This window comes from Haliotis cracherodii, unplaced genomic scaffold, assembly GCF_022045235.1.
Source record: "Haliotis cracherodii isolate W230 unplaced genomic scaffold, xgHalCrac1.p SCAF_9, whole genome shotgun sequence".
NCBI lineage: Eukaryota > Metazoa > Mollusca > Gastropoda > Lepetellida > Haliotidae > Haliotis > Haliotis cracherodii.
This window is the reverse complement of record NW_027266343.1, coordinates 13419311-13563489: the sequence shown is the minus strand read 5'-3', so window position 1 is coordinate 13563489 and position 144179 is coordinate 13419311. Positions and strand designations below refer to the sequence as shown.

At 41.9% G+C, this 144179-nt stretch overlaps 6 protein-coding genes across 6 annotated transcripts in view; 4 read left to right on the top strand and 2 right to left on the bottom strand.

Annotated features, from left to right (window-relative positions):
* LOC139452151 (salivary peroxidase/catechol oxidase-like) overlaps positions 1-12288 on the top strand; it is a 17702-nt gene extending 5414 nt beyond the window's left edge. Inside the window, exons 4-12 of the mRNA XM_071233494.1 lie at positions 405-584; positions 1666-1726; positions 3767-3861; positions 5054-5155; positions 5319-5414; positions 6719-7625; positions 8703-8875; positions 9468-9570; positions 12201-12288. Coding sequence (XP_071089595.1) covers positions 405-584; positions 1666-1726; positions 3767-3861; positions 5054-5155; positions 5319-5414; positions 6719-7625; positions 8703-8875; positions 9468-9570; positions 12201-12288 — 1805 coding nt within the window. The remainder of the gene's footprint in view (positions 1-404; positions 585-1665; positions 1727-3766; positions 3862-5053; positions 5156-5318; positions 5415-6718; positions 7626-8702; positions 8876-9467; positions 9571-12200) is intronic.
* A 21725-nt stretch (positions 12289-34013) lies between these two features.
* Positions 34014-53023, top strand: LOC139453273 (myeloperoxidase-like). The gene is made up of 12 exons (XM_071234908.1): positions 34014-34176; positions 34837-34969; positions 39022-39269; positions 40409-40588; positions 43002-43086; positions 46689-46798; positions 48119-48220; positions 48880-48981; positions 49478-50195; positions 51197-51366; positions 51957-52059; positions 52717-53023. The coding sequence occupies exons 1-12, from the start codon at positions 34014-34016 to the stop codon at positions 53021-53023; spliced, it is 2421 nt and encodes an 806-aa protein (XP_071091009.1).
* Positions 53024-56012: 2989 nt separating this feature from the next.
* On the bottom strand, positions 56013-65005 carry LOC139452511 (zinc finger protein 511-like). The gene is made up of 7 exons (XM_071234017.1): positions 64835-65005; positions 62938-63087; positions 62228-62287; positions 58976-59111; positions 58174-58292; positions 57307-57549; positions 56013-56616 (listed from the first exon to the last, which is right to left on the bottom strand). The coding sequence occupies exons 2-7, from the start codon at positions 63081-63083 to the stop codon at positions 56454-56456; spliced, it is 867 nt and encodes a 288-aa protein (XP_071090118.1). The 5' UTR covers positions 63084-63087; positions 64835-65005; the 3' UTR covers positions 56013-56453.
* Positions 65006-73554: 8549 nt separating this feature from the next.
* LOC139451753 (salivary peroxidase/catechol oxidase-like) lies at positions 73555-92585 on the top strand. The gene is made up of 12 exons (XM_071233067.1): positions 73555-73807; positions 74828-74957; positions 76421-76668; positions 77617-77796; positions 81881-81965; positions 83163-83272; positions 85632-85733; positions 86502-86594; positions 87451-88168; positions 89918-90087; positions 91173-91275; positions 92156-92585. The coding sequence occupies exons 1-12, from the start codon at positions 73555-73557 to the stop codon at positions 92583-92585; spliced, it is 2622 nt and encodes an 873-aa protein (XP_071089168.1).
* Positions 92586-98223: 5638 nt separating this feature from the next.
* On the top strand, positions 98224-115018 carry LOC139453276 (salivary peroxidase/catechol oxidase-like). The gene is made up of 13 exons (XM_071234910.1): positions 98224-98281; positions 99547-99706; positions 101113-101300; positions 102232-102417; positions 103887-103971; positions 105222-105346; positions 107224-107325; positions 108154-108258; positions 109780-110297; positions 111234-111454; positions 112270-112439; positions 112972-113074; positions 114955-115018. Exons 1-13 carry the CDS (start codon positions 98224-98226, stop codon positions 115016-115018), a joined length of 2085 nt encoding a protein of 694 aa, XP_071091011.1.
* A 2886-nt stretch (positions 115019-117904) lies between these two features.
* Positions 117905-132335, bottom strand: LOC139453244 (peroxidasin-like). The gene is made up of 13 exons (XM_071234870.1): positions 132287-132335; positions 130791-130878; positions 129866-130023; positions 128516-128698; positions 127478-127565; positions 126174-126283; positions 125751-125849; positions 124163-124255; positions 122526-122835; positions 120850-121239; positions 119972-120138; positions 119046-119151; positions 117905-118019 (listed from the first exon to the last, which is right to left on the bottom strand). The coding sequence occupies exons 1-13, from the start codon at positions 132333-132335 to the stop codon at positions 117905-117907; spliced, it is 1956 nt and encodes a 651-aa protein (XP_071090971.1).
* Positions 132336-144179: the final 11844 nt, after the last annotated feature.

Below are 144179 nucleotides of genomic sequence, written 5' to 3'. Positions count from 1 at the left end.
CGTACAGAATTAAATTGCGAAATCAGTAAATGAACACACAGGATCAATGAATAATTAACAGATTTTTTTAAACACTTACTTTTAGGTCTACAATTACAAAATGATTGATCAAATTAGTGATAGCAGCAGTAAGTTACAGGCCTTGTCATAAATGTCCAGAATGTGACTCTGTCAATTGTTTTGGAAGAGGCAGATGCTCCGTTTTTTTAATCCAGAATAGTGTTTGAAACTGTCAGGAAGTCGGCACTTTCATATGGGTCTCCTGTCCGATCTGGGCAAGTAGTTAAGTCAGGTCTTCAAACGCCTCGAACCGGGCTTTCCTCCGGCATTAAGCTGACACGCCGAGAAATATATGGAATAAATCAGATGCCAATGACCTCCTGACGAATTTCTCTTTATTGTAGGTCGTGGCAGACCTCGCCATTACCGGGGTATGGCATCAGCCCTCCCTAGTACCCGCGAAGTGAGCGGCAACTGCCACCCGTCAGACAGCAGCACGACCAGGGAACTGGAGTTCAGCAACATGGCCATGCAGTGGGGACAGTTCCTAGACCATGACATCACCGGTACCCCAGAGGCCAACAGTGAGTACCCCGAGGATAAGGAGCTAGTACAATCAAGGCCATCAGTCACTGTCACTCGGATGAGTAGCTTGTTGAATCAAGACCAATAGTGAACACCCCTACGATTAGTCGCTGGTACAATAAAGGTCACTTGTGAACACCCCTACGGTTAGTCGCTTGTACAATCAAGGTCAATAGTGAACACCCCTACGAAGACCAATAATGCGTACCCCTCGGATTAATAGCCAGTACAATAAAGACCAACAGTGGGTACCCCTCGGATAAGTAGCTGGTACAATCAAGACCAAAAGTGAGTACCCCTCGGATAAGTAGCTGGTACAATCAAGACCAAAAGTGAGTACCCCTCGGATAAGTAGCTGGTACAATCAAGACCAATAGTGAGTACCCCTCGGATAAGTAGCCAGTACAATCAAGACCAACAGTGAGTACCCCTCGGATAAGTAGCTGGTACAATCAAGACTAATAGTGAGTACCCCTCGGATTAGTAGCCAGTACAATCAAGACCAACAGTGAGTACCCCTCGGATAAGTAGCTGGTACAATCAAGACTAATAGTGAGTACCCCTCGGATTAGTAGCTGGTACAATCAAGACCCATAGTGAGTACCCTTCGGATTAGTAGCCAGTACAATCAAGACCAACAATAAGTACCCCTAGGACTAGAAGCTAGTACAATCAAGACCAATAGTGAGTACCCCTAGGACTAGAAGCTAGTATAATCAAGACCTATAGTGAGTACCCCTAGGACTAGAAGCTAGTATAATCAAGACCAATAGTGAGTACCCCTAGGACTAGAAGCTAGTAAAATCAAGGCAAATAGCTTTGAGCATGACGCTGTTTTATTTCTTTATGTATTTACTTTTTTATTTACTCGAGTTTCGAAAAATAACCTACTTGGTATGATGTCCATTAGTTCATCCAAATATCTGCAGCGAAGGCAGAATAGCCAATTTGGCACAAGTAATGAAATAGTTTTGTCCGCTGTTTTCTTGTATAAAAAGCTTGGTAATTACATGAACGTGGGCATAAAGGTTAATCTCGCTTCGGATAACTGGTATAAACATTCGGACAAACCTGTTTCAGAAACGAAAGATTGCTGCACTGACCATTCGTCCAATGGTACACACCCGGACTACTACACTGGGTAAGTAGTCAAAGTGAACACCAGACGTGCATTCTGCGGCATTTCAAGAAGCAGGTTCCTGAAACATCGTATGCGATATCCACTAGTGTAATGTTTATATACTGAGCCAAAAATGAAATGCAAATATAATACGGTTATAGCGAACACGCTTATAACGAACTGACGGATATAACGAACTTTCTTCTTTGGCCCCGACTATTTGCTGTAGTTATGCTGTATATATGCTTATAACGAACTACGGTTATAACGAACTAAAATTAGTAGTCCCTTTGAGTTCGTTATAACCGTACTTTACTGTACAGATAACTACGGTAATAAAGAACTCAAAGGGACCACTAATTTTAGTTCGTTTTAATCGTAGTTCTTTATAGGCATGTATACAGATAAAAAATATCAGTTCGTCATATCCGTCAGTTCATTATAAGCGTGTTCGTTATTAACGTAGTTTACTGTGCCATTATTCCTGTAATAAAGTTTATGTTTAACCGCTCGTACGTTACGTAGGACATCATTCAGACTGAACGTCCAAAAGCACAGAATTCATTCAGGTGTTCAGTTTTGAGAATATTCACACCAGTTGCTAAGTCAGTAGCTCGTGTTGACCAGTAGCTCAGGGGTAGAATAGGTCTTCACCAACCCATGCTTGCCGTAAGAGGCGACTAACAGGATCGTGTGGTCAGGCTCGCTGACTTGGTTGATGCATGTCATCGTATCCAAATTGCATGGATCGATGCTCATGTTGTCAATCACTGGATTGTCTGGTCCAGACTCGATTATTTACAGACCGCCGTCATACAGCTTGAATATTGCTGAATGCGGCGTTAAACAGCAAACAAACAGTAGCTCGTGTGACCACCATCTGACTAAACAACTGATCCCCCGTTCATTGGGTGAACCAGGTGTTGGATGTAGGCCATGGGGGCATGAAGATGTGCGACTGGCCTTGGTCGGGACGCACTTGGTTGAGGTGCTTTGGTGACCTTAAATATGTTGGAGTGTTAATGCGAACCTGATGTTTTGGTGTCGTATGCGTGCTGTGACACAAGTTATATGGTGGCCTGTGTCATCTTGCTGAAAGCACTGTGTTATATCGAGCATATTATGGCACAATGTTGGGTCAATGTACTGGCATGATATGACGTCATGACCTACGTAAACCAGAATTCTCGACACAAATGGGGCCAACAGGCTGGTTTAGACACAATTCACCCAACACAATTATATATGCTTGTCTCAGCATATCCTCTTTCCTAACTTTGTTTAGCTTCTTGGGAAATGCAGTAACAACTCTCCTTGAATCAAGATCCAATTTAATCTCGAATAATATTCGCAGTTTCTTATATCATAAAATACAAAATTTGTTGAGTACCAGAAATGTAGAAAAAGGAAGAGTGAGTGAGTGAGTTTGGTTTTACGCCGCTTTTAGCAATATTCCAGCAATATCACGGCGGGGGACACCAGAAATTGGCTTCACACATTGTACCCATGTCACGATTCGAACCGGGTCTTCGGCGTGACGAGTGAACGCTTTAACCACAAGGCTACCCGACCGCCCGCGAAAAAGGAAGAACATTGCAAAATTCACATATATGACACATAAATATCAGAAGTATGACTGTACATACGTGTGCTTGTTTATGTATATGTTCACACATAAATGTTCATTCAAATTGTCAAGCAAAATATTCAAATCTCGCCAAATATTTGTACAGTATAAATACAAATTGACTATCATGTTAAGAAACCTTTTCTCCTGTACCAACGTGGGTGGTTCTTTTTGAAAGAAAAAAATGATTTAAAAGAAAAATGATTAATGATTGATTGGCTCCTAACGTTCTGAGCAGCTATCGCAGCCACAGCCAGGAACCTGTTTCCAGATGGTACCGGTTTTTGTCTAGGTGTGGTCAGGCAAGGACCTCCACTAGCTCCACTACCATGACCATTCTACCAACAAGCTGAAAGGAGGATTGAAATGCCGATGGCTATTCATATCCAAATGACTGAACAATTTAAAGTGTCAATGGTTAATCTCTATTTCAGGGGCGAGTGCTATCCAATCAACATTATGCCAAACGATCGATATTTTCGAAATCCCTGTATGGAATTCCGAAGGTCAATGCCCGCTGAACAGTATGGTAAGTTGTTATCAAGGATGATGCTTTTGTCATAGGTCCTGAATACATGGAGATAGACACACGAGTCTTGAATTAAACTGAAACTGATCATTCTACATTTCTTGGACAAATATACACCCTTTGATATATTACTAAACAGGTATGCATATAAACTCAAAGAAATAAGATGGATTGACTATCAGCACAATATTCTGACATATGCTAATAATTTCCAATATGTTCAAATGTCATGTCTTAAATTTCCTTTGGAATAGTTATATTTTTATCTGACAGTATGAAAACACATTATCTACCGGACAATATGATTTTTTATACATAATTGTACATTTTATGGGAATTGCGAGAAACAGCAATATACGATGGCTTTATTAATCGTGGTTTGGCAAGTATATGAGAATTATATTTCAAATATCGTAAGGGCGCAGGTGATAACTAGTCGTCTAATGTGCCGAGGTAAGGTGTGCAGAGTTGCGTCCCTTAGGCGTACCAGAAACCTATGATCGTGGGTAGGCATCCAGGTTCGCCCCGATAATTTCTAGGTTCTATCAGCACCATACCTGTGTTCTTGGGTTTAACGAAAGTTAGCAAACGTAAACCAGCATCATTTGGGGCTTTCCCCTACAAGCTGACACTACGTTATATACCTAAACCTAAGCGAAGAAAACAAACTCATTCTCGGGGCGGTCGGGTAGCCTAGTGGTTAAAGCGTTCGCTCGTCACGCTGAAGATCCGGGTTCGATTTCCGACATGGGTACAATGTGTGAAGTCCATTTCTGGTGTCCCCGCCGTGGTTATTGCCGGAATATTGCTAAAAGCGGCGTAAAACCATACTCACTGACTCGTTCTCAACACATATTATATTTTTCGTTCCATCGGCCCGCCGCCCCTACTGAAAAGCAGCTGGAAAAGAAAAAAATTAAACACAAAAATATTTATTTTTATCATGTCTCCCGCAAGTAATACAGTGCCTCTTACACAATAAAAATGCGGTAATTCCATGAATTCCATGTCTACATCACTATCAGTGGTTCAAGAAGCAAGCTGCAATTTGAACTCCACGTGAGAATGACTTTCATACATATAAATATATAAATGTATGACATAGCTATTTATTTTTATTTCGTCCGACTTTGTGTGGAAAAGTTTGAATAAATCCGTGAAACATAAAAATAAAAAAAGTGTTGGCTTACAGAGCGACGAGAACAGATGAACATCATCACGGCTTACATCGATGCCTCCCAAATATACGGCTCCAGCACGCAAGAAATGACGGAGTCAAGAAGTTTTCATGGAGGTAATTATTAACAGAGCTATGCTGTAATTTCATTATCATCGCATCTAAGAATAATTTGTTCAAATATCGCACCGTCTCAATTCGACTAACAGTTGCTACATAATCTTTATTTGTTGTGCGTAGAAATCGGGTTCGTATTTCCATGGGTGCTTTGCTGTTTTAGGTTTACTGAAGTCTGGGGAACACGACATGTTGTTGAGAAATACCACTATCAAAAGGCCGTGCTTGAAGAGTGACTCGAACTCGTGTTTCTTCTCTGGTATGTAAATGATTTGTTTGTTTGTTTGTTGTTTAACCCCGCACTCGATTCCCAAAATATGTACAATGTGTGAAGGCCCAGTTGTGGTGTCCCCCGCCGTGATATTGCCGGAATATTGCAAAAAGCGGCGTAAAACCATACTCACTCACACACTTTAATGTGTGATCTGACTGATTGTGTGTCATTTCCCGACGGCATGGGTCATTAATACCCGTGAAGGCAACTACTGGTTACCTGGCCCGAATTCAACTAATAGGTATCTGTGATACAGCTGGACCATAGCTGAACTATAGCTGGACTATAGCTGAACTATGGATTGCTGCGACACAATCTCATTTAAGTCAGATCTTATAAAACAAGTCTGGAAGTTAATTTAAGGTATCGAAAAACTATCGGACCTACTCCAGTCAAAGTTGGTATGAGATTATTAAACAGCCATACATAACTGGATATTACATTTAAAGACAATCGGTGCATGAATAAAAAATCTGTCTATTTAGCTATCACTATATTTCATAAAAAAAACAGACATGTTCGTCACGGGTGGAACGAGCATTCATTGTAACAGCCATCTGCATAATGCTACCCCTACGTCAGAGGACCATATGACACAGTTGAACCAATCAACTCAACTCGAAAGGTTGCACGGGAATCACGCACGCACGACTACGGTGCTAGCGTTGGGCGTCTCAAGCATTTATTTCATGATATTTATCCAATTAGTTTTCACCGCCGTTATACAAAGACCTAAGAACATCCCATTACAAGTTATCGCGAGCTTTGACCGACCAATGAAATGACTAACAAGAAGTCAACATTAACCAATCAGAAAGCCGCTTTCTCGAAGTATAGGGCACTGGTTTCAAACTGACAAGTTCCGTTCTAGACTACGTTGGACATATATCTTAACAAAGTTCAAAAATTTGAAAATTGAAGAAAAAAACATTCTGGAATGTCAAATAGATGGCAGAGATTGTATGGCAGCCCTACCTACGGGTTATGGAAAGTCACCTTCGTTCAATGTTTATCCCACTGAAGCTAGAGGTAAACGATGATTTCAACGGAATTAGTCGTAAAGCCGGTGTTAACCTTTTCGAGGTTGCATTATAAGAAAACAAATTCTGATTGTCACTTTCCTGAACTGGTAAGCGAAGATCTGATAAGTCGGATGAAACACGTCCTGACGTGACCCGTAATGGGATGTCAAGACTCTTTGTTTAGCTGTAGCGGGAATTAAGATCCGATTATAATCAGATTGACTGCGGCGTAAAAGTGCATTCACTCACTCACGTTTCGTTTTTCAGGTGACGTGAGAGTGAATGAATTCCCTTCACTGACGAGTCTACACACGGTGCTCCACCGAGAACACAACCGCATTGCGAGAAACCTTGCAGTGATTAACCCACACTGGGACGACGAAAGTCTCTTCCAAGAAACACGAAAGATTATTGCCGCTGCCATGCAAGTGATTTCGTACGAAGAATACTTGCCCATCGTCCTAGGACGGCGAGGAATGAGGAGATATGATCTGGACACACCATACAGATATAATCCACACGTAAATCCAGAAATCATCAACAGCTTTGCGACTGCAGCGTATCGCTTCGGACACTCCATGATTGACAGAACCCTTAAAACTCTCCGCAATCCAAAACATAAAATAGATCAGATGTATTTTAGGCCTAGTTTCAACCTAGACCAGAACGGCAAGGGAATGGACAGCCTCATCGAGGGCATAATCCAAAGCCCCTGTCAGAAATCCGACCGATTTTTCACCCTGGGAGTGACGGATCACCTGTTTCAGGACTTCCCAACCACAGGAATTAGTTTTGACTTGGCGGCCAGAAATATTCAGAGAGGACGCGATCACGGTCTTCCCCCGTATGTGGCATTCCATAATTTTGCAAGCCAATATTACCCAGAACTCTCTCGAGGCCCATTCGTCCGAAATCAAGATCCAAACAGTGCTATGTTTGCCAACATGGGGGAAGCGTCTCATCCAAATTCGGACTACTTGACTCATCTTGGCAGCTCGATCAATCGTCACCGTGCTTTCTCGCCTCCTCAAAGAGCCCAAACTTACAGACCGGTGTTCACACCCCCGACACGGCAGCCCTTTGGGTTCAGATACCGCAGTGTCCGAGGCAAGAGAGCTGTCGGTGCCGGACCACCGCGTGCAGCCCTGTCGTATCAGTGTTTGAGAACTTACAAGTAAGTTTCCTAATACTCTAAACATTATGTTGCTTGTAGTGAGTGAGTGAGTTGGGTTTAACGCCGCTTTTAACAGTATTCCAGTTATATCGCGGCGTGTCAGCTTAATGTGGGAGGAAAGCCCGAAGTGATGCAGGTCGAAGACGTTTACCACTTCGGTGAAACCCACGAGCACGGGTATGGTGCTGACAAACCTAGAAACATAATCGGGGCGAACAGGGATTCGAACCTACAATCATAGGTTTCTGGCTTGCCCAAGGGACGCAATTCAGCGAATCGCGGCGCCTTAGACGACCGGGCAACCCGTGCCCCCTGTGTTGCTTGTAACCTGTAATGATTTCTATGACTATGTGCATGATGCTTGATTGTTTTGTTTGTTTGTTGTTTAAAGCCTCACTCATCAATATCCCAGCTATATAACCGCTGTCTGTAACTAATCGAGTCTGGACCAGACAAGCCAGTGTTTAATATCATGAGCTTCGATCCACGCAACTGGTTGGTTGGTTGGTTTGTTGTTTACCGCCGCAATCAGCAGTATTCCAGCTATATGACGGCGGTCTGTAAATAATCGAGTCTGGACCAGACAAGCCAGTGTTTAATATCATGAGCATCGATCCACGCACTTGAGATACGATGACATGCATCAAACAAGTCAGCGAGCCTGACCACCTGATCCCGTTAGTCGCCTCTTACGACAAGCATAGTTGCCTCTTACGGCAAGCATGGGTTGGTGAAGACCTATTCTACCCCTGATCTTCACGGGTCGCATGTTGCTTGTAACCTATACGGATTAATGTTACTGTATGTGGTTGAAGGTGTTGGACAATCATCATCATCATCATCATCATCATCATCATCAACGTTAAAGCAATAGTGCCAAGGAAAACCGCTGTACATCTAAGAGTTATAAACACATTTGATGCAAAACATATGAATACCTTTGTAGCTCAAGGCCTTAGTTTCAGACTCCGATGCTTCAGCATAGACTAAGTTAGCTATGATGGCTTTGTGAAACAAGGCTCTGACCCTTTCAACAAGACACACCAGCATGCTCTAACGTGTTATATTTGTTTGCAGGAACCGTTACGAGGACGTGGACCTCTTTGTTGGCGGTATGAGTGAGGACCCGGTAGATGGTGGTGTGGTCGGACCGACGTTCGGAGCAATCATAGGGCGCCAGTTTAAGAACCTCCGACACTCTGACAGATTCTGGTATGAGACGTCGGATACAAGGATAGGATTCACCTCAGGTTGGTCTCACAATGCACCCACAGAGTATGTTGATGATGCTTGTACTATCTAGGCGTGTGGAGGGAGATTCCAAAGTCTACAGATGATGCCCTGGTACATCGTACATACCTCGGCCACATCATACTGCGATTCTCCTGCTTCCAATCGTCCGATGACGTGGTTTCCGTGTACTTCCGTCAGCTGTGGCATGACTTGTACCAAATGCTCGCGTATGTTTCCAGGTGAATAACTGACCGGCCCTTGCATATGTTATCACCAGTATATGAAAGTGATGTTTACACATGCTTATAATATAGAAGGAATCGTAAGATGGACTCTGCTTTTATCAAAGCATTCATATAATTATCGGGGGCGGTCGGGTAGCCTGGTGGTTAAAGCGTGCGCTCGTCTCGCCGAAGACCCGGGTTAGATTCCCGACATGGGTACAATGTGTGAAGCCCATTTCTGGTGTCCCCCGCCGTGATATTGCTGGAATATTGCTAAAAGTGGCACACAACTATACTCACTCACTCTTATAATTATGGAAATGAGAATGAACAAGGTTGTTTGTGTAGTGAGAATGGTGTTCAATATTATAATTCTTTATTTCAGCGCAAATTAACGAGTTGAAGAAGATAGCCCTCTCAAGGATTCTCTGTGATAACACTCATATCCCGCACATCCAGAGGAATGTTTTCAAGGTCCCAAGCCAAGGGTGAGAAGATGATTGGGATGGCGATGTCCATATGTTTCTGCGTGAATGCATTCGTCACCACTCGCCCCTTTCCGTAACCGCTATTCGGCTTGTCCCGGAATAACACGAGTTGGTCACGAATGGCGTGAATGGTCAAGTAAAGTTTCGTCGCGGTTATTATGTCGGCACCATTTTCAGAAGAGTTAACGTACCATTAGGAGCGTGTTGGTGATATGTGATTTGGTTTTGAAAATATAATAACCCAATTAGTGACCCCAACGACCCTCCTAAAACATCCTCCTATTTATTGAATTGCCCGTGCAACTGCGCACACTGAAGGTAACATTCCCCCCTTAGGAATCAAACTCGGACCATTCTGGTTGCCACGCTTTAAATATTATCGCTCTGTTACTAGGACCATCATGCACTTGAAGCTTATTTTGTTTGAAAGATGAATATTTTATGCCTGTTACATCAGTCAGTTGAAAAATACCAACGAGTAAAACCGTTGGCGTAAAGAACGATGCCCCGAATAAAGCCCCATGGGGTCTGTGAGTTAGATTTGGTCAACCAGCAACCTATGCTGGTCTAAAAAAAAGTAACTTAATGGATTTGGCGGTGGTCAGGCTCGGTGGCGCAGTTGTTGGCGTGTTATCGCACCCGAGCGGTGAGGGTCGATGCTGAAATTATCAATCACTGGATTGACTAGTTCAGACTCGATCATGTACTGCCCGCCGTCATAAAGTTGAAACAGCAACAAACCAACAAACCAAGGCGCTCTTTGTGTTCATTTAATGTGATGGTGACCGAGACGAGCTGACTGATATAACTGATTATGAATCGGACATAAAATGTTTGTCTTCAGACCTAAAATAGTGTCCATTGCATGTTGGACATTGTGAGGCCAGTTATGGAGGGGTTATAACTCTTCTGAAAATGGTGCCAAAATGATCATGACAGGGGAGATATTCCGACAAGCATATTTTGTCTTATCAGTACTTAATAGTGAGTCATTAACAAACGCTCATGATATAGTTGGAATCGTACAAAGCCGATATTTCCTGAGTTTAGAAAGGGATTTGTGGCTTCTATAAGGATAATATGACTTTATTTTGACACACTTTTGTATGTTTGGTACATGTTCCGTAGTTGTGAAACATTTGGGCGTGTTGGAGGGGACATTTGTTTTTAATTCTCGGTTACAGTGACGCGATTCAGTGCCAAATTTATGTATTTCCACTGTTAAAAGACAGGAAGTCATGCAACAGATTCGTTTATCATATTGAAAGTGCATATACCCTGATAATAGATAGTGTTATCGATGCGAAAAAACAATCCGATAAATTTAGTTTCACAATCCGATAAGACTGCAAATGAGGTCATCTTGCCGGAACTACTTTTGATAAGCTCCATTCATGCTTTATATTTATACTTTTACCTAATGTTTGCAATAACATCAGATCGTAGTTTTTCTGTGTAGTTGGTTCTTTACACTCGCAAAATCAATCAAAACTTACTTCAGTGAGTGAAATTATTATTTTATGAATGAGTGAGTGTGAGTGAGTTGGGTTTAACGCCGCTTTTAACAGTGTTCCAGTTATATCACGGAGTGTCAGTTTAATGTGGGAGGAAAGACCGAAGTGATGCAGGTCTCAGACGTTTATCACTTCGGTGAAACCAACGAGCACGGGTATGGTGATATTTACCCTCGGGGGTGTCCTCACTCGATACGTTTACTTCCTGGTGTATGTTATTGTTAATACCCAGACAAATTCGACTTTTAATCTCTGTACGGGTGGCCCAGTCGTCTGAGGCGCCGCGATTCGCTGTACAGAGTTGCCTCCCTTGGGCACGCCAGAAATCTATGATTGTATAGGTTCGAATCCCGGTTCGCCCCGATTATGTTTCTAGGTTTGTCAGCACCATACCCGTGCTCGTGGGTTTCTTAGACCTGCATCACTTCGGGCTTTCCTCCGACATTAAGCTGACACACCGTGATATAACTGGAATACTGTTAAAAGCGGCGCTAAACCCAACTCACTCACTCTGTGTCTGAAAGGATCACGCGAAGTACTAGAATAGTGTTGATTGCGGTGTGGAACATTTATGCACTCAAAAATAACATTCCTGAATACAATTCAGCGATTTGCTGACGATCAGCAACAAACGTTGATTCTCGGGTTAAAAGCCGGTAGGGCAGGACATTGCTTACCACTTTCGCGAACACCTGGTGTTATCACTGATTTTCGGTGATCGATTCATACAATTTTCATCACAGTTTTGCCTGGTACACCCCATGGAATCTATTTCGACGGATAATCGAAATTGATTATTCTCTTGCGTTGACGTTTTGCTTAACCCTGTGGGTAAAATCCAGGGCCCCGTTCCACAAAGCGATCTTAGCGCTAAGACTGTCGTAAGTCTATGTTAAAGTATGGAGTTACGATCGTCTTACCGCTACGATTGCTTTGTGGAACGGGACCCAGGCTTTAATTAAATCCGACAGTTAAGTCCGTTAATCTACAAAGGACTAAAATGTCCATTTAAAGTATTTCGGCGTTGGATGGTAAGTATTATATTCCCAGGACATGTTGATATTTAATACTTGTACTGTAACATTTACTGATAAATCTATCTTGTTGAAATTCCAGAAACCCCGTGCTGGACTGTCGATCGGCTGCCATCCCCGTCATGAATCTGAATTTGTGGAAGGAGAATGTCTTCGTTGTGGGAAAGTGAACATTATATATGCATGTTGTTTGTGTGTTGATCATGTACTTTTGATACAAACGTCTAGTGTTGGAAAATAAAGTATAATGAGAAACATTATCCTGTTTATTGTACGTTAAAACAGATAGAAACATTGTACTGCAACCCGAAATTTAGAAAAAAAAGCATACTGGTATAACATCGATCTCAACATCAGGATAATGCACCAAAAGATATTGAGAATTTATTGATAAGGTCACATTATGATCATGAATATTGTCTTAAAAAATGTAACTAATTCTTTTACATATAATCGCGTCGCGCTCTTATGACAATTATCGACTGACACGTTCTATACTACAAGGGGGCACGGGTGGCCAGGTCGTCTAAGGCGCCGCTATTCGCTGTGCAGAGTTGCGTCCCTTGGGCACGCCAGAAACCTATGATTGTGGGTTCAAATCCCGGTTCGCCCCGATTATGTTTCTAGGTTTGTCAGCACCATACCCGTGCTCGTGGGTTTCACCGAAGTGGTAAACGTCTTCGACCTGCATCACTTCCGGCTTTCCTCCAACATTTAGCTGACACGCCGTGATATAACTGGAATACTGTTAAAAGCGGCGTTAAACCCAACTCACTCACTCACTCACTCAGTACTGCAATGATGTGTTATGCTGACATGTGATGCTAATTTGTGAAACCTAAACTGGATGAATTGTTGTGTAGTGGATTTGCCATTTAACGTTAACTTCAACAACGTGACAAGTTCAAACGCAATAACATATCGAAAGTGAAACTATGCTGCAATTTGAATAGTTGAAAAATGTCATGCCAGATTTATCTCTATCCAAAATTGACAAAGCAACGTGATTTTCTGCATGTCGAAATAGATACCGCATTGATTAAATATTAAGTTTGAAAAATATTTATCAGAACTCACGCTGTTCATGCGGGTTCAGTTATCACGTGAGTTAATGACATCACCCATTGGTTAAAAAATATCCTATTCAGGCGTGATGTTATAGTATTCCAGAATCTCACAACTGTGTGAGTTCACGAGGAGAGAGTGCAATAGAAAATGTCTGATACCGTTTATATTGCACCATTTCAAGAAATATTATACATTTTCGGATTGACAAGTGTCACCGTCAGTTTTAAGGCATTTAATACTCATTCTACCAATGGCATGTATTTGAAAAATACTCGATTCTGATTGGTCAGTCAGAGGTATGAGCCTCAGCTGAACAGCCGATTGGACAGCCGCATCACTGCGGAACTTTCTTTAATGGGAAACTACTTTTTATTCAGTCAGTGTCGGATGACATTTTAGTAATGCTATTTACCATGACTAGAATACCAAAATGAAGATTTGAAGTTATAACATTCAAAGTATGTGTATCAATATATTGTTGGCCGAAAACACAATCAACATAAAAAAGAAAGCGTATTTCAAGTTTTCGAACAGAAAGCTTGATATTTTCTATAGCCGACTGTGACATCCTATCCTTTGCGTCATACCGAAGACCGTGACATCATATTAGTGACGTCACGCAGACCTAACCCTTGCAAAGCTTGGTACATTTTTTTGAGGTGTGACGCTTCATTCTGGCTAACGAAGGAGTTGTGGTACACAATATCTGTGCCGGTCATATTTACGAGTCAATTGAAACGATGTCAGCAAACAACACATGCCTTGTTTAAAGGCTAGTATCGGTGTGGTAAATAGATAAATAGAGGCAGTATAAGACTAGTAACTGCCCGGAATGAGATGGACTGATACACACGGACATGTCTTAGTTACATTGTACCCATGTCACAGTTACATGATCAACAGTGTACGTCAATATCTGGTGTAGCCACCCGTACACGGATCACCCTAAGGAATGAGTTGTAATTGTGGACGTTCATCAGCTGATAATTGCCCCTCCCCCCACCCCCCACCCCCCACCCCCACCCCCCATCACCACCACCTACCCGCCTTCTGGATTTTTTTTTATAGAAAACAGTTTTATTTGAATCAAGTTGGGGACAAGCGATACTTGTACAAATATTTGCCCCTCCTGTCAAAAAAAAGTAACTGCGGCCTTGTAGTGACAATGCCTCACGTGAGCATATTTGCCATGAAGCGCGAAAGGTTTTCTGGAAAATTCCATTATACTGTGTGGTAAACCTGTCTGTCCCATCTCTTGTACCTGTCTGCAAAGTGGGGTGTCTGCAAAGTGGGGTGTCTGCAAAGTGAGGTGTCTGCAAAGTTGGGTGTCTGCAAAGTGAGGTGTCTGCAAAGTGGGGTGTCTGCAAAGTGAGGTGTCTGCAAAGTGGGGTGTCTGCAAAGTGAGGTGTCTGCAAAGTGGGGTGTCTGCAAAGTGGGGTGTCTGCAAAGTTGGGTGTCTGCAAAGTGAGGTATCTGCAAAGTGGAGTGTCTGCAAAGTGGGGTGTCTGCAAAGTGAGGTGTCTGCAAAGTGAGGTGTCTGCAAAGTGGGGTGTCTGCAAAGTGGGGTGTCTGCAAAGTTGGGTGTCTGCAAAGTGAGGTGTCAGCAAAGTGGGGTGTCTGCAAAGTGAGGGGTCTGCAAAGTGGGGTGTCTGCAAAGTGAGGTGTCTGCAAAGTGGGGTGTCTGCAAAGAGAGGTGTCTGCAAAGTGGGGTGTCTGCAAAGCTGGTTCGATCTGGCGAGACCTTGTTAATTTCAAGTTTAATGGGATTGAAGCGTAAATACAGACGTAAAAAGAACATCAAAGACAACGGAGAATGCCCCAGGTTGACGGCAATATATATAAAGTGATCGCTTGGGGAGGATTTGTTGGTTATTAAGTCGCACTTACACGCCCCATGGCTTCGTGATTACGATCTTCCTGGAAGGGTTGGAGCTGTTATAAACCTAGGGGCGACGTCCTAACAATGACTCAGGGTACATAACCATCATTACCCAGATCAGCATACGGTGATCCTAAAAATATGTACACCTCAGCGCACTTTAAGTGTTTTTATGAGTTAAAGAAAGCAATATTCCAGACACTTTTTGTAATAATCCAGTCGGCACCTGACATGCCAATGACTGAAACACGAGTAAATTACGGATATGAAATGCGGGCCCTCAATCAGAGACTGACCTTCACATCCAAAATAGTTAGCAAATTATATATAATATATAACATAATATTGTGACCACTTCTGACAGCCTGCGTGGTAGAGCGTTCGCCCGGACAGCGGAAGGTTCGGGCTTCGATTCCCGGCCGCGTCATACCAAAAGACGTTAAAAGATGGTACTTGTCGTTACCCTGTCTGGCGCTCGGCATGAAGGCTAAAACAAGGACTGGTCGGCTCGGAGTCAGTATACTGTATCTGAGTGGGGTATTCATGCTAAACTGCGGCATGGTATCTCAGTGTGCTAGCACTATAAATCGGCATCACTCCGGACTAGTGCCAGCAGCCACACACACACGTGCATGCACGTCGCCATATAAGTGCAATAATCTTGAACGCGACGTTAAACAAAATTTCACCCCACCTTGTAACCACTTCTGACTGATCAATCGATATCAACCTAAATATTTGTTATTGGGGGATTTTGTTTGACTATGATGGATTGGTATATTAACCTTGGTGATCGTTTACTTTTTTACAACAAAGCTTTTTTGAAAATTGATGGACTTTGGTCTTAAATTATAATTTTAGACGTATCTTAGATTAACTTGTAAAGTCCGATAATTTATTGTCATATTGTTTCAAAAGCATCATTTTGTTAGTTTAAAAAAATGGTTTTGTGTTGTTTAGAATCAAACTCTCTCATTTGCAAATTGAAATGTAACGGCACCATTACAATAGATCGGTCTCGATTATCCGTCGAAGTAGATTCATTATGCGTAAAAGGGAAAATAGTGATGATAATTACACGACTGGATCATTGAAATTAAGTGATGAGAGCAGGTGTTCACGAACAGGGTAAATATGTCCCGTAACACACCCTGACCATTCGTCACCACTCGCCCCTTTCCGTAACCTGCAGGAGACTCGTCCCTCTATCGATGAATGTTCTGTGCGAAAATACGACAAACCAATCAGAATGCGCGTATGATTTCAATTTCTTTGTCAAAGAATCCCACGGAACAATATTTCTATTTTACATATGTCTTGCATTTAAAAATATACCCAAGACACAGTTAAATGTGTTCAATCATACTGTATAATTCCGCATGTCCAGATGTGCTTTTAAATTGCAGTCGTGGCCCAGTCGTCTAAGGCGCCCCAATTCGCTGTGCGGAGTTGTGTCCCTTGGTCACGCCAGAAACCTATGATTGTGGGTTCGAATCCCTGTTCGCCCTGATTATGCTTCTAGGTTTGTCAGCACCATACCCCTGCTCGTGGGTTTCACCGAAGTGGTAAGCGTCTGAGATATTCATCACTTTGGGCTTTCCTCCCATATTAAGCTGACATAGAACTTGAATGGGTGACTCAAATTTGGCTCAGAGTGAAGCGTGCAGCTGTCTTCTACTCAGCTGCTTTAATCACAGGTATGTTATTGTGATTTGATACCTCATTCAGTGAGAGATTCATTTGTAAATTATTCCTTCAGCAATAACTTATCTGTTTACAACCTTCCTTGCTAATTCTTATTCAGACGTTTCATCAAACGTCATTTTAACTGAGAAACAATCATACCCTGTTCCATGTGTTCCAAGTAATTCCATTGAACCGAGGAGACGATAGCATGTATATCCAAGTCCCAAGTCAGACACTGTGCTTTGGCAATTGTCAACGACTGGGTACCCCAACACAGGTATGTCTCTCGTCCAGTTCGAGAGTGATGATCACTAGATGTATCACTGTTATTTCCTGGCAAAATGTGGATGCTGGTAAAGGACATACCTCCGTCCTCATGCAGGGCTGAGCATTATGAGACATCCCAATGTCAGTTAAATATTAATATGTAAAGCATTTCCTGGTTCAGCCAAGGACATCTGTGACGTTTTATCACGTGATCTCAATTTATATCATTTTCCGCCTTGCAAAACTACATTATGACATGGTTTACATTTCGAACAGGCTGCTAAAGGCCAAACGCTGTTTCTAAGACAATGTACAGACAGACATTTTTTAATGACTTGCCATCTAAATAAGAGGTATCCTGACAAACAGGCAAATGTGTTGATATTTATACAGTTTTGTTTTGTATATTTTGTTACGTCGCTGTCAGCTACATTTCAGATAGATTACGATGGCCTGTAAATAATGCAATCTGGGCAATGAAAACTAGTGATTGATATTATAAACCACCTCGCGCTGTAGGGTTACGATGACACGCAAGCAGCCTCGCTCTCGCTCTGGAAATACAAAATTTCTGACAATCGTTTTGTAAAGCCAGTATGACACACATGATCGTACATTAATCTCTCTAGGCTTCACTGCCAATGCTTTGCAGGTCATTGTGACGTCATTGGTTATCTTCATGTCACCATCAAACATTACTAATCTCGCTGCCACTGAAGCTGATTAGCTGCACGTTATCCCCAAAGACACTGGTTATTACTGTTAACAAACTGAAAAAAGTTTGAAGAATAATTTGAAGGATAAATAGAATGTCCACCTCGTATCTCGGAGTTTTAAACTTTTATCGACTCTTGTTCATATATCTGATATCAAAAGACCCCCAGGTGAGATTATCTAAATTATAAACATATTCCTCCAAAAAGGAACGTATGACCTGATTTCCGGAGTGTGCCGTAACGCGCATTTACCCCACAAAGGCAGGGGACATGAGTGAGTGAGTTGGGTTTAACGCCGCTTTTAACAGTATTCCAGTTATATCACGGAGTGTCAGCTTAATGTGGGAGGAAAGCCCAAAGTGACGCAGGTCTCAGACGTTTACCACTTCGGTGAAACCCACGAGCACGGGTATGGTGCTGACAGACCTAGAAACATAATCGGGGTGAACCGAGATTCGAACCCACAATCATAGGTTTCTGGCGTGCCCAAGGGACGCAACTCTGCACAGCAAATCGCGGTGCCTTAGACGACTGGGCCACCCGTGCCCCCGCAGGGGACATTAAGACATCACGGCAGTCAGAAAGTTCAAGGTCATGAGAGCTCAACGTTTCGTGTGTCCACCATTAGCGTCACCATTGGGCGACGTTTCGGTGTAGATTCTAACACCGTTATCAAGCAAATGATGATATTTGCTTGATAAGGGTGTTAGAATCTACACCGAAACGTCGCCCAATTGTAATAAAGAAGTTGCTCATCCATAACAATTTTGTGTTAGTTACCATTCCAACTTCTAAATGCCACTCAAAGAAGTGAGGCAGACTAGTTTCGATCACACCGTTCTGGAAATACAACCAAAAGGAACACAGAGTGATGTCAATTTCATCTATTTTTTTATAACTGACGTAGTTTGTTCTTTAGGCTTGTCTTGGCGTGGTCCCGTTTGCTACACGTCGGAGAATAGCAGCCCACTCGACGTCTCGCGCATGTGCAAACTGTTACAGTTCTACTGTTCAGGAAGACACTGCACACACTGCTATGAAGGTGACCTATTCTGGCGATGTAGAGAGCAAAGTACCTCTGCCACAGGCCAGCGCCATGTCACATCTTCCACAGTCTATTCAAGACACTGCATATATGTTTCATCTGTAGTTTCATTTTTGACAAGTCTACACATCTAGATAAACATATGTCATAAAATGGTTAAAATTAATTGAGAAAATATCCTAAAACGTGAAACACTATTTCCATTTGCGTAGTTATCCTATGTTTACATTGGTTGTACGGCTCCATGTGCTGTCATCGAAGCCCTACGGAGAGTTAGCGAAAGGGTCAATTTTGATGTATCAAGATATATTGTTATACGCCTCACTTTTGCTATTGTAGTAGCATATCTATATAATTATGAAAATTAACCTGTTTCAGTGGTGTTAAGCTACACTGGCGATTTAGAGAGCCCTTGAGGACCTGTACACGTGACCCGCTACTACACTGGTCAAGCAGTGACGTGTTGTAAGATGAAATTAACATAGCTCGGAATGGGAACACCGTGTGGCTGTAGGATTTTATCACAGACGCTACCTTCTACCAATACGCAGCATTACCTAACACACTGATGAAACACTAGAGACAACAAGAAGCTCCATAAAAAACCCATCAGCCAAAGATATGTGATGTGTGATGCCATCCTGCCTACAACGTGCTCCTGGTGTGCACCAACTCAGCCTTTTGAAGACTACTGTTGTTGTTAGTATTTATTTTTACCAGAAGAACAGTTATATTTTACTGCACAAGACTAAATAACAAAAGCGGACAATACACCCTTCGAACAGCTGAGGGTACAATTGGCATGCTCACGATCACACCAATTGCATTCTTTATCAAACAGAATATCGCGTTGATGGATTTAATCATGCGTATGAAGCACTGCACCCACAAAGTTGAATGTGTACATTCGGATGCATGGAGGTGACACGTAACCTTCACAGCAGCCACCTCCACCGCCACTCCCTTCAGACAGTGGAACTGCCCGGGGAACATCGAGACCTAACAGCCTGACACAGCGTAATACCGTTCAATTCAACACTGATGTAATCGGATGATTGTCATGGCTGATGAGGTTCTCCCGAGGTCCAACACAAGGAATGGGTGAGTGTGTATGTGTCACCTGGTCGAAAAATCAGTCTGTTACGGTCTAACCGCACCGCTCCGTTTTAACTGTCCGGTTCCGTCAACATTCGGCACAGTCCGGCGGTCAGTTTCAGTTATTCTTGGCATTTGATTGGGTGATTGTGAATTTTGACCTTTACATGACTACTTTCGCTGCATCCATTCGTTCTTATTGAGATCCGGTTTGTCTCAAACTACTACTCGAAGTAGAAGTAAGGATCCGATATGTACTCAAATGTGACACAGAATATAAGTGTGTGTTCAAAGTTTCTTACGGGAACATAGTGATCGAGATAACGTTGCCCTGCTCTCATATTGATAGAATGTTGATGAGGTAGAAACACACAGTCTCCCCAATTGGTCGAGCTTTATCTTGATTAAAATCACCACTAACTCACATGACAAACTTAAGGAAAAACCTTATTTCTTGATTTATTGGACCCGTGAAGATCCGGGGTAGAATAGGTCTTCAGCAACCAATGCTTGCCGTAAAAGGCGACTATGCTTGTCGTAAAAGGCGACTAACGGGATCGGGTGGTCAGGCTCGCTGACTTGGTTGATACATGTCATCGCATCGATCTCTATCGCGTGGATCGATGCTCGCGATATCAATTACTGGATTGTCTGGTCCAGACTCGATTATTCATAGACCACCGTCATATAGCTGGAATATTGCTGAGTGCGGCGTTAAACAACAAACCAACCAACCACCCAACCTTGATTCATTGGGCTTTTGGGACAAGACGGGGTGTCCTCCGATATAGTTACATATGTATTTTCAGAGGTTCAGGTCATTTGTTAAAAAAGAAAGCAAATGCTATCTGCAGTTCAGTGAGAAAACAATAATATCATGTGAAATGCAGGACTTCATCATTGATAACACCTGTGTAAAATTTTGGGGTAAGGCATTCAGACATTACGTCAAGAAGTAGGAATCCCCATGCGCACTATTTGTGCTCCCCTTCTTGCCGGTGTGTTTCTTCATGCACATGAATAAGAATTTCTGCTCAGACTGCAAAGTCAAAACAAGGTAATTTGAAGAAGAAGTTTCATCATTTGTTTCGTTATCAGTTTGCTATTAGGCTTATTATTATAGTATTATAGAAAACACATTGCTGTTAGCTCTCTTGGCTTTACCCGACTAGCAAAGGGTAAAATGTCGTTTCCGACGACCACGCGTATGGGTTAAAACTCTTGTCGATAAAGTGTAGCATCCATATCCATAGCTCCAAACTCCAAGCTCATTCGCCTGCCGGATGGTCAGTCAGTATTGGAGGCAATTCATCATGCACTCAAACTCGGAACCGGAAGCAATGACAGTCATCTTCGCTAAATGCATTACTACGCCATCAGTGGCAGAAACTCAAACTCGAGACCAAACGCAGTCAATAATATTCAATACAAATATACAAAACTACAACTTCAACCCCCTATTGTTTTTCAAATATTTTATATGCGGTGAAAAGGTCAGATGATGATCAAATATTATGCCAAAGAACTTGGCCTCTTTCACAACTTTAATAGGAGTGTTATCCAAAACTAGTTCTGGGTCGTTATGGGGTTTGTATTTTCTACAAAAATGTATACAATTTGTTTTTGATTTAGAAAATTTAAAACCGTTTTCCAAGGACCATTTATTTATTATATTTAGACATAATTGCAATTGTCTTTCTATAGCATGCATATTTTTACCGCGACAAGAGATGTTAAAAGCATCCACAAAAAGTGATCCATCAATCGAATCATTTAAAACCTTGGAAAGACTATTTATTTTAATGCTAAACAAAGTGACAGACAAAATACTGCCTTGTTGGACACCCTGATCCTGATGATAATGTTCAGACAGGGTAGAACCCACACGAACTTGAAATTGTCTGTCTGATATAAATTTGGATATAAATTGTGACAAACGGCCTCGTAATCCAAAATCATGTAAATCTTTTAAAATACCTGTTTCCATGTAGTGTCATATGTCTTTTCTAAATCGAATGCTTGTTAATAATTGCATTCTTAACGAATGACTCTAATCTAACCACATGGTCAACAGTACTTCGATTTTTCCGAAATCAACACTGAATATTAGTAATTAAATTATTAGATTCCAAGTACCATGCTAATCTGTTGTTGACCATGCGTTCCATGGTTTTGCAAACACAGCTGGTCAGTCAAATAGGTCTGTAATTTGAGGGATCAGTATGATCCCGTCCTGGTTTCGGCATGGGAACAACTATGGCATCATGCCATGAAGACGGAAAGTTGCCAGATGTCTATATTTCATCAAATATTAATAGAAGGGTTTCTAAGCATGTTTCTGGTAAGTGTTTTACGAGTTGATAATGTACGTTATCAGCTCCTGTGGCAGTATTATGAGCGTACCCAAGCGTGTTTTAAGAGTTGATAATATATGTTATCAGCTCCTGTGGCAGTATCATGACCGTGCCCAAGGGCAGTATGAAGCTCCTGAATAGAAAATATTTCATTATAATCTTTCCCATTATCTGATTTAAAATTAATAGTTTTCTTCTCTTGCTGTTTTTTTTTTTATAATTTTGAAATTGAGGTACATAGTTAGAAGAGGAAGAGGAAGAATGTTTAGCCAAAGTTTCACCAAGTTAATTTGCAATATCTGAAGTGTTTGTCAATAATTCCTTCCCATTTTTAAGATGGCGAATGGTAGATTTAGAACCCTTACCTTTAATTTGATGGATCATGTCCCATACTTTTGACATTCGCGTAAGTGAAAGACTGGCGTTTATTTTGTTTAAATGTTCGCCGAGCTTTAGCTTTTAAAATTCTAAATTGATTTAAATTATGTACCATAGGATGGCGACGGAAATAATGCTCTGTCTTTTTCCTAGCCTTCCGAGCTTGTTTGCAGGTAGAATTAAACCATGGTTTAAGTATGTGTGGAATCGTAGAGGATACATGCATCAGCTATTTTGTTTAGTTCATCATAAAACAGTTGTACAGGATCAGGGACATCGGTAAACAGGTCAGATTGTAACTTGTGAAAGTGTTTCAAACAAAGTCTAGTTGGCTTTTGTGGAGTTCCATCTTGACGATGGAGGAACATCAGATGGAAGAACAGTTTTGAGAATGGTTGGAAAATGGTCACTTCCACACAGGTCGTGATGGACTGACCATTCAAACTCATTCAGCAGATTAGAGTCGGTAATGGACAAGTCCAGGGAAGAGTATGTACCTGTCCCAGGATGTAAATAAGTGTTGGAATTATCGTTAAAAAGACATAAATTGCTGTTGGAAATAAAATCTTCCAATACTTTACCTTTATTGCTAGAATGTGCACTTTCCCATAAGGGGTTGTGTCAATTAAAATCACCCATGATGATGCAGGGCTAAGGTAGATGATCGTAAAGTGCCTTCGGATCAACCTGATGTAGAGAAGAAGACGGAGGAACATAGAGAGAACACTAAGTAATAACGATGTGCAATGTCACACGGACAGCAACAGCCTGTAGTGGAGTATTCAGAGAAACAGGGCTGTGGATTACACCCTGCTTCACCAAGATTGAAGACCCACCAGTGGCTTTAGACCCTGGAGGAGAAAAGAGATTATACGCATTGTATTATCATATATCAAGTTGATCTGTGTCTTTAAAATAGGTTTCTGCAAACAAAATGCTGATGGTTTAAAATATTGTATCAACAACTGTTAATCATTAAAATTATTCTTAAGCCCTCTACAATTCCACTGAATAAAGGTATGTGAGCTGTTCATGGTGGCTCATTTGGAGATCGGGACCGGGATGGGGGTCCACTCCCATGGATGGAGAGTGAAGGACTTATCTCCATCTCCAGAGGTTCAAATTGATTATGAACCTTCACAGGGGATGACTGGAAGGAAAGGAACCTCCGCGTGTTGGAGGGTCCTGGTCCTTCTTTTCACTTTTTTCCTTTCACTTTTGGATAAATGTCTAACTTCTTTTATCTCAATATCATTCGCCAATTCCGGCTCAGATGTTGGCTCAGGGTTCACGTCAGAAGGTGGTTGTAGCGACAAGGCCTCTGTCTGAGTAGATGACACTGATGACACTGCCTGATCATGTGACATTTGGGCTTTTTCATCGAATATGACCTGATTATTCAGCCAAGAAATTGATGTCTGACATCCGATAGAGGTTTTGGCAACTTCAGCAACCGGGGTTGGGGAAGAAACCACAGCTGAAAAGGTTAATATGGAAGGAGTTTTAGTTGGAGCAGGAACAAGTTTTTTGGCTTAAAAAAAGATATGTTTTGAGTGTACTTGATTTTTAGTACTTTTGATTGACGATCGAACCATGGACATGCTTTTGATGATGCCAAATTTTCATCATTACAGTTAGCACATTTAATGGCATTTGTGCACTCGGGGCTTTCATGAGCCCCACCGCAACGGGAACATACAATGTTGTTTCGCCACGTTTTGGCACCATGTCCAAACTGCTGGCATTTAAAGCACCGGAGTGGGTTTGGTACATAAACCTCCACTCCGATGTTGAAACACCCAGCTTTAATGGACTTTGGTAGTAATGCAAGACAGGAAGTAAACAGGTAAGTATTTGTTTTTACTATATCATCATTTTGCTTTTGCAGATTGATAGACTGTATTTCCGTAAATTTAGAATTTCCATGCTCAGTCCAAGCGACTTAAGTCTATTTGGTGATACTGTTATTCAGACGTTTTTATCTTTCTTAACTGGCCAAGACACTTATTTTAGGGAGAGGCCCTTAGTGCTCTTTTCTCCTTATCTGACCAAGCCGAGGTTATTCACACATTCGATCGATAAGTTAAGTAACTCTAAGGTGTTGATTGGTCACAGCCGACTTAATTGACTGTCTATGTTTCTTGGCGATTGTGAGAGGTGGTCGGGTAGCCTAGTGGTTAAAGCGTCCGCTCGTCACGCCGAAGATCCGGGTTCGATTCCCAACATGGGTACAATGTGTGACGCCCATTTCTGGTGTGCCCCGCCGTGATATTGCTGGAATATTGCTAACAGCGGCGTAAATTCAAACTAACTCGCTCACTCTTGTCGATTGTCTTGTTAGAATGTTGATTCAGCTATCTTTTGCAATAGCTGTTATACAGTTGCTTAGTTAATCAGCTTGTATATGTGTTCTGGTTTTTTTATTGTCAGTGTTAGTTGGGGTCTTGATACTTGAGAATGCTATCTCTAGTTACAATAAGCTGGTGGTAATAAAATTGTTACCTCATCTTAAATCCATCCTTATTGGTTCTATCCCAATCTCCCAACGATGAGCAGAGTAAGATACTCCAACTCGTGAGGTGATACAGAGGAACCAGATTAAGATTGTGCTTATAAGTTGTTTTTGATCTGTGCCCGGCTGCCTGCGTTCTAAAAACAAATATTTAGAGTATTTTGTTTCAATGATACAGAACATGGGACATTGTATGTTATCAAAAACGTTTGACCTTTAATGGAGTATATTTTGCATTCTCATCAATTCAATTCAATGCTAGCAAGAATAAAACGCATTAAAAGGAGTAACTTCTCCATAACATGAAACAAACAGAAGTTGATTCAAAAAGAAAACTTGGGCAACAAGCCCCTGGGCTTACAATTAACAGGTACATGGTGGAGTGTCAACAGTAATTAATAGAAGCAGGATTTGATGTATTTTGCGATATTCACGATAAGAGTTTTACTATTACATTTTAACAACTGTTTCATTTTATCTTTCACTCTATTATTGTGAAACGTTGGACACATTAATAAGAATTGTCTCTTTGCCATTTACAAACCACTTTTCCCCATCACGAAAGACATCTCTTTTACGAAAAAAACATTTCTTCATGAGTACAATCCCAAATGTAGTATATGTATGTAGGGTTTCCATGCTTGTGTAAACCGCAGTCTCCCACATCAACACCCCAACCTCTTCAGATTTGTTGAAATGGTACAAGAGATTGAGAAGTCAGAAGGTGCTAAACTCACCCATATGAACTTTGGTGTTGCTTCCCCAAGCAGAAGAAGGTGTATAGAGAGTCTGAGGGGTGACCGTTGCTTCCCCAAGCAGAGGAAAGGTGTATAGGGAGTCTGAGGGGAGACCGTTGCTTCCCCACGCAGGAAGAAGGTGTACAGACAGTCTGAGGGGAGACCGTTGCTTCCCCACGCAGGAAGAAGGTGTACAGAGAGTCTGAGGGGAGACTGCTGCTTCCCCACGCAGGCAGAAGGTGTACAGAGAGTCTGAGGGGAGACTGCTGTTCCCCACACAGGAAGGTGTACAGAAAGTCTGAGGGGAGACTGCTGCTTCCCCACACAGGAAGAGGGTGTACAGAGAGTCTGAGGGAAGACTGCTGCTTCCCCACACAGGAAGAAGGTGTACAGAGAGTCTGAGGGGAGACTGCTGCTTCCCCACGCAGGCAGAAGGTGTACAGAGAGTCTGAGGGGAGACTGCCGTTCCCCACACAGGAAGGTGTACAGAAAGTCTGAGGGGAGACTGCTGCTTCCCCACACAGGAAGAAGGTGTACAGAGAGTCTGAGGGGAGACTGCTGCTTCCCCACACAGGAAGAAGGTGTACAGAGAGTCTGAGGGGAGACTGCTGCTTCCCCACGCAGGCAGAAGGTGTACAGAGAGCCTGAGGGGAGACTGCTGCTTCCCCACACAGGAAGAAGGTGTACAGAGAGTCTGAGGGGAGACTGCTGCTTCCCCACGCAGGAAGAAGGTGTACAGAGAGTCTGAGGGGAGACTGCTGCTTCCCCACACAGGAAGAAGGTGTACAGAGAGCCTGAGGGGAGACTGCTGCTTCCCCACACAGGAAGAAGGTGTACAGAGAATCTGAGGGGAGACTGCTGCTTCCCCACGCAGGAAGAAGGTATATATCGATAAGAACATATTGGACATATTGATAAGAAATACTCATCATCGAAAACATAAATGTTAGATTGTTGACAAAAATCACAATATCTACAATCTCATTACCAAGTGCACTTTTACCACCACAAACTTCATTCACATCGTGGGAAGTTACAAATTATTGACAACATGTCGTCGGCGAAACATTACAATACAACACCAACTGTTTGATTGTCTATTTCTTGCTCCTTCATCTATTTCTTGCTCCTCTCGATAAAGGAACAAGAAATAGCTCTGAAACGTCTTGGCCAAGAAGAAAAGAAGTTGCTATCCATTAGAGTGTCATGTATTCATGTTCTTCCAACTTCCAAATGTCCATTAAAGACTTAATATGAATCTGCCTCCACCGACTAAGCCTAAAACTAAGCTGCTTTCTCTGTATATCAAGATGGTAGCCAGTCTTGACCGCTCTTCAGACAGTTATTTCTACAATTTGTAGTAAAAATACGAACAGACGTCAACGTAACCCCAAAAGACCACTACGTCACATGTCAATTGGTTTTCCTTTGCATGTGTTTGTGATGGGTCCCACTGGTGGGGCAGGATACGCTCATCTTTTCGCGAACACCAGGTATCGACACTATGCTTATGATACTGTCGTCATCGTACAACGGAATCTGCTTTTATTAGATATTTCTTATGATTATGAACATATTTTTTATCGCATATAACTTGTTTAGGTAAAATAATACAAGCGTTGGTGATTTTTATAACAAATGATATGATATTTATTGTTTTCATCTTATCTTGGGAAATGTAACAGTAATGATCATCTAAATGTTTCTCCCTTCATAGACTTTTTCCGCAATTTGCCCTGGAGATTTAACCGTGTGGAAGTACAGTGTCGTTTTTATACGATGCCTTCTGGTAACTATGCTTCGCTGGGATCTTGAAATATTATGATCTCATAAAATAGTGCTGGTGCTCATTTTGAGATGTAAATGATCTGATAAAACGAGTGGTTGAATGCGTGGGTTGAGATGCGATTTCAAGAGTAATGAGGCATTTGTGATAAGATCCCGAATGAGGATAAATGATAATCGGATGTATATGTCAGCAAATGCCCCTCATGTAACACCGTTCCAGACAGCAATTGGCGCCCAAGGCACCAAAAAGAATGTTAGGGTGTCTACACGACAGAACCTAGTGGATTAATATATTTAATAAACTGATATTATTATGTACAGATTAAAATAAATCTTTGGGTGACCCTGGCACAGTCAGGCTGGTTAGGTTCATCATCAGCTCAGGGCCCATGTAAATTCTGGGTCGTACCATGAATGGACCTCCGTGTCAATACTACGAGTATGGCGTGGTAATAAAAGTATCGAGTCACTATATTATGTCGCTTAAGATACTGTGTTTGTGCAAAGGTGGGCATCCACTGACAATGCGTATACTGCTACGTGTAAAGAATTTAGTGCAAAACCAACGAACAACCAACAAATTGTTCCAGTCAACAATTGTATCAAACAAATAACTTGGTACAAATGAATACAAATTACTGCACAGCAATTACAATGGCAGTATCAAATGCAAAATTTGATGGCAGTGGTTTTAGCACAAAGTTCAGTGATAATATCATTCACCTATCCGAGATAGGCCTAAGCCGAACATCAGGGTGAAAAGTGATCTTCACACGAAAGCTGGTCTTGATGTAATATCAGATGAAATGTGAGACGAGGCAGATACGCAAGCGCTCCACTTATATAGTCTTAGCAGCTTCCATTACTTTCCAAACAGTGCTAGGCCAGTCCAGTGTCTCTAGACCATCACAGAATATAACACGTTTCTATTTCGCTTGACATCCACCCATGCTATTTCGGAAGTTAACACATAATACGAACATCTAAATATAATAACTTCCTCACCACTGCTTATAATAAATAATACTACATTCTTGACAACTAATCATTGTCCAAATCCAAAGCTATTAACTTCTAATGAATCTCAATGTTATATAGTCACAATAATTGTTCAACAATAAATTACACTGACATATAAAAATACTATTATCATTTTCAATAGATTTTCTGTCATATGTTCAAAATCCTCATTTATTTCACGGTTAGTTTGAGCAAGCAAATCTTGAAAACGTGTAATCCAGTCATCTGGTGGTATTTGACTTGTCTTTGATATATTGTTGAAATAATTTAATTTAATTTAATTTCCGTGTTGTTTATACGTATAGCCTTCTTTTAACACACGTTGATATTTATCTATATAACCTTTCAAAGAAATCTTATGGGTCGTGAAATGGCTTCCTAGATCATGACTGATAAATCTTATTATCTGTTATCGGACACTTGGTGTCATTTCTTGGGATCCCAAAGAAATTCATATTCACGTGTTTCGACACACAGATTGCTGTCCCCAAACGTGAGTGGGTCTTACGTAGCGTTCTCTCGTCAAATCGAAGGCCAGGTTCGATTCCTCGCATGTGTACAATGCAATTTCTGGTGTCCTCCGCCGGGATATTTCTGGAATATTGCTAAAAGCAGCGTAAAACCCATACTCACTCCAACACGCTAACGAGCCAGTTATGTAGTCCAGTTATATTACCCAACCATTGAAAAAATGCTATGACTAAACATATATGAGTGTATGAAACATTGACCAAATCTGAACCACTCACTCACAATAATACAGTAAACTACGGTTATAACGAACTCAAAGGGACAACTAATTTTAGTTCGTTATAACCGTAGTTCTTTATAAGCATATATACAGCATAACTACAGAAAATAGTCGGGACCAAAAAGTAAGTTCGTTATATCCGTCAGTTCGTTATAAGAGAGTCCGTTATAAACGTAGTTTACTGTATTTGATTCCAGTTACTTTAGACGCTGCCTTTGAGTTTACGTAATACGGATCAAAAACAGCATTCTACCCTGACTTGGAAAATACTCTATTTTGATGGATCAATCAGAGGTTTCAAATCACAGGTGACATGACGACCGCCAAATTTAATATTAATAGAAATGGGTTTCTTTTCCAATCATTGTCGTTGGGCAAATATTAATATGTATAAATGCCCAAAGGTACACGTGAGCAAATACTGTCATTGAAATATGTGGGGGCACCAGAAACCTATGATTGTGGGTTCGAATCCCGGTTCGCCCCGAATATGTTTCTAGGTTTGTCAGTACCATACCCGTGCTCGTGGGTTTCACCGAAGTGGTAAACGTCTGAGACCTGCATCACTTCGGGCTTTCCTCCTACATTAAGCTGACTGGAATATTGTTAAAAGCAGCGTTAAACCCAACTCACTCACTCACTCATTGAAATATGTAGAATTGTAGGAATAAACATGCAGGGATGCTGATACTATTATATTTTGGGGGACAACAGAGAGTTAGACATATGACGTTTCTCTAATTACGACTGTGACGTCATGTTTTTTGCGCCATAAATAGCCTTTGTAAGGACTGTTTCATTTTTTAGGATGACCAATTAATGTTTGCAAAGAAAAAAGCGCTACTTCTCAACCAAGCGTCGTCACTAATGAGTGAGTGGTCGGGTTTAACGCCGTTTGGAACTCTGTTGTAGTTATATCACAGGGTACCAGCTTCATGTTGGAGGAAAGCCCGAAATGATGGTCTTCAATCAATCATTTTTTAAAGTACGTTTGGGCCTCAGGGTTTTGTGTACAAACAATATGGTACAAGCGGGATTACAGTTAATCGTGCATTTCTTCCAATATGTGCATAGTACAAATATTTTGCTAGATTTGTAATGATGTTAGAGTTTGGCTATGACATCAAAATATTAAATTGATGGATGTTAGGATGAAGATAAACCTTTTTGTTACTGGTATATTTGTCTTAACTGTACGTACGATCCAGGTCTTACTGGTTTACCGTTATGTTGGAACCAATGAGCATGGTGAACCCAGAAACATAATCAGGGCGAACCTGAATTCAAAACCACGATCATAGGCTACTGGTACGGCCAATGGAAGCAGCGCTGCATCCCGAAAAGCGATGCTTGAGCCGAGCGCAGTTCAATACCTTGTTTGTTTGTTGTTTAACGCCGCACTCACCAATATTCCAGCTATATGACGGCGGTTTGTAAATAATCGAGTCTGGACTAGACAATCCAGTGATTGACACCATGAGCATCGATCCACGCAACTTGGATACGATGACATGAATCAACCAAATCAGCGAGCCTGACCACACGATCCCGTCAGTCACCTCTTACGACAAGAATAGTCGCCTTTTAGGGCAAGCACAGGTTACTGAAGACCTATTCTGACCCGGATCTTCACGAGTCGTGGTCCACATCAGAATAGCTTGGCATGAAGGGGATAAAACACTGACTTGTCACCTTTTAAGGCAAGCATGGGATAAAACACAGACACTGAAGACCTGTTGTACCTGGATCTTCACGGGTTGCTCTATATCTACTGAAAATGCTGTCAACTTTCAAATTTACAGATTTCTTCTAATAATACATGAATAAATTATATTTAAGACAGTTGGTGACTGCGGCGAAAGATCATTTGAAGGGAAGTCTGATTGAAGTACCAATATGTTTATCTATTCTTCCAAAATAACATACTCTTTTATATTTTGTTTTGCAATAATGTCTTTATATAAAGATTCAACTTTGCAAAATTTCGCATGGAATAATTTCACTATAAATTCGTCTGTTCTCAGGAATGAACGGGTTTATTTATTGCCCTTGAACTATTACCTAGTGACCTACAGCCTCAGGATACCCGCATACCTTTTTGAATTCACACCCCGAAACACGTGATTTCTCTCTAATACGCACCGAATGATCCAACAGTCAGCGATTGGTCTTTACACGCATATATATGTTTCTAGGAGAAAATCTATGCGTTATTCCGATCCGAGCAGAAGGCGTGTGAGGTTAAGTATTTTCTCCTTCTTATTTGTTTGTTTTTTAAAGCGCACTCAGCAATATTCCAGCTATATGACGGCAGTCTGTAAATAATCGAGTCTGGACCAGACACTCCAGTAATTGACATCATGAGCATCGATCCACGCAACTGGGATATGATGGCATGCACCAACCAAGTCAGCGAGCCTGACCACCCGATCCCGTCAGTCGCCTCATACTTCTCCTTCTACAACTCCTTGCTATCTATATTTTTCTATATTAACTCCTTAAGATCTTTAGGATTAAATAGTTATGATCTTCATCCCTTTTCAAGCATGTCCCGTTATAAGAGAATTCATACGAAATTGACATACCATGTACTTTGCCAATTAACTTTTCTGTACCCAGGATATCGACCTGCTTTAGAACTTTGTGTGAGAATCTTACCACGAAGTAAACATTTCGAAAGAAAGCAAGAATGTAATTAGAATGCTTTCGACTATGACAGCCACATTATTATACCCCCGACCTTAAAAGGCGGGGTCTATAGTTACACCAAGGAATTCTGTCCGTCCTTCCGCAGATATTTGTGTGTGTGTTACCTATTACTTGAAAACTACAACATAGATTCTTTTCAATCTTGGCGTACACTTTTTTTATTCATATGGGAGAGGGGCTGTATGATTTCAATATTTGAATCTTTTGAAAATTTTAACTTTTTTTCATTGTTTGTCTTAGAATTTATGTGACATATAACTTGAAAAGAACTGAATGGATTCTTTTCAAATTTAGGAAACACTTAAAATACTGATAGTGGGGGCGTAGTGTATAGTTTGATGTTGATATGTGTATTACCTGAAAAAATGTGATGTTTTTCATGTTGTGATCTATATTTTTTAATGCGACAAATGACTTGAAAACTACTTCATGGATTCTTTTCCAATTGGGGGGACAGTTGAATTAGGAGAGGTGCAGTGCGATGTTTGTGTTCAATATGTGGATGTTCTGAAAAAAATACAGCAATTTGTTTCTTAGAATTGTTTTACTGAAATATTTGTGCGACCTATGACTCGATATATACTTCATGGAGTCTTTCAAATTTAGGAACAATCATTTTACTAATAGAAGAGGTTCAGTGCAAGGTTTAATTTTGATATGTGTATTTTCTGAAAAAAGGATGATTTGTTTCATGTTTTGAAGGAAGAATATTTTTTTACTTCAACATTTTTTCGACTAATAACTTAAACACAACTTCATGAATTCTATTCCAATTGGGGGTATATATATATATATATATATATGCACACTTATTCTATAAATGTTGTCTTATCACATCATGAAATGGGGTGGGGCACGGGTGGCCCAGTCGTCTAATGCGCCGCAATTCGCTGTGCTGAGTTGCGTCCCTTGGACACGCCAGAAACCCATGATTGTGTGATTGTGTGTTCGAATCCCGGTTCACCTCGATTATGTTTCCGCTCTCTGGGCGGTCTACCACTAGACCAGGGAGGTGGTCTACAAACTAGTGGAGCACAATATTACTTCCTGATGTAGAAGTTGATAGCATAACAGTACAGCGCTGGAGGGCAGTCGTGGGATTCTTTACCTACTGGATATTGTTCATTCAGCATATAACAGATAAAACATAAATACCATTGTAACATAAATCCTATGCCTTTGTTTTTCTTGGTATTGAGGAGTATGCATGTCCTTCGTGGCCTTGTAAGGTATACAATTTCTTAAAATGTTCATGTCAATCAGGTTTGTTTGCAGCAACAACGTCGCCAACTGCAACAGCGATGTGTGTATGGAGAGTATGACCAAACCAGCGATGGAGAAATGTTTGATTCAGCGACGAGACGCTGCGCCAAGCTAATTTGTGCTTATTGGTTATAAGCTTATGGTTTTCCTGTTTCATAAACAAATTCTCATGAAATAGTCGGAATCTTACAATGTTCTCTGCTTCTAGTATACACTTCTGTTCCGCGGGGTATGACCTTCTTCTCCTTTTCACGAACGCCTGGTGTCATCACTGATTTTCAGTGATCCATTCATATATTTTTCACCGCTATTCTGACTTTTACTCCCAATGGAATCTGTGGTTCCATCAGAAAATCGAGACTTTATTTATGATTGTGGAAATGGCTTTGTCTCTTTTATTTGTTCGAATGTTTTTTCCTGGCTTTAATAATATTTTCGGTATTATTGATAAGAAACCAGATAGTCTAATCTTGAGCTTGAGGCTATTTTTCCGACCATTGACGACATGTTGTCATCAACGATAGGTTTTCTGCTTACAGGTTCAGGATTGTCCCAAGACGTTGAGGAAGACTTTGAACAATCATTCAGTCTTTGGGAAACGCGGTGAACATCTCACACAGCAGGGCTATGGAAGGCCTCTATGTTGCTGTCGTAGTCTGTGCTGCACTTGTAGTCTGTGCTGCACAAACTATGGATTTGACTCCTGACGAAACTAGAACACTCGTCGAAAATGTAATAGAAGCTTCCATTAACAAACTCTATGAAGACGAGCAAAGGTTCTACGATGCAGGTAAGCCAAACTGAGTTATCCCGACATATTTTTCCATGTTAAAAATACAACCAGAAGCATATTTATATTAAAATCGTTTGGGTTACGTGTCTCATTTATAGAGTGAGTGAGTGAGTTTGGTTTAACGCCGCTTTTAACAGTATTCCAGTTATATCACGGCGTGTCAGCTTGATGTGGGAGGAAAGCCCAAAGTGATGCAGGTCTCAGACGTTTACCACTTCGGTGAAACCCACGAGCACGGGTATGGTGCTGACAAACCTAGAAACATAATTGGGGCGAACTGGATTCGAACCCACAATCATAGGTTTCTGGCGTGCCCAAGGGACGCAACTCTGCACTGCGAATCGCGGGGCCTTAGACGACTGGGCCACACGTGCCCCCCTCATTTATAGAGGGCATATGTCAGCTTCAAATGGAATTCAACCGTGGGGGGGGGGGGGGGGGGGGGGGGTAAAATCTGAAATATAACTTGTCAATCGAAGGGTTTCAAATTACACTACTAATTCTTCCCTTTTACAAACATTCAGATCAACAATAACATAATTATATTAGGAAACATCACCTTAACTCCTAACAGTAGTAAGGACGGGAAAGTCGCTGAAAGCAATCTGAACAATAGGTGCCTTGCCAAAAAATACATCATAGAAATACCTGCTTCAGGTGTTGACTTCCATGGAGGGAGCTCTGCCCTCTACTTTCATTCAGTGATACTTAACACAAAGACTGAATCACTGAGACTCGGAGCCAAGGAGAGGCAGAGGTTATATGCGCTTAAATCCATCGCTCAAATCACGTAAGTATATATCATCGTGAAACAATGTATGTATATGTGTGCGTGCGTGCGTGCATGCATGCGTGTAAAATGCTGTCTCTTAAATCTGCATAGAATGAACATTCTTGTATTATGATTATTCTATGCAAAATGCACAATCTTTTAAATTTCTGTTAATATTATGCTGTCGATCTATTTCTATCATTAAAGTATGACTAAAGCGTCTCCATTTAGCTAAAGCTTTAAAATAATCGTATTGTGAATGCAAAAAATATAATCTTCCAAACCATATTCCATTTGTCTATAAAAGTCTAATTTTGATGGAGTTGTGTTAGTATCGTTCTACATCTGTACATCAATATCTTAACAGCGTTTTGGGCAATAAATAAATAAATAAATATAGCCAACCCCTTGATGGAGCCAAAAGTCTCCAAAACCATACTTTGGTAACAAGCTTTCAGCATCATGAGCAGCCCAGTTTTCCCCCACTTCGGCCTTACTGAACTCGAAGTGGTGCGAATGCTTAAGAATAGTATTTGAAATTTGGTTCAACAATCGCAACCAAAAAGTAACTACAGTAAACTACGGTTATAACGAACTCAAAGGGACTACTTATTTTAGTTCGTTATAACCGTAATTCGTTATAAGCATATATACAGCATAACTACAGCATATAGTCGGGACTAAAAAGTGAGTTCGTTATATCCGTTAGTTCGTTATAAGCGTGTTCGTTATAACCGTAGTTTACTGTATTCTCTTATATTGAAAACAACCTTCATAGAAACTCGCCCAACCTCCCCTCGCGGGGTTTGGCCTTTAAAACCCAATTCTAATTTACAAAGTCTGTCATGAATTGTATCAACATCTGGGATGTGTGGAAACTCCATACCTCAGAAACATATAAAAAAAATTGGCAAGATTTTAATATAAAAATATATGAAGCTGCAGACTGCAGGACGTTTTTGAAACATAGAAGCTTTACATTGCAATATTTGGAATACTTTGCAAGCTTGCTGCGCCAATGTATTTTGGGTTAAGTACCGTCAGGCAGATGAGGTGAAATAAACACCCAGATATTTCTAGCTAGGTACTACTTCAAGATAATTAGTCGGAAAGCAAAATATTTCATAATATCATAATGGCCATTATTTCTAAAACCATTTATTTTACTTTTATGAGTATCGACCTCAAATTTCCATTTGTTTTAAATAAATAAATAGCAACTTTATCTAAACGCTTTTGGAGGCCAACTGGTGTAACATCAAACATGGCAATATCGCGGACAAACAGAAATATATACAACCCATTTTGTCCATGGTAGTTCCTCTTTGTCCATCAGAATTTTAAAAGGCTACAACATCACTAATAAAAAAAGAAGAAAAAGGTGGCATTTGATATCCCTGCCGCAATCCATATTTACATATAGAAAACACTGTATAGCCAGCATCTATTGAAATACAAGCTATAACTTGTTCGAACATATTTTTTGTTAATCTATACAGTCTACCTTAAACCCGATCATGCAAAAGTTTATAAATAGACCATTCCTGGACAAAGAAGTGAATGCAGCCTTTAAATCTATAAATGCACAATAAAAACGACCACGTTTCTGAGATAAGTACTTTTGGATTATATCTTTCAAAACACATATTATCTGATGTCTGAAATCTTTTCTGAAAACCCACCTGTTCCTTTATTATGTTATCCTCAATATCAGCCAAAAAATGTTAATCTACAGCAGACAAGTTTTGCAAATATTTGCAAATACCAATAATGTGATAGTCCACAGTTTCCTAGATCACTGGAGCCTCCTTTCTTATAAATAGGCACGATAACACCATACGTTCACTGATCGGGATAAATTCCAGTCCGAAGGACAACATTATATAATTTTAATAACATTTCAATACAAAGTGGGGGTATATTTTTGAAAAAATCAATTGGCAAACCACTATATCCAGGTGATTTTCCAGGTTTCATGTCATGGATGGCTTCTAAGAGTTCAGATTCAGTTATATCAGAATTCAAAAATGAATATTCATCAACAGAATTATTAATTGGTTCATCAGATAATTAATTTACAAAGTAGGCGTTAGTTGTGTAGACATCAATATTGTTAGTCCAGAGCTCCAGACAAGCTTTTGTTGCAGTGGGTATTTTACCCATGTATTTTAAAATCATCAGTAATTCTAATTGGGCATTCAAATTTCTGTTACCCACTAGTTTTTACACATGTGGGTATTTAAGTTAAATATTTAATAATCATCTAGTCCCTGCAAACTGGTGTCGGTTGGGTTCGAGAGCTTTATAGGACTAAAAACTACCACGATTCTTCCACAAGAAAGTGTGATGGCAAATGATCATGATGTAACTGTCATCGTGGAGTTTGGCAAGATTGACAGAATGCCCGTGTATAATTTCAAAATACGTTGCTGAGTTGCTAATCGAATACGCAAGGTTACTTCACAATATTTTGATGATACGCACAAGTTATTGTTTTTTTTGTAGCGTATCTGTAATGTTCGTTGCATATTTGATACTCTTGAATTTTATTTTACTGCGTATTTCTGCATTTCTGATGCGTATTTTACGCACATACGCAGCTTATCTGGAGCTCTGTAGTCATCAATATCACCCATGCCTCCAAATAGAGTCTCAAACTTTTAGGTATGTGTGAGTGAGTGAGGTTTTACACCGCTTTTAGCAATGTTTAAAAATATCAACACCAGAAATGAGCTTCACACATTGTACCCATGTAGGGAATCGAACCCGGTACTTCAGCGTGACGAGCATGCGCTTTATCCACTGGGCGGGCTTTCCCACCACCCCTAGGAATGTGTGTTATCAACAATGCTTCGAACAAACCTTCAAAACGATCTTGGTGTTTGTAAAATGCTGCTTCCAAAGGTACCAAATTGTGTCAACTGATTGTGGAACGCCACATTACAAGTTTCAGGTGGAAGATGTTTGTCCCGAACAGGTTACATTGCTTGTATGCCGTAAAAGGCGACTATGCTTGCCGTAAAAGGCGACTATGCTTGTCGTAAGAGGCGACTATGCTTGTCGTAAAAGGCGACTATGCTTGTCGTAAAAGGCGACTATGCTTGTCGTAAAAGAAGACTATGCTTGTCGTAAAAAGGCGACTATGCTTGCCGTAAAAGGCGACTATGCTTGTCGTAAAAGGCGACTATGCTTGCCGTAAAAGGCGACTATGCTTGCCGTTAAAGGAGACTATGCTTGCCGTAAAAGGCGACTATGCTTGTCGCAAGAGGAGACTATGCTTGTCGTAAAAGGCGACTATGCTTGCCGTAAAAGGCGACTATGCTTGTATGCCGTAAAAGGCGACTATGCTTGTATGCCGTAAAAGGCGACTATGCTTGTATGCCGTAAAAGGCGACTATGCTTGTCGTAAGAGGCGACTATTCTTGCCGTAAAAGGCGACTATGCTTGTCATAAAAGGCGACTATGCTTGTCGTAAAAGGCGACTATGCTTGTCGTAAAAGGCGACTATGCCTGCCGTAAAAGGCGACTATGCTTGTCGTCAAAGGCGACTATGCTTGCCGTAAAAGGCGACTATGCTTGTCGTAAAAGGCGACTATGCTTGTCGTAAAAGGCGACTATGCTTGTCGTAAGAGGCGACTAACGGGATCGGGTGGTCAGACTCACTGATTTGGTTGATGCATGTCATAGATCCCAATTGCGTGGGTCGATGCTCATGATATCTATCACTGGATTGTCTGGTCCAGACTCGATTATTTACAGACCACCGTCATGTAGCTGGAATATTGCTGAGTGCGGCGTTAAACAGAAAACTAACCAACCAACACTGATTTCAAATTAAGGATCATAATCAGTGTAGAATTTCTCCTTTGAACAATCAGCAGATGTTGGCTGGAAAAAGGGATGTGACTCCGAACAACGATCAGTGTCATCGTTGGACAATTTGCACGTGTATATGAAGTCCCCGTTGTTGTCAATGTAAGACCTAGGTAGAAATGTTACAAATAAAAGCGACAAAACCATTTCCATAAAAAATCTGGACTCTTTCTTAAAAGCTTTTCTTTTCCCCGTAGGGCTGTCTTTGGTGAAGGAAGTCTATCGGAAGTTGCCTCACATGTGTCTACTGTGCTTTCCGGAAGTAGTTCCCTATTTATGACCCTTTTCCAAGATGAGGGAATATGTCCGACTGACGAAGTGGTCACCTGTGACCCAAACACTCGTTACCGCAAAGCAGACGGAAGCTGCAACAACCTCCGCAGCCCCCGATGGGGGAAGTCCTTCATCCCTTCCAGGAGATTTATGCCCCCTGAATACAACGACGGTACGAGTGAGTGAGTGAGTGAGTGAGTGAGTATGGTTTTACGCCGCTTTTAGCAATATTCCAGCATCATCACGGCGGGGGACACCAGAAATGGGCTTCACACATTGTACCCATGTCGGGAATCGAACCCGGGTCTTCGGCGTGACGAGCGAACGCTTTAACCACTAGACTACCCGACCGCCCCGACGACGGTACGAAAATAAAGTATATGCATTAATCAAAAGGAAGAAAAGAAATCATTCCTCTCATTTGGTTTCATAATATATGTGATTTTCAATTGAAAATATCTTAAATTCATCCAAAGATAAACTTCGCTGGCACTTAGTCAGCACTCAAAGGATATGTTTACATGGTTTCATTTTTAATGAAAATAATTTGATTTAAAACTTTAAGAAATTAATGAGGAAACAAATCGCTCAGTACACATCTGCTTTAGGGGTCATGTGGCTGCCAAATCATTTCTTACTCCAGTCTTCTTCAAACCAATTTGTTATCCAGGCACAAATAACTTGTTTACAAACTGTTACGCATCTTCCCGAGGCAAGGGAGTTAACTGACTATAAAAGTCCAGTTTCCACACTTGCCGAACAAGGCTGGAATTGTTCGGCTCGATCGTAGCGTCACCTGTGGCTATTACCAGTTATGTCCCTTCCATGCCTCTCCTATGGACCAATCAGATTCCACCTCTTGTATCACTTGCATGTATTTTGCATTTAAAATCAAACAACAAATGTTTTTCTTCATAATACCAATGGATGGAAACACGCAACATTCGTATCTGTAGCCCAGATATTCAACAATCACTTGTATCGGTCCTGTTGTATGCAGGTACTTTCCATAGGGCACCGTAATAGTTAAACTGGTTGATCTTTTCTGTTTTAATTCCGACAATTTTTAAACTTCCATCTCACGGACCACTTGGCGGTTTCTATTAAGAATGAAACCATATTTGTTTATGGGATAAACATTAATTACAGCTAAAACAATTATATTTTTCAAGTATTTGATCGAAGAAATTATTTTTTATCAATATTCTCCACCCTTTCCCATGAGCATTAAGTGGTCTGCCCATGAAGGGGAGCTTATGGAGATCTGTTAAGTAGAAACAGGTTGTATTATGGATGCAAATGTATTTTTAGGAATATCAGAGCCCCGAGCTAATGGCAGGGATGGTAACGCCCTCCCGAACCCTCGTCTCGTGAGTAGGACCCTTCATGCTAGTGATGAGGATCTCCCGGATTCAGCGTCCCACACTCACCTCGTAATGCAGTGGGGTCAGTTTATTGACCATGATACAACCAGCACTCCAATACAAAGAGGTAGGTCAGGAATCACTAGTACATTTGATGCAATACACAGGTGCAACAGACATGTTCACAAGAGTATCAGTTTGCACGAAGGTAGATCTGATTGTGTCATCGGTTACCCTCCTTGCGAAAACCTGGAGTCAGCACTGATTTTCAGTGATCCATTCATATAATTTTCATGGCTATTTTGCTTTTTCCGTCCAATGAAATCTGTTTCGTCGTATAATCGAGACTTGTCATTCTTCGTTGTTAACGTTTTGTATCATTTCCAAAAGTATAACAAACACATTGACATTGGGTGGTTCACCTCCAATATGAAAAGAAGACAAACGTGTTGACAATAGTATGAGTAGTTTTCCTACAAGATAAAGGGGATACAATGGTGTTAACAATAGTATCAGTGATTCACCTACAATAAAAGGTGAGGACAGACGTGTTGACAATATTATTAGTGATCCGACTACAATATAAGTGAGATCAGACGTGTTGATATTAGTATCAGTGGTTCCCTACCTTATAAAGTGAAGACAAATGTGTTCACAATAATATCAGTGGTCTACCTACAAGATAAAGTTAAGAAAAACGTGTTGACAATACCATCAGTGATTAACCTATAATATTATGCGACGACAAGTGACGACAAACGTGTTGACAATAATATCAGTGTTCCTACAATATAAAGTGAAGACAAACTTGTTGACAATAATATCAGTGATTCATCTACAATATGAAGTGACGACAAACGTGTTGACAATAATATCAGTGTTCCTATAATATAAAGTGAAGACAAACTTGTTGACAATAATATCAGTGATTCATCTACAATATGAAGTGAGGACAGACGTGTTGACAATAATATCACTGTTCCTATAATATAAAGTGAAGACAAACTTGTTGACAATAATATCAGTGATTCATCTACAATATGAAGTGAAGACAGACGTGTTGACAATAGTATCTGTGATTCGCCTAGAATAAAAAAGTGACGACAAACTTGATAATGGTATCAGTGGTTTACCTACACTATGAAGACAGATTTGTTGACAACTGTATCTGTGGTGTACCTACACTATGAAGACAGATTTGTTGATATTAGTATCAGTGGTCTACCTACACTATGAAGACAGATGTGTTGAGAATTGAATTATGAGTTAGTGAGTATGGTTTTACGCCACTTTTAGCAATATTCCAGCAATATGATGTCGGGGGACAACCCGAGTCTTCGGCGTGACGAGCGAACCACAAGGCTACCCGACAATTGACAATTGTATTGGTGGTCTACCTACACTTTGAAGACAGATGTGTTGACAATTGTATTGGTGGTCTACCTATACTAAGAAGACAGACGTGTTGACAATTATATTAGTGACCCACCTACTCTATGACGACAGACGTGTTGACAATTGTGTTGGTGGTCTACCGACACTAAAAAGACAGATGTGTTGACAATTGTATTGGTGGTCTACCTACACTATGAAGACAGACGTGTTGACAATTGTATTAGTGGTCTACCTACACTATACAGACAGACGTGTTGACAACTGTATTGGTGGTCTACCTACACTATAAAGACAGATGTGTTGACAATTGTATTGGTGGTCTACATGCACTATAAAGACAGACGTGTTGACAACTGTATTGGTGGACAACCGACACTATAAAGACAGACGCGTTGACAACTGTATTGATGGTCTACCTACACTATAAAGACAGACGTGTTGACAACTGTATTGATGGTCTACCTACACTATAAAGACAGACGCGTTGACAATTGTATTGGTGGTCTACCTACACTATGAAGACAGACGTGTTGACAATTGTATAAGTGGTCTACCTACACTATACAGACAGACGTGTTGACAACTGTATTGGTGGTCTACCTACACTATAAAGACAGATGTGTTGACAATTGTATTGGTGGTCTACCTACACTATGAAGACAGACGTGTTGATAATTGTATTGGTGGTCTACCTAAACTATGAAGACAGACGTGTTGACAACTGTATTGGTGGTCTACCTACACAATAAAGACAGACGCGTTGACAACTGTATTGGTGGTCTACCTACACTATAAAGACAGATGTGTTGACAACTGTATTGGTGGTCTACATGCACTATAAAGACAGACGTGTTGACAACTGTATTGGTGGACTACCGACACTATAAAGACAGACGTGTTGACAATTATAATAGTGACCCACCTACTCTATGACGACAGACGTGTTGACAACTGTATTGGTGGTCTACCTACTCTATGACGACAGATGTGTTGACAACTGTATTGGTGGTCTACCTACACTATAAAGACAGACGCGTTGACAATTGTATTGGTGGTCTAAACAGTGAAACTAAACATTCAGGCAAAATGCTAAATTTGTCTATACAGCATACATTATTTATACAATGTGACCATTGTGGTTGCAGGAAACGATGAGTCTATTATCACGTGCTGCATTGATGACATCCCACCCGGCACTCCGCAGGTTCTCATCGATCTTCTCGAAGACAGGTAAGGCATGTGCATGATCTACATTGTAAGTATGTCCTTCCGTTTGTTTACTATGGAATATTTTTAAGTGATGTTAAAACGATAAACGGCTGTTCCATTGGTCACATGACCGCGAAACTGAAGTTCTTAAGTGTATGAACGACACATTGTGACGTTTTCACGAGACTCTATTCACTGACGGTCTACTTCCACATTCTTTGGAAAACGCCTGGGAATTCCCTTGCACGAATAAACACAGAAGCGTTCTTTCTGGTAATTTAAACCCTTTAATCTTGAACTTAGCGTTTAGCGTTATATAGTTTGGTTGAATGTCCGTTAAAGCACATCCTCGCTACAGCCCATCCTAGAGAACAAAACGAGGTAGGGTGAAATGGGGTTTAACGTCGTGTGCAAGATTATTGCACTTATATAGCGACTTTCATGCACGTGTGTGTGTGTGTGTGTGTGTGTGTGTGTGTGTGTGTGTGTGTGTGTGTGTGTGTGTGTGTGTGTGTGTGTGTGTGTGTGTGTGTGTGTGTGTGTGTGTACGTACGTGTGTGTGTGGCGGCTTGTACTAGTCCGACCTGAGTCCGATTTATAGCGCTAGCCCACTGAGATACCATGCCGCAGTTTAACATGAATACCCCACTCAGACACAGTATCCTGACTCCGAGCCGACCAGTCCTTGTTTTAGCCCCTTAATGCCGAGCGCCAGACAGGGTAACAACAAGTACCATCGTTTAAGTATCTTTTGGTATGACGCGACCGGGAATCGAACCCCGAACCTTCCGCTCTCCAGGTGGACGCTCTACTACTAGACCACGGAGGCGGTCAGAACAAAACGAAGCAAAGTACACCCCAACTATCCTGGTATCCATTCTTGTCTAGACTACAGTGACAGTATTCATCAGTCTATGGATTTAGGATCTATTTGACACATCTTTACAATCCCATTTCAATGATCGGCCAATTCATCAGTGATGGCAAACACTTGTAATAGCCACAGGTTCATTTATAAATCTCTCTTGTCACGTTTAACGTGTCGGCCATTTTGACGTCTTGTACTTGATGTAAATGAATTATAGCGCGCTGTCATTGTGACTGACTTACTGAGGTAGTTCTGAACAGACCTTTCTCATCTAATGAGGATATTATGTGAATGCATGTTCCTGTAGAGCACGTTGAGCATACATACGCTCATGTCACCTCTCGTTTTGAGGAACTATTTTATTCCGAGATACAGCTGGTTGTTGAATGGCTGTCGGTGTAACCATGAAGTCACACATACTAATTATAATTGTGTATAGATCTAGGTCTACGTCCTTTGAGGCACAAAATAGTGATAAAAAAAAAGATTTGGCTTTTACTTTGTGTGAGTCTATTGGAGTATGAACCTCCATAGAGTGAGGGCCAAACATTATATGAACGTCGTCGAAAGCTCCGACGATCATAAAGTTTGGCCCTCACTCTACGAAGATTCAAAATCCAATGAAATCTCACAAAGTGAATGTCAATTCTTAATTCTTTATGGATTTAAAAGCAGCAATTTGAAACATGTATTTATGCAGAAACAACGCAGAGAATACATGGTATCTAGAAACTTGCCAAATGCTAATATTACTTTCAAACTGTCTGTGAGCGAGTGAGTGAGTTGGGTTTAACGCCGATTTTAACATTATTCCAGTTATATCACGGCGTGTCAGCTTAATGTGGGAGGAAAGCCTGAAGTGATGCAGGTCTAGGACGTTTACCACTTCGGTGAAACCCACGAGCACGGGTATGGTGCTGACAAATCTAGAAACATAATCGGGGCGAACCAGGATTCGAACCCACAATCATAGGTTTCTGGCGTGCCCAAGGGACGCAACTCTGCACAGCTAATTGCGGCGCCTTAGACGACTGGGCCACCCGTACCCCCTGAAACTATATGTAGCTACCTAGGAGATATCACATACGTTTACGTTGAAAATTAAAATAATGTGTGTACTAATCCCGGTCAAAGAATCAGTGTGCACACGACTATAAATCTCAGCTCCCTGGGGAGTATACAACCAAAGCTGCCTGGGAGGCACCAGCAGGTTAACCAAAACACCACATTACCAAATCACCTAACTGATTGAATTGGAAACTGATTATGTGGCCGTCAAATCAGCTGTTTCAATCAGAGAATGTTAAATACAGTAAACTACGTTTATAACGAACACGCTTATAACGAACTGACGGATATAACGAACTTATTTTTAGTCCCGACCATTTGTTGTATATATGCTGTATGTATGCATATAACGAACTACGGTTATTACGAACTACAATTAGTGGTCCCCTCGAGTTCGTTATAACCGTAGTCTACTGTATTGTGGTTTGAGACCTCTCACTGACCAGTCTGAATCGCGTATATTGTCCGCCATGGTGGTAAAATATTATTTACTATTTGAAGAATTTAAGAATCACACTAGCATCAGATTTAAAGGGTATTCAAAATAGATATTACATGGATACGTCTGTTCAAAACTGGACATATATACTCACCGCCAAAAGAAAAGCGAACCATAGAAACATACAGCGAAGTGTCTACGTTAAGAATGGATGTTTCCAATGTGTACCACTTATTGAGAAAACTAACAACCAGTCAAGTGTTACCACAGCGTGTCTTTATTTTTATCACGATATGCTGTACGTGATTTCCAAACTTCACACACTAATCCTGTACGAGTAAACCGGTGCATCTCGAATCATTGATCTATGACGTCACATGTGATGCTTTCATGAGCGTCGGTTCACACAACATACCAGTATGTTGATTTGTGCATCGAACCAATCTAATATCTCTTGAATATGAGTAATTCTTCATATATTAATCGCGTTAATGGGATCCGCGTTTCTTTTGGGGGTGAGTATATATTGTGTCAGGTTTAAAGTATGTAGACACATTGCATGATCATATCAGGGTTATTAACCCCTTATCCTTTGGCGGTCACGGTAATGATTAACGTAAGTTCCCCGGTTGCCATTCGTTAGCTTACAGTATACTTGTAGTGAGTGAGTGAGGTGCAATTAACGCCGCATTTAGACCTGCGAAAGATGCGGAGTAGAACAGGTCTTCAAAACCCATACTTGCCTTTCTTTTCAATGCAATATGTATAGGGTGGAAATAACACAGGTTAAATGGTCACAACATTGCTGTTCTTTCTATGACAGAACCTGTAGTTAACTGTATGATGTTTCTATGTGAGTGAGTTTAAGAGTGACATCGCTCAGGAATTGAAAGGTGGGAGGCTGAGTTATCTAGAGCTGCAAAAAGTAATAACTGGCATTTTGGCATGTGATTTTTGACATATCCACTCAATCTCATTCAAATCAGATCTGAGTTCTCGCTGCCGCTAAACAAAGATCTGAGGACATCCCATTACGAGTCACGTCAGAACCTTTCGCGAACTTTGACCGACCACTGAAATGTCCAACAAGAAGTCGACATCAGCCAATTGGTCGGATGAAAGGTCGTTCTGGCGTGACGCGTAATGGGACTAAGATCTGATTTTAATGAGATTGCTCATTCACTATTAATATCATAAGCAGCTGGATATAACACAGGTTAAATGGTCACAACATTGCTGCTCTTTCAGGGATGTTTGTTTCTCCATCCCCATCCCGGAGGGAGATGAAACGTTTACTGACCGGACATGTTTGAACTTCGTACGCTCTATTCAAGTTCCTAACGCCGATTGCGAATTTGGTAAGAGTCATTTTCATTTTATTTAATTTCGGGTAAAGTCAGTAATTAATTCTTTGACAGAGCCTGTAGTTGGCTGTATGATGTTTCTATGACAGAGTCTGTAGTTGGCTGTATGATGTTTCTATGACAGAGCCTGTAGTTGGCTGTATGATGTTTCTAAGACAGAGCCTGTAGTTGACTGTATGGTGTTTCTGTGACAGAGCCTGTAGTTGACTGTAGGATGTTTCTATGACAGAGCCTGTAGTTGACTGTAAGGTGTTTCTATGACAGAGCCTGTAGTTGACTGTATGATGTTTCCATGACAGAGTCTGTAGTTGGCTGTATGATGTTTCTATGACAGAGCCTGTAGTTGACTGTAGGATGTTTCTATGACAGAGCCCGTAGTTGGCTGTATGATGTTTCTATGACAGAGTCTGTAGTTGACTGTATGATGTTTCTATGACAGAGTCTGTAGTTGACTGTATGATGTTTCTATGACAGAGCCTGTAGTTGGCTGTATGATGTTTCTATGACAGAGACTGTAGTTGACTGTATGATGTTTCTATGACAGAGTCTGTAGTTGACTGTATGATGTTTCTATGACAGAGCCTGTAGTTGACTGTATGATGTTTCTATGACAGAGTCTGTAGTTGGCTGTATGATGTTTCTATGACAGAGCCTGTAGTTGGCTGTATGATGTTTCTATGACAGAGTCTGTAGTTGACTGTATGATGTTTCTATGACAGAGCCCGTAGTTGACTGTATGATGTTTCTATGACAGAGTCTGTAGTTGACTGTATGATGTTTCTATGACAGAGCCTGTAGTTAGCTGTATGATGTTTCTATGACAGAGTCTGTAGTTGACTGTATGATGTTTCTATGACAGAGCCTGTAGTTGGCTGTATGATGTTTCTATGACAGAGACTGTAGTTGACTGTATGATGTTTCTATGACAGAGTCTGTAGTTGACTGTATGATGTTTCTATGACAGAGCCCGTAGTTGACTGTATGATGTTTCTATGACAGAGTCTGTAGTTGGCTGTATGATGTTTCTATGCCAGAGTCTGTAGTTGACTGTATGATGTTTCTATGACAGAGTCTGTAGTTAACTGTATGATGTTTCTATGACAGAGCCTGTAGTTGGCTGTATGATGTTTCTATGACAGAGTCTGTAGTTGACTGTATGATGTTTCTATGACAGAGCCTGTAGTTAGCTGTATGATGTTTCTATGACAGAGCCTGTAGTTGACTGTATGATGTTTCTATGACAGAGCCTGTAGTTGGCTGTATGATGTTTCTATGACAGAGACTGTAGTTGACTGTATGATGTTTCTATGACAGAGCCGGTGGAGCAGCTCAACCAGGTAACAGCCTTCGTTGACGGGTCGACCGTGTATGGGTCAACACAAGAAGAGCAGGATGCGCTGAGACTGCACAAGTATGGTAATACAGTCACTTCTTCAACTAAAGGAGATCTCCTACATCTGTTTTATATAATTGTACACGACGTCTGTTGCATAAACAAACAAGAAAAGTGCGATCTGAATTAAGTTCCTTTTGACCAGTATGCTATGTAACCGAGTTGGCGATTCACGTGTTCCATTGCACGTTACTTTAGCTCTACATGCAATGTGTTTGAATATGTTTTATACACGTACTACTTGTCAGTGTGATGCGGAAAAGAGAACCATTTAACTAAACAAGCTTTCAAGATACTGTAAGGGGTTAGTGAGTGAGTTTAAGATTGACATCGCTCACGAATTGAAAGGTGGGAGGCTGAGTTATCTAGAGCTGCAAAACATAATAACTGGCATTTTGGCATGAGATTTTTCACATATCCACTCAATCTCATTCAAATCAGATCCGAGTTCTCGCTGCCGCTAAACAAAGATCTGAGGACATCCCATTACGAGTCACGTCAGAACCTTTCGCGAACTTTGACCGACCACTGAAATGTCCAACAAGTAGTCGACATCAGCCAATTGTTCGGATGAAAGGTCGTTCTGGCGTGACACGTAATGGGATTTTAATGAGATTGCTCAATCACTATTAATATCATAAGCAGCTGTCAAGTACTAATCAACTTATACCGTATTCTGCAGGACTGTTAGACTTTCAAGATGATCAACTTGAACTGCTTCCCAATTCCGACGTGCAGAACTGCATTCCCGAGGAACTGCCAGAGAGCTTCTGCTTCTTAGCAGGTTTGTGTGACACGCTGATGTTTCGTTACTTGTTTGTCTGTCTATCTGTTTGTTGTTTAACACCGCACTCAGCAATATTCTAGCTATGTGACGGCGGTCTGTAAATAATCGAGTCTGGACCAGACAATCCAGTGATTGACATCATGAGCACTGATCCACGCAATTGGGATCTATGACATGCATCAACCAAGTCAGCGAGCCTGACCACCCTATCTCGTTAGTTGCCTCTTATTACAAGCATGGTCGCCTTTTTACGGCAAGTATGGGTTGCTGAAGACCTATTCTACCCCGGATCTTCACGGGTCAGAAGTTATAAAATACCACACTGAAGGCCTCTACATCCCGTTATTCGCCTTTATGGCAAGAATGGGTTGCTGAAGACCTATTCTACCCCGGATCTTCACGGATCCAATTTAGATTTCAATTTAATTTATGTCTGATTTGGCATCCGTCAGCTTCTAAGTAATGCCTATCAAACAATTCATATCGTCAACAGGTGATGAACGAGTCAATGAGCAGACTGGACTCACGAGCATGCATACAATATGGATGAGACAACACAACCGTATTGCCCGAGGCCTAAGTCGACTAAATCCCCACTGGGATGATGAGTGGATCTTCCAGGAGACCAGGAAGATTGTTGGTGCTATGATCCAAAAGATCACATACGAGGAGTTCTTACCAGTTCTCCTCAACAAGAAGACCATAAAGTTCTTCCGACTGGAACCAAGCGAAAGAGGATACAGAACCGTTTACAATGAGAATTCAGATCCCAGCATTAGAAGCGCCTTTTCCTCTGCCGCCTATCGTCTGGGACATACTCTCATCCGCGGAACATTATCCAAACTGACATCACCCTATGAAATTCAGGGAGAAAAAACCCTGAGGTCTCTCTTCGGAAACGCTTCTTTGATCGTGGAGACGAGGGGCCAGACTATCCCTTGGCTGCTTGGCGGAATGACCAGAGATCATGCAAGAACATTTGATCGTTTCCTGACGCCGGATGTGACGAATAACTTGTTCTTGGACAGAAATGGTAATAGTTTTGATTTGGCATCTCTGAACATCCAGAGAGGGAGGGATCATGGTATACCCGGCTACAACGCCTGGAGGAGATGGTGCAAGCTACCGGCAGCTGAGAACTTTGGAACTGGATTCAACGGACTAGTGGACCATCCTAGTGATGCAGCTCGACTACTAGGACAGTTGTACAGGTATTCTCTGACACATCTCCATCAAACGTTAAAATAAAGGACTGCAACTACAAACAATCATACCGTATATTAATACTTAAAGTGAGTGAGTGAGTTGGGTTTAACGCCGCTTTTAACAGTATTCCAGTTATATCACGGCGTGTCAGCTTAACGTGGGAGGATGTGATGCAGGTATCAGACGTTTACCACTTCGGTGAAACCCACGAGCAGGGGAATGGTGCTGACAAACCTAGAAACATAATCGGGGCAAACAGGGATTCGAACCCACAATCGTAGGTTTCTGGCGTGCCCCAGGGACGCAACTCTGCACAGCTAATCGCGGCGCCTTAGACGACTGGGCCACCCGTACCCCCTGATACTTACTGACATCAATTGGTCATTTAAAGGGGGTCTATGTTCGGAACAATTGGCTATCCCAGTATACACGTGTGTGTGTTTAAGAAGTATATGAAATTTTGATTTAACGATAGCGTAAATGACACCAGGACAGCGTCTCAGGGCACGGGAGACTTATTACAGCGTCTAGACAATGCTAAGATGAATTCCAGCTTCTCAAAAAAGGAGGGGCGGTCGGGTAGCCTAGTGGTTAAAGCGTTCGCTCGTCACACCGAAGACCCGAGTTCGATTCCCGACATGGGTACAATGTGTGAAGCCCATTTCTGGTGTCTCCCGCCGTGATATTGCTGGAATATTGCCAAAAGCGGCGTAAAACCATACTCACTCACTCACTCACTCTAAAAAAAGGAGACAGGTAGTTGGTACTCTGTTTGTTTGTTGTTTAACGCCGCACTGAGCAATATTCCAGCCGTCGTACAGCTGGAATATTGCTGAGTGCGGCGTTAAACAACAAACTAACAAAACATACACTACAAACACCAAACCACTGATGTAATGATTCTATAACTACCTAACCAGCCCACCGAGATCCCTGATACAGATGAGGTTGCCAAGCAACCAGAACCCTGCCTGACAGATGATAACCTGACGTTCACTGTTCCTAGTCACCCGGACGACATCGATCTGTTCCCTGGCGCCATCAGTGAACGCCCGCTTCCCGGTGGTGTGGTCGGAGCAACCATTGCCTGCATCATTGGCAATCAGTTCCAGCTTCTCAAAGAAGGAGACAGGTTTTGGTACGAGACGGCCATGGACCCAGTCCGCTTCTCTGTAGGTGAGGCTTGAGTATACAGTGTATGTGCATCATTGTTGCGCCGTGTTCGCTATGGCATTCTTACCATCGTGTCAGCGCAACCGACGGGGTGGTGGGGTAGCCTAGTTGTTAAAGCGTTCGCCGCGGGTTCGATTCCCCACATATCTGAAGCCCATTTCTGGTGTCCTCCGTCGTGTCACTGCAACCAAAGTTGCAATGATCCTGTGTTAGGATTTGACAATTAATGGTTCAAAATATAAATGGAATTATGGTCACGTAGCTATGTACCAATCACTCAAGTTGAGTGAACGATTAACCATTCCTATAAAATTCTTCTCAGTGTATTAACATGAAGCTACGGTTGTAACAATGACTCATGTTTGAGTGAACGATTAACCATTCCTATCAAATTCTTCTCAGTGTAGTAACATGAATCTACGGTTGTAACAATGACTCATGTTTGAGTAAACGATTAACCATTCCTATCAAATTCTCCTCAGTGTATTAACATGAATCTACGGTTGTAAGAATCACTCATGTTTGAGTGAACGATGAACCATTCCTATCAAATTCTTCTCAGTATAATACGTTTCTACGGTATTTTGGTACAGGTCAGTCCCGCTCCCTCCAGTCTGTGACGATTGCCAAGGTTGTCTGTGTAAATGCCAGACTACCTGTCATCCAGCCAGATGCACTCCATGTAGCAGATTATATGTAAGTATGTTTGAGCAACCGAAATGGGGTAACATTTAGTCTCCCAAATGTGGTATTCGTTAGTCCATCACTTGTTTGTTTGTTTGTCTGTAGTTTAACGCCGCACTCATCAAAAGTCCAGCTCTATGACAGCGGTCTGTAAATAATCAAGTCTGGACCTGACAATCGGGTGTTTGATACGAGCATCACTCCACGCATGGGATACGATGCCATGCAATCAACTAAGTCACCGGACCTGTTAACCCGACCTATTTAATCGCCTTACGACAAGCATAGGTTGCTGTGGGGCTATAGTGAGTGAGTGAGTGAGTTCCAGTTATATCACGGCGTGTCAGCTTAATGTGGGAGGAAAGCCCGAAATATGCAGGTCTAAGACGTTTACCACTTTGGTGAAACCCACGAGCACGGGTATGGTGCTGACAAAACTAGAAACATAATTGGGGCGAACCGGGATTCGAACCCACAATCATAGGTTTCTGGCATGCCCAAGGGACGCAACTCTGCACAGCGAATCGCGGCGCCTTAGACGACTGGGCCCCCCGTGGGGCTAAAGTCTTACCCTGAAGTCCCTGTAAATTTCACCCCAGAAGTGAACAAAATACAAATAAGTTCATTCAGTGGTACTAAAATACCGATACTGTGTTTATTGTTTTGCAGTAACAACCCCCTGGTCCGATGCAAAGACCTGCCAGATCTTGACTTAGCTCCCTGGAAGGAAGCCCCTGCTTTGTGGAGCGATTGGTCTGGGTGGTCGCGGTGCATTGCCGGCATGCAACGACGTCATCGGGTATGCAGATCTAGCTACACCAGATGTAGTGGTCCAGACATTCAGAGGAGGCGATGCAGGAGGTTCCCATACCTTGCCAGATATGGACGCGATGGTCCAGCCGGGTATGGACCCGATGGTCAAGCTGGATACCTTGCACGAGCACCCTCCGATGGGGATGACTCTTATTACGGTTAACCCCCGGAAAAGGAGATGGGATTATGGTGCATCACACAGCCGTCTTGTCCGAGGCGATTCTCTGTTCTACGAATGATGTCGGAGATGTGTTCATGTACAAGAGGATGATAAATGGAAAAGTTAATAATAAAGAAAACATTAATTCTTTTGTCATATTTATAGATTGAATATGTACATTGAGGAGGATATTCTATTTAGATAATGCAGTGTTGATATATGCATTATGTTTATAACTGACCCGTGAAGATCCAGGGTAGAGTAGGTTAAAAAGATTATGCTTGTAGTGAGTGAGTGGGTGAGTTTGGTTTTACGCCGCTTTTAGCAATATTCCAGCAATATCAGGGCGGGGGACACCAGAAATGGGCTTCACACATTGTACCCATGTCAGGATTCGAACCCGGGTCTTCCGCGTGACGAGCGAACGCTTTAACCACAAGGCTACCCGACCGCCCCCGATTATGCTTGTAAGGGGCGACCAACGCGACCTATGATGGTCAGGCTCGCTGATTTTGTTCGTCATGTCATCGTATCCCAATTGCGTGGACCGATGCTCATGATGCAACCCACGCTGACTATGCTTGTTGTGAGAGGCGACTAACGGGGTCGGGTGGTCAGGCTCACTGATTTGGCTGATGCATGTCATTGTATGCCAATTGCATGGATCGATGCTCATGATGTCAATCACTGGATTGTCTGGTCCAGACTCGATTATTTAGAGACCGCCGTCATATAGCTGGAATATTGCCGAATGCGGGGTTAAAGAACAAACAAACAAAACATCAATTATTCACACTGTGCAAAAGATATAATATCTCACTGCACAGAAATGGGTCAACGTTTCCCGCAGAGCGATATGCTATAGGCCTGTCCCCGGCCCTCTCGACAGACAGACCCGCTTCACGGAAATGGGTCGGATCGTTAGACTGGTACCCTGCCCTTCGCCTCCCAGCGGCTGCAGGCCCAGTACAGAAGGTAAACCAGTCTAGGACAGGACGTGTCCCCTCTTATGATTGTTGCCGAATAACATAAACATGTTTATGGTATAACTTACAGTAAAGAATGGTTTTAAAAATATTTTTATAATTATGTATTTCATATGTATGCAATATCAAAAACAAATAAAGAACACTGCAATATCACCAAAACCGACAGGCTGTCGCATCATGATACCCAGACGAACATACCCAACTGTGTCAATGTGCGAAGAAAACCCCGCTTATCCGGACCCCTTGCATCCCGGATATTTACGTGAAACGAAATATATACTATATAAAATGCTTCACTGATCAGGAAATCTGGTTTTCGGATCCGGACATTGAAATTCCATTACCAACAGTGCAAAAAACAACCTATTGTGTCCCACTTCCCGGACTGCGGCCGCACTTGACGATGTTTGTTTTGCAATTCATCAACCCACATCCAACATTAAGATTGGTTATCATGTGATCACAATGTTAAGTAATCCTGGTACTACACATTCTGTTTTTAAAGAGTGGCCATTGCATATCTGGACTGTTTGGAATTTATTTGGTTAATTCTTTTCAAACTTTTTTTCAAATATTATTTATATCAATATCGGCGAAATTGTGTGCGATCTGATTGGCAGATCCCACAAACTCACGATCACAACAACCACGATCAGATATTACCGCGATTGACGCCATCAAACAAACGTTTGTTGACAGAATGGAAGAACATATAATAAATGCCATACTTTAACAGTTATTTTTCTTGTAGTTTGACAATTATATGACAAGTTAATGTTTTTGCGATCGAAAATTCGATATAGCAACGGCTGTCCTAGTGTAATATGGTACTCAACCTGAACAAGGACGGTATGACTGTTGCATTGTCACCAAAACAAGACCTGGCTGTGCTAGGTGCAAACCACATGCCAGAAGAATGCCCTGGCCGCTCTACTGTAACATTGTACCCGAACTGTTGCCTGGTCATCTTCCCGAGGCAAGAGAGTTAACCGACTTTAAAAGTCCAGTTTCCACCCTTGCCGAAATAGGCTGGAATTCCTGGGCTCGATCGTAGCGCCACCAGTGGCTAATCCGAGTTATGTCCTTTCTATGCCTCTCCTATGGACCAATCAGATTCCACCTCTCGTATCACTTGCATTTGCTTCAAACAAAACGGTGGCGCCCAGTCAAGCCGATCTGATCGATAATCAAGATCTATATTGTGATAAAACGAGTCTGACATCGCGAAGTGCATCAAATCACGTGAGCACCTTGATTAAAAACATGAAAAGATTTAGAAAATATCTGTTGACAACGAGTGAGCGGTGCACATGCTTTGCAAATCCTGCAGTCGACCGAAATCTGCATGACACTTTACGAAACGGATTTCGATTTCGGTGCGCGATTTTGATTGGACTATGCATAGACTCGTTAGTCCCGCCAAAATGTAACTCCATAATACCAGGCTAGTTCGGCAAGGGTGGAAACTGGACTTTTAGAGTCAGTTAACTCACTTGCCTCGGGAAGATGTGGCCTGGTTGACTTTGTGTAGTACCATACACTAACAAGGACCTGTCGTAGCATTGCATGTTTCGAATGATGTCCTTGTTCTGCTGGTGTAACAATTAACAACAGGACAGCCAGGACACCCTGTAATAACCTGTGAACATAAACCATGCTGCTGCTGCTGCTGCTGCTGCTGCTGATGATGATGATGTGACTGCCTCATCTCAAGTTGTGTAGATTTTAATGTTTGTTTGATGTTCAAGGTCACATTCATCATAATATTCAAGCTGTATGATGGCATCCTGTAAATAATCGAGAGTGGACAAGACACTCCAGTGATTGATATTATAAGCAATGGTCTACATTGTTAGGGTAAGACGACAAGCTATTGAACAAGTCATCGAGTCTGACCACCCATTCCGTTAAATCACCTCTTAGGATTAAACTGATATGAATGCAAAATGTAATCATAAAAAATACAAAAGACTTGTCAGTAGTGTATGTGATAATTTATGACCCAAAACACACTGTACAATGCATGGCAGAATAACTTGTCAACCTAACTTGGAAAATCTTTACTTTCTCCAAACACCAACAACTGGGAAAATGACCGACAAACATGAAACTGGCATTCATTTTTCTTTCCTGAAATAAAATCTTCATATTTATTCATCCGACACTTTTGAAGTTCATCTCACACCTGGAATATTGGGTTCTATAACCATCCACACTAAACTATCATCTTGGGAAGTCAAATTGTTGGTTCACCTGCCCATGGCTATTTTCAGATATATATGGCTATTCCTTCATTGTCCATCAGCACCTGAGAGAAGGCAACACCGGGCACTGACCATGCCAGGGAGTGACCACAAGCTTCACAACTGGTGGCATAGCAATGAAGCCAAAATGCAAACAAAAAATATACAAAATTTAACATAGAGATGTGTTTATGATATTCCTTATTCTAGTGCATCTTTCAGTTCTCCCATGTCCACATTCTCAATGTGAACTGTTGTGTCCGTCTCCATGTTGGACTGGTGCCAATGTTTGGGTTTCCGGCGCCCCCGAGGTCTCTGGAAGCTCCGCGTAGATCCATGACCGAAACATATATTCTGAGGCACTCTGGAAAATAAAACAACAATGTTAAAACCACAGACAGAAAACAAACACCAGTTAGTCATACAGTCATACGGTCATCCTTCACAAAGCTTAAGCTCTCTGGGTCTTGTGGTTTTTATCGCTTAAACATTTTTCACATATTACTTCTTTTTTTTAATCCTTTTTTTCTGCAACACATTATGTCACACGTTCAATTTCCAACACCTTTCGGCTAAACAGAATTTTTTTTAATAAAACAATTTCAATATTACTTAATCTTTTAATGTAAAACAAAAAGAGAATGAAATAATCTTATCCCCCGCCATTATGACATGTCCATTTCTGTGCAAGGCAGTAGCCCTCCGGAAACGATCACTAACGCCGTTAACTTAGTCAAAGTCATTGCTATGGAAACTCGGAAAAAATATTTGTTTAAACATCCCAAACTATCAAAAAGCACCAGTTCACCACTAGACCTATCCGTGTGACAAGTTTGGTTAAGATATCTCTCATGGTTTTGAGTTCTGCACCGGAAACATGCACCCATTCCTATATCTCCCTTCAAACTCAGGTCAGAAATGCTGAATTCCTTGCTCTTGTGCACGAAATAAATAGATTGTAACATTTTTTTCTTAAAATGATTATGACGCAAACATTCATGAAATAATCTGTACAAGTCTGCATGAAGCTCCACTGTATAGCGAGCGTACTTACTTGTAACTGAACACACGTCGGGCAGTGCCCTCCTGGGGAATGTTCTCCTTCTCCACCACCTCCATGTCTCCTGCCTCACTCTGCCTATCAGCAGCCATGTCACCCCTGGCCTCACTCTGCCTATCAGCAGCCATGTCACCCCCGGCCTCACTCTGCCTATCAGCAGCCATGTCACCCCCGGCCTCACTCTGACATGCAGCTACCATGTCACCCCCCGCCTCACTCTGCCTCACAGCTGCCTTTCTGGAATCAAACACAAACACTTTACCTACACCTGAGAGGACAACATGAGGTCAACATATTATTTCACCCACTTGCATGTTAATTGTTTGCATTCAACAGGCATTAAATAACAATGTCATTGCAGCTGACATCCACATTTAGCGAATTTGGTACAGACAGCTGTTTCTCTAAAGTAATGTTATACAAGGCAGGGGTGGTCGGGTAGCCTAGTTGTTAAAGCGTTGGCTCGTCACACCGAAGACCCGGGTTCGATTCCCCACATGAGTACAATGTGTGAAGCCCATTTCTGGTGTACCCTGCACTGTACCATACTCACTCACTCGATTTTTATGGTTTGTTTGTTTGTTTGTTTGTTTGTTGTTTAATGGCGCACTCAGCAATACTCCAGCTATATGACGGCAGTCTGTAAACAATCAAGTCTGGACCAGACAATCCAGTGATTGACATCATGAGCATCAATCCATGCAATTGGGATACAATGACATGCATCAGACAAATCAGTGAGCCTGACCACCCGACCCCGTTAGTTGCCTCTCACAACAAGCATAGTCAGCGTGGGTTGATGAAGGACTATTCTCCCCGGGGTCTTCATGGGTCCTGATTTTGTCAGATGCCCCTGCTCACCCTGGTTTGGCTCTATCAAATCTGTAGTTGGCAGGGTACTTGTGCTTCTTGACCATGTGGTTCTTCCGGCTCTTCGGGGCACTGAATGTCTGCCCACATCCTTGAACCAGACACACAAACTGAAACAGTCGAACATCAGCATCATAGATACTTCTGCAGGCCAGAGAAAGATTCAGCCATGTTGATACACACAAACAGATACAGCTTTTTGGAAAAGGTGAGGAAAGATGGGGTTTAACATGACGTTCATGATTATTATACTCCTATTGCCACGCGTATGCATGTGGGTACGGCGTCTGTACTACTCGGGACTGATGACAATTTTATTGTGCTATCACATCAATAATAAACATAAACAGGAGTAATAATGTTATTTGTCACATAAACATGATGAACTCATTCCTCCCATCCCTAACAAACAAACAAAAATGTCAACAAAGACAGCCACTTTACAGCAATTTCAAAGGAGAAGAGTTCAGAGAACCAAATATGCATTCAGAGAGAGAGAGAGAGAGAGGGAGAGAGAGAGAGAGAGAGTTTGAGAGAGGGAGAGAGAGTTTGTTGTTTAACTCCGCAATATTCCAGCTATGTGAAATAATAATCAAAATAATCGAGTCTGGACCACACATTCCAGTGATTGACATCATGAGCATCGATCTACACAATTGGGATGTGATGACATACATCAACCAAGTCAGCGAGCCTGACCACCTGATCTCATTAGTCGCCTCTTACAACAAGCATAGTCGCCTGTAATGGCAAACATACAGAATAAGGGAGATAACACTCTCTAATGCCTGACCTTGTCCCCAGATTGGAGTGAAAAGAGAGGATCATGGGCTTCTCTCAGGTGTATCTCCAGCAAGTGATTGGAAGGATAGGCGCGTCGACACTCGCTGCACGTGTGACGGTGGACGCTGTTGTAGTGACTCTCATACCTGGAACAGAGGAAGCCAGAGACTCTGTGAGATTATGTCTCATGTGGTCATTCATACCCCCTGCAATGAAGAGTCCTTGACCATAACCTTTTTAACAAGAGTGCTCTGAGAGCACAACATCCCCCACATGAATTCGGCCATTCTGGCCCGGCGGGGGATAAAAATAAATAAATAACAGGATGCAGGAAGCAGAATTTTGAAAAAGGTGGGGTAATACCCAAGTCACAAAGCTGAGGGCAGAGACACCATGTATGTCTGACACAAAAGGAGGTGCATTCATCTCTCACTGGATACTCCAGTGAATAAAACTATTTTTGATTTCTGCCTATTAAGGTCTAAACGAGGCCAAATAATAATATATATTCAATGGATCATGATTAATCTCCTTGTTTGCAGGTACAACAAGTACCACTTGTTTCACTGTTGGTTGACAACAATTTCCTTTTAAGGAGAAGTCTGCAGTCACTAGAGTTTCATTGGACGATGACATGCTTGGGGCAGAAATACCATGCAGGACTTGGCGGTTCATGACAAGTGTCAGAACGTCTGACAAATAGATTTCTATGCTTTAGTTGTCTGACACGGCAAATATTCGCCTTGAAAGAACATACATCATATGACACAGAGGCAGATGACTAACAAGATGACAACCCTTTGTCTTAACTCTTCTGATGAAATGCAAGAAACTAGACATATATGACTTTGAATGAAAGAATAAATATCTACTTGAACAAGAAGGCTTGATCAATGTACTACGAATACTGGTCCACATTCAACAAAGGAAGCTGCGATGTATGGTGCACAATATTTTGATGATACGCACAAGTTTTATTTTTGTAGCGTATCTGTAATGTTCGTTGCGTATTTGATACGCTTGGATTATATTTTACTGTGTATTTCTGCATTTCTGATGCATATTTCACGCAAATATGCATATTTCTGAAATGAAACTCCATCTTTGTCTCAAGTGTATGATGAAATGCATACATACGAAATACATAAATAATTATGAAAATATGTTTTAAACATTCCTAACAATAAATTATTATTATTAAACATATAAAGGTTCACAGGCAACAATCATAACAGGGAGCCAAGCCCGGTGCGCTTGCACTCTTTGCCTGTAGCCAAGGAGGCAAAAGGCAGGGCATTTTGTTGTGGTGAAAAGTTGACCCATTTCCATGAAGCTGTTCTGCCTGTCGAGAGGGTTGGGGACAGGCCTATAGCATATCGGTATTGGGGAAATGTTGACCCATTTCCATGTAACAAGGTCTGCCTGTCTAGAGGGTTGGGGACAGGCCTATAGCATATCGGTATTGGGGAAATGTTGACCCATTTCCATGTAACAAGGTCTGCCTGTCGAGAGGGTTGGGGATAGGCCTATAGCATATCTGGAAAAGTTGAGCCAGTTTTTGTGTAGCAAGATATTAGCACTTTTGGACAGTGTGAATCATTGACGGTTCAGGCTACAGGAGTAAACATATTGCCATTAGGGAGGTAACCCTCATGGAGAAGTATGGTTCATGGTTAAAATTAATATACGAACACACAACGTTGTGGGTTTCAATTTTAGCAATATCTGCATGTCTTCATGTGCAGATCTACATCATTATAAAATAACATTACAACAATGCAGCTATTACTTTGAAAAGATTAATTATGAACAAATATTAATAACTTTACCATCATAGATATATCAATGTCAACAGTATTATATATACCACTATGATTGTGAGTGAGTGAGTATGGTTTCACGCCCCTTTTAGCAATATTCCAGCAATATCATGACGGGGGACCCCAGGAATGGGCTTCACGCATTGTACCAATGTCGAGAAGCGAACCCGGGTCTTCGGGGTGACGAGTGAACCTTAAACCACTAGGCTACCCGACCGCCCCTCATGTGCGCTTTAGGACAGCATAGGTACTTGCATCAATACATCGGTATGCAACCAAATTTATTTGTGCCATGCTCTTGATCAAGGTGATCTTATAATTCATTGGTGGGCAACTTGTCACAAGATTTACTGATTTGTGATTAGAAAATGAACTGGTTACCACCCCCTCCAAAACTGGTTTATCACAGACGATCACAACCTGGACTAATGGAGCAGAATATGACACACTTCGGAGACTAGAAGTACGACTCGAGCCAGAGGACAAATCATCTAATCCTCTAATCTGAGTGAGAGAATGTCTCTTGGTTGTCCCTTTGATGATAGTGTTGCTGATAGGATCAATCACAAGGCAATCTTTGATTGGTCGGATGAAAGGTCGTTATGACGTGACCCTTAATGGGATGTCCTCAGATCTTTGTTTAGCAGTAGCAAATGAGATTGAATCACAAGGTCACATATGTGAAACAAGTGTTAACATCTCGTTCAACATTTTAGCACACACAGCATTTTACGAGATGCGGAAATGTATGTCAAGGACGCACAAATGTATAATGAATGCAAAAAAAATAAAATTTTGTCCCGAAGGATACACAATGATTTTCATTGCACCAAATCCTTGATAAGTAATTATCAAATCTTACAGTATGGCATTTCATTACTTTACAGGACCTTCATGTTTCTTGTAAGGACCCTTAAAATTAGTAATTAGTGGTCCCCTGAGTCCCAAAGTTTTGAGGTGAGGTGAGGTGAGGTGAGGTGAGGTGAGGTGAGGTGAGGTGAGGTGAAATAGGGTGGTTAATGCTGACAGCCTGAAATGTTTATGTACGGCAGATATATTTTTCTAGAATTAATTGCCCATAATTAAGGGGGCATATAACACACGAGTGCGTATTGGATGGGAATAAATAAGTCTTGTGTACATTGATCAATCGGAAGGGGTGCTAATTGTGATTGTTCACTAGCCAATATATTAGCAAATACCGCCATGGGGGCTTATTAGAGCGGGGCGCTTATTCCGTCGAATACAGTTTTCTGCCCAATCATCCCCCAGGGTGTCGACGTAGGAAGTGTTCAGTTCAGCTGTATTTCTCAGCCAAAAATATAAAATTCTGAGGTCAATTTTCGTAAATTCTGCAACCAGATTTTGATTATTCTGCAGACAACTTTGCAACATGTTACACAACCGCGGAATGCAATGTGGACCCATAGTTGTACACTTACCCAAGAAGGGTATCAAAGGTCTCGGGACATCCAGCAATACTGCAGGGGAACTGAGGTATCCTGAAATACAAGAGAGCAACACTGAGGAATGTTCTGTCAAATGTACAATGCAGCATCAAGATCATGAAGTCCCAGGGCAATCCACTCTTCCAAATATGGATATACCAATATTTGGGTGCCCTCTACAAATGTTAAAGTGAGTGAGTGAGTGAGTATGGTTTTACGCCGCTTTTAGCAATATTCCAGCAATATCACGCCGGGGGACTTCAGAAATGGGCTTTACACATTGTACTCATGTCGGGAATCAATCCGGGGTCTTCAGCGTGATGAGTGAACGCTTTAACCACTAGGCTACCCGATCGCCCCCAATCTAAATGAAATTGACGTAGTATGATGCCATCCCTATTTGACATAAGTTTTAGACATTGAGAAATTTCCGTAAAGTAGTTCTGGATTTCTCCATTTGATGGAAAACGTAGTCATGTGACATACTGACGTTCATCGGGAAATGAACACCACAGTGAGCTTGGTCCTGTTCATCTGGGCGAGGTCACCTGCTACTGTCAGTATTGTTTGCGGTGTTCTTTTCTAGTATCTTATGTTCACTATTGTTATTACTGTTAGCATCTGTTGTTCTCTATTAGTCACTGTTGGAATCATCATCAACAATTTCATTTAGTTTTCCCATGAAGCTGTTCCCAAAGGCTCACCTCCTACAGTCAATGGTGTCTGTCTCAAGGGGCAGCTGTTTGACAGAGTAACAACAGAATCGGTCTCCGTCCTCAAAGAACTGGTCTCGCACATCTCGTGACCTCTTCTGGGGTCTCCACTGCCAGACTGTTGCCTGTGTTTCCATGACGCTGTAACATACACAACACATGACTACCATGATGATGGGGAAACTAGGGTCAGTTATAGGTGGGTCTCCATGACGCTGTAACATACACAACACATGACTACCATGATGATGGGGAAACTAGGGTCAGTTATAGGTGGGTCTCCATGACGCTGTAACATACACAACACACACCTGTTGGAGATGAGGAAACTAGGCTCAGTTATAGACAGGTCTCCATGATACACAATGCACAGCCTACTGACTAGGGAACAATTGTTGCTGAGGACCAATTAATAATGACACCCTGCTATAGCACACGCAGGATCAGGCCTTCTTTTTCAGTTTCTCACATTAGAAGAGAGTAGTTGATATGCTTACAAGCTGTGCGTCACTTCGCCCAGAAAAAACAATGTCACAACCTAAGTTAGCACTTTTTTAAACATGCAGTACAATCTGAGTCTATTGCTATATCCATAGTAGTTTTATTGATAAGCATTGTACATTGTTTACTTTATTGGTCTGCAACTGTTGGTATACAACAAATTCATAGTGTGTTGACATTTCTTACTCATTATAATCAACAAAATATTTGAGTGAGTGAGTGAGTATGGTTTTACGCCGCTTTTAGCAATATTCCAGCAATATCATGGCGGGGGACATCAGAAATGGGCTTCACACATTGTACCCATGTCGGGAATCGAACCCGGGTCTTCTGCGTGACGAGCGAACGCGTTAACCACTAGGCTACCCGACCGCCCCACAAAATATTTGCAGGAGATTCCAAAGATAATTATAAATGCTATATGTATAACTGAAGAGGTGATATGCCACATGCTGTTTAGACGATGTAACTGATACAGAAGTCTACAGGAAAGTTCTCCGTGGTCTAGTGGTAGAGTGAGTGAGTTGGGTTTAACAACGCTTTTAACAATATTCCAGTCTGCTTAATGTTGGAGGAAAGCTTGAAGTGATGAAGGTCTCTGACATTTACCACAATGGCGAAAGCCACGAGCACGACAAACCTAGAAACATAATCAGGGCGAACCTGGATTCGAACCCATAATCATAGGTTTCTGGCGTGCCCAAGGGACACAACTCTGCACAGCGAATCGCGGTGCCTTAGACGACTGGGCCACCCATGCCCCCACTAGTGATACAGCGTCCGCCGGGAGAGCGGAAGGTCCAGGGTTTACTCACAGGCCGCATCATACTAAAAGATGTTAAAAGATGGTGCTCTGCATTAAGTGGCAAAAACGAGGACTGGTCAGTTTGCAGTCAGTACACTGTGTCTGAGATGGGTATTCATGTTAAACTGTCGCATGGTATCTCAGTGGGCTAGCACTACGAAGTTTGGCATTAGTCTGGACTAGTACAAGCAGCCACACACACACACACACACACACACACACACTGACATGCTCGCATGTCGATATACAAGTGCAATAATCTTGAAACGCGACATTAAACCCAATTTCACCTTGCCTTCACTCCTCTCTTCGCAGTAGGCTATAACAGAAATCAGCTGAAAACTTTTTTCACTGTTGCGCAGTCAGTATGGTAAACATTAATTCTTTATAGATCTACACGTAATTCAGAAATAACACCCAAAAATGGTGATAACTTATCGTACATGCTCCTTTACTAGATCTCAAATCGTGACCGTGAGAGGTATCGACATTCACAAACACTAAACACCTGACAAAAATCTCGACTTTTGCAAACACTTAGACTTGAGCAATGAGAAGCCGCCTTGGTCGCGTGAAACATACCAGAGTTACTTCCCCTTTCTCTTGTGCTTGTGGCCACACTCGTGAATTGAATTACAAATCAGCTTCGTACTCGTGGTCAGGCCACCTTTAAAGTGAATGAAATGAATTAAACACACACGTTCTCCTTCGTCTGGTAGAGATTTCTGAATAGGCCTACACGTGTTGGGGAAACAGTTCACTTCTCCGCCAGAGGGAAGGAGAGCCTGTCCATCAAATCGTCAATTTTGTCCTGTAATATTTCAACAATATCCGCCGATATAAACATGTGAGTGTCGTCTAGGTCTTGTAACACAAACTTCTTCCCCAAAGCGTTGGTGTCGTCTAAATGAAGCAAGAACTGTTTCATTGCTGGGTCACATTCGACCAACACGCCTTTCATAACATTCACCATCTTGGCGGCCGGTGTTGCCTGTAATAATAGCCCATGTAATTTGTGTCCCTAAACATGCAAAAATTCATGGACTAAATTTCAAGGACACAAGGGTAACGGTATATTGCTATAGAAAAGTTGCAAAACATGTCATTAGATATAGAGATGGTCAGCCGAGTGTGTTTCCGTATCTTATATTAAAAATTAGGAATAGAAATTCGCCTGCGAGTTTTTTAGAAATAAAAGGACGATTTAAGCCCTGGGTGGTTTATTCTCCCTGCAGTGTTATATTGCACGGTAATCAAAGACTACGTCGTTTATTTCTCGTATGAGATATCAACAGCCCCTTTAAGAATGTTAGGAAAAAGTAGATTTACCCGTATTTAAATCATGATGACTCCATGAAGAGAATCCGACCGCGGCAGTGTCGGGCAAGTCCATTCTATAAACAGGGGTGTTAAGTTTAGTATTTCCCAGATAGTCGCACAACTTTCACGTCGATTATCTGTACCTTTTCCCCCCATACCGATTGTCATATCTCTTCCACTTCTGGATGCGATTGTTTGAGTGTTGCGTTTATCTACGTTGCCTAGCTACAGCTTCGGGGAACAACTCACTAGACACTTCCCTATAAAAAAACCAACATCGTCCAATTAACGACGTCATCAAGTTGCGATGGCATGTTCAAATCTCCAGAAATGACGTCATGATAGAAGACTGTTTTATCGTGAAATAAACCACGCTTCGCTCTTCATTGTTTTTGCGATTTATCGCGTAGCTATCTTATATATGTTATTATTAGTTACATGGCCCTGTGTTTTATCATATGTCGTTACTAAAATCATGACTGTATGTAGGACTATGTTTACTTAATAAAGTAGGTTTAGAAGCCGTGTACAAATACAATATTTGAGGATGGGTGAAACGGGTAACGTCGCGTGGAAGATTATTACACTTATATTGTGACGCATCTTCCCGAGGCAAGGGCGTTAACTGACTATAAAAGTCCACAGTCAGTTAACTCCCTTGCCTCGGGAAGATGACAGCGATGTACATGCACGAATGTGTGTGCGTGCGTGCGTGCGTGCGTGCGTGTGGCTGCTTTTTCTAGTCGGGAATAATGCCGATTTTATAGTGCTAGCCCACTAAGATACCATTCCGCAGTTTAACATGAATACCCCACTCAGACACAGGATACTGACTCCGAGCCGACCAGGCCTTGTTTTAGACCTTAATGCCAACGTCAGGCAGGGTAACAACAAATACACACTTTTATGTCTTTTGGTAGGACTCGGCCGGGGATCGAACCCTAGACCTTACGCTCTCCCGGCGGACGCTCTACTACTGGACCACGAAGGCGGTCCAATGTTTGAGTGAGCTGGTTCATTAATTATATAGTGCTAATGACTTGCAGCCATGTTGTCCACAGAAACACGGTGACACATTGGGAAACCTCTACCTAAGCATATTGGGAATATAAGTCAAAAGTGTATTCACAAAGAAGATATGGCATTCAAGTATATAGAGAGCTTGAAAGTAGTTCCCGCTAGGCGACCTCATTTGCATATTTATGGGATCACGACGCCAAGTTCATCAGATTGGTTTGACGCATCCATAAAACAAGCCTTTTTAATACTATTATATTATTAAACAAGCCTTTTTAATACTAGTATATGATAAAACAAGCCTTTATAATACTGTATATGATAAAACAAGCCTTTATAATACTGTATATGATAAAACAAGCCTTTATAATACTAGTTTATGATAAAACAAGCCTTTATAATACTAGTACATGATAAAAAAAGACTTTATAATACTAGTTTATGATAAAACAAGCCTTTATAATACTAGTATATGATAAAATTGGTTTCTGTTTCCGTATTTCAAAATGTAGGCTGACCCGTAACATGGGGCAGTATTTGATTTATTTGCAAATCTAACTGGCCAATTGTATTAAAATTCAGGACATCACATCAGTATCTGCTGCTTGAAACCGGGAGAAGGAAAAATATCCCCCTAAATTATCGGAAATGTAACCTAAGCAATCTCGATTACGTCGGAGATGAATTTCATTACCTATTTGTATGTCTAATTTTTGAAATAAGATTATGGCTACATTTAGGAAATGATTTGTTTGTTACTAGGAAAACACTGCATTACTTCTGTATGGAATCGTATTAGTGCCACAGTCTAAAAAAAGTATGATCTCCGTAGATGATAATTTGTGTTGTTGTTTTTTTCAGACTGTGGCACTTATTCTTGCCGTAAAAGGTGACTATGCTTGTCGTAAGAGGCCACTAAAGGGATCGGGTTGTCAGGCTCGCTGACTTGGTTGATGCATGTCATCGATCCAAATTGCGTGAATCGATGCTCATGATATCAATCGCTGGATTGTCTGGTCCAGACTCGATTATTTACAGACCGCTGTCATATAGCTGGAATATTGCTGAGTGCGGCGTTAAACAATAAACAAACAAACAAAACTTTCGATGATAATATCGCACACGGAGATAAAAGTATCATCTACGTAGATGAAAGTGTTATCTACGTAGATAATAAAAATATTTTAGACTGTGGCACTAATACGCTTCCATACTTCTGTAGGTATTTTTTATGTGTATATATTTGTAACCAGATATTTGCATGTTTATAAATTGTACATTTTATATTTTGAAACTGCACAGTATTTGTACATCTTATGCCAAATGATGTGACCTGGTTGTAAAAACTTCACTTCAGTACAAGAAGAGATGAATATATTACTATTTGATAACTGCAAATAAAGGTAATAAAATCATTTTGTCAACGGAGTAACAGATTGTGTTATCTGGTGCTTCAGCCTGATTACTTACATCACCTATGCCAAGTACAATAGAAGTACTTTGTCTGGTTTTAATCATAGATCGTATGAAACAATTTTGTAAGAAACGTGACAAGAACTACACTATCCAAGATTTCAGAATACTCTTCTTTATTTGCGTAACGATTTTTTTGACGTCATGGTTACTTTTTTTTAATTTAGTACGCACGCACCAAGCAAGTATGGATATTTAGGAAAACCTGAGGGGCAAAAAAAACGTTATTTGATTTTATCATATGTTTGGTTTTCAATCGAAAATGACTAAAGTAAGCTATATTATATAAAAAAGGAACTGTACTGGCCCTTAGTCAACACTCAATGTATACTTCTACATGGTAGAAATGTGATTTTTTAAAGTAAATATATTTAAAGTAAAAATAAAAGTTTCGCATAATACACAACTGTTTGAAAATCAAGAAATTTGTTTTTTTCCGGCACATTTTTACAACATTTAAAACATGGAAGGATTCATGCGGTTGCAAATTCAGTTCTTACTCCCGTCTTCTTTGAACAATTTATTTTTAAACAAATTTGCCAAGCCACAGACAAATTTGTACAAACGGTTGCAGGAATGAGTGATGGTTAATAGATATAATCAAACTAAACAACAGTTCTTTCAATTTTCAAGTGCATAAAAATACTTCTTTTCCCCTTCAGTTAGTAACTGATTTACTTTGAAGAGCAGCATCATAAACTAGTATTATGATGTCAAATTGTACAGAATTTTATCACAGGTCTCATAGGCTTTTTATAACATTTGAAATATTTGGAGAACACTTATGACATACCTTAACATGTAAAATTTCTGAAGAAACCTTATTGCATACCGAAACATGTAACATTTCTAAACAAACCTTATTACATACCGAAACATGTGACATTTCTTGTCTTGAGTTGGGTATTTTACGTGCGCTTTCCGACTTTATGCGTCTGTCGCACACGGGCCCGCCAGGGCATTTTGTGTGTTTGCCGGGAGAGGTATAAGCCAAAGAGGAGACGGTGCAAACCAGGTCGGGACTTTTAGGGGTTGCTTACATTTTGAATTTTGAAATTTTGAGATTTTTGGAAAAATGTCATTGGTGGGGAGGAACTAAGGGAGGTGTTTGGGTAATATGTTTTGGTTGTTAATTTATTTATTTATTTCTGATTATATGCGGCCTATTAGGCCAGTTTTGATTAAGTATATGCCCAGGGCTTTATAATTTGATGGGTCGTTTAGTGGGTTAAGTAGTGTTGCTAGAGTTAGCACGGTTTGGAGGTTTAATGTGGTTTGGAGGTTTGTTCTGTGTTGTTTGTAGTGTGTGTAGTGTATTAGTGCATGCTCTGGTGTTTCTTGATGGTTGCAGTGTGGGCATTTACCTGTTGTGTTTTTCTTAAAATTTTATTTAGGAAGTTGTTTAGTTTGGTGTTGCCTGTTTGTAGTTTTTCGATTTTTTGGACTGATGGTGTATTTTAATTTTTTTTAGTGGCCTTTGTAGTATGTTTGTTAGTTTACAGTTTGAGTTTGGGTAATTATTTTGCCATTTTTGGGAGAATTTTTGTTTAGTGATGCTTTTGATCTCCGTTTTTGAAATGGGTAGGTTTAAGCTTACTTCTGGGAGTTTCAGGGATGACTTGGCCGCTTTATCTGTGTGTTGACGTAGATTCTGACGTGCGCGGGTATCCATGTGAATTCTATTTGTTTTCCTATTTTAGTGAGTCCACTTAGTGAGTCGGTTAGTATTAGGATTTTGTCGTGTTTTTTTAATCTGTTGCGGGTTGTGTTGGGCCGTGGTCATGCCCATGAGTTCGGCTGTGAAAATTGACTGGTTGTTTGGGAGTCGGTACGATTTAGTTTGTTTGTTGGTTGTGAGATGTGGACGCCGAACCCTGTGTGTTTGGAATTAGGATCAAAGGATCCGTCTGTGTATATGTGGCACCAATTTGGCCATTTTCCATGTATGTATGCTAGTGTGGTGGTTTTAGCGATGTTGGGGTTGGTTTGTTTATTTAGTGTGGAGGCGAGTGTTGACTATATAGTGGAGGGGGGGGGGGGGGGGGGGGGGGGGGGGGAAGGTGAAGTTTGGGTGAGAAGATGTTTGATGGTTTGTAGTTTTGTTTTAGGTTGTTTCGGTTGCATTCTTTTAGGTAGTTTAGTATTCGTTGTGAGATTGGGGTTAGGCGTGGGGTATTGCGAACGAGAGCTTGATTTTTTAAGTTTATGTTGTTTTTTAGGATTTGTTTGATGAGAATGTTGGACTGGGATGCGGCCGGGAAGTTTAATGTTAGTTGTTCCCGACGTAAATCCAGAGGTATTTCGCCTGTTAATGCCTGAAGTCAGGTGCATATTAACACCCTATTAAAACTTTACAACTTCATCTTTCAAAACGGCCAGGTTCTTTCACCCTGGAAACAAGCACTAGTCATACCAATCCCAAAACCAAATAAACCGACTGACCAGGCCAACTCATATAGATCAATCTCCATAACCTCTAACCTATGTAAAATTATGGAATCAATGATTAAAAATAGGCTTCAACACTTCCAAGCCTAAAATAATATAATAAATCCAGACCAAAGCGGCTTCACCCCAGGCCGCTCAACCTTAGATAACCTCGCCCGCCTGGATCAAGACATCAAAACAGGCCAACTCAACCGACAATACATAACAGGCATTTTTCTAGACTTTTCTAAAGATACAAAACTCCAAAAATAGGACTAAAAGGATAAATAATTAACTTCATCCAAGACTTCCTAACTAATCGCAAAATAACCGTGGGTGTCGACCCAACCCGATCGGACCAGTGTCCCCTAGAAAACGGCACACCCCAAGGCAGCATCCTAAGCCCCAACACTTTTCAATATAATGATAAACGACCTCTTTGAGGAACCATCCCCTTAAAGAAAACACATCAAAGTACGCGGAGGATGGAGCCCTCTGGATCCGCACCAGAAGCATAAAAATGGCCCAAAATCTACTACAAAAAAATCACTAAATAAAATACAACAATGGGCAGATAAATGGGGCTTCTCATTAAATGTCGAAAAAAACCAGGAATAGTATTCAAACATAAAAAAATGCACCCAGCCTCCCCAAAACTTCAATTAAACAACAACCCCATCAAATTCAAAAAAACAAACTAAATCTCTAGGGTTAATCTTTGATGAACATCTCACCTGGGATGCTCATGTTAAACACCTTGTAAATAGATGCAGTAAAGACCTTAACACACTAGTACTCAGATGCCTCACGGGCTCCAACTGGGGAACCTCCAAAGACACCTTACTATCTCTATACACTTCACTGATCAGGGCCCCGTTCCACAAAGCGAGCTTAGTGCTACGTTGGTCGTAAGCCTATGATAAAGTATGGGAGTTACGACCAACTTAGCACTAAGATCGCTTTGTGGAACGGGTCCCAGATCTCAACTAGACTGCGGCTGCGCAATATATAAAACCTTAAACGACTCACGAAACGATACATTAAACTTAAGGGATATCAAGAGAAAGGACATGGCATCTATAGATTTGTAATATATTTGTAAATGTAAGCAGAATAAATGAATTGTATTCCTTTTATGACCGTATCCAGGCTCTAACGTGTAACCACGGCGTGGAATGTGTCAGACGCTGATTATAGCCTACAGACGGTAGGCGTTACCTAGTATCAATAAACATACGTCATGCTTCGTCGGCTACCATAACGACATGCACCAACAGTAACTGTTACAATAAAGTCCACATAAACACGTTATTTTGCATTTCGTCAGAATAAGTTGATTTTTTCTCCAACTTTTATATTTAAATGTCGATGAAATCCGTAACCAAGGCGACAGATGCCTTTCCATAATCACAAGAAATGTACGATTCCGACTATATCCCTGGAATACTGCCGTGTTTATGCAAACTGTGTGATTGGCGGGTGCAACTGGTGGGGCAGGGCATGGTTATCTTTTTATCAAGAGACGTTTACAGTACGTGTTGTTACCCTGCCTGGTGCCCAGTGAGCCTCTGCATTGAGGGGATAAAACAAGGGCTAGTGGGCTAGCACTGTAAAACTGTCATAAGCAGTAACTAACACAAACACACACACACACACACACACACGCACACGCACACACGCACACATACACGCACACGCGCACATACACACGCGCGCACACACACGCACACACGCACGCACGCACACATACTAACACACACGCACGCACACACACATACACACACACGCACGCACGCACACACACATCATAATACCGTCTTTAGTCAGGACACAAACACACTCTATAAAATCGGATAGCCTGGACTACCACGAACAGACAGAGTCACACTTGTGTGTGTGTGTGTGTGTGTGCATATATAGTGCAATACTCTTGCATGTGAAGATAAATCCCATTTCACGTAAAGTTGTCAAGACCTCACAAACACGCGCAACAAGTGCGTTTCACTGTTATAGTAGTACCTTTGACGTCAAATGTTTACATTTATCTTGATATCACCTTTCTACAGAATCACGTAACAAGCTGAACTTTTAACTGAATGTTTGTCAACACATGCTAGGTATTGTAGAATTCACATGTCTAATGCATTGTCACCCAACGCATCAAGCCACAGGTTTCGTTACATTCGGGAAATAAATCAAGGAAGTGTCACCACCCGGGGCAACACGGGTACTTAGATAGCCATCAAACAGGGTCAGATTCATGTCCTCCACATGGAGCAGGTTTAACTATCGCCTTCAGACAGGTGCCGTGATGTTAGATGACCACCTGCAGCATCCGCCAAACCCCCACACAGCTTAAAGACTTACATACATGTATTTACCTGTGCAGGTTTAGCAAGGTGGAATGTTGGTATGGGAGAGAAATATTAACCATCTGTGATACGCTTTGACTACTTTAAGATTATTGCAATTTTGTTAGATTATTAACCATGCTTTATGTTTTTGTGTATTTAAGATGTTTGCTATTTTGTTAGATTTATAGCCATGTTTTATGTCTTTGTGTGTTATTAAGCGTTAATATCATGAGCAATTATCTATATGCAAACAGGTTGCCTTTTCAGGGATATTGGGCTGTGGGTAGCCTAGTTAAAGCGTTCGCTTTCACATCGAAAGCTCTGATTCGATTTTCAATATGGGTACAATGTATGCAGAAGACCTGTTCTGGTGTTCTGGTGTTCTGGTGTTCTGTGATTGTGCCCACTCTTAGGGATATATTGTTCTGTCTGTATACATCTCATAAACCGGTCCTTCCTGTTCACAGGTGCTGGATCGCCTGAAGATGAGGAGGAAGAGTCGGATGGTTCGACTGTGAATATTTGCATATTCATGTTTTTGTTTCCTGATCATTTACGTTTGTGAATCTGGTGCCTGGAACGAGCCAGAAATATAACAGCATTTGTTGTGGAGAGGTTGAAATCAGGATACAAGTGGATAAAGCGTAGAACGTGGAAGATATTCTTGCCAGATAACCGGAAACACCACATCGGGAACCTCGGATAAAGGCTATGGAACATTGGGTTGTTGGTGTCTTGGCCCGCGTTGCACTTGCTATGTGTCTTATAGGAGTGATTCGCACTCAGAATGGTGCGGGGTTTGATCAGAACCACAACCCAGACAACTTCAGCTCGGCGTCTCCAAGTGACGCGAGCCTTGACAACACGTTCACCAATCTGGAATCACCCATTTTTGCCTTTGAGAAGGAACTAGACGATGCCATCCGACGTCTCGGTCTAGAGGAAAAACAGTTTTTTGACACAGGTGAGTCAAAACGAGTAATTGCGATACGTTTTGCATGAAATCTTTAATGCTGTCAGATGCGTTTCCCTGGGTTTGCTCATATGAGATGCTACACGACATCTGTGGCAATTCTTAAATGTAGACCCGTGAAGATCCGGGTAGAGAATAGGCTTCAACAACCAATGGACCGCCTCCGTGGTCTAGTGGTAGAGCGTCCGCCCGGAGAGCGGAAGGTCCGGGGTTCGATCCCCGGCCGCGGCACACCAAAAGACGTTAAAAGATGGTACTTGTTGTTACGTTGTCTGGCGCTCGGCATTAAGGGGCTAAAACAAGGACTGGTCGGCTCGGAGTCAGTATACTATGTCTGACTGGGGTATTCATGTTTAACTGCGGGATGGTATCTCAGTGAGCTAGCACTATAAATCGGCATCAGTCCGGACTAGTACAAGCAGCCACACAAACACACACACGTACATGCACGTCGCTATATAAGTGCAATAATCTTGGACGCGACGTTAAACCCCATTTCACCTCACCCCAACAACCAATGCTTGCCGTAAGAGGCGACTATGCTTGTCGTAACGGGATCGGGTGGTCAGGATCGTATCCAAAATGGCGTGAATCGATGATCATGATATCAACTCTTGATTATCTGGTCCAGACTCGATTATTTACAGACAACCGTCATATAGCTTTAAATTTGTTGAGTGCGGCGTTAAACAACAAACAAACAAATCATAATTTAACAAGCGTGTAATATGATAATTCGAACCTTGAACGAGGGTTAAATATACTGCCGGGCAAAAGAAAGTATACACTCATGTTTGATGCTGGCAAAAAAGGAAACAAACACGAAATGGTTATTCCATGGTGATGTATTTCATAAGGGCATGTAGTCGTGTTTTAGAGAACAAGTTTGCACCGTTTCCGCGACTGTTTTCAGCCTAGTAACGTTTTGATACCGTTTGTAATTTCAGGTCACTTTCAGTGTTCTTTCTATTGGCCGGCACTTGTCTATATTTTTCTTTCTTTTATGTCCAGGTGTTGATTTCCTCGGTGGATCTTCTGCCATAGCCTTGCATTCCATGATAATCAACACCAAGGCTGAAGCTGTGAGACTTGGCATCGCGGAGAGACAAAGGATCTACGCCATTAAAGCTGTCTCCAGAAGGTAAGGCACACAGAACAGTGGAAGCGTTATTCCAAAGGTGCATGTATAACTTGTGTATTATCTCTTGAAATGTTCAATGGCAAACATCAGATTTGCACTGTGAATATTTTGGCAAATAGTTTTCAAGGTTTTCGTTCAATGAAGAAGAACTATGAAAACTTTATTACCTGAAGAGAATTTTACAAACGATTTCCATGCCATCAATAAAAATATAAACGGATATTTCTAACTTTGCCAAATATCTCTACATTATGGACAGTGGACTGTTTCCTATCGATTTCTCATATTCGAGGGCTAACTATGTGAGAAGGGTTATTTTGTTTGGAACCTTTGACTTTTACGTTTCGAGAATATTCTTTACTTCAACAAAATTCGCATCCTTTTTAAGAAAAATATTGGAAACGCGACATGATGTGTCCAAACGATAGATTTTTTGAAATCTGATAAAAAATTATATTATATAGCATACTGGCATATAAAATACTTATATTCTGTTAACAAACTTGACCTAAAATCCGCTATTTCCGAACACATCCTGAAGAACCTTATCATAACATTGCGCGGACACCAGAAATTAGCTTACACCAATAAAAATAAAAGTAATAATAATTGAATATAATACGCGTTTAGTTAATGCCAGATATTAAATCTATATCCAAATATCTATATGTGAGTATTGAATGAAAATATACTTGTTGAAATAAATATGGGAACGCATACAAATATATCGCGAATGGTTTACTGATGCGTTCAATGTCAATGAAACATATAACACAGAGAAGTGTTAGTATCGTGTCTGTATCACAGTTTCTCGCTTAAACAACTGCCGGTGTAGGAACACGCATAAAACAAATACTCCAATGAATATGTTCCCTTGCAGAAGAGAGGAAATTGTTTTATCACAACGCTTTGTAACGATGGCTCTAATGAGGACAAAGTCCATCATGTTTTATCTGCCCGTTTTACGCATCATTAAGACAAAAGTATATTCCTGTTAAATTTGATAATAATCCATGTGTTAATACCTTTCGCAATCTCTTAAATAGCAAAAATGACTGGATGCTCAGAAATATAGCTAAGTATGTGAAGCAAGTCCTATCACTACGTACAAAGACCTAATGCTATGCCTAAGTATTGTTTTCAATGTGAATTGCCTCAATTGTGTGTAACTATATATAACTGTAATGTACATGGGCCTATGGCATCCTTACATGAATAAAAAAAATAAATGTTTTATTCCCTTATTTCCTTAAGCTTCCATCAGTATATGTTATAAGGATATGTGGGAAAAGTCGTCATATAATAATACTTTTATCCAGGGCCCCGTTCCACAAAGCGATCTTATCGCTACGATTGTCGTAAGTCTATGTTAAAGTAAGGGAATTACGATCGACTTAGCGCTAAGATCGCTTTGTAGAATGGGGCCCAGGTACATACATGTATTATGGCTTTTATTTCCACAGCCCTTCTTTTGTCAATTCGAGTCGATCTGATGTAATCTCGGAACTGAGTAATTTGTTTTCGGAGAGCGAGTCGGACTTTAGAAACTTGTTCAGGGACGTGGGGAAATGTCCGACGGACGAGGTGGTTACATGTAACCCGACGTCTCGCTTCCGTACATTCGATGGGAGTTGCAACAACCTGAAGCACCCAAGATGGGGGAAATCCTTCACCCCCTTCAGGAGATTCATACCTCCGGAATATGATGATGGTACTATTAGATGTTTCAAAGTGAATTGGTTTTCTGATTTGCCAAAATGAAAGCATATATGTAGAAATACAGTAAAACGTAGCTGTCGTTTTTCTAACCTGCCGAATATGTTACTTTTATTAGTTAAACCTCAGCGTAGATCAATGCTGGCGAAATTAACTTAGTAATGTTCTGTTCTTTTGTAGACGATTCATTTAAGAACCATATATTGTATGAGTATTTATTCATCATGCATTTCGGAACCTTAGTGTGATACAAAACTTTATATTAGGCTGTTGACAAAGTCGAAGAATCTAGGAATGTTTGTTATAGTAAACTAGGCGACTATGCTTGTCGTAAGAGGCGACTATGCTTGTCGTAAGAGGCGACTAACGGGATCGGGTGGTCAGGCTCACTGACTTGGTTGATACATGTCATCGTATCCCAATTGCGTGGATCGATGCTCATGATATCAATCACTGGACTGTCTGGTCCACGCTCGATTATTTACAATCCGCTACCATTTAACTGTACTATTGCTAAGTGCGGCGTTAAACAAACAAACAAACAAACAACACTTGCCTTTTGTAGATACAGAACGTATTATCGCTCGTGATTCTAGACTTACAGTATATCAGCAACTAGACCTGTAAGCTTTTAATTCTTCCTTTGTGCACTGTAACGAGAACCGGATGTCCATAACTGTTTCAAACAGCGGGCAAGAGAAAGTAAACACCCATGGTTATTTGATGGTGATGTGTTTGATACGGGTATCATAGGCGACATTGCACCTTAAATGGAATCAACAGTCCAAGTTTGAAAGTACTGAAACATGGATCGGCTTTTTCTTCGCGGATTTGAAATTTGCTTTTTTATAATTTCGACTGGTTTATACTTTCTTTTACCCGACAGCTTATGTTGTACAGGCTCTTCACATATCCATTTCTTAAGGCTTGATTGTGTGGTTAGGTGTGTCCAAGCCCCGGGCACGTGGCAGAGATGGGTCCCCCCTCCCGAACCCTCGCCTCGTGAGTCACACCCTCCACGCCAGTGACGAGAATGTCCCGGATGCACCGTCCATGAGTCACATGGTGATGCAGTGGGGGCAGTTTATAGACCATGACATCACCAGTACCCCAATACACACAGGTAGGTCAGTTTATAGACCACGACATCACCAGTACCCCAATACACACAGGTAGGTCCGTTCATAGACCACGACATCACCAGTACCCCAATACACACAGGTAGGTCAGTTTATAGACCATGACATCACCAGTACCCCAATACACACAGGTAGGTCCGTTCATAGACCACGACATCACCAGTAACCCAATACACACAGGTAGGTCCGTTCATAGACCATGACATCACCAGTACCCCAATACACACAGGTAGGTCAGTTTATAGACCATGACATCACCAGTACCCCAATACACACAGGTAGGTCCGTTCATAGAGCATGACATCACCAGTACCCCAATACACACAGGTAGGTCAGTTTATAGACCACGACATCACCAGTACCCCAATACACACAGGTAGGTCCGTTCATAGACCACGACATCACCAGTACCCCAATACACACAGGTAGGTCAGTTTATAGACCATGACATCACCAGTACCCCAATACACACAGGTAGGTCCGTTCATAGACCACGACATCACCAGTACCCCAATACACACAGGTAGGTCAGTTTATAGACCATGACATCACCAGTACCCCAATACACACAGGTAGGTCAGTTTATAGACCATGACATCACCAGTACCCCAATACACACGGGTAGGTCCGTTCATAGACCATGACATCACCAGTACCCCAATACACACAGGTAGGTCAGTTCATAGACCACGACATCACCAGTATCCCAATACACACAGGTAGGTCAGTTTATAGACCATGACATCACCAGTACCCCAATACACACAGGTAGGTCCGTTCATAGACCACGACATCACCAGTAACCCAATACACACAGGTAGGTCCGTTCATAGACCATGACATCACCAGTACCCCAATACACACAGGTAGGTCAGTTTATAGACCATGACATCACCAGTACCCCAATACACACAGGTAGGTCCGTTCATAGAGCATGACATCACCAGTACCCCAATACACACAGGTAGGTCAGTTTATAGACCACGACATCACCAGTACCCCAATACACACAGGTAGGTCCGTTCATAGACCACGACATCACCAGTACCCCAATACACACAGGTAGGTCAGTTTATAGACCATGACATCACCAGTACCCCAATACACACAGGTAGGTCCGTTCATAGACCACGACATCACCAGTACCCCAATACACACAGGTAGGTCAGTTTATAGACCATGACATCACCAGTACCCCAATACACACAGGTAGGTCAGTTTATAGACCATGACATCACCAGTACCCCAATACACACAGGTAGGTCCGTTCATAGACCATGACATCACCAGTACCCCAATACACACAGGTAGGTCAGTTTATAGACCACGACATCACCAGTACCCCAATACACACAGGTAGGTCCGTTCATAGACCATGACATCACCAGTACCCCAATACACACAGGTAGGTCAGTTTATAGACCATGACATCACCAGTACCCCAATACACACAGGTAGGTCCGTTCATAGACCACGACATCACCAGTAACCCAATACACACAGGTAGGTCAGTTTATAGACCATGACATCACCAGTACCCCAATACACACAGGTAGGTCAGTTTATAGACCATGACATCACCAGTACCCCAATACACACAGGTAGGTCAGTTTATAGACCATGACATCACCAGTACCCCAATACACACAGGTAGGTCCGTTCATAGACCACGACATCACCAGTACCCCAATACACACAGGTAGGTCAGTTTATAGACCATGACATCACCAGTACCCCAATACACACAGGTAGATCCGTTCATAGACCATGACATCACCAGTACCCCAATACACACAGGTAGGTCAGTTTATAGACCATGACATCACCAGTACCCCAATACACACAGGTAGGTCAGTTTATAGACCATGACATCACCAGTACCCCAATACACACAGGTAGATCCGTTCATAGACCATGACATCACCAGTGACCCAATACACACAGGTAGGTCCGTTCATAGACCATGACATCACCAGTACCCCAATACACACAGGTAGGTCAGTTCATAGACCATGACATCACCAGTACCCCAATACACACAGGTAGGTCAGTTCATAGACCATGACATCACCAGTACCCCAATACACACAGGTAGGTCAGTTCATAGACCATGACATCACCAGTGACCCAATACACACAGGTAGGTCAGTTTATTGACCATGACCAGTACCCCAATACACACAGGTAGGTCAGTTCATAGACCATGACCAGTACCCCAATACACACAGGTAGGTCAGTTCATAGACCATGACCAGTACCCCAATACACACATGTAGGTCACTTCATAGACCATGACCAGTACACCAATACACACAGGTAGGTCAGTTCATAGACCATGACCAGTACCCCAATACACACAGGTAGGTCAGTTTATAGACCATGACATCACCAGTACCCCAATACACACAGGTAGGTCAGTTCATAGACCATCACCAGTACACCAATACACACAGGTAGATCAATTCATAGACCATCACCAGTACACAAATACACACAGGTAGGTAAACTTTACAGTCGTGCACAGAGGGGAGTCCAGTTTATAACAAATAGGCTTTACAGCAGTTCTCGTCTGTCACACAGATCCTGAAACAAATATATCTAGTGCAGCCCGTGCAAGTCTATGATAATTGACACCTCTAGATTACTGCAGTTCTGAAAATGAAGAGAGTTTCTGGGCTCCTTTTTATTATTATTTTTAGATAATTTAACAAATGTTTTTGTGTAAAATATTTTTATTTCAGAGACAAGAAGTAAGTCTTCATCAGTATGGTCGGTGTCTCTAAAGCTTTTGTTACGGCTTGCCTAATCCATTGTTTGATGACATTCCCGAGTTCTGCAGTGAGTGAGTTGGGTGTAACGCCGCTTTGAACAGTATTTCAGTTGTATCACGGCGTGTCAGCTTAATGTGGGAGGAAAGCCCAAAATGATACAGCTCTCAGACGTTTACCACTTCGGTGAAACCCACGAGCACGGGTATGGTGCTGACAAACATAGAAGCATATGTTACCTCACTACCAAGTATATCGTGCCGATATCTATCATTATCTTACCTTACACATGAACGTCGGATTCTGATTGGCTGAGACCCCGTCTATTATTTTGAATATACCGCACTTACTTGTGACGTAATTTCTTTGTTTCCCCTCTCGAGTTGCCGAACTGTTGGCATTACATTTGCAACAAAACAGCCTCAATTCTGTATTTCGACGTAATCATGTAAGATGACATTTTCTGGATATTTTACGATAATTTCCGAATGAAATAGATCTAGGGGGAATAAATGCCTAACTGTGATATTGTTACCGATACGGACCAAAGCACGCATGCAAATAATATACCTTCAATGTAATAAGGTGTGCGGTAAATACAATCAGATGTCCACCGGTCCCTGGGGCGACACGGGCCGGTGTACCCTCCATGTTAGCTAATGTCCCTGAGCCTGACGGGAATATAACGGAACATAAACTAACATAAGAGTGATCATGAACCAGTGTCTCCCTCGAGATTGATGGAAAACCTACAATATACTCGCCGCGAAACGAGAACCACGTGAGTGTGGTTTTATCCCGCTTTTTAGCAATATTCTAGCAATATCAGGGCGGGGGACACCAGAAATGGGCTTCACATATTGTACCCATGTCGGGAATCGAACCCGAGTCTTCGGCCCGACGGGCCAACGCTTTAACCACTGGGATACCCGACCGCCCCTGAGAAGTATTACATTAAGAAGAGACGTTTCCAATGTGTACCACTAACAAAACTAACAATCGATCAAGTGTTACTACAGCATATCTATATTTTTATCATGATATGCTGCACGTGATTTCCAAACTTTACACGCTAATCCTGCACGAGACAAATAGTGCTTTTCGAATCATGGATCTATGACGTCACATGTGAAGCGTTCATGAGCGTCGTTCACACAACATACCAGTTTTATTCGTTTGTGCATCGAACCAATCTAATATCCCTTGAATATTAGTAACTCTTCATATATTAACGAACATGTATGATATTCTCGTTTCTTTTGTCTGTGAGTATATATCATTTTGAATGCTGTCATTGCAGGGCTGAACGGTTCTATTATAAGATGCTGTATCGACGATATCCCACCCGACACCCCAGCAGACGTTGTCAAGCAGATCGCTGACAGGTATTGTTTGACGCCGCACTCAGCAATGTTATAGCTATTTGACGGCGGACTGTAAATAATCGAGTCTGTACCAGATAACCTAGTGATCGATATTGTGAGCAACGATCCACGCTGAGGGGAAACTATGATACGCCATCATCCAAGTCAGCGAGCCTGATCACCCAATCCATTTGGTCGCCTCAAGACCAGCATGGGTTGCTCGGGGCCAATTCCAACCCGGAATCCCACAGCGTGAATTCGACCCGTGAAGATCCGGGGTAGAATAGGTCTTCAGCAACCCATGCTTGCTGTAAACGGCGACTATGCTTGTCGTAAGAGGCGATTAACGGGATCGGGTGGTCAGGGTCGCTGACTTGGTTGATTCATGTCATCGTATCCCAACTGCCTGGATCGATGCACATGATGTCAATCACTGGATTGTCTGGTCCACACTCGATTATTTACAGACCGCCGTCATATAGCTGGAATATTGCTGAGTGCGGCGTTAAATAACAAACAAACGAACACAGCGTGAAATCAGGTACATGTATGTATAATAATGATATAGCTGGTTACCAGTATCGATTTCTTTTCCAACTTGAGACAAAGGTAAAATATACTCATTATTGAAGGGGCACCTAGCTCTGTCGTGTGTCAACCATGAACATATGCCAACAAGTGTCAATAGGTCTGAGTATATTGACAGTGTGATTAACAGTTGAAGAACAGGTTGTTTATGCCCATGTCAGACTGGTTGGATGTTTTTTTATCGCCCATCATGATGGACACACCAGATATTGATCTACACGCCCGAAATATTTTTTCAGACTTTTCTCGTCATTACACCTCCAATGGCATTTCATGACTCCCCTTGTATTTGTCGGTGGGGGCACGGGGGGCCCAGTCGTCTAAGGCGCCGCGATTCGCTGTGCAGAGTTGCGTCCCTTGGGCACGCCAGAAACCTATGATTGTGGGTTCGAATCCGGGTTCGCCCTGATTATGTTTCTAGGTTTGTCAGCACCATACCCGTGCTCGTGGGTTTCATCGAATTGGTAAACGTCCTAGACCTGCATCACTTCGTGCTTTCCTCCCACATTAAGCTGACAAGCCGCGATATAACTGGAATATATGTATTGTTAAAAGCGGCGTTAAACCCAACTCACTCACTCAATTGTATTCGTCGGCAGTGTGATTAAACATGAAACATTTCTGTTGCAGGGATGTCTGCCTCCCCATCCCCATCCCGCCCAACGATCCCAAGTTCCGGAACAGGACATGCTTAAACTTCGTACGCTCTATTCAAGTTGCCAACGCCGACTGCCAATTTGGTAAGACTTATGTCAAGCAGTTTTCGAAATAGCTGCATCTTCCCGAGGCAAGAGTGTGTACTGACTTTAAAAGTCCAGTTTCCACCCTTGCCGAACTATGCTGGAATTCCTGGGCTCGATCGTAGCGCCACCAGTGGTTATTACGAGTTATGTCCCTTCTATACCTCTCCTATGGACCAGATTCCACCACTTGTATCACTTGCATTTGCTTCAAACAAAATGGCGGCGCCCAGTCAAGACGATCTGATCGATAATCAAGAGCGTCATTGTGATAAAACGGATCTTACATCGCGAAGTGCATCAAATCACGTGAGCACCTTGATTGAAAACATGAAATGATTGGGAAAATATCTGCTGACACCGAGTTGGCGGTGCACATGCTTTGCAAATCCTGCAATCGACCCAAATCTGCATGGCAGTTTACGAACCCGAGTTCGATGTTATTGCGCGATTGTGATTGGATTATGCATAGACTCGTTAGTCCAGCTAAAATGTAACTCCATAATACCAACCTAGTTCGGCAAGGGTGGAAACTGGACTTTTAAAGTCAGTTAACTCTCTTGCCTCAGAATAGCGTGAAATAGCTGCTTCCCGCTAGCGAAATGCCTGTGACTTTTAAATTGGGCTGGTAACATTTCTGTAAAACTGGCCCGACTGTCTAGTTGAACTCTAGTCAATACTTTGTCATTTCTACGAATCATCAAGTTAAGGTGTAATTTAATGTCAAAGTCTATTGTCAAAGTCTATGTTTCATTTCGTAGCTTACCGGAAACCCACGCACAGATGTAAACTGGGTTTTGGCGGTACACTGATTATGACTGATATACATGTACATGTGTTATAAGTGATGCGTGTGAAAGTCTAAGAACCACCACAAACGTCAATTAAGCGTATGGTACCGAGTAGCCAAGTAGCTTCACCGCAGTTCGGGGATTGGTTTCAGAACACAAAAAAGCCATTTAGGTTAACACAAAATATGTAGGCTGTAGCCATAAAGTAGTTTGAAGTTAAACTTAAGCTTGAGGTAATCGATGATCTGATATCGATCAATAATGGTCAAATAATGGCCAATTTTCTTCCACTGATTTACCATTCTGAACTAGAGTTTTATATTTAGATCTAGACTTATAAACCTACTGGCTATTTGTGTAACTCGATATGGAGTTTTTGAAATTGTGGTAACACCTCGCAGGAGGGCTTACAATCATTGTAAACCCTTGATAGAACAAAAACTACGAACAGCCTACGAGACGCACGTGCAGATTTCGCACCGTTGCGAAACCCACGTGCTGAGGTCAACGGTTTCATTGAACCGAGTTCACGACTGCAGGCGATATTTCATCTCCGATACAGGTTGTACATTTGAGAGTTTTTATTACAGTTATTTAATTTAAAACGCCCCCTCGGTATGTCACCTCATGACAGGGTTTACAATCGCTGGTAATCCCTCGTAGAAATGGTTTATCCTATACATAAAGATTCAGAGTGACAAACAACTCTCCACAAGACTGTATGACAAGAGGGATGACTTCATCTTCCCAATAGTCAACTTTCCCTTTATGTCGAGCAATATTCCACAGCCCCAGCCCTTGGTATCTGCGTTTCACAACGTTTGTGGTACAATCCAACATGCACTTTCTACCAAGATTTCACAGAGCGTCATACGACTCTGACTTTTCACTTTTGACCGTATGTTCTCGTTTTGTTTCGGCTGAATACTTTACTCGCCTTTGCATGTGTTTGTGATAGGTGCCCTCGGTGGATCAGGATAGGCTCACCTTTTCTCGGAACACCCGAAACCATCACTATTTGATACTGACACATAGAGACATGCTTATGACATAGTTGGAATCGTTCAATGGACTTTTATCATGATTATGGAAAGGGGTTTGTCGCTTGTTTACGTCAGTTATTCTATATCAAGGTTAGTTCGTATAGCTGCAGGATAAACAATATTCTCTCCTATAGCATATGATCACCCTATTTGATGTTTCTTACAACTGATACGTTTAAGTTAACCCTATCACAGTCAAGAGTACAAATACGAATCATGAGTTGTTCAATTAATCGCACTTTAAATAACTTAATCTTAGATTTCTGTAACTGAATTATTATTATTATTATTATTATTATTATTATCATTATTATTATTATTATTCCAGTAGGTAGAGTTTATGTGAAGTCCTGGGTTCCATTTTCCACCGGGTACAATAATAATTACTGATGCGCATTGTCTGTGTACCATTTATGTCTGCGTTAAAATCTACTCATTCACATCAAACAGAAAAAAAACAACCGTTTTATAATTCGGCATAATTGTTGTTATATCTTTTATAACTGGATCTTATATCTGTGACAGAGCCGGTGGAGCAGCTGAACCAGATCACCGCCTTCCTGGACGGGTCGATGGTGTATGGATCAACTCAGGAAGAGCAAGAGAAACTCAGACTGCATCGCAATGGTATAGTGCGTGAGTGAGTGAGTGAGTTGTGCTTAACGCCGCTTTTAACAGTATTCCAGTCATATCACGGCGTGTCAGTTTAATGTGGGAGGAAAGCACGAAGTGATGCAGGTCTCAGACGTTTACCACTTCGGTGAAACCCACGAGCACGGGTATGGTGCTGACAAACCTAGAAACATAATCCGGGCGAACGGGGATTCGAACCCACAATCATAGGTTTCTGGCGTGCCCAAGGGACGCAACACTGCACAGCGAATCGCGGCGCCTTAGACGAATGGTATACCGGCAACTACATTATGAATTTTCAATGCAGGAGAATACCTAGCCTAGATTTTCTACCGAAACAGATTCCACTTGGCGTAAAGGGCAAATAGCTGTGGAAATAACATGAAATTATTTGAAATTATAAGACTCCCACAATCACCTCGAGCTCTTTATGCCTACCGCCGTTATATTACCGTTAGGGGTAGGGGTAGGGTTTTTTTTGCTTAGATAAAAATATGTTTTTCTATAACCGGGTATCTGTTAATAACGACTTTGTTGTAACATTCTTTCACTTTTTGTTTTTCTTCATGTGTTTATATTTTTTATATTAATTTGTTATATTTGTCAGTGATAGGACATCTAACATCACCAACTAAAACAATAACTGAAAAGGACATTTCGTTGGATAAACATCAATAATATGCCGAGTTTAAGTCCCTTTATTAGGCGCGGGGGTTTAACCGCTATAACCATGTACTGATTGACTCACATTGTCATTCACAGGCCTGTTAAAATTTCACGATCTGCAGCTTCTACCCGAATCAAAGTTGAAAAACTGCGTTCCTGGAAAACCACAGCACTTTTGCTTCATGGCGGGTTTGTATGATTCAAATAAACCTCACGTATCATGGCCTGAAATAAAAATTGCCAGTTACTTCATGTCTTTCGCTTTCTATTCGCTATTTCATGCTGATTCGCTAACCAAATATTTTTATGCTAACATAAATAGGTTATGTCACGCCCACTGCTGTTTCCTGATTGGCTGTTAATAGGGTGGGCGTGGCTATAGTCGCTTTAATGCGCAGAACGATGTGACTGATTTAGTATCGTTGTCTACTAAATTCTGTGTTAAATAAGCCGTCTGTGAAGTTGTTATCGTTGACATATTTACGAGAATCGACTTCAGTATGGTTGGTTTGCGTTTATGGAGGTACGCGTATTTACGCAGTGTTCACGCTGGCGTTTGAACCTATACCTACAAAGATGCAAAGAATATTCAATTCTTAAATATATACTGTGTCAAAACGTACATGTGACACTATTCTTAAAACATATTTACATGTTGGATAGCATATTGCATTTAATCGCAGTGTAAGAATTTTAACACTCCTGGCTTGTTATTTTTGGAAGCGAATTAGTACCACAGTCTATTTCTTATCATTTACGTAGACTGTGGCACTAATACGCTTCCATAGTTATTGCCATCTGACTAACTTCGGTTCACCACCCATCCTGGGATGTTACCGCATATGGATATACAATTGCACTCCCTTTTGGTTAGGTTCTTTAAATAGAACATACGTATTTGTTCACGACAGTTCATTTCTTCAAACCAGACACAGAAAAAATATAACTGGATATTCTTTCCCAAATATTAATTCTACGCCACTGCGGGAGATATAGGCATATATGAAGTTGAGATCACTTAATAATTATTTAATTCATTTATTAGGTGATGAGCGAGTTAATGAGCATATGGGTCTCACCAGCCTGCATACAATATGGATGAGAGAACACAACCGAATTTGCCGAATCCTGAATCGACTTAACCCTCACTGGGACGATGATCGAATGTTCCTGGAGGCAAGGAAGATTATAGGAGCAATGATCCAGAAGATCACTTATGATGAGTTTCTTCCAGTCCTCCTCAACAAGCCGACCAGAAAATCCTTCAACCTTGTCTCAAGCCAGTGGGGCTATCGCAACGTTTATAATGAGAATGTAGACCCCAGCATTAGAAGCGCTTTTGCTACCGCAGCCTTTCGTCTAGGACATACTCTCATCCGCGGAACATTCTCCAAACTTGTGACACCGTTCGAAATATCTGGAGAAGCAGCCTTGATGACTCTTTTCGGAAACACTTCTTTCATCTTAGACACGAGAGGTCAGTCTATCCCGTGGCTGCTTGGCGGAATGACCAGAGATCATTCTAGAAAGTTTGATCGTTTCCTGACACCGGATGTGACGGATAACTTGTTCTTGGACAAGGATGGTAATAGTCTGGATTTGGCATCTCTGAACATCCAGAGAGGGAGGGATCATGGGATGCCCGGCTACAACGCCTGGAGGAGATGGTGCAACTTACCGGAAGCTGAGAACTTTGGAACTGGAAGTGGTGGACTTGTAGATCACCCAAGTGATGCAGCCCGAATACTCGGGACCTTATACAGGTAAATCATTTGTCAGCATCTCACTGGAAGGATTTAATTGTAAATACAAGCGACCAAAACATTTCGGTAATCATTAGAAATAAATCAAAAGAAAGTCCATTGTACTATATCATTATCGGGGGCACGGGTGGCCCAGTCGTCTAAGGCGCCGCGATTCGCTGTGCAGAGTTGCGTCCCTTGGGCACCCCTGAAACCTATGATTGTGGGTTCGAATCCCGGTTCGCCCAGATTATGTTTCAAGGTTTTTCAGCACCATACCCGTGCTCGTGGGTTTCACCGAAGTGATAAACGTCTGAGACCTGCATCACTTCGGGCTTTCCTCCCACATTAAGCTGACACGCCGCGATATAACTGGAATACTGTTAAAAGCGGCGTTAAACCAAACTCACTCACTCACTCACTATATCATTATCACTATCAAATAGTGTTATCACGGTTTCACGAAATATGAACGTATCCTGCCCCACCGATGGCACCCGTCACAAACACTAGCAAAGGCAAGTCATTCAAACCATTCGTGTTATATAGTCGGAATCGTACAATGGAGATTTGTCGCTTTCATCTACACATAAGCATACAATACGAGAAGGTTACATACATAAAAACATGTAAATATGCCTCGAAAACAGTATACTGTATTAGGTATAGCCATTTTTTTTAAATAGTATTTTGGGGGTAATGTTTCCATGACAACATCTTCACGAAGCAAGGGAATTAACTGACTTTAAAAGTACCGTTTTCACTTTTTAAGTCAGTTAACTCCCTTGCCTCGGGAAGATACATTTATAGGACAACCCTTTCAATTTTATGCTGCATTTTTCACATCCTATCATTATTCAGCCACTTGATCATTTGTGGAATGTATCCTAACGTTTCAGGATGCATTGGTGCCTACCGTAGACATTTATCAAAACTAAACCAACGTCATATGTAAATGTGTCTTTGAGGATCGGGATATTTGTTCATATATAGAAGGTGCTTAACACTTTTACGACCGCCTCCGTGGTCTAGTGGTAGAGCGTCCGCCCGGAGAGCGGAAATTTCGTGGCTCGATCCCCGGCCGCGTCATACCAAAAGTATGGTACCTTTTGTTACCATGGCACTAAGGGGCTAAAAACAATGACCGGTCGGCTCGGAGTCCGTATACTGTGTCTGAGTGGGGTATTCATGTTAAACTGCGGCATGGTATCTCAGTGAGCTAGCACTATAAATCGGCATCAGTCCGGACTAGTACAAGCAGCCATTCACCCACATGCATGCACGTCACTATATAAGTGCAATAATCTTGGACGCGACTTTAAGCCAATTTCTCCTTACCTCACCAACAGGGAGATTGATATCTGGTCACTGCATATTCAGTCGCCAATGGTTGTGTCGTAATTCTTCACATGCTTGGCGCATTTGCATAATTACTGTGACGCTATACTTATCATTGTGGAGTGAACTAGACGGGTTTTACGTTGCTTTTAACGATATTCCAGCAATATATCGGCCGAGTACACCAGAAATTGACTCATATATTAATTGACTCGAACCCAGGCTTTCGGCGTCAAGAGCGAACGCTTGCACCACTAGACTACCCACCGCACTAATACACTGTATAACATGATATCACGTTTATGGACACAAATGTTGAAGTCGTGTTCTGTACATGTACACAAACTATGCACTGAAGCATGGTACCGATGAGGTTGCCTAGCAACCAGAACCCTGCCTGACAGATTCTACCCTGACGTTCACTGTTCCTAGTCACCCGGACGACATCGATCTGTTCCCTGGCGCCATCAGTGAACGCCCGCTTCCCGGTGGTGTGGTCGGAGCAACCATTGCCTGCATCATTGGCACTCAGTTCCAGCTACTCAAAGAAGGAGACAGGTTTTGGTACGAGACAGGGTTGGTGCCAGTCCGGTTCTCCATAGGTGAGGCGTTAAGATGCAATGTGTTAGTCATCATCGTTGTGCCTTTGCACACTGGTATATTCTCAATATCTTGGCACTGCAACAGGTTACCCTAACGATCCAATGTGTATGGTGTCCGAGAGGGGACATCGCTTTCTCGCCCTTAAGTACGGCCGCGAGAAAGCGGTACAAAAATACCACGAGAGGATAAAGCGATAAACCGAGGCGAGAAAGCGGTACAAAAATACCACGAGACGATAAAGCGATAACACGAGGCGAGAAAGCAGTACAAAAATACCACGAGACGATAAAGCGATAACACGAGGCGATAAAGCGATAACACGAGGCGAGAAAGCGTAACACGAGGCCAGAAAGCGAAAACACGAGACAAGAAAGCGAAAGCACCATAGGGTGACAGAACGAGGCGAGAAAGCGGTAGAACCGATACGAGAAAGCGAAATAACGATACGAGAACAAGAAAGCGATAATTTCCATAATGCCTACATTGAAAAGTTGTTTGCTGATACTCAGTGATATTCGTCTCGTGTTATTGCTTTTTCGCCTCGTTCTATCGTTTTTTGGCTCTTTCGCTTTCTCGTCTCGTGTTATCGCTTTCTCGTCTCGCTTAATCGCTTTTTCTTCTCGTGTTACCGCTGTTTCGCTTTCTCGCGGCCGCAATTGAAGGTGAGAAAGCGATGCCCCCTCTCGGCCACAATAAATGTGCGACGCAGCGTAATATTACATATATCGTTAAGTGGCAAAGAAGACGAGCTGACGTAGGGATTTCAACTTCTTTGGTGTAGTGGATAAGTTCGCCTTCCCGGAGAGCGGAATGTCCGGGGTTCGATCCCCGGCCGCCTTCTACCAGAAGACGTTAAAGGATGGCGCTCGGCATTAACGGGCTGGTGGGCTCGGAGTTAGTATACAGTGCCCGAGTGAGGTATCTCAGTGCGCTAGGACTGTACATCCCTCCACACATGTGCATGCACGTCGCTACATTAAATGCATGATTTTCTATTCCACTGATTGAGTAAATGGTTTACTTAAAGACTTTCATGTGTTTCATTGATCTACACGTATGTATGTATATATACTGTTTCATACAGGCCAGCTCCACTCTCTCCGCTCAGCCTCGCTCGCCAGGGTTCTCTGTGACAATGCGTTCATGCCCCTCCTACAGCCAAGCGCATTCCGAGTACCGGACTTCATGTAAGTGTGATCCGATTGTTACATGGTTGCTGACGTCACATCGAAGCAAAGGGTAGTCCTTAAATAATATATACATATATTCGGTAGTCCGGGACTGCGGACTACTCACTAGTCAGTGATAACACGAGATTTTGTCAGTCCTTAGTCATTGGCTGGGGAATTGGTGGGATACCTAAGTCAGTCAATCAACAGACCTACTGGGTCTTTGGGATATTTTAGTAACGCACTTACTGGGGTTTGGTGTGGAGCTGAGTAACTAAATAACTGGGACTTTGGGTTAGATTTCGGTAGCAGCTGGAATACCATGTGCTTAAAGTGTAGTTTAGTTCACGCATAAGACATTGATTCGATTCCCAACATTGAGATAAAGTGAGATGCCCATCCCCGGTGATCTCCCCCACAGGACAACTGTTGAGAGTAGACCTGGGACGAGTTCAAATTTACTACCCGGGTACCCACCCTCCTATTACCCGACCCTACCCGGGTACCCACTGTAGGTCACAAGAGTGAGAATTTTTTTTACCACAGCACTTGCAAAACGTATTTAGATACATGTATTAAACGATCTGGTCATGCATACACTGAAGATGCTTAAGTTACACATAGTTGTATCTTTATTCAACCATATGAAAAGTCAGAAGGTATGGGTGCATAGTCAGAAAGAAATGCGAATATTAGTGACTTGTAGTGTAACCATAGAGTTCTAGATAATTTTTGTCATTAAACAATATATCACATGACTAACCACGGGCCCGGGTAGTCCTGTGGGTACCCGGGTCCTACTCAGTACCCACCCGATCCGTGTACCCGAGTTACCCGTCCCGGCTCGAGTTGAGAGGTGCGTTGGCCATATTCTCACTCAATTTGGACTGTTTTGCAGCCGTAACCCCCTGGTCCGATGCAGAGATCTGCCAGAGCTTGACTTAACCTACTGGAGGGAACTCCGTCCTTTCTGGAGCACGTGGTCCGGGTGGTCACCGTGCATCGACGGCATGCAGCAACGTCAACGGAGATGCAGCTTCAGCTACAGCGGGTGTATTGGTCCGGACATTCAACAGCGATCATGCCAGATGTTTCCACATATATCCTTCGCGACATGGACGCTGTGGTCAAGCTGGTCATCTTGCACGAATAACCTTCGACAGAGGAGCAGATTGTGCCTGAGGAGTTTAGTTCCTGTCCACACCTGTATTGGAGATACGGCACAAATGATGGGGTGTTTTCAGCAACACAAGTTATGCCCATTTTCTCACTACAGCATAGCGCACAATGCTTGTCTGAGACAATTCTCAGTTCAGAACTTTGGCTGAGGTGTTTTTTAGTATTTACATTACATGGTGGGGGTAAAATATCAGGGAATTAAACAGAATAATCAAACCAAAGACGAGAACATGTGTAGAAATTATATTTGTACATTGAGATTTTTTGCTAATTGGATATTATATTTTTATAACATAATTCATGGTGGTTGATGAACATTAATAAAGCTGATAACTGTCAACGTGTGTGTTAGTCCTCAAGTGTTTTGGAACGGTCGGATAGCTTAGAGGTTAAAGCGTTCGCCCGTCACGCCGAAGATCGGGGTTCGATTCCCCACATGGTTACAATGTGTGAAGCCCATTTCTTGTGGCCCGCCGTGTTATTGCTAGATTATTGCTTGAAGCGTCTAAAAACCTCACTCACTTACGCGTTGTGTTTTCATTCATACAACGAGGGGCATTGCGTTTTTTTCGTATTATGTCTAACATATTGTTTCTCAGGAATAAAGAGAAATATCCCAGCGGAAGGATCAGTTCATCGTCGTAGGCGCCGCAATTAACTGTGCAGAGTTGCGTCCCTTGGGCGCGCCAGTAACCTATGATTGTGGGTTTTAATCCAGGTTCTCCCCGATTATGTTTCTTGTTTTGTTTGTTTAATTGTTTAACGCCGCACACATCAAGTCCCCAACAATCCAGTGATTGACATCACGAGCATCGATCTACGCAAATGCGATACGAGTCAGCGAGCCTGACCACCCGATCCCGTTTGTCGCCTCTTACGACAAGCATAATCGCCTTTTACGGTAGAATGGGTTGCTGAAGACCTATTCTACCCCGAATCTTTACGGGTGATTATGTTATCAGATTTGTCAGCACCATACCCGTGCTCATGGGGTTTCAAACGTCCAAGACCTGCATCAGTTCGGACTTTCCTCCAACACCAAGTTGACACGCCGTGATATAACTGGAATATTGATCAAAGCGGCGTTAAACCAAACTTACTAAGTACAACATTCTAGGAAGGATTAAAATTAATTTTTGTGACAAAGAAAACATGCTGTTCACGCGACACTGCACTGCGCTATCAGATATGAAATAAATGTCCGTCTCCTTTTCACATGTTTCATGATAGTTTCTGTTTGACACAACCTCAGCCGTGAAAGGAGGGCCACTGGTAGCCCAGTCGTGTTAGGTGTTGCTCCTACATAAAGCTGACACGCCGTGATATAACTGGGATACTCTTTAAAGCGGCGTTAAACCCAACACACTCACTCTGTTTAATGTGATGTTTTCATGTCACGGATGACAAAAGTGATTAACACACACACAATATTATTCCCTTTGCATATATAAAAGCGACATAATCCTGTCAATATTCATAATAAATATCTACCAACAGTAGAGTGGATGGTACGATTCCGACTATAGAAGTTCCAGATGCCGTCTATCACTCCGCCCCGGGAGCCTTGCAACTCTTCCCAAATGGACTGGTTCTCTATTGTACATGCGCTGCGACAGCTTTAATGCGTAGCGTCGAATAGGTGCAACATTCGACTAATAGGAGTAACATTCGACTAATAGGAGTACTAATATTTTTATCTGAATGTTATTACTAATAATAATTAATTAATTAAATTCTTTCAAAGGTGATAATCACAATTCCAGAAATAATTCATTTCAAATGTCAATCCATCTTCGAAAATCTATTATCCCTGAAAATTAAAAATGTCGATGCGACGTGAAGCAATTTATGTTTCCTCACTCACAATAATAACAGCATGGCCTTGGTGGAACTCGTTTGGCCTGTAAGCCTGGCACCTTTGACTGTAAGCGTGACACCTCAGCATCATCGCATGTTAATTACGTGCACAACGTGATTTACAGATCGTAAAGGTTGGCAGTACGCGCACGTAATTAGCGCATGTATTCATTTCCTGCAGAGACCGCGTAAGTGTCATCACGGCTGAAGCGATTAGCGTAAGACTTTGAAGTTCATTTTTTAACTATGATTTCCTCAGTTAGTTATTTGGGTGTTATTTGTTTGTATCTTGTATCAAAAGCCATTAAACCTCTGTTATTAAGAAGTGACAGCATAAATACCCAAATATTCCTGTAAATATATCATTTGAGTTTGATTGTAAAACAAACCACTTTCACATGAATTGGTGTGGGGCTTCCAAGAAAGAGCTGTTATTGATAGATTTCATGATAGGTTTTGTAAATATGTATTGGGTGTTGGTAGACACGTACGGAGTAGTGCAGCTTTAGCTGATTGGTAGACGTGGGATATATGTTGATCACTACCATAAATGTGTCCAGTACTGGTGTAAATTGTTGAATGTCTGATCCCACATCCCAAGAAATGTTACCTGTTATTAAGGAGTCAGATTCAGCAGGAAGGAAGAATTGGTATCTTGTATTTACAAGATTGCTGGACTTTCAGTTTTAGTAATATCAATTACCTGCACATTATAAGAATATAAAATCTTCCTGACGGTTAAATATTATGTTTCAAAAATCAAGGTTAGGGAATTGACAGAAATATTTCATTACCGTCCACCGGCCCATAATACATAAAAATAGCTTGAAAAGTCACGCATGCTGGATTAAAATGCATATATCATAACAATTTCATACACGAAACAAAGGTATAAGGATTTTCCTTTATTTTTAGGTTTTTGCTATATAATAACTCATATTAGGAAGGACAAGATTATTACCTGTTTGCATTAGCTGTGTGAATTTTATCAGAGGTGGATATTCAGTGTAACATGGCGAGAGATACTTTCTTCTTATAGTGGCAGGGGCACGGGTGGCCCAGTCGTCTAAGGCGCCGCGATTCGCTGTGCAGAGTTGCGTCCCTTGGAAACCTATGATTGTGGGTTCGAATCCGCGCACCAGTGCATCCTGAAACGTTAGTATACATTCCACAAATGATCATGTGGCTGAATCATAATAGGATGTGAAAAATGCAGCATAAAATTGAAAGAGTTGTCCTTTGAATGTATCTTCCCGAGGCAAGGGAGTTAACCGACTTAAAAAGTGGTGTACTTTTAAAGTCAGTTAATTCCCTTGCTTCGAGAAGATGTATAATTATTATCATGAAAACATTACCCCCAAACTATTTTTTTTTAAATGGCAATACCTATTACAGTTTACTGTTTTCGAGGCATATTTTCATGTTTTTATGGGGGGCACGGGTGGCCCAGTCGTCTAAGGCGTCGGGATTCGCTGTGCAGGGTTGCGTCCCTTGGGCACTCCAGAAACCTATGATTGTGGGTTCGAATCCCGGTTCGACCCGATTATGTTTCTAGGTTTGTCAGCACCATACCCGTGCCCGTGGGTTTCACCGAAGTGGTAAACGTCTGAGATTTGCATCACTGAACAAATGACTCCTCACTGATTAGATTCTTGTTTATTTAAAACATTCATTTGCCATGTTAGACGATGGAATCAAAAGCCAGTTGCTATAGCGAGTGATAGCGCCGGTGTCACGAAATATATTCGCCCCCAGAATAAAATCTCCCCCCCGGCGAATTTATACCGGTACAGTTCCGCCCCTCTCGAAATAAACTCTCCCCCACCCTACGAAATAAAATCTCCCCCCAGAATATTTCCTCCCCCGGTTGTTTTATAAATACTTGCCATGCAGTTCAATAGTTGCCAAACACTTCTGATAAAGACGATGTTGAGAATGTGGAGTGAAAAGGGCTTCACTTTGAGCACTGTGTTTTCTTTAACTACCGCAATATGAGACAATAAAGTGGTATATAGGTAGATATAATACTAGTCGTTAGATATAAAGAATGTTTAGTAACTTTACTAACTTACTTATATTGGAGATTTTACGTGCGCGTTCCGACTGCAGCGTATTTCGCACACGGGCCCAGCCAGGCCATTTAATGTGTTTCCGAAAGGGAGAAAAAGTTGTTTGGCAATCCAGTAGTAACCTTAGAAGTTCTAGGACAGTTATTAACACGTGTCGTGTCAGCCCTATGACATTCGCGATTGTCCACTTCCAGAAAACATCCTGTGTTGGTTTAACATGAATTAGTAAAGGTTAATTAGGCTAGGGATGCCCAACACGTTTAATAATGAAAGACGAGTAGTCAAAACACTGTCATTTCCTGACCAGGACATCACACCCCTACACGCTAAGGTCGGTGAGAAACATTCTCATCAAAGAAAAAACAGTCAAGATTGTAGATTCCCGTCGTCTAGCTACAAATCTTGTGATGTATTAAAGGTTGAAGAATTTTGGACTGAACTGTCCGAAAGTTTATATCTAAAAAATTTGAAATTGGATACAGTGATAAAGTCTTATATCAATATGTAGACTCATAAATATTGGTTTTATGTTTCAAAGGAGATCTATTTTCTTATGAAATATCGAGTATTAGTGGAATTTGCATGCTTTACCATTCATTGTACCATTCTAAACCATGTGAATGTTGTACTATCAGTCAATCAGATGGGAAAACAGCCCAATCCTCGCTCTATAAGGGACTATGACAATCATTTTGCAAGTTGAAATGACCCCTGATACTTTATGAATACTTTATGACACTTTATGGAGTCAAAATCAATGCTGATTATTCATAAACTTAATGCTTCGTACTATAGGCCTGTGGCCTCTTCAGTGCTGAATGAAGATTAAACATACATCAGTCAATCAAAGATGAAGGTAACTTTATACATCCAGAGTTCTTGAGAATTAGTTCATGTTTTGTTCTTAGACTAACATTTCAACCATCGATTGTGTTCACATGTAGACTTAAAATGGTATATTAAAAAAATGTATACAGACAACAACAACTGTATTAGAAACAATAAACTCTCTGGAGACTTTGGCTCCCATCCTTTGTTTGGTATGATTATGTCTTATAATTATTTTAGGATGGAAGGTACAGTTACCAAATAAAATATGCTGAAATATAAATTCATTAAGACCATATTTCATAATCTATTTTTTAAACTAACCCTCCTTACATTAAAGATAACTATTTAAAGAATATAGGACTTAAAGACATTGCAACAAACCGAATAATCAGGGCGGGAGACATTATACTGACGGGCGCGCGAAACATATCCGCCCGGGGGAGATTTTATTTCAGAACAGATTCTCCGGGGGAGAATCTGTACCGGTATAAAATCTCCGGGGGAAGAATTTGTACGGGGGAGAGTTTATACCGGAACACCGGCCTTGGGCCAAAATGGATTTGAGATTGTGATATGAGCTGTGATGCACTGACTCAAGTTTTTTGTTTTTGTCTGTCCGTCCTGAATGTTTCTCCGCGACCACAACAAACGGCGCAAACCCACGATGCCAAATAAACACCTTTGATGTACATGTCTACATGACTCGGGTAAATCTACAAAATTTGCTTTTGACTATATAACATGGATACATTGTATATTAAATACAAATATTCAAACTATTTATCTTCCCTTAAATATACTTGAATTTGATATGACAAATATATGATTTGATAGATGTACCTCGGGATTAAGATACCCGTACTCTGACCTGTTAACTCTGGGTGCGCGGCCACACGCGCTACATCAACCAGTATTACCTTGCCCACATGTCTTCTGGTGTCCCCCGCCGTGATATTGCTGGAATATTGCTTAAAAGCGGCGTAAAACCACTCACGTTATGTCTAAACTTGTCTCTCTTTTATTGCAGAGAATGGTCGCGACAGTTTCACTGCTTCTTCAAACTCAGTTAGTTCTCTTCCTTCTTGCAGGTATTTAAAATGAATATTATTATTATTATTTTCATTTATGATGATGATGATGATGATGATGAATCGATGTCATTTATTTCACATATTATTATTTATATTAATAATGATTATTTATTTACACCAGACCCTCCACGACCACCTAGCTTGCCTAACGGGTCGCACGCAGTATGTGCAGGTTTAGTAGACATTACTTGGGCAGAGCTTCTGATAGTCAGACCATTATTACATGGTCCATTTTCTGTTAATGTTTGTGAATAATTTGTACTTGAAACTGTAGCTCCTTAACATAGCTATTAAATGTACATATCTTTTTTTATTTTTTTTGTATTCATATACTTAATATTCTGCCGTAAAGAGAAGAAGATTGAGTATCGTTTGGATCTTCTTGCGGGTAGTTGACGTTTAGCAATAGAGACGACGTTTTCTATGCAAATAATTCATTTCAAAGTCATCGTGCAGTCCGATATGAAAATAACACATACTTTCATGGCGACAGAGTTGTGTCCCTTTTGTCATGTCAGGACCTGCTACTCCTGGATTCCACGTTTGCTTCGTCGCCATGCCGAGGGTTTTAAAAAAGTTTTACACATCCATTCCTCGCTGCTGGTTGGCTGGTTTGTTGTTTTACGCCGCACTCAGCAATATTCCAGCTATGTGACGGCGGTCTGTAATTAATCGAGTCTGGACCAGACAATCCAGTGATTGATACCATGAGCATCGATCCACGCAATTGGGTGATGACATGCATCAACCAAGTCAGCGCGCCTGACCACCCGATCCCGTTAGTCGCCTCTTACGACAGGCATAGTCGCCTTTTACTGCAAGAATGGGTTGCTGAAGACCTATTCCACCCCGGACCTTCACGGGTCCCATGCTTCGCGTGTCTTTGGAGCTGTGTTCCGTCATAATGTTCACATGTAGGGTATTTCGTTTTAATTCAGTGAACAGAAAGGCTGTTGTGATGCGACCGATAAACTATCATGTCTTTAACATGTATATTTCGATTACTGAGAAGCAGCAATTCGCTATGCAGAGTAGCGTCCCTTAAGCGTGCCAGAATACTATCATCATGGGTTCGAATCCCGGCCCGACCTGATGATCGTTGGTTTGTCAGTTCTATAACCCAGTTTGGGTTTTTTACCAAAGGCAAACGTCTGAGACCTGGATTACCTGCTTTTTGCTCCCACATCAAACATACACATCGTGACATAACTTAAACACTGCCGTTGATTTCATAATTCACAAACTTAAAACTTCGATTTCAGCCTTGTCCGGCTGTGATGCAAGGCGGAATAGGTGGCATAGGCGGGTTCTCAAATCCTCGTTCAGGTTTCATTTTCGACTGGTGCGAAGCAGCTTTAAATCGATCACCAGGTCGATAGACCAGAAGCTGAAACGCAAACGCCTGAGAAGATTTCTGAAAAAGTAAGTAGACTTTATGATGAAACGTTGTGAGACCCATCTTCCCGAGGCAAGGGAGTTACTTACTATAGACTATACGGACTATATCGGTATTACTGACCGCCGTCATATAGCTGGAATATTGCTGATTGCGGCGTCAAACAGACAAATGTAACTGGTTGACGTGTGATGGTTGTTGTAGCTGTAGTTGTCGTTGGTAGTCGTTGTGGTTGCCGTGTGAGGGTTGGGAAGTCGCTGTGGTCGCCGTGTGATGGTTGGGTAGTCGTTGTGGTTGCTGTGTGATGGCTGTGTAGTCGTTGTGGTTGCTGTGTGATGGTTGGGTAGTCGCTGTGGTTGCCGTGTGAGGGTTGGGTAGTCGCTGTGGTTGCCGTGTGATGGTTGGGTAGTCGCTGTGGTTGCTGTGTGATGGTTGGGTAGTCGCTGTGGTTGCCGTGTGAGGGTTGGGCAGTCGCTGTGGTTGCCGTGTGATGGTTGTTGGGTAGTCGCTGTGGTTGCCGTGTGAGGGTTCGGTAGTCGCTGTGGTTGTCGTGTGATGGTTGGGTAGTCGCTGTGGTTGCCGTGTGAGGGTTGGGCAGTCGTTGTGGTTGCCGTGTGAGGGTTGGGCAGTCGCTGTGGTTGCCGTGTGGTGGTTGGATAGTCGCTGTGGTTGCCGTGTGGTGGTTGGATAGTCGCTGTGGTTGCCGTGTGATGGTTGGGTAGTCGCTGTGGTTGCCGTGTGATGGTTGGGTAGTCGCTGTGGTTGCCGCATCCCCTCATAGTTTGATATCAGTTTTTCTACACATATATATCAGAAGCACGGGCGCCGCAATTCGCTATACAGAGTTGCGTTCATTGGGCACGCAAGAAACCTGTTATCGGGGCGAACCGGGTCTCAAACCCACGAATCCCGGTTCGCACCGATTGTTTCAAGGTTTGTCAGCACCATTACTTTTCTAGATGTTCGTTTGTTTGAACGAAACGCTACAAAATCACGCGTACGCACAAAGCATAGAATAACATAAAAGTAATGAGGTTGATATATAATCTTTCCATATTTTTGCATAATGAAAAATGCATCAGTTATACTTGTTCAAAATGCATGTTCAGAATGGCCAGTGTGCAGTGCAGTGTTCAGAAGTTCAAGAACAATGGCGTGACGTTATCATAATGTTTAAATAAGTTGTTGATTTAATTAAATTTCTTCCATGTCTCCGTGGTAAAAGACCTTCGTTTTCCGTGAAATTGTTCTATCAAAGGTTTATGACAGTGGGAGAGAGGGAGAAGATCCGTCCTTGACAAGTAGTGTTAAACAGTCGCCTAAATGCCCAGTCAAAGACAAAGAAGCCATGCTTTTATCCAGATTATGTAGACCACAGTGATGGAAAAGCTGGAATATTGCTAAATACCAACAATGTCAATATCCCGTTTAGACACCCAAAAGCGTCAAAAGAAGAGATTAAGCGTGCTAAGAAAAAGGCAGACTGTCCCGCGGCGTTTGAGTGTTCTGAAGAGGACCTCTATCGTACTCCCGACGGCAGCTGTAACAACCTGGACCATCCGCATTGGGGAGCGGCAAATCAGCCATTCCGACGATATCTACCTCCTGAGTATAGTGATAGTAAGTAGAGATGAACTTTATAAGTCTACCCGTAAAGATCCGGGGTAGAAAAAGTCTTCAGCAACCCATGCTTGCCATAAAAGGCGACTATGCTTGTCGTAAAAGACGACTAACGGGATCGGGTGGTCAGGCTCGCTGACTTGGTGGATACATGTCATCGATCCCAATTGCGTGGATCGATGCTCATGATGTCAATCACTGGATTGTCTGAACCTGTCTGGAATTCCTGGGCTCAATCGTAGCGCCGCCAGTGACTATTACCAGTTATGTCCCTTCGAAGTCTCTCCTATGGGCCAATCAGATTCCACCTCTCGTATCACTTGCGTTTGCTTCACACTAAATGATGGCGCCCAGTCAGGACGATCTGATCGATAATCAAGATTTATATTGTGATAAAACGGGTCTTACATCGCGAAATGCATCAAATTACGTGAGCGCCTTAATTAAAAACATAAAAGATTTGGAAAATATCTGCTGACAAAGAGTTGGCGGTGCACATGCTTTGCAAATCCTGCAATCGATCGAAATCTGCACGACAGTTTACGAACCGGATTTCGATTTCGGTCCCCTATTTGGATTGGACTGCATAGACTCGTTAGTCCAGCCAAAATGTAACTCCATAATACCAGCCTAGTTTGGCAAGGGTGGAAACTGGACTTTTATAGTCAGTTAACTCCCTTGCCTCGGGAAGATGGTTAAAATTAGGACAGGGATTGTTTCCTGAGCCAAACACGTAAACCTTGCAATTCTCCAGGACTGGGGAATATTGTTTTCACACAAATTTCTAAGTTGTTCATAATTCTAAGGATGGCTGGGAATAGTGAATTTGTCTTCAGCCCTTTATCGATCTTTGTAAGACAGATATATGCAAGTCTTTTCTCTTCTATATCTCCTATTTGACAATCTGAGACGGCCATTGACTATACTGCAGAAGAAAGTCAACCACGCTTGAAGGGCAAGAAAGGACCGCTGCCCAGCGCCCGGGAAGTGAGTCGACGGTTCCACACTGCTGGCACTGAGGTGGTGGAGGATGCTGGCGTCACGCACATGTTGATGCAATGGGGGCAGTTCCTAGACCACGACATCATCTTCACCCCTGTGCAGACCGAAAGGATTGGTCAGTACACCTCTACACCTCCTATTAATTATAAGAATTGACTTTCACTTTGTGTGAGTTTATTGGAATATGAATATTGAATACCGTTGCTCATGCTGTAAACCATTGTTTTCCTGGACCAGATTCGACATCTTACATGCCGCCATGAGGTAGATGGAATATGCGATGAAAAACAGCAACTCATTCGATGTGCGTTTTCAATTTGGGCAGTGATGCAAGGTTTCTTGGGCAAACTTTGAAAGAATTATTTAAGAATATGATGTATGAATCTCATGGCTATATCATGGCGTCAAGGTGGACAGTTTTGTAATTTTTCGTCTGAGGCAATTCAGCCAGAGTTACCCCCCTTGGGTATGCCATGATCTACTGAACATGGGATCGTATCCCAGTGTCGCCCTCCATATAATCCTTTGCTTCCTACAGTACTGTACCAATGGTAAACGCCTAACAGTGGCACCGCTTTGCGATTTGCTCGCACATTAAGCTGACAGGTCGCGATATAAGTGAAATATTGCTCATCACATTTCGGTACGTTTTACACCGCCAAGGTTAGAACTAAATTCAAAAGCTTCGCTAGCCCGGGTGAAGATAAAGTGCCCTTGTAATACTAAAACAAAGGAAAAATGGGGAATTTGTACTAGCCTGCTGGAATCTGTACTAGCCCCGGGCTAGCGGGCAAGTGTTAAGTTCTAACCCTGCCGGGACCGCTTCCGTGGACAAGTGGATAGAGCGTCTGCCTTGAGAGCGGAAGGTCGGTGGTTCGATTCCCGGCCGTGTCATCCCTTCCCGAGGCAAGGGAGAAAAGGTCCAGTTTCCACACTTGCCGAACGTGACTAGGATTTCTGGGCTCGATCGAAGCGCCACCAGTGGATATTACGAGTTATGTCCCTTCTATGGCCCTCCTATTGACCATCAAATTCCACCTCTCATGTCAAACATTTGCTTCAAACTAAAAGGCGGCGCCAAATCAAGGCGATCTGATCAATAATCAAAATCTATATTGGAATAAAATGGGTCTTACCTAACGAAGCACCTCAAATCACGCAAGGACATTGATGAAAAACATAAAGATTTGCAAACTATATGTCGACGCAAAGCTGACAGTGCACATGCTTTGTAAATCCTGCAATCAGTTCACGAACCGGATGTTGATTTCCTCACACGAATATGATGTTTATCCTTCCTGGCGCTCGGCACTAAAGGGATGGAACAAGGACTGGTATCCATGTAAACTGGGGCATGATATTCCAGTGAGCTGGCTTACAAACCGGCTTTAGCATAGCCTATTAAAGGCAGCCACACCCGCGTGCATATGCACGTCGCTATAGAAGTGCTATGATCTTGACCACGAGGTTAAACCCCATTTCATCTCGCCTGTACCTCACTAATGCATTTTCCTTATTACATTTTCCTTATTACATTTTCCTTATTACATTTTCCTTATTATATTCTCTAACCCTATATGACAGGAAACGACGTAAAGCCATATGCCTGCTGTGAAGACAAACTGGACAGCGTTACCGAGGATGCTGTGAAAGCAATTTATTCATACGAGTGAGTATGTCACTCTTGCATACTTTGTGAAGCCCATTTCTTGGACACCCCCCTTGAGATTGCTGGAATATTGCTAAAATCTACGTTAAACCATACTCAACCACTCTAGCATAGACCTGAAGATCCGGGTTAGATCTTCAGCAAACTTGCCGTAACAGGCGACTAACGGGATCGGGAGGTCAGGCTCGCTGACTTGGTTGACGCATGTCATCGTATCCAAACTGCGTGTATCGATGCTCATGATGTCGATCACTGGATTGTCTGGTCCAGACTCGATTGTGTACAGATCACCATCATATAGCCTGAATATTGCTGAGTGCGTTGTTAAACAACAAACAAAACAAAAAGCATATATAGATACACGATGTTACATCTGTCGTGGCCAGATTAAGGTACCGACGAATTCATGTCCCAGAAAATATTTTGAATATTTTTTACTTCAGATTGTTTAATTTTTAGGTCTCCCACTGTCAATGCATTTTTCCAAGATAGTTAAAAAAATATATTTAGGCTTTTATATGTTTAAAGAAATATCTAGTTTTGAAAAAAAATCTTATTTATTCAAGATAAGATCTAGACTCGTATGAATGTCTCCGAAAAGATTCATGACGCTGAATCATGCACTACATCGGGCTAGACTTGACATCAAGATGGTTTTGGTTTACGCAGAGTTTTCGTCCCTTGGGCACGCCAGAAACCTATGATTGTGGGTTCGAATCCCGGTTCGCCCCGATTATGTTTCTAGGTTTGTCAGCACCATACCCGTGCTCGTGGCTTTCACCGAAGTGGTAAACGTCTGAGACCTGCATCACTTCAGGCTTTCCTCCCACATTAAACTGACACGCCGTGATATAACTGGAATACTGTTGAAAGCGGCGTTAAACCATACTCACTCACTCACTCACTTAATATAATACACGTTCCACAGTCATGGTGCAAAAAGACGTACATACCAGAGTGGATCTGTCTTTAACCACAACAATTGCAACATCTTTTTTATACAATGTTTTGCTTATTAATTAATAATTTAGTCATTAAGTCATTAGTCATTAACAAAATATCGGACAATTATCATCCTTGGCTCGATTGAATAAATAAGTTCGATACATCGTAAATCTTGTGACGTGTCTGGTCTTTTTTCGATATGGGTCATACAACTGTCGCATCCGAAATTAGAAAAGAGCTGCAACGTATTGCAAAACAATATGCAGCCACAAAATATTAAAAGGACAATAAATATTATTTTTCAGAACTTGCTTCCCCATACCCTTATTGCCCACCGACCCTGTCTTCAATGGACCAACAAGAAAGAAGAAGCTCAACTGCCTTAGTTTTGCTCGGTCGGTGCAAGTGGAAAATACAGATTGTGAGATTAGTACGTGGTCAACTGAAGTTTCACTTTTCCGCCTGGGCTCAAGCAGATGATGGTTGAATTGAAAGTATGCTATGTATTAAACGTATCGGATATGGGCCTTATTCCTGCAAAAAACTTCGTTTAATACACATACAAACATTCAGCATTTAAAAGTCGCCTTAATTTTCTATTTGGACATTTCCCCGAGGCAAGAGAGTTAACTGACTTTAAAAGTCCTGTGAAGATTCCGGGGTTGACTAGGTCATCAGCAACCCATACTTGCCGTAAAAGGCGACTACTGGTATATTGCTGAGTGCGGCGTTAAACCATAAACCGACCTTGCCGAACTAGGCTGGAATTCCTGGGCTCGATCGGGGCGCCACCAGTGGCTATTATGAGTTATGTCGTCCCTTCTAAGCCTCTCCTATTGACCAATCAGATTCCACCTCTCGTATCACTTGCATTTGCTTCAAACAAAAGGCGGCGCCCAGTCAAGACGATATGATCAAAACTCAAGATCTATATTGTGATAAAACGGGTCTTACATCGCGAAGTGCATCAAATCACGTGAGCGCCTTGATTAAAAACATAAAAAGATTTGTAAAATATCTGTTGACAACGAGTTGGCGGCACATATGCTTTGCAAATCCTGCAATCGACCGAAATCTGCATGACAGTTGACAAACCGGACTTCGATTTCGTTGCGCGATTTTGATTGGACTATGCATAGACTCGTCAGTCCAAACAAAATGTAACTCCATAATACCAGCCTAGTTCGGCATGGGTGGAAACTGGACTTTTATAGTCAGTTAACTCACTTGCCTCGGGAAGATGTCTTAGGAGGACGTGAAATGGCAAAAACGAAATATAGGTTTTTGCAAAGCATTATGAAGGTACATTGTAGTTGTCAAGATGTCCTCGGACCCCAACGACGTGTTTCATTGTTCACATGAATCAATCGATCCTGGATCGGGCAGGCCAGTATAACAGTCCGTTGTCATAAAGCTGGACTATAAAGCAGAGGTGCGTTAACCACTGCTCTTGCTATCAACCACTGGTTTCCGTGTAGACTCGAATATTTGGACCGCCGTGATGTAGCTGCTCTTGCCCGCAACTTCGTCCCTAAATTTGTTTTGGAACGCGTTCCCACGCACGCACGCACGCACGCACGCACGCACGCAGGCAGGCAGGCGCGCACACGCACACACGCACACATATAGAACCCTAGCGCGGATGTAATGCATTTAGTTTTAATATTAGAGACTGTTATTTGTTTCGAGACCGCCTCTGTGGTCTAGTGGTAGAGCGTCCGCCCGGAGAGAGGAAGGCCCGGGATTCCATCCCCGGCCGCGTCATACCAAAAGACGTTAAAAGATGGTGCTTGTTGTTACCGTGTCTCACGCTCGGCATTAAGGGGCATTGTCGGCTCGGAGTCAGTATACTGTGTCTGAGTGGGGTATTCTTGTTAAACTGCGGCTTGGTATCTCGGCGATCAGTCCGGACTAGTACAAGCAGTGACACACACGTGCATGCACGTGCAATAATCTGTTTCAAATTACAATATGGAGGGCCAGGGAATTGTATAACGATTAGTTTCGAATTAGAATTATAAGTATTCTTGCTATTCCTGTGAAAAATATTTCGTTGTACTAAAAGCACTGTGTTCAGAATCAATATTTCACGGGTGGCCACTTCGTCTAAGGTGCCGCAATTAACTGTGCAGAGTTGCGTCCCTTGGGCACGCGAGAAACTATGATCGTGGGTTCGAATCCCGGTTCGCCCCGAGACGTCTGAGACCTGCATCACTTCGGTCTTTCCTCCAATATTAGGCTGACATGCCGTGATGTAACTGAAATACTGTTAAAATGGGCGTTAAACCCCACTAACTTAATCTTCAGCTCCAGTTGAACAGTTGAATCAAATCACTGCTTACATCGACGCATCGAACGTGTATGGGTCGTCCAAGGAGGAACAGGATTCCTTGAGGGAATTTAATCAAGGTACGTGCAAATAAGATTATTCATTTCTTATTCAAGTTAACTTTCACAAGGAAAAATGCTTTCTATAAAAAATCCAGGCTGGCTACGGCACTGGTTGGTAGGACAATCAATGTTCGACTGACCTCAACTTGGTTCTTCTAACGTTTAGCATCCTTTCGTTCTGTCGTGGGTTAATACTTTGAGATTATACTCCTTCCGTTCATGCTATCACGTGGCAGTATGTCAAGTGTCAATGATACGAAAATGTAGTCAGGGACCGATCATTGGATATTGAGTGGGGAGGGGGCTTGTATGGAGATTGGATATTGGTTTCATTAAGAGTGACTGTTTTAAAGTAGACATCTTAACGTTAAGCTAACTTTATGCTCATGGACGGAGCGGGGGTCCTAAGTTGGATAACTTGTTCCCAATTTATTTCAGTCTGAATAAAATGTCCAAACAAAACAAGATGGCCCTTAGTCTCGTTCAGAAGAGACACGTCGATTGGTTTCGACATCAAGCTCATAAGCGAGATAATTCTGTACTGGTGATAAGCGATCATTTCAGAAACGATGCCTTGGTTGCGAATGGGTACAGGTAGCCTTGCTCCAAGGCTGTATTGAATATGTCAATGGGTGTCGAGTAATTCTATCCTTAGTCAAGTCTAGATAAGCGCACAGTACAGGATACCAATCTCTAACAGGGGCACCTTGTTCTTATTTAGATAATCTAGAAATTGTCATAATTTAAACCAATAACTTAGAGACTTGTGCAAGTCGAGGGTAAGGGGAATTTGTTGTAGGATGCGACAAGGTGGACAATCGATGATATACCATCCGTTTCTTCCAGGTTTGATGAAATGCCAGAGGATGCCGAGTCGCGATGGATGCCCTGCTGCCGATCTATTGCCCTCTAACGTCAACACATGTGGATCAACAAAATGCTTCAAATCAGGTAATGCTAATACAAGGAATAGGCTTTTGTCCATGGGGTGTGTGTGAACCGGTGAAGATCCGGGTTAGAATTGGTCTTCAGCAACCAATGCTTGTCTTAAGAGACGACTAACGGGATCGCTGACATGGTTCATGAATGTGATCGTTCCTCAGTTGCGTAGATCGATGCTCATGATGTCAATCACTAGATTGTCTGGTTCGATCTCGATATAATTACAGACGGCCTTCATATAGCTAGAATGGTTGGTTGGTTGGTTGTTAAACGCCGCAATCAGCAATATTCCAGCTATATGACGGCGGTCTGTAAATAATCGAGTCTGGACCAGACAATCCAGTGATTGATATCATGAGCATCGATCCACACAATTGGGATCGATGACGTGCATCAACCAAGTCAGCCAGCCTGACCACCCGATCCCGTTAGACGCCTCTCACGACAAGCATAGTCGCCTGTATCAAGCTTTCTCCTGTCTCAGCTTTCCTCCATTTCCGACATGCTCAATATCTCTGTCTCCTCTCTCATCCCGTGGCACGGGTGGCCCAGTCCTCTGAGGCGCCGCGAGTCGCTGTGCAGAGTTGGGCACGCCAGAAACCTACGATTGTGGGTTCGAATCCTGGTTCGCCCCGATTATGTTTCTAGGTTTCTAGGTTTGTCAGCACCATACCCGTGCTCGTGGGTTTCACCGAAGTGGAAAACGTCTAAGACCTGCATCACTTCGGGCTTTCCTCCCACATTAAGCTGACACGCCGGGATATAACTGGAATTCTGTTAAAAGCGGCGTTAAACCCAACTCACTCACTCCCCTCTCATCCTTATTGCCGAGCCCAGTACTGCTATCAAGAATGACCAGACGTACCGCATTTTCGATTTTGGTAATCTTCTGCACGTGCTTAAGGCGATTTGGACAGTACTGAAACGAAGGCTAAACGCGTTGTCAGCTTCATCGATTGGTTTCAACTTATGCCCAATTTAAATATATATTTTCCGCTTTTCTCTCGGCTAATACGACAGATAAAACACTCCTCCACGTTTCTGGTCGGAAATGTCGTTCTCTGAACTGTGGTTCATAAGGAGGGAGTTGTACAATGGTTAGTTTCGAATTATGATTGTAGTCCTGCAATTCCTCATGAAAAATATTTAGTTCTTCAAAAAGCAACTCTTTTCAGAATCAGTATATCTTTCGGTACTTTCGGTACCGGAGGCACGGGTGTCCCAGTCGCGGAGTTACCACCCTTGATCGTGGGTTCGAATCCCGGGTGTTTCTAGGTTTATCGGCATCAAACCCGTGCTCGAGAGTTCCACCTAAGTGGTAAACGTCTGAGACTTGCATCACTTCGGGCTTCCCTCCCACGCTGTGACATAACTGGAATAAAGTGGCGTTAAACCCAACTCGCTCATAAGGTGTATAGGGTTAAGGGCATGGAGGTGTTTACTCAACACCAGTTTGGTTTAATCTTATGTTCAATGCTATCAAAAGATACGTTGTTTATTTGTGGTTTTTTTGGCAATGACATTCTTCAGGCGACTTCCGGGTGAACGAACAGGTTGGTCTGGCAAGCATCCACACTGTGTGGCTGAGACAACACAACGCCGTTGCCAGGCAACTAGGTGCCATGAACAAGGCATGGAGGGACGACGACGAGAAAGTCTTTCAAGAAACCCGAAAAATTGTAGGCGCGATGATGCAAGTGATTACTTACAACGAGTTTCTGCCCATCGTACTTGGGGACGAGATGAAGAAGTACAAGCTCGATTCAGAAGATGCCACGCCAAGTAAATATCAAGACAATTTACTCAATGATCTTCTCGATCTGTTAGCTCCGAAAAGCAAGCACAGGGCCATAGATGCAACTATCACGAACTCATTTGCGACTGCCGCCTTCCGCTTTGGCCATTCACAGATCCGCGGCGCGACGTCTTTGGGTGACAATGTGACAATAAAGCTCAGTGATGCGTTTGGCGATACAGCAATGATGACCAAAAACCACTGTGTCACAAGGCAATGGATGCGTGGACTATCGGAGGACAAGTGTTTAAAGGTAGGCATGGGCTTCTAATATTCGATCACCTCTTTCTTTGGTTTTGGACCCGCGTTTCTATATTTATTTAGAGATAATGTTATTATTATTTATTCCTTTTATAACGCACTTATAATACCCAGCTGGGGGGCACGGGTGGCCCAGTCGTCTAAGGCGCTGCGATTCGCTGTGCAGAGTTTCGTCCCTTGGGCAGGCCAGAAACCTATGATTGTGGGTTCGAATCCCTGTTCGCCCCGATTATGTTTCTAGGTTTGTCAGCACCATACCCGTGCTCGTGGGTTTCACCGAAGTGGTAAATGTTTAAGACCTGCATCACTTCGGGCTTTCCTCCGACATTAAGCCGACACGCTGTGATATAACTGGAATACTGTTAAAAGCGGCATTTAACCAAACTCGCTCACTATAATAGCAAGTCAACAGGTGATTGCTCATTGTGCTAGATATATCAATAGTGGTCCCTGTGTACACCGCATCATCACAAATCAGGTCACGGGTAACGATTATTTATAGTAAAGAGTCTATTAGGACCTGAGGAATCTTTCGGGTTAAATTGAAAGTTCAGAAACACTGTACGATTTATAATTTTCACACGAATTCGAAGGTAGATATTTTAGGTACTGCAAAAAATCCTCTATAATTTGTCCAGCTTGTGGTCTTGAAAGATTTTACATTACCTCAATCTTATTACGCTGATTACAAAAAAATGTGTAATGCAATAACGTTTCATACTCGATTGTCTTAAGAGGCGACTAATGGGATCGGGTGGTCAGGCTCGCTGACTTGGTTGATGCATGTCATCGATTCCAATTGCATGGATCAATGCTCATGTTGTCAGTCACTGGATTGTCTGGTCCAGACTAGATTATATACAGACCGGCGTAATATAGCTGAAATATTGCGGCGTTAAACATCAAATAAACTTCTCTCCTGCTAAAGGTTAACCGGTTCCTGAGCCCTGAGGTCACTGACCACCTGTTTGAGGACGCCGATGGCAACAAACTGGACCTTGCAGCGTTAAACATCCAGCGGGGGCGGGACCATGGCTTGCCTGGCTACAACGCATGGAGGAAATTCTGTGGACTGAAAGCGTTCCAAAAGTTTTCTGACATGACCGATCATACTAGTCAAGAAAAGGAATTATTGTCGTCACTGTACGAGTAAGTTTTTCGTCTGTTGATGTGTAGGGTCTTGTTCCTTTCAGTCTGTTAAGAGTTTAGTTATTAAGCTATCAACACAGTCATGGAATTGGGATTCGGAACTGTTTGTTTGTTTGTTGTTTAACGCCGCACTTGGCAATATTCCAGCTTTATGACGGCGGTCTGTAAGTAATCTATTCTGGACCAGACAATCCATTGATTGACATCATAAGCATTCGATCGATACACAGTGTAACATGTGTATTGTAAAGTGAAGCGAAACGTCGAGTTGAACGTCGCTAATGGCTCAGCGACGGCTCTTGGTCAAGAGGCGCATAACGGGTTCGGGTGATCAGATTCGTTGACATGATTTAATGCACTTCGCGAGGTAAGACCCGTTTCATTACAATAGAGATCTTGATCATCGATCAGATCAAATGACTGGGCGCCGCCGTTTTGTTTGAAGCAAATGCAAGTAATAGGAGAGATGGAATCTGATTGGTCAAAAGGAAGGACATTGAAAGGACATAACTAGTAATATCCACTGATGGCACTGCGATCGAGCCCAGATATTCCAGTCGAGTTCGACAAGGGCGGTAACTGGACTTTTACAGTCGGTCAACTCCCTTGCCTCGGGAAGATGTGATGTTACTGAACTACCGTGCAAACACAACTCGCTCACTTTAGAAAGCCATGATGCTACTTTCCACCTGTTTGGTTTTCTGATGCTCTTCTAAGCTGTTTTCCATCATTTGCCGTTACTGACAGCTTTAAGTGAAATATACTGAATTGGCGTCCTAACACTTAAAAACGTTTCATTTATTCTTGTTCGCCAGTCACCCAGATGACATCGACCTCTTCACCGCTGGGATCAGTGAGAGGCCATACAACGGCGGGTTGGTCGGGCCCACATTCGCCTGTATCCTCGGGCGTCAGTTTTCTGCTCTCAAGCATGGCGACCGATTTTGGTATGAGAGAACTTGTGAAAGCGTGCGTTTCACAAGAGGTACGTGTTTATTATCAAATTAATAATTCGATTTGGACTGAAAGTGATCCGTGATGATTATGTACAAACAGATAAGTCAGACGTGTATTCCTCTCCACACGAACCTGTACCTGTAATAGCCTTCTGTTGGGCCCACTATGACTGAGGACCCGTTCTTTGGAATGAATTACTTTTTTTATTTATATGTTTTGTTTTTTGCTTCTCTTTTTTTTTCTTTCTTTTGGGGGGGGGGGGGGGGGGGGGGATCTACAGATGCAACTCCTGATTCTTTTCTACATACACTTATTAGCCTAAATATTCCTTTTAGCTGATTGCAAGTCATCCCGATGGCGTCGATGTTCATGCTTCGTCATTGGACTTATTCAAATATTTACAGGCCGCCTAGTTTGGCTGTATTATTGCTCACTGCGGCGTGGAACACTGTTCACTCGCGTCACTGTACTTGCTTTGGAATGGACTGTTCAGTGTCGCGTTGAATGAGAAGGGAAACATTGCTCTCGTCTAATACCTCAACATTCTTTTCTTGTTTCAGAGCAAATTGAAGAGCTTCGCAAGGTAACTTTTTCCCGGGTCATGTGTGATCACACCGGCATTACAAAAATACAGCCAAACAGCTTCCGGTCTACAAGCGACACGTATGTACTGCTTTTCGCATATCCAAATATGTTTTTAAATATTTTTTTTTTATCATCATTTTTGGTCTCATCGGACTGTGAAAATCCGGGGTAGAATAGGCTCGCCGACTTGGTTGATGCTTGTCGATGCTCCATGCACAATCACTGGATTGTCTGGTCCTGACACGACTATTTACAGACCGCCGTCATATAGCTGGAATATTGCTGAATGCGGCGTTAAACAACAAACCAACAAAACCGATATACATGTATGGTCTGAGCCGAATGAACATATGTTTTGTTGTTAATGATCCTAAAGGTAGTTGTGGTCATTTTTATGAAGATATTCTTCATTTTGGAGATAAACCTACAGTGTTAAAGAATTGATGCAATCCCACTGTAGAGTAGATACCTCTTTTTTTAATGTGGAACCGAGCGCTATCTCCATTCAGCCATGACGGTGCTCTTTTGCAACGCGTAACAATGGACGAGAACATTCCGGAAAGGACGAGAACATTCCGTAAAAGGGGTCACTGGAAGTTATATATGTAACAAATATTTCTAAAGTTTAACATTAAAATACCCTTAGCCTTGACTAGTTCAAAATAAGTGTTCAAAACGCATTTTCTTCTGAAAGAATATAACAAATAACCCTCCAGACTTTGTCGCCTCTTACGACAAGCATAGTCGCCTTTTAGGGTTGCTGAAGACCTATTCTACCCCAGATCTTCACGAGTCCATTACAGCAAATAACAAGGTTTTAAACCCAACATGGTGGCACGGATGGCCTCGTCGTCTGAGGCGCACAATGCAAGGTTTGTCAGCACCACACCCGTGGTCGTGAGTTGCAGAGTGATGAAGGTCTGAGACCATCATCACTTGAGGCTTTCCTGCCACGTTAGGCTGACACGCCGTGATATGACTGGAATACTGTTACATCAATATCTCAGGGCTCGTATTTTCGGTAAACCTACACTCAGCCCTGGATCCATTCGCGCTTCTCGCTCTCTCAAATTACCTGCCCTTTAATTTTTAGCCATTTTGATTGGCTACGCTACTTGGTCTAACGTACCAATCAGAATGCGAGTTACAAAGCAGCTTCAGTGTTGGGTTGGCGATGTCAACAACATAGCGGCCGGTCTCACTGGTTAGGAGCTCGTGGGTTTCACCGAAGTGGTAAACGTCTTAGACCTGCATCACTTCGGGCTTTCCTCCCACATTAAGCTGACACGCCGTGATATAACTGGAGTACTGTTAAAAGCGGCGTTAAACCCAACTCACTCACTCACTCACTCACTGGTTAGGATAGTGTTTGCAAGCAATTAAACGTTGAAAAACTGACTGACTCTCAAAAGAAAAGGATGTCTTAGTGTCCTTTAAAACTGGAGGTGGCTTTGATTACTCGGCAATACGAGTTACCTCCCTTACTCATGTCTTTTTCCTCATCTCGACGTTTGATTGGTCGGTAAAATGTCAACTCACTCACTCACTTTAAGTGGTACCTATTGTGTTCCCGTTGCAGTATTACTGACATCGATAGAAATTAAACTTGTATCCTCCTAAACGTTTTTAGATTATCCACTCCTTCTTATACCGACAGGGGCGGTCGGGTAGCCTAGCGGTTAAAGTGTTTGTTCGTCACGCCGAAGATCCGGGTTCGATTCCCGATAGGGGCACAATGTGTGAAGCCGATTTCTGGTGTCCCCAGCCGTGATATTGCTGGAATAGTGCTAAAAGCGGCGTAAACCCATACCCACTCACTCTTATACCTACTTTTTGTACCGAGTATTTGCTCGAAAGGTGAATTTATAATCCAGAATGAACACTTTAGTCCGTATATAGTCCATTCATATCCGAAGGTTGTTCAAACTGCCTATTTTAAAGAGTTGTCTTTCTTCCAGAAACCAGATCAAGGATTGTGAGGATCTGCCGAAAATGGACATCTCAAAATGGAAAGTCCTCTAGATCACTCCATTTTTGTATATGTGCATAATAAATTGTATGGTGGTCGGATGCTCTGTGTGTGTGTGTTGAGCATTTGGATAAGTGAGCTGATATGACGTTTAGGTATTAAATGTCATCCTACCAAATCGGATTAAAATCAGTTCTAAGTTCTCGCTGCGGCTAAACAAAGATCTAAGGACATCCCATTACAATCACGTCAGACCGACCTTTCAGGAACTTTGACCGACCACTGAAACGACTAACACGAAGTCGACAGCAGTCAATTAGTAAGCAGCTTTCTCGAGCTTAACGGCACTCGTTTCATCCCGGCGACTTCCATTTCAGACTACGCTTGAAAAATATGCTGATACCGTTCTCGATTAAATACTGAAAACTGAACAAACGAACATTCCGGAATGTCTAGTATATTGTTGCGATTGTATGGCAGTGCTTCCCACGTACTGTACAATGCCCCCTCCGTTCAAATGTTTATCCCACTGAAGCGAGAGGTAGCCGATAATTTTGACGGAAACAGTCGTTCGGAATACCCCATGTTAACGTTTTCGAGGTTGCTTAATTAGAAAACACATTCTGACAGTCACTTTCATGATCTGTTATGCGACGCTTTGATTGGTCGGGTGAAAGGCCGTTCTGACGTCACCCGTAATGGGATGTCCTCAGATCTTTGTTTAGCGATTGCATCGTACCCCGATCCCTGTGAACGTTGCTCATAATATCAACCACTGGTTTGTCTGACCCATACTAGATTATTTATAGGCCGCTGTCGTACAACGAGAATATTATAGAGAGCGACAACACTCAATTAGAATTGTTACATGTAAATAATTGCAAAACAAGATTTTTCTTCCTTGACACCAGTGTGCCGATCAAGTTTAAACCTGTCATTCTTGTTCTACCAAAATTGACCTGTAATGAAGAACCTAAGTATTGTTGTTCGATCCTAATGTCAGTCGGCCGATTCTTAATACATAACCAGGGGCGGTCGTGTAGCCTAGTGGTTAAAGCGTTCGCTCGTCACGCCGAAGACCTGGGTTCGATTCCCGACATGGGTACAATGTGTGAAGCCCATTTCTGGTGTCCCCCCGCCGTGATATTTCTGGAATATTGCTAAAAGCGGCGTAACACCATACTCACTAATACATGATCAACACGAAGGATGAAATATGTATCTTTTATTGAAAAAGAAGCTTGCTTAATGATATGGTAACGAATTGACATCAGGGTACCACAAACGAATATTGAATGATACGATAAGAAGTTATATGAAAAGATCGAGTGTTGTTTAACTTTTGAGCAGTATTTAATACACTGGCTAAATGAAGATGCCCTGTACCCGGAAACAACACTTTACTAAATACTAGTGCTGGCACGGTTGGCCCAGTCGCGCTGCGATTCGCTGTGCAGAGTTGCGTCCCTTGGGCACGCCAGAAACCTATGATTACGGGTTCGTGTCCCGATTTGCCCGGATTATTATTATTGCCCATTATGTTTCTAGGTTTGTCAGCACCATACCCGTGCTCGTTGGTTTCACCGAAGTGGTAAACGTCTGAGAGCTGCATCACTTCGGGCTTTCCTCCCACATTAAGTTGACAGGCCGTGATGTAACTGGAATACTGTTAAAAGCGGCGTTAAACCCAACTCACTCACTCACTACTAAATACTAGTACAGTCGTAGCGGCTCCAATTTTATTTTTAAAAATGCTACTGCTAAATTATTTCCTGACCCCAGCAGCACAAAGCTTTGTTGGGGCTACGACTACCGCAAGCCTCTTAAAATATGCGTGTCACTTTAACGCTAGATAGCTTTGTCAAACTGGCCCTGTTCGTCAGATTTTGATTTAATAAGGAAGTTTTAATCGAAACTTAAATCGGTTTATTGAAAAAAAAAAGTCGAAATTGTTACCAAACAGCATTCGTCACCACTCGCCCCTTTCCGTAACATGCAGGAGACTCGTCCCCCTATCGATGAATGTTATGTGCGAAAATACGAAAAAACAATCCGAATGCGCGTATGATTTCAAGTCCTTTGTCAAGGAATCCCTCAGGAATATTTTTTGATTTTACATATATCTAAAAATATACCCAAGACACAGTTAAATGTGTTCAATCATACTGTATAATTCTGTATGTCCCGATGTGTTTTAAATTGCATCTGAAATATATATGATATATGTGGAAATATATGTGAACCATTACGCATTTTGGGTAGGCCCGTTTGCGCTAATACGGAACCCGGTCGCATAAATGGACGCCAGAGGGGCACGAGTCGCTATTCGGCTTGTCCCGGTATTACACGAGTTGGTCACGAATGATCAGTTTTGTAAGACACCCACCATTTGATATTCAGGCGCGGGATGTTTTGTTGTTGTTCAAAAAAATGTAATATACAGTAAACTACGGTTATAACGAACACGCTTATAACGTAATGACGGATATAACTTCCGTTTTTGGTCCGACTATTTCCTGTAGTTATGCTGTATATATGCTTATAACGAACTTCGGTTATAACGAACTAAAATTAGTGGTCCCTTTGAGTTCGTTATAACCGTACTTTACTGTAGTTTCAATCACAAACATGGGAGCCGAACAAGTCATTTTTACAACATCTGTTTGTTCAGCATTTGTAGCAATCTGTTTGGGTGTGAATCCTTTTCTGGAACGAATTGTTTCAGCATATCAAGTAGCTGGTCCAGACCATGTCGTAAATGGTCCACATGCAGCTCATTATTTTTGCATAACTTTCGTATTGCGATGTGTAGGTAAAGTTAGTTTCTGTAATGAAAATCAAAATTCAACGAACAAGGGAAATAGTTTCTTGTATACTTTAATAAGCTCTCGTCAGAGTTTTCTAACAATATGTTTGTCTGTTATAATATCGCCGACAGTTTATTTGCCAGGCCGAGGCTGAGGCTGAGGCCGAGGAGGACGGGAGGAATTGTCGATCCACTTGTTCAGATCCATGCTAGGAATGTTTCCATTCTCGCACATTTCAACCGAATTTCTGTAAATAAAACAAACATTTACTGCATAATATATCCTACACATCGTGATCTTTAGTGCCACCTGTTTCCCTAAGCCAAGGGGCGGTCGAGTAGCCTAGTGGTTTAATCGTTCGCTGGTCACGCCGAAGACCCAGGTTCGATTCCTGAAATGGGTACAATGTGTGAAGCCCAGTTCTGGGGTCCCCCTGCTGGAATATTATATAAGCGGCGTAACACCATACTCGCTCACTCCCTAAACCAAACGGTTGTTTACTGGAAAATATATTACAGTGGATAATTGACATTCATGCTATCAACCCCTGGTTTAATTGCGCCACATACTTTTCATGTTCGCAACGTTATTCTGAGTAAGTACCTCTGTTCTTGGGTCGACTAATCATCAGGTGTCGACGATTGTCTCATCCCACCCACATGGCGTTGAAAGTCATCATGCTATCAATCACTAGTTTGCGGGCGGTAGTGATGTAACGGCACTATTGCTGGCTCTACCATTCACGAAACAAACTTCCTGGGCAACGTTTTAATTGAAAGATTTTATGTCTGCTTCCACAAATTGATACCATGGACAAAAGGCCGCAAAGTAATGTACTTTAAACTCCCAATGTTAATCTCGTTCGGGCAGTATTCGGCGTGGATTGTTGCCCGTGCTTTCAATCACTGGTTTGCCTGTCTCGGACTGGACAGGTCGCCGTGATATAGCTTTGAGTTTGCTTACTGTGGCTTGAGAAAACAAACCTTTCATGCATTCCTCCTATGTGCATTCCTCCTATGTGCATGTTTTCTAAACTTACCCGGGGGCACAGGTGGCCCAGTCGTCTAAGGCGCTGTGATTCGCTGTGCAGAGTTGCGTACTTGGGCACGCCAGAAACCTATGATTGTGGGTTCGAATCCCGGTTCACCCCGGTTATGTTTCTAGGTTTGTCAGCACCATACCCGTGCTGTTGGGTTTCATTAAGTGGGCTTTCCTCACACATTAAGCTGACACGCCTCGATATATAACCCGAATAATGTTATAAAAAGCTTACCCTGTTGTCGTCTTTGTCTTGAAAGCATTGCGCTGGATTGATGTCGTGTCGGTGTTGTCGCACAGAACACGGGAGAAGGATGCCTTCCTAATTTCTGCCAATTGCTCTGAAAATTGTTTGGTATAGAGTTACGGGAAGTCGTAAATAACACAATCATAGGGGTAAATCGTACAATGGTACGCCAAGTAAATTGTACAACGGTACGTCAAGTAAATCGTACAATGGTACGTCAAGTCGTAAATCATGCAGAAAATAATGACGCCCATTTATACATGGCTCGAATATTGCTGATTGCGGCGTTAAACAACAAACAAAAACAAAAAACGTAAAGGGGAAACTGTCCTGTAGATAGTTTGGTAGCACTGTTGAATATTTATGGTAAACATGAAACCTATAAAACCTCAGATAATGTCTACATGTAATATGGTTAACAATGTGTCACGTATTCATGTTCTCACAACTAATAAAATGCCTATCAAAGACTTCCATGTATAGTCTGGAAGGTAATTTAAGGTACCGACGTTTACTACAATATCTGAAAAACTATCCGACCTACTCCAGTCAAAGTTGGTACGAGAATATTAAACAGTCATACATAACTGGATATTACATTTAAAGACAATCGATGCATGAATAAAAAATCTGTCTATTCAGCTATCACTATATTTCATCAACAACCAGACCTGTTCGTCACGGGTGGAACGAGCATTCATTGAAACCGCCATCTGCATAATGCTACCCCTGCATCACAGGGCCATATGACACAGTTGAACCAATCAACGTAACTCGAAAGGGTGCACGGGAATCACGCACGTTGAGACACCCAACGCTAACGCCGTATTCGTGCGTGCGTGATTCCCGTGCACCCTTTCGAGTTGAGTTAACAAATAACACTGGGATACGAACACTGCATTCGCGAGACTCACCAGGCCTAAATTGGGTGTCTCGGTCGTCCGTTTCAAACCAGTATCTGTCGCCGGACATCAAGCTCTGAAACTGTTTCCCCAGGATACACGAGAACGTTGGCCCCACCAAACCGGTGTCTGCCCTCTCAGCCAATCCACCAGTGAATAGATCAATGTCATCAGGGCTACTGCAAAATACAAGAAAACATGGGCATCATAACCTAGATTGTCTGGTCCAGATTCGATTATGTACAGGCCGCCTTCTAGCTGGACTATTGATGAGAAGGCGTTGAACCTCACGCACGCACGCACGCACGCACGCACGCACGCACGCACACACTTTATTGAACTGGAATTCCCTGTGTAGGTTCAGGGAGCGATTAGACCCATTATGGCGTGCTTGTCGTAAGAAACGACTCGTGAGGATCAGATAGTCAAACCCTGTCACTGGTTTGTCTGGTCCAGACTGATTGTTTGTTTGTTTGTTGTTTAACGCCGCACTCAGCAATATTCCAGCTATATGATGGCGGTGATTATAGCTTGAACATTGCACACGTAGGTCAAATTCATTAAAATCAGATTTTTCCTCCGATACGACAACTCTCTGCTTGAAGATTTGACAACCATTCCAACACCTGGCATGGCATAGCGATACGATTGTCGCAGCTGAAATCAGATTTAAGACGCAGGCTTTGGCCTAATGGTTTAGAAGACATGACAAGGGACTATTGTCGGACTATTCATATCCCACCGTATTACAGTTGGGATATTATCCACTGCGACATAAAACAACATTCATTCACCCCTAGTCCTTCCCCCCCCCCCCCCCCCCCCCCCCCCCCATGCACACGTAACTGTACGACATATACGACGGAGTACTATTAGAACTAGGTACTTACTCGTAAAGGGCGAACAATAGAAGTTGACTTTCGGCGTCGATGTCTCGCAGGTCATCAAAATCCTTTGCACGATGCAAGCCACACTTCTCCCGCCAGTCATTGTAACCAGGTAGACCATGGTCACGACCTCTCTGGATATTCAAGGCTGCGAGGTCAAGGCCGGTTTGTGCATCCTCCTCAAAGAGTTTGTTCGTCAGTTCAGTAGTCATGAACCTGTCGACACCCCTTGCTTCCTCGGATACCATACCACGGAGCCAGGCGCCGATGGAAGATGTCATGGATTGGATAAGATTAGTTCTACCAAAGATGTCATGGAGCTCATTGTCTTCGTAACTGGCGTAGTCAGTGTTGTACTTGGTGAATATGTTTCTTATCAGGGAGTGGCCAAACCTTCAAAACAAATAACAAACCTGGATTGTTTTCTTGATACCTGTTAAATTAAATTCCCTGTATGAGCGGGCGCAGCATTCAAGACTGCTTAGAGGATTTCTGTATATCGAAAACGTATATAAACGGACAGTTCCGAATGGAAAAGAAAGATTTCGATAGATATATAGTAGATATTGTATACACCCTGTCGTTCTGAGAATGATGGCATCAACACCCAAAATGGTGAACAAACCAAACAATGAATTTCTTAAAGATGAGGATCAGATGGTACCAATAGTCTCGGAGTATAAATAAAACTTTAACCACTGGAAGAATACCATCTCGCGGTCCAACCAACTATGCTCGAACCAGGACTGATTGTACTTTCAAGGCATCTTTCGAGATATCCGACGTCGAGATTCACAGAATCAACTGCACCCAATATAATCAAATACAGATCGAAGTTCTCGCTACCATTATACATAGATCTGCATCGCATTAAAGGTCACGTCATAACCTTTCGCAAATTTGACCAATGAAATGACAAACCAGAAGTCGACATCAGCCAATCAGAAGGCAGCTTTCTCGAACTTTACGACATAAGCTTCAAACTGGCGATTTCCATTCTAGACTACGTTTTGAAAAATATTAATTAAACATTTGAAAAGTCATTTGGAATGTCTTAAGATGGTTGATATTATGTGGCAGTACCTCCCAAGATCTGTTAAAAGTCTCTTCCGTTTCAAGTGTTTATCACACTAAAGCGAGAGATAGACGATAATCTTGACGCAGTTTCAGATTGTTGTTCGGAATACCCCGTGTTAACTTTTTCGTAATTGCATGATCAAAAAATACATTCCGACTGTCACTTTAATGATCTGGTTGGCTACGAAAGTTGTTCTAATGTGACCCGCCGTAATGGGATGCCCTCAAATCTTCATTGACCCGTGAAGATCCGGGGTAGAATAGGGTTTCAGTAACCCATGCTTGCTAAGGCGACTATGCTTGCCGAAAGAGGCGACTAAAGCGATCGGGTGGTCAGGTTCGCTGACTCGGTTGATGCATGTCATCAATCCTAAATACGTGGATCGATACTCATGATGTCAGTCAGTGGATTGTCTGGTCTAGACTCGATTATTTACAGACAGCCGTCATCTAGCTGGAATATTGCTGAGTGCAGCCTTGAACAACAAACATCTTTGTTTAGCGATAGCGAGAACTAAGATTTGATTTTAATGAGATTTAAGTACACGGGGATGACACAGCAGGATGAGAGTTCAGAAGGCTGTGTCGTCGTATCACAGTACCTGTATGCTGCTGTGGCAAATGCGTTCACGATACTCGGATCCTTGTCGGGCTGGTAGACGTTCCTGAAGCCGGATGACGCAAGTCTCAGATTGTAAGTGTCTATCCTGTTGCCAAGGACAACAGGCAGAAACTCGCCGTAGGTGATTTTCTGCATCATGGCACCAATAATCTTTCTTGTTTCCTGGAAAATTCTGTTGCTGTCCCAGTTCGTGTTAAGAGCCCTCAGATGGGTGGCAATACGGTTGTGCTCTCTTAACCAGATTGTGTGCATGCTAGCCAACCCCATCTGTTCGTTGACCCTTTCATCACCTGCGTATAAACGTCGCGGTTATTTTCAATTCATATACATATAATATACTACTCAAAAGAATTTAAGGATCACCTGATTCTTCCATATTACAATAGTTAATCTCTCATGCCATGACAGATTAACGTTACCAATATGAAAGAATTGGGTGATCCTTAACTTCTTTTGAGTAGTATATATTTCTCATCATTGTGTGGGTCATAAAAATATGCCTGTTGAGGATTTATAGGGCGATGGAGAATATTTGGTTATAAAAGGTCAAAATCCGGTTTTTATAGTGGCGAATGACCAATGCATCTGGATAGGGGTCGGAGAGTTATCTCTCTTGCCTGATCCATGCCACCATGTTTGAGGCTGCCAACCCCATTTTGGTACGCGGGGTTCTTGGGTCTTTTTAGAGAGTTTTTCGGGACACACCAGTGAGTAGGCGGGACGCAGATTCAACATTTAAACAATTGTAATGGTGTACGTTACGATTTCCTTTATATATTGTATTTTTAACAATATTTTGTTCAGTAATTTAACTTCCACTAAGACCCCTGGAATGACTCAGGAACGTATTCTATAGGAGTCGACTGTGATCGACATTCTGCCTTTGTAGAGTGAATTATGACTTGTGTTTTTCAGATTTGTGTAAAGTAGAATTCAGGAACACGGTTGACCTGGGTTACTGGGAGTGAAAAATTAAATGGTATTCGGGATTCAGGTGAGGGGGGTTTGGCACTCTCATGTTCACTAACGACTTTATGTAAATTACGTTTTCTACCTGCCGAATAAACAATGTATACCAGCTTCTGACGAGACGTTTCTCATAGTATTATGTGTATTATGAGAACAAGTACTAAAATAATCTTTAACCCTTTAATCTTTAATTATAACCCACAAGCCTGAAGTGATGCGGGTCTCCGACGTTTACCACTTCTGTGAAACCACTGAGCACGGGTATGGTGCTGACAACCTAACAAACATAAGCGGTGCGGACCGGGATTCGAACCCACGATCATAGGCTTCTGGCGTGCCCAAGGAACGCAACTCTGCATAGCAAATTGTGGCGCCATCCTGGGCCATCCTTGCCCCCGACGGTTAATCGAGCCTGTTAAGTCTCTGGCGTTGCGATTAAAATGTATACAGTAAACTACGTTTATAACGAACACGCTTATAACGAACTGACGGATACAACGAACTGTTTTTAGGTCCCGTCCATTTGCTGTTTATATGTTGTAAATATGCTTATAACGAACTACGGTTATATCGAACTATATTTAGTGGTCCCTTTGAGTTCGTTATAACCGTAGTTTACTGTATTTGACTACTGAAAGGTACACCTACCGGCTTTGAAGCAATAACTCCCATCTTCAGATATACACACAGAGGTATCAGGGTCCTTTGGGAGGAGAGTCGCATCTTGGGTCTTCATTAAGCCTGCAACAGCAACAGATAAACTGAATGACATGTTCATTTAAATGATATTTACTCCAAAGGCCAAAGAAAGTACACGCTTGAAATTTGAATTTGACCAAGACCCTACAAACTTTATAAAACATTATTAGGCTTAAGACAGTGGTCGAAACACCACAAACTTAAATCGTCGAACAAATATTTTGTTTGTTTCATTTTAGCCACCATCAAACATGAGTGAATCTCATAAAGCATTTTTAAATATTTCAACATTACTAAGTCTTTGACCAAGTTACTGTTTGTTTGTTTGTTTGTTTGTTGTTTAACGCCGCACACAGCAATATTCCAGCTACATGACGGCGGTCTGTAAATAATCGAGTCTGGACCAGACAATCCAGTGATTGACATCATGGGCACCGATCCACGCAGTTGGGATCGATTACATGCATCAAACAAGTCAGCGAGCCTGACCACCCGACCCCGTTAGTCGCCTCTTACGACAAGCATAGTCGCCTCCCAGCTTACTGAGAAATTAAGGCTAAAGATATATGGTGATATTGATACAGGTCAAGGTCAACGTTTAGTCCTATGAACACGCCTGATAAGTTAAACATTTCCTCTGCCTTTGAAATCTGACATTTGTTGGGAACCAATACATGCCTTTACCATGACTGTTTATTTAACTGCATATACTGACGTTAAACCCAACTCACCCACCCACTCACCTATACTGTCCCTGTGATTCAATTAATGTATAAAACTTTGCCAAGATGTCGACAAGCGCCCGTTCCCATTATTTCTGTGGTGATTCGTTGATACAGGGAGGGAGTGAGTGAGTTGGATTTAACGCCGCTTTGAACAGTATTCCAGTTATAACAAGGCGTTTCAACTTGATGTGGGAGGAAAGTTCAAAGTAAGTTGTTGTAAAACCCAGGAGCACGGTTTGGTCCTGACAGACCTAGAAACATAATCGGGGCGAACCGGGATTCAAACCCTTCATCATAGGTTTCTTGCGTGCCCACGGAACGCAACTCTGCACAGTCGTCCAAGGGGGCCACGGATGGCCCAGTCGTCTAAGGCACCGCGATTCGCTGTGCAGAGTTGCGTCCCTTGGACACGCCAGAAACCTATGATTGTGGGTTCGAATCCCGGTTCGCCCCAATTAAGTTTGTCAGCACAATACCCGTGCTCGTGGGTTTCACCGAAGTGGTTAACGTCTGATACCTGCATCACTTTGGACTTTCCTCCCACTTTAAGCTGACGCGCCGTGATATAACTGGAATATTGTTACAAGCGGCGTTAAACACAACTCACTCACTCACCACAGTCGTCTAAGGCACCGGCCTAAGGCGACTCGCCCACACGTGTCCCCGTTACGATTTTACAACCGTGACTACTTCCAGTGTGGGCAGCATGCATTACACCCATCTGTCTGACAGTATCCCTCCATTACTGACTAGTCGCAAGCTACCGTCATTCATGTGTTCACTGCGGTGTAACACACAATCCCCAAATTCACCATTGATCCCCCTCAGTTCCTCCATCTCAGCCTCCGATGAGCTGTAGACGTTGGATGCGTCAATGTAGGCCGTTATCTGGTTCAGCTGCTCAGCGGGATCTAAAGGAGAATTGTGAAATGAATGCGAGCTGAAATCTGATTGGTTAAAAAACGTTGCCGGAAATGGTTTGTGCTTTTCACTGCGCATGAATACTTTGCCGGATTAATATTTTTCTCAATCTTTACTGCGGCCTGGCGAAAATGAAACCACATCAATTGTATATAGTATGGGCGTCTATAGTAGTGGTTTATTTCAGTAAATCTTGTGTACTTGTGGCGTAACATGTTTGAATGCTTGATTATATATTGTAAAATGGGCCTGTGGCCTGATTTACTGAAATAAACCACTACTACTACTAGAGTATGGACGTCTGAGACACTCACATGTATTACAGCCTGTGTTGGGGACTTGGATGGATCGCACAAAGTTCAGACAGGACCTAGATGTGAAGTACGTGTCGCCGGTAGGAATAGTGATGGCGTCACACGTATTTCTGTAACACAAACACGTGATACCGTGAAATCCGGTTCATCTTGACCTTTCTCAGCAATAGCGTCCGGATTAATGAATGAAAAGTCGGCATACTTACCGACGTTTCAAATATCAACTTCAGCACCGTTGAATAACCATTTCTAGTTTGCTTCATTTTCAGCCATCATCAAACATCGGTGTACACTTTCTTTTGTCCGGCAGTGTAGTAAAGATATGCGTGTTTTGAAGTCTTGACAATATACAGTAAACTACGTTTATAACGAACTCTGGGATATAACGAACTTTTTTGGGGGCCCCGCTCATTTGCTTGTATATATGCTGTATATATGCATATAACGAACTCCGGATAAAATAAATGGTCCCTTTGAGCTCGTTATAACCGTAGTTTACTGTAAATGACAAACGTGCAGGAGATTTCTCAAATTGACATTCAGTCTTTTAATGATCCTTTCATATAATTTTCTTCCTAAATTTTACTTTTACAGCCTATAGAGTCTCGGCATATAATCGTAACATCATTAATTAGAGATACAAAACTGCGGTTGGTATGTTTGAAATGTAATGCCAACAGTTCGGCAATTCGAGCGGGGTACATTGAAAATAATAGTATGGGTCTCAGCCAATCAGAATAGACTCATGTGTCAGCTAAGATCAGGATCTGTGTGCTTAAACCCAGCAGAGCAAACGTATCCCACCAGAACTTTGCAGTATGTTAAAGGTATTAAGTACGTTTTGTTTATTTGTTTGTTTGTTGTTTAACGCGGCACTCAGCAATATTCCAGCTATATGACGGCGGTCTGTAAATAATCGAGTCTGGAGCCGACAATCCAGTGATTGACGTCATGAGCATCGATCCGCGCAATTGGGATACGATGACATGCATCAAACAAGTCAGCGAGCCTGACCACCCGATCCCGACCACCCGATCCCATTCGTCGCCTCTTACGACAAGCATGGGTTGCATGGTATTCTACCCCGGATCTTCACGGGTCTATTAAGTACGTAAACTATATCGGTATATGTCATCACCCTTGTTCCGCAAAATATCGTTCCAGGACAGTCGTCATTATCAGTATCGATATATTCGAATAACTCGATATCGATGTGTTGTATCGTCCCTCAATTATCACAATATCGATTCGTTTCGATGTATCGTTACATCCGTATCTTATGGTATCCTAAACTGGACTCTTACATGTCTGTGAAGAGGGTCCTGTCATTGGGCGCATCACTGGTAAATACATCCTCACAACACACGTAGTGACTGATTGAGCCATCCGCATCTGAAAAAACAAAGGCTCACATTATTAAAGTTTGAGAGAGAAAAACGAATTTACCATTTCAACCGACCATCAAGAGCCTTCTTTGTTTATCTTCAAAATAACTTTGTCCGCTCATAACAATTACTTTTAGTGTTTTGTACAAAGTTAAATATTGGAACTATTTTATTGAATATAAGCACAGGACGGGTAGATGCTTGTTTGACGGGTGAAGGGGGTGGATATTCACGATATTTTACCATTGTTCGTACCTTTGAAACTGGATATTGTTTCTATGCGCCATTATGGCACGTAACCATGTGACACTGAGTGGGTGAGTGAGATGGGTTTAACGCCGCTTTAAACAATATTCCAGTTATATCACGGGGTGTCAGCTGAATGTAGGAGGAAAGCCCACTTAATGAAACCCAAGAGCACGGGTATGGTGCTGACAAACCTAGAAACATAATCGGGGCGAACCGGGATTCGAACCCACAATCATAGGTTTCTGGCCTGCCCAAGGGACGAAACTCTGCACAGCGAATCGCGGCGCCTCAGACGACTGGGCCACCCGTGTCTCCCCGCTCATGTGAGATTGAACCACGTGATAGAATTGTCGTAAATAAAGCGACAAAACACTTTTCTTATTTAATAGAAATCTCTGCATAAATCATAGTCGATTGTACGATTCCGACTATATCATAAGCACGTGTTTATGAATTACTATCAAATAGTAATGATACCAGGTGTTCGCGAAAAGGTGAGCGTATCCTGCCCATCAATGGCACTCGTCACAAACACATGCAAAGGCAAGTCAATTGTTAAAAAGACACGGGAACATGTGGTACAAGTAACGTAAGCAAAGAAATTTGTGTTTTTAAATTAAAGTTAAGTTACTTGGTCGTCAAAGAACTACCGTGTCCCGCTTCAAAGGGTGGTCAATACACGTCAGCACTAGGAACATGACAACTTACTTTCCGCCTCCTGGAGGGGTGTTAGGGTGATGTCGTGGTCAAGGAACTGACCCCACTGCATGACAATGTGGGTCACTCCGGCATCTTCGGCCTGACTCGTGTCGTCTGAGTGCATGACCCTGCTCACCAGACGAGCATTTGGCAGGGGATTGCCGCTTTTTGCACGCCTGGGAGTCGACTTGTCTGAAATAGAAGCATAGCTAGAACAGTTCACTGCAGTTCGTCACATCCAAAGTTCGTTATAATGTACGAGGATCACAATTGTGCTTTATGAGTCATTTATTCGCTATATTAGACGTATATCAGATATAATATCCGGAGTGGATTCAATGAGTCAGTCATTGCTAGGTACTAAGGGTGCTTAGCTGTGCAAAGAGATTTGTAATACTGAATAATGTTACAGTGAGTGAGTGAGTATGGTTTTACGCCGCTTTTAGCAATATTCCAGCAATGTCACGGCGGGGGACACCAGAAATGGGCTTCACACATTGTACCCATGTCGGGAATCGAACCCGGGTCGAGTTAACGCTTTAACCACTAGGCTCCCCGACAGCCCCGAATACTGTTACAGTAATAAATCTTTTGTAAATAACAGTAAACCTGTGTAATTTAAAATTCATTGGAAAACTGTACATAGAATACACTGCGTAAACCAAACTGTCAACCCGGCCGGTTAGATGAGGCTAATGTATAGGTATACAGGCCGACACTAATATACGAAAGCCTAATGGTGTCACTTTCGTAGCATAATTTTATTTTATTTCGTAATTTCGATTATTTTCGCGGAACTTCAATATTTTTTAACAATCGATATGTTTTATATTTAACATAACGTTATTTGAAATAACGTTTGGTTTTGGTTTGCTTTGTTGTTTACCGCCGCACTCAGCAATATTCCAGCTATATGACGGCGGTCTGTAAATAATCGAGTCTGGACCAGACAATCCAGTGATTGACATCATGGGCATCGATCCACGCAATTGGGATCGATGACATGAATCAACGGATCCCGTTAGTCGCCTCTTACAACAAGCATAGTCGCCTTTTACGGCAAGCGAGGGTTGCTGAAGACCTATTCTACCCCGGATCTAAATGACGAGAAAATGATCGAAATATACGAAAAACTAAACGCATGTAGAAAATAATCGAAGTGACGAGAACAAAATCGAAACTACGAGAGAAAAATCGAAACTACAAGAAATTAATCGAAATTTCGATTTTTTAAATTAAAATTAAAATATATAAATATACGAAAATAAAATCAAAGAAAAACTCAAAATTTCAAAAGTGACACCTTTAGGTTTTCGTACTTTGACTATAACATATATTGACGGACGGTGTATAACTCACGGTCTCCGTATTGAGGGGGTAGCAGTCTTCTCATTGGAATGAGCGCACTGCCCCAGTCGTGGTGTTCTTTGTTGTTGCATGTGCCATCGGCAGTTCTGAATTTTGATGCCTCGACTTCAGACGGGCACTGTATATTGGGCCTACAGCTGCTCAGGTCTCTGCAATAAGTTGTTATGAATTACGGATGCCGGAAAATATACAATGCAGATGACCACTGAAATACCCTCGCCATATCACAAGCCCCTGTAAATAATCGAGTCTGGGCCAGACAAACCAGTGCCTGAAAACAACGATCCACACCATCGAGATATTGATGACATACAATCTATGGAGTCACCGACCCTCACCACCTCTTACGGTTAAATTGAGTGCTTGGCATATTTTAACCCTTGTCGCCAAGGGACAGAAACACAATAAGTATTCATATTTGAAGTAGTCACATCTATAGGACAAATATTTCTCATTAGTAATTTTCACTCGTTTAAGGGCATTGACTGAAATGAAATACTCACTTGTCTTTAACCCTTCGACACACCACCCACCCACCCCAAACCCCAACCCCCACCCCCACCCCCACCCCCACCCACCCTCCCCTCTTCCCCCTTTTGAAAACCAAAAACCAAATGTGGTATGTGTAGGATTATCGGAGACATTAATTTGATATTTTGGACCCCTCCCTTATGAAAATGCTGGATCCGCCCTAACAGACGTTACAAAGTCTCCACGTTTCCACCAAACGATTTTGACCTCAAGACCATAAAAATCCTATTAAATCCAAAACGTCAATTCGAGAGAATTGTCTCGACTATCTGCTGATACAGATCCCATAGGGCGTAAAAAATCTTTTTTTTATTAATTTCAATCACCGGCCAAATGTTTCAGTGCAAACTCCATCAACCAAAAATGAAAGTACGTTGGGACTTACCCATTAGCAAATTGCTGTCCAAGCCTAAGGGCATCACGGGAACTCCTTCTGCCGCCGGTTTGAAGATTGCCAGTTCTCTGAGTTAAAACTATGAAAAGATACAGGAATGTAACAGATGGCAAATTTGTAGTTGTCATTTGATTCAAGTCTTGTTTTTCATAAATTAAGATGGATTTGTTGATATGCTTTACAAGTAGTATGCCACAAAATTATATTTCTTTACAATACATGGCGTTTATTACATTTTTGTTCGCTATCATGTATTATGCTTTCTTCCAATTCTTTTTATATTCGCAGTACGATATTTTATTCATATTTATACGTGAAAAAAATATTAACGAGTCGTAATGATCATTCGTTCTGATCCTATCATGTTAGTGAGTGAGTGAGAATGGTTTACTCCGATTTTAGCAATATTCCAGCAATACATCGGCGGGGGACACCAGAAATGGGCTTCACACATTGTACCCATGTCGGGAATCGAACCCGGGTTTTTTGGCGTGAAGAGAGAATGCTTAAACCACTAGGCTACCCGACCGTCCCTGATCCTAATATGTAAGTACGTCTATGTTCCTATTCACTTATTCAGAAACTATGGTGTTAAGGGATCTTATTCGGACAAGAACAATCTCTAGTATAAGATCAGACGTGTCGTCAGGTGATCAAGCAGGTCCGACAAGTGATCATGGAACGCCTGCCAGCAATGTGCCAGCTACACCACAGTCATCTGTGTATGTTCGAATCTGGATCAAGAAAAGCCAGTGAACAACTTTCAACGCTTTCGATGACTGACTGACAGAATGATCAGCTGTCAATGCCATAGATGACAGTGACTTGAAAGAATGTGTTTTTGTCAACGCCATCGATGACATTGACTGACAGAATACGCAACTAACTACGACATCGATGACAGTGACTGACAGATTGTGTAGCTGCTAACGCCATTGATGATTGTTTGATAGGCATTACTTTGAGGTTGACGTATGACAACGTAGACACAATTTATGGATAACAACTTCTTTGATACTGTAAAGGCGACGTTTTGGTATATATCCTTATACAGTTGTCAAGCAAGATCCTTATACCGTTGTCAAGCCATCAATGACATTGACTGACAGAATGTGCACCTAACAACGTCATCGATGACATTGACTGACAGAATGTGCACCTAACAACGCCATCGATGACATTGACTGACAGAATGTGCACCTAACAACGTCATCGATGACATTGACTGACAGAATGTGCACCTAACAACGTGATCGATGACATTGACTGACAGAATGTGCACCTAACAACGTCATCGATGACATTGACTGACAGAATGAGCACCTAACAACGCCCTAACAACTCACACATAGAGAAAGTCAATTCTTAAATAATCATCACCAAATTTGAGAGGAGCTCCATGTAAGGGGTCACATTTCTAGGAAAAAACAACAAAAGGAACATCAGCGAAAAATACGTAAATAATACTTAGAAAGCTTCCTAAATACCTTGATTTGCTAGAAGCACCAAGAGCGCCACTCGAACTAGCGCGTTCATCGTGTTGACCTGAAAATAGACATAAGTTATGCATTTGTTGAGACAGCTAAAAGAGGGGTAGACATTTTTGTACAAATTTAGAAAAAAATGTTGTACAAATTTAGCAATCTTGCACTTTAAAAACAATGTGTTTGAAATGTAAACACACAGAAGACATGTTTAGATCTACACATGTTCAGGAATGTGTTTGAATTCTGAACAGAATGCACATTTGGTATGTTCTATCTAATCACATTTAGGGTCTAAACACATGAAATGAGCTATCGTCTTACAGCCTAAACAACACATGAACACAACATACTTTAAACATGTTTCGAATTTAAACATGTTTACGACAAAATATCATTGTGTATTATCCTAATTTGTATTATTTGTAATTTAAAGATGTTTAAATAAAGTGATATTATTTGACATTAAGTTACAATTAGACCTTTCATCTTCTTAACACGTTTTTATACTAAACAAGTTTAGAACGTCTTTAGGTTAGTGCTTCGGATCGAAACACATGTTTACATTGATTTTCACAATTGAAGCAATCACGACATTGGTATAATTGCTCATGAAACTGATCTCTGGATCGTCTGACCCAGAGTCGATTGTTTGCAGGCCACATTCGTATGTCAGGTGGTTTTATTGGCACGGCGTCAGGCAACAGACCCTTCCATTCTGTGCAGGAGGGTGCTTCAGGCAGAGCAGGAAATGTATACGCTTTTCGCGAACACATGGTGGCATCGGTGATTTTAAGCGATCTATTCATACAATTTTCATCACTATTTTGCCTTTTACACTCTATAAAGTCTTTTTCGGCATATTTTCGAGACGGAAGTGTTCGAGTCTTTGAACATAATTTCCTCACAAACAAATGTCGTACCCAATTTAAAATTTTGATTAGTGTTTAGTCTGTTCGGGCAAATTATATCAGTAGTTGACAGCGTGTTCAGCTATCCACCCGTCACAAACACATGCAAAAGCAAGTCAATTGTTCACTAAAACAAGTCAATCGCGTCAAACACAATGTCAGCAGATTTGATGTTTAAAGTTTATGAACAACTAATGGTTTAACTTGTCTGGGTCTATTTTGTAAATGGTCAAACAAGAATGTATCAAGAAATAGAAACCGGAAACACCTACCTCACCGATCGTATTACACCACCAAGCTGACGCTCCACATCAGCGATGTAAACTCAATTAAATGTACAAGGCAGATGTCGATCTTATATACCTTCAATTTAATCATAGCATGGTCTAGTGAGTCGATCGCAAATCGGATACGAGCGATACAGGTTAATGTAAGCCTGTTTACAAACACCCCGAGGTTGGCCATTTGTTGATCTTTTCTGACCACCATAACGGTCAATGCCTCCGTCCACTGTGGTCAGGAGTCTTAGTGATTCATGGACACATGCTCTATACTCGTACAATCTACTCTGCTTTTGGCAGAGATTTCTTATGAATATTGAAAGTGTTTTCTCGCTTTAATGTAGTTCAATGTCATAGAAAAAAAATTGTCCCCGAAAATGTTTCAAAAAAATATTTATGCTTTAGACTGTGAAAAAAGAAACCGTCTCCCACATAAATTGTAGGTGTTTTTTTTTTAAATAAAAAGACTGATTGTTTTCATGGAAATCTGGTTTTGCAGCTATAGCTAAGAAATAACAAGTATATATACAAACCTGGGACTAGTACGTATATGACATACACATATTTTCACCCGTATCAGTAAGTCAGTCTTTGCTTTCTCGGAAATAAAATAAATAAGTAGTTAATTCGAAAAACATCGTAAGGCTTTTCGCTATTTGTCTTGATTTTAAGAAGGTGACGTTGTTTGATGTAATATGTACAATGAACTCTGCCTGTAGCCATTTCTTGTGACAATGGACCGGGCTTAGTCACTGAGCTAAGCCCGAGCCTGTTCCTACAGGTGTCGTGATGCAAGTTCCTTTCCTGGATTCAATATTGTTGTGTGGCATCCACGTATTATGTGATTAGATTTGAAGGATTCTTGATCAAAATTTTTTTGATCAAGGTTGCAATATTCGAGGTCTCGGTTAAGCTTTCGAAACGTTTTATGGTAGACATGTAGATGGCATTTCCAAATTGGACGCATCAGTGACAAAAATGATGTTATGATCATGGAAACGTTTTGTCGTTCTTAAAATAATTAAATTTAGCTACATGATGCAGAGCACCAGATAAGCTGCGTATGTGCGTAAAATATGCATCAGAAATGCAGAAATACGCAGTGAAATAAAATCCAAGCATATCAAAGACGCAACGAACATTACAGATACGCTACAAAAATAAAACTTGTGCGTATCATCAAAATATTGTGAAGAAACCCTGCGTATTCGATTAGCAAATCAGCAACTTATTTTGAAATGATAAACGGGCATTCTGTCAACCTTGCCAAACTCCAAAATGACAGTTACACCAGTTTGCAGGGACTAGATAAATGGTGTTTTTAAATATTTAACTTAAATACCCACATTTGTAAAAACTAGTGGGTAACAGAAGTTTGAATACCCAGATAGAACTACAGATACCCAATGATTTTAAAATGCATGGGTAAAATACCCACAGCACCAAAAGCTTATCTGGAGCTCTGTGACAGTCTCGGATACCTTAAATTAATTTATTCAGATGTATTTGCCCTCCCATAAACACAAATTGTAAACAATAGGGCTCAGAGATGTGGTGTTTTCACAACACTTTGTAAACAATGTGGGGGCGGTAGTGTAGCCTAGTGGTTAAAGCGTTCGAAATGATCACGCCGAAGACCCGGGTTCGATTCCCGACATAGGTAAGTGTGAAGCCCACTTCTGGTGTCCCCCGCCGTGATGTTGCTGGTATAATGCTAAAAGCGGCGTAAAATTAAAATTACTCACTCACTAAAACAATTTGATTGTGTATATTTCGTATTTTCTATAATTCGTCGTCTACTTTCTTTAAAGATTAAGTCGGTTGTATAGCGTACACCAGTTAGAAATCTGGTATATAAACAAGTGAGACTTATGAGTTCATTTCGAGTTTACTTCGACCCGAGGGAAGGATAATTGAATTCCAGTCGTTACTGACGTTGGCCTTGTTGGCACGATAAATCCTACTGTGTACGTCACGAACACATGTTATTGTATCATGTGAAATCAGCTGGAAATATCTAACGACGACAACAATGATAACTACAAAGATAAAAATCACGGGGCGATGAAAACTTCACGTGACTAAATGCGCCATTTGGACAAACAGGTTTCAAAACGGCTCTGTTACCTGGGGATGGCCGTTTCGTGTTAAACAGAGCATGCGTTAAACAGAGCATGCACAAGCTATTGAGAGTTCGCAACATGCTACAGCTTGTCAACAAACGCTTTGGCGTTGGCGACACCCGTGATTAACCACGGGGTGAGGTTGTGAACTGGTATATATATATATATATGTATTATTGAATGACGGTGGAAGCTTTTATGCACGTCACACATTGTTGTGCAGGGTCAAGGTCGGGTTGCGAGGTCAAAATTTCGACATGCGAATACGTCTATACGTGATATAGAGTCGATGTGAACATGATGCTTCGATCGACGAGAAGTAAATTCTCTTTTAGCATCCAATACTTGTCTCCATTGGCGATATAAATGTTCAAACGAGTATGGTGCTGACAAACCTAGAAACATAATCGGGGTGAACCGGGACTCGAACCCACAATCATAGGTTTCTGGCGTGCCCAAGGGACGCAACTCTGCACAGCGAATCGCGGCGCCTTAGACGACTGGGCCACACGTGCCCCCGCATGTACAAGGTCATTGAAGATGCATGTGCTTAGGTTACAGTATTTCTAATAAAAATAAACAGAATAAACAACAGAGAAGGCTACCAATATGGTTGCATCATTTCGGTTCAGCATTTACAGATATTTAGTCACAAGCAGATAATTCGCTTGAATTGTTTTATATTTTAATATATTTGGTTAAAACATAAAATGGTTTCGATTTGCAAATCGATAGATAAACACATATTGCGTATTCTACCGTAGAAATGGTACTTACACGATCGCGAACTTGTCGCGACCCGGGCGCGTTGCTTTTAGTATCACAGCGTTAAACAGCGTTAAACATTACAAAAAAATTATTCTGTCTGTAGTTTTATCAATTAACTATTAGAATATAAAATCGGCCGAGGATTTTATAGGGGGAAAATAAATCAACCCTGTAAATGCTTTAAACGAATAATTATGCTTCAGATTGTTGAATAAATAACTTTTATGCCAAAAAAAATACATTTTTGTAAGAAGGATTTTTTTTATAATGTTTAGGTTTATATCTGCTTTAGCAGCTGTAGCTGAAAAAAATATGCAGTCTCCATTCAGAATCCCAGACCCCCCCCCCCCCCCCCCCCCCCCCCCAGTTCTATTCAGCTACACATGGTACAGAGTGCCCACACTGAGAGTCTGATCAAATCAGCTGGCGAGCCTTATCCGGGCCTGTGAAATTAAGGTATATATAACAATAGCAATCTGTCACGGTTATCAAATTGAAAGTAACAGGGTGATAGATGTGGATGAGTTATAGCCCTGAACGATCAATAACGTTCAGGTTATTAACTTCTACAGAAGATAGGATTGGTCACGCATCTTCGGTATTATCTAAACGACATACGCGAAGTTAATAAATGTTGACTAGTCAACCTTGCAATATTCGATACATCATATAATTATTTAATCATGATACGAAATGATATGCTATATTTATTACCCCATTGCTGAAACATGGAACTATTATCATATACACTCAATTCTGCAATGCCAAATTATCAGGGGATACATTAATAATATATCAATGATATATTATAATTAAAAATTAATAATTAAAATATGATATATGTATTCTTTAGCAAATTCTTTATTTTTATGTTTTCAGGTAAAAGTTTACTTGCCTTTGCATGTGTTTGTTGACGGAGCGCCGTGGATCGCCGCCTAGTGGAATGGGGGTCTTACATAAGTAAGGGACGTAATTAGATATTAGTAACCTCAAAAGCTTTTCAATACTTGGATATGTGATGACAATTTTGAAATGTACAAGGCACGATCTTCGCGTAGAATAGGACAAACAAGAAAAGCCCGCTCAGACACAGTATATTGAGTCGACCAGTCCTTGTTTTAGTCCCTTAATGCCGAGCGTCAGACAGGGTAACAGCAAGTACCATCTTTTAACGTCTTTTGGTATGACGCGACTGGAGATACTCCGGACCTACCGCTCTCCGGACGACTCGATCTACCACTAGACCACGGAGGGGGTTCAATTTTCAAATTTTTAACATTTTCAAAAAGAATTAAATTAACATTCATATTAGACGACAAGTATACTTAGTGTAACAAAATATAAGACAACTTATCTACGTTGGTAGGTAGTTTACAGCTCTAACCTTAACTAAATGTGAGTTGGATGTCTACAAAGTTCCCTCTAGATATACAAATTGGGTGTCGATTGTTTGACGTATATCGATTGTTTTATATATTTACAGAATTTCAAATGTATCCGTTCCAAAATAATAGTATTTTTATATGCCCAAATTTCTTACCCATTGGTTGTATAAACTGATCAAATGCTTCACTAAAATCTAAAACGAACAAATAATTTCTTTTCTGCGCTATGAAAAATGTCAATTAAGGCGTTTAGAACATGGACGTGATCACTTGTTGAATAAGATTTTCTAAAGCCAGCCTGTGAATAACCATTAAGCCCAACAGAGGCAGAATGACGTAAGATCTTTCCCAAGCGGCTTATCATGGTTATGCCTCGAGAGTTTTCAAGAACACCAAGATTAAAAACAGTGTTAAACAATCTTACATGAACACGTAACAAGACATTCAGCGTTGACTTTAAGTATTCATTGTAACTACAATCAATACCGTAAGCTGTGTTATTATGCAAGGCATTAACTCCACACTCTATTTCATTATCCGTATTTGGATTGTTTAATATTTCACGTGAAGGTACATTTTCTGTTTCAAAGTTAGTGACAACATAATCATCATTATCAGAAGAATTGAGTTCTTGAAAATAATAAATAACCAACTTCACATATGTCATTGCTGTTATCAATATTTTTAAGAAAGCCCCAGAAATATTAAGGGTAAGATGTTTTAGCTTTACGTATTGTGTCCGAACATTGTTTTGTTTATAGATAAACTTAGCCCTTTTTAGGCTTTACTATAAGTTTTGAAAGATTGAGCAAACACTTCGCGGTATTTGAGTTATTTTTACCCAAATTTCATTCACATTTATGGTACCTTTTTCGTTCTTCTTTACAGTTACCGTCAAACCATGTTTTTTACTTTTGTAGATAGTCTTTAATTCGTTTACAGTGAAATGTTTCTTTTGCAGCCGATACAAGCTTGTAAGTTGTAATATCATTGATGCTTTCTTGGGCATCGTAATCTATTTTACAACACAAATCCTTGATAACATTTCCATCTATATAAGATACATAATCATCAGATTTTCTTAATCCCTGTTCTTGACAGTTATTGACAGGAATATACACTGTTAAAAGAGAATTCTAGACTGGAATGGTTGTCAGAAAAAGAGGCAGCACATCCTGGAATTATATTGGAGCGCCAAATCGTGAACCAAACAGTGAAGCACAATCAGAGCGCCATCGGAGCGCAATCGGAGCGCCATCAGATCGCCATGGAGCGCCGAAGATCGGTAGGCCAGCTTTTGTGGCGATCGGCGGCGCTCTATGGTGAGAGCGATAGCGCTCCGATTGAGTTAGGAATTCTACAGATGCAAGACAAGTAAGACTGGCATGTTTGCAGGTAAGAGTTCCTATCTCTCTCAGAACCAACTCGGCAGTCTCGATATAGAGTCCAGTGTTTTTGCAGACCTCTAGAAGTGTGTACCCATAGGAAGTTGCGGTATTGTCCATTGCAGGTGAGGTGAGGTGAAATGGGGTTTAACGTCGCGTGCAAGATTATTGCACTTATATAGCGACGTGCATGCACATGTGTGTGTGGCTGCTTGTACTAGTCCGGACTGATGCCGATTTATTGTGCTAGCCCACTGAGATACCATGCCGCAGTTTTAACATGAATACCACACTCAGACACAGTATACTGACTCCGAGCCGACCAGTCCTTGTTTTAAACCTTAATGCCGAGCGCCAGACAGGGTAACAACAAGTACAATCTTTTAACGTCTTTTGGTATGACGCGGCCGGGGATCAAACCCCGGACCTTCCGATCTCCGGGCGGACGCTCTACCTCTAGACCACGGAGGCGGTTCTGTACCTTGAAGACCTCTGTAAGGGGATATGATTGTCTCTCAACACTTTGGTACTTGAGTGGATTAGTTCAGCTTCCAGCATGTTATCTTCTCCATTTGCACTTATTCCAGTGTAGTCCGGTTATGACTTAGTTCGAGCATTGCAATCCCCAGTTACGCACCACAGCGAGATTTAATTGGTTTTAGGTAGACATTGTTTTTTCACGGCCAGTAGGACGCCACCTGATGGTGACGAACGGGATCGGTTGTCAGGCTCGCTGACTTGGTCGATGCATGTCATCGTATCCCGATTGCGTGGATCGATGCTCATGATGTCAATCACTGGATTGTCTGGTCCAGACTCGATTATTTGCAGACCGCCGTCAAATAACTGGAATATTACTGAGTGCGGCATTAAACAACAAACAAACAAAACACCACCGGATGATCTTACTCGAATATGAACGTTTTCACATCTATTGTTAATATAAAGTTTAGAATCAGATTAATCAATACAGTGTGTGTCACACAGTTTGGTTTCTGTAGGCCCCGAATCATTTAAAGTTGTTCCAATGGTAAGATTGAGTTTTCCTCAAATTTTATCTGCCCACATTGTTCCACTCTATTCGGGATGATAACACTCTTCTTTCGAGTGTTACGAATTGAGCGCTGTCTTTGATCATTGTTTTTGTTCACTGATCAGCAGAACTCGGTCAAACTGTCGACGCTGTTTCAACTCTCAAACAGATGTATTGCTGGACTAGTGCTGAGTGCGGCGTTGAACAACAAACATTTGTAAATATACCATAATAAGGGTACAATCACGACGTGGCATTTGTAAACATACCATGAGGATATTATCACGACGTGTCATTTGGCTCAATACATCAAGGCTCAACACTATATACCAACAGATAAACATTCATTGTTTGACTTCAACGTGTGCATCAATTATATTAATTAATGAGTACTGGTAAGGTTCGCAGAGGATTACATTACAGGGTATAGCATGTTACCTTCATTATAAAGCATAATGTACAATACATCGGGGAGCGTTGTATACACGATCTTGTACATGTATTGACAGTGTTAATTGATTTTCGCAATTCCATCTTGAGTTATCAAACATTTTCTCAACCTTGAGATATTCCTTTTTTATTGATGTCAATTAAATGATAAAATATGTCCAATATTTCACTTACAGGAATATGACTCCATTTGTTCAGACAATTGGCCGTTTAATGTACATTATATTAAATGTATAAGTAGTTAGATATTCCCGATACACCTTTATCTCCATATAGTAAGTGAGTGAGTGAGTGTGTTTGGTTTTACGCCGGTTTTAGCAATATTCCAGCAATATCACGGCGGGGGACACCAGAAATGGGCTTCACACATTGTACTCATGTCGGGAATCAAACCGGGGCTTCGGCGTGACGAGCGAACGCTTTAACCACTAGGCTACCCGACCGCCCCTTCTCTATATATTTATTTTGTAGACGTCGCGGACCGGTGACGAGTTACAAGTGCATCCATCATACGGGCTCCACACGGGCGGTTACTGCAAAATGTCACGCGTTGCTGTTTGCCTGAGGGTTTTAGGTGCTGTACATACATTTCTATGCTGTCTACTTCAAACCAACTAAAGAAGGAATGCATGCCAGGCTTGTACCCTTATTTTCGTGATCAGTGATCCATCCATATTGTTAGCCTCACTATTTGGCTATTTAGTCCATGTGGAGTGAGTGAGTGAGTGAGTGAGTTGGGTTTAACGCCGCTTTTAACATTATTCCAGTTATATCACGGCGTGTCAGCTTAATGTGGGAGGAAAGCCCGAAGTGATGCAGGTCTCAGACGTTTACACCTTCGGTGAAACCCACGAGCAGGGGTATGGTGATGACAAACCTAGAATTACGCCATGTGGAATCTGCTCCAGCAAGCAATGGAAACTGATTGTTCTCTGGCGTTTTGAATTTGAGAAAAGTCTGCTTTGTGGGCGAGTAACTATAAACCGAACTTCTCAACCATTTATAGTGAGTGAGTATGGTTTTACGCCGCTTTTAGCAATATTCCAGCAATATCACGGAGGGGGACACCAGAAATGGGCTTCACACATTGTACCCATGTCGGGAATCGAACCCGGATCTTCGGCGTGACGAGCGAACGCTTCAACCACTAGGCTACCCGACCGTCCCCTCAACCATTTATATTTGCCATTGACGGTGATTGTTGTTTCATTGTTGTTCATTTCACTAATCCGCTGGTTCACTGAACAAGAGTGAGTGAGTGAGTTGGAGGAAAGCCCGAAGTGATGCAGGTCTCAGACGTTTACCACTTCGGTGAAACCCACGAGCACGGGTATTGTGCTGACGACATTGAAACATAATCGAGGCGACCCGGAATTCGAACCCACAATCATAAATTTCTGTCGTGCCCAAGGGACGCAACTTTGCACATCGAATCGCGGCGCCTTAGACAACTGGGCCACCCGTGCCCCCTTGCTGATCAAGAAGAAGTAGAGGAAGAAGATATTTGTGTTATTAAAGTGTCAAACGTTTTTAAATGCTTGTAAAACAATAAAACATATTGATAAGAAGTATACAATGTCGGGCCAAGAGACATTCAACATATCACGTATACAAATATGCATACAATAACAAGATGCATATATATTCCCGTTGTTAACATTTCATTTTACTTAAGACAAGATGGCGTTATAGCGAAGTGTTTCTGTCGCTAAGGTCGACATTTGGGATGATAGTGCGGCCTTGGGGTTTAATAGACCAGTCGTTCCGGACGAGGAGTTCGGTCTGGTCGACAGAGGACATCTGCAAAAATAGTGGGTAGTGCTGGCCTGCTAATTTCCATAGGTCGTTCCTCAGATCGGGGAGGAAACTCCACTCACCTTGGAAATGTACGCATTATGTCTTGACGTGGAGTCATACCTTAGACTGGACGCAGGTGGTATTTATGTGGTAAATGTTGCTGTTACGCAGGGCATATGCGCCTGCTAGCTTATCTGGTGCTCTTGAGAAGTACGAATACATTAACATCTTGTACAGATCCTCCCCTTCCCCTCCCTTCCCCTACCCCATGGATTATTGGAGAATATATCATGCATGTGCACATGCACAAAGGCTCGCGTACGCGTCATGCGAGGGCTGGTCAAAAGGTTCTAAGCCTAACAAACAAAACCAACAATTATGAAACTGTTTTTAATCTATTTTTCAACATAATCTTGCTGCTTTTCAATAAACTTCTCATATCTATAATTATGCTTTTCAATTCCAGTCAGGAAGACGTTTTCTGAAGCCACCCTGAAAAACCCATTCACGACAGTTTTGAGTCTTCGTTGTCGTCATGGCGCTTTCCACGAAGGTGTTCTTGAGGTTTAGGAAACAGGTGGAAATCACTTGCTGCCAGGTCTGGCGAGTATGGGGGTTGAGGAAGCTCTTCAAATCAACATTGTCGCACAGCAGCCTTTGCAAGTCGAGAGGTGTTAGAAGAGGCAGTGTCATGTCCTAGTTGCTTTTCTTTAATAGAATCTCTCAGGCGATGAAGCATATCAGCATAGTAGGCACCGGTAATCGCCTTTTGTCTTTCTAAGTGATCAACAAGGATCACTCTCTTTGCATCCCAGAATACAGTGTACATAACTTTCTTCACTGATCTTAAAAACTTGAATTTCTTTGGTGCCGGAGAAGTGGAATGGAGCCATTTCATGGATTGACGTTTTGACTCGGAATCATAGTGGTAGACCCATGTTTCATCACCCGTTACTAATCTCGTTTGAATTTGACGAAATCTTCCTCAATTAGCTCTAAATATTGTCTCTGGTAATGTCAGTTCTTTTTTCCTTAAGAAATAGAACTTAGAAACTTTGGCACCCAACGAGCAGATATCTCATTCATCTGTAAATGTTCACGAATAATAGTTTCAATGGATACATGGCTTAGACCTGTGTCATCCTCAAGTTCAGTAACGGTAATACGTCTATCTGACAGTATAAGTTGTTCTATCTCCTTGATTGAATCTTCACTGATGGAAGTTGAGGGACGTTCAGACCTAGGGTCATCATCAAGGCTTGTTCTCCCAGCCTTAAACATAGCTGTCCAACGTTTAACAGTGGAATCGCTAGGGCACTTATCCCAATACACTTGTGAAATGCTGTCATGATTTTCTTGGGGAGTACTTTTCTCTAAAGTAAAAAATAATTGATGACTGCTCGGTACTCTTTCTGTTCCATTTCTGTGTCCATTTCTATTCCTATCACGTTCAGGTGGCTGTCACTAATATACAAACGGCCTCAACAGACCAAATACAATTGCACTGGACTACTCAAACAATGTAATACATTGACTAGTTCACTTTGTTGAAAGGTTGTCAGACTTAGAACTTTTGGACCAGCCCTCATAGTAAAGCACGATGGTAGCCTTGATACATTCCGGGGGGCACGGGGGGCCCAGCCGTCTAAGGCGCCGCGATTCGCTGTGCAGAGTTGCGTCCCTTGGGTCCCTTATGATTTTGGGTTCGAATCCCGGTTCGTCCCGATTATGTTTCTAGGTTTGTCAGCACCATACCCGTGCTC

Coding starts and splice junctions, on each gene's coding strand:
- LOC139453273 (XM_071234908.1), top strand. CDS start 34,014: ATGGAAGGCCTCTATGTTGCTGTCGTAGTCTGTGCTGCACTTGTAGTC. Junction 39,270..40,408: donor GCCCCCTGAATACAACGACG/GTACGAGTGAGT, acceptor ATGTATTTTTAG/GAATATCAGAGCCCCGAGCT. Junction 50,196..51,196: donor CTACTAGGACAGTTGTACAG/GTATTCTCTGAC, acceptor CACTGTTCCTAG/TCACCCGGACGACATCGATC.
- LOC139452511 (XM_071234017.1), bottom strand. CDS start 63,083: ATGGAAACACAGGCAACAGTCTGGCAGTGGAGACCCCAGAAGAGGTCA. Junction 62,288..62,937: donor GACACCATTGACTGTAGGAG/GTGAGCCTTTGG, acceptor CTTGTATTTCAG/GATACCTCAGTTCCCCTGCA. Junction 59,112..62,227: donor ACCTTTGATACCCTTCTTGG/GTAAGTGTACAA, acceptor CCTCTGTTCCAG/GTATGAGAGTCACTACAACA.
- LOC139451753 (XM_071233067.1), top strand. CDS start 73,555: ATGGAACATTGGGTTGTTGGTGTCTTGGCCCGCGTTGCACTTGCTATG. Junction 85,734..86,501: donor ACTCAGACTGCATCGCAATG/GTATAGTGCGTG, acceptor TGTCATTCACAG/GCCTGTTAAAATTTCACGAT. Junction 91,276..92,155: donor TTCCGAGTACCGGACTTCAT/GTAAGTGTGATC, acceptor ACTGTTTTGCAG/CCGTAACCCCCTGGTCCGAT.
- LOC139453276 (XM_071234910.1), top strand. CDS start 98,224: ATGGTCGCGACAGTTTCACTGCTTCTTCAAACTCAGTTAGTTCTCTTC. Junction 101,301..102,231: donor ACCTCCTGAGTATAGTGATA/GTAAGTAGAGAT, acceptor ACTATACTGCAG/AAGAAAGTCAACCACGCTTG. Junction 112,440..112,971: donor AAGCGTGCGTTTCACAAGAG/GTACGTGTTTAT, acceptor TTCTTGTTTCAG/AGCAAATTGAAGAGCTTCGC.
- LOC139453244 (XM_071234870.1), bottom strand. CDS start 132,335: ATGAACGCGCTAGTTCGAGTGGCGCTCTTGGTGCTTCTAGCAAATCAA. Junction 130,879..132,286: donor GGTGCTTCTAGCAAATCAAG/GTATTTAGGAAG, acceptor ATCTTTTCATAG/TTTTAACTCAGAGAACTGGC. Junction 118,020..119,045: donor AAGACAAAGACGACAACAGG/GTAAGCTTTTTA, acceptor TTTTATTTACAG/AAATTCGGTTGAAATGTGCG.